The sequence below is a fragment of the Eptatretus burgeri genome, chromosome 8 (assembly GCF_056783735.1).
Source record: "Eptatretus burgeri isolate ZD-2024b chromosome 8, Ebu_testis_v1, whole genome shotgun sequence".
Lineage (NCBI taxonomy): Eukaryota > Metazoa > Chordata > Myxini > Myxiniformes > Myxinidae > Eptatretus > Eptatretus burgeri.
In genome coordinates, this window is record NC_140968.1 from 100,370,951 (window position 1) to 100,501,306 (window position 130,356).

At 44.5% G+C, this 130,356-nt stretch overlaps 1 protein-coding gene across 5 annotated transcripts; it reads right to left on the reverse strand.

The window, feature by feature from the left end:
• Nucleotides 1-1,413: 1,413 nt before the first annotated feature.
• Nucleotides 1,414-119,869, reverse strand: USP37 (ubiquitin specific peptidase 37). 5 transcript variants are annotated; one of them, XM_085893253.1, is made up of 24 exons: nucleotides 119,721-119,869; nucleotides 90,470-90,653; nucleotides 63,720-63,882; nucleotides 59,222-59,322; nucleotides 55,629-55,804; nucleotides 53,770-53,844; nucleotides 47,174-47,247; nucleotides 45,888-45,981; nucleotides 45,603-45,761; nucleotides 45,360-45,491; nucleotides 40,709-40,832; nucleotides 40,245-40,465; nucleotides 39,337-39,451; nucleotides 39,167-39,246; nucleotides 38,844-39,008; nucleotides 38,680-38,742; nucleotides 38,410-38,566; nucleotides 33,662-33,965; nucleotides 33,227-33,552; nucleotides 30,243-30,303; nucleotides 28,253-28,368; nucleotides 13,887-13,956; nucleotides 2,949-3,087; nucleotides 1,414-1,826 (listed from the first exon to the last, which is right to left on the reverse strand). In XM_085893253.1, exons 2-24 carry the CDS (start codon nucleotides 90,635-90,637, stop codon nucleotides 1,790-1,792), a joined length of 3,120 nt encoding a protein of 1,039 aa, XP_085749379.1. In that variant the 5' UTR covers nucleotides 90,638-90,653; nucleotides 119,721-119,869; the 3' UTR covers nucleotides 1,414-1,789. The 5 variants fall into 5 exon arrangements, with proteins under 5 accessions (XP_085749379.1, XP_085749380.1, XP_085749382.1 ...); XM_085893254.1 differs by lacking the exon at nucleotides 119,721-119,869 and adding an exon at nucleotides 109,694-109,837; XM_085893256.1 differs by lacking the exon at nucleotides 63,720-63,882.
• Between the last annotated feature and the right edge of the window lie 10,487 nt (nucleotides 119,870-130,356).

Consider the following 130,356-nt stretch of genomic DNA (forward strand, 5'->3'; position numbering starts at 1 on the left):
GGAGCTCCTCCGCCCTTTTACCACCCACCATGATCATGTAACATTATGTCTGTAAGTACATGTTCAACAGGTGACCATGAAAGATTACTATACAAGTATAGTATGTCATGATGGTATCCATAGCCTTGCTTATGATGGCAGCCTTTTAATATGAATAAAGATGGGGAGGAGGGGGGTGTCTGGGGCAGGGGTGTTGGGTAACATTACCCTTTTTACCTAACAATTGGAATGCCTTTTGTCATAGGTCATTTGTTTTTCAGCTTGATGCCATGGAAACAAAGGACTTCAAGATCATTCAAATCTCCCGTGACGAAGCCGAGTCTGTGGGCCTTTCACATCGCCAACAGGTCAGTGGTCTCTGTCTTGTACTGCCTCCTTTTTGGTCTTGCACCCTCTGCTCTTTCAATGTCCCCCCCCCCCACCTCCCACACCAGGCTTCTGCATGGCACATGTGGTCCACCATCAACCCCTTTCTGGTGAAACGCCCACATTCCAGGATCATTGCTCACCTCCACTCATTTGTTCCTCTTTTTTTCCCCACCTGTGGAATCAATTTCCACATCCTCTTCAATCTCATTCTTCCCTCCAGGTCTTCAAGACAGCCGTTCACTCACCATCAGGTCAAATCATCCCCCATCCAAAACCATGATCTTTTCTACCCTCGTTACCCCCCCCCACCCCAAGCCCCCACCCACCGACGTACCTCTTTCCTGCGAGTTTGCTTCTACATCCATCCTGTCCACCTGTTGCATTCTCCACCACTACTCATTCTTATACACATCCCTTATTTGTCCAAGTCTCCCTCATCCCTGTCTTTGGTGTGTTCCCCCCTCTCTTTCTATGGTTCCTTTAATTTTATGACGTCCTCATCCATTTTATTTTCTCACTCCTCCACGAGCCTCGACATTGTATTTAAAAAAAAGAAAAGAAAAAAAAAAGTGTGTCCCATGTGTGGTAAGTCACTGATTCAATTCCAACCCTGGCCGAGTTGTACTAAAGAGGTAAGTACAAGTTATTTTTGTTTTGTACAAGTTTTGTTCATAAGTACAAGTTATACAAAACCGAGTCGTACAAAACCAGAGTATGTGCTGCGTCTTCCTCACTCAATGGCCAGCATTTATAGGATAGAGCATGGACAAACACCATAGTTTGGCATCCATGTGAGGAGAAAAGTCCTGAAGTTGCCCCCAGCTGAATATGAAGGAAAGTGGTGCGATAAGGATGTTCTTGTGGCCCTGTACCTGCGGCCCAACAATTAGGGTCACTGCCTTTTTGCCCTCGGTCTCCTCGCTCTTGCATGCTCTTCCATTGCATAGAAAAAAACACTTTGCAAAAGTTTGGAGCTATCATGAGGGAAGGGTGGAGTGGAGGTCAAGTTGGAAATCCTCAATCACTTAACGCACAAAGACCAACTCAAACTGAGCATTTATTTATTTACATGGATTTCAAGCTCACATTCACACAATGCTTTAAATTACCTGTACAAACCATACTTCTGAAAAACAAACCTTGCTTCTGTACAGCAGATTAGCAGAATAAAAGGCCAAAAGAGCAAGTTGTACTTATTAACAAAACCAGATGATAAATGTTGCCTTTATTACAGTGGACCAACAACACAATCATGGATTAATGGAACAAAATAATGCAAACTCTTAGCTTTGAAGTGTAAGCCTTCCACACCAACCTTCCAGGATTAGATCACTGAAAGGAAACTCCTCAAGATAGAGGAGACTCGAGCATGAGGATGGCAGGGACACACGACTCGAATGGGTTGCCGGATAAGCAGGCATCACAACGAGACATCTTGAAGTTGCTCCAAGATTTCTCTGCAAATGGAAGCACAGGATGAAAGACTGCAAACTCATCACCAAATGGAAATTCCATCTGCAGTTAAAGACGATTGCACAATGGTCACTCTTTCATCCAGAATCATGCTAATGGAATAAAGGATGAGAGGAACCAAGCTCAGCAAAAGGATAACCTTCCCCTCGAGTAAACCGTTCATCGATTCAGGATACGAGGAGGTTTGGAAAGAACATTTTTAATGCCAAATACAATGGGAATTTATCAATAATTTTGGCACAATCACATTTATTTTTCATTTACAAGGCCGAAGGCTCGAAGAGGAAAAAACAAAACACGCACGCAATGCGCACACACATTTCAAGGACGTTTTAAATGACGCTAATTCCACACAATCTGATATAAAACTTGTCTTAGTTGCAAACATCACAGTTGCTCACCTAAACTAAGAACTTATCGACTTGTGAACAATTGGTAGGTGTTCCAACTGCCACATCATCAGCTGGGCACCACTCAAATAGGGTTTTGACCCTTTCAACTAAGGACCTCTCCAAACAGTCGGTCCACAACCATGGCTGATTGATAGAAATCACACACAAATAAACTTTTTTTTCTTCTTTTCTCTTAAACAGGATCGAGGGCTCATAGTTGGGCTGACACACTGACTCAGTCAGTCAGTCAGTCAGTCACACACACACACACACGGAGCACTGTCACTTCCTGGGTACTCTGGGTGCCAGTGACATCCCAACAATGGCACCACCTTTCTCACAGTACTCAGCAGGGCATTTCCTAAGGAGGAATTTCCTCCTCCCCATGGATGCCAACCTCTGGGGATTATCGATGCTCTATACTTTTAAAATGCTGAACGTCAAGCAAGGAAGCAGCAAGAACAATGAAAAAGTCTTTGCAACGACTCGGCCAAGGTTTGAACCACCGACCTCCCAGAAGACATTCTAACCATTACACCACAGAGTCTGGTTTGCACACAAAACAGTTCACGTAGGGATAGGTAGGTCCACGTATCTATAACATGCATATACGGCATGCACACAAATCTAACATACCTTTTCAACATGTTCGTAACACCTATTTAGAACAAAGCAGTAAAGCTGTTTCACTAAAATTACACTTAAACCACCTACTTGTGCATGTAAAAGAAGATGTATCCGTTCCTCTCCCTCATCACACGAACAGCCGGCTCAGAAATGCTTACGACGTTGGTGTCATCGTACGTAAACCAGGCTCGTTTCTTCACGTCCAGCGCATCGGTGATGTAGTGACCTGAAAGAGTACAGCACACTTCTTGTTGGAATTTATGTGACATTCCAGTGGAAAATTGAGGTTGGGAAACGACAGGGTGTGCCAAAAAAAAACTAATAATTTTTTTTTAAATCTACAATACTACTATATTCAGTTTTTTTGTGAATTGCATAAAACTTCAACATTTTGTGTGACACAAATGTACCAAATATCAGAACTGTAACTTGCAAGACGAGTTTGGCACTCAGTTGATCACATGATCCAAAAGTCCACTCTGCCCTGAGTGCAGATTTGAGCACGACGGGTGAAGTTGTTTATTACGCGCTGACTTTCAGCAAGTGGGGTGGACCGAACTTTCTCTGTGATTGCTTGTTTCAGCTCAAAGATGCTTCCATGATTATCACTGTACATATTGTCTGAGAAATCCACAAAGGTAAAAATCTAGTGGCCTCAAATAAGGGGAATCTGGAGACCACTCGACACTGAAGCATCGGCCAAACACTCTCTCACTGAAGTGGCTCGTCATTCAATCACGGGACTCATTTATCGTGCAAGGGGCTGCCCAATCATTACTCGCAGATAAAGTTTATTCTCATCATGGAGAATCCTCTTGAGACTTCACACTCTCAGTCCAAGTTCTTGGCTGCGATGGTGAAGTGACTTTTCTGGACTGTTTCCGACTGGCTGACCCTCTCAATGATCTCTGGAGTTCTCAGCGAAGGGAATCCAGAAAGACTTGGTCTCTCTATTGACTTATGATATCAAGTTATGCATAGTTCCTTGTTCTCAAAATGTATTCATCCATATGAATATTCTCTTTGCATGGGGCGTCTCTGCAATTAAAGTCTCTCTTGAACTTTCTTCGAGTTTGGACAAAGGTTTGCATTTCGATGTCGGATTCCACAGAAAAAAAAAACGTTTTCTTCATTAATGTCGGGCATAGTTTCCCACAGGAAATAATATTGTTGTGGTTACCAGATTCGCAAACCACCATTCAGGTCCCTTAGGTGAGGTATCTCGGTAAGTACATGTGTAGTTAGGCCCAAACCCGTTGTCTAGTGGGAATACATGTCATTTATGCGTGCTGCGACTCTTCAGGATAGCCGTTTTTCTTTTACTATCTTTAATTTGGACCAACCGCCATTGTTACCACCACCAACCACCGCTTCACCACAACCGCCACGACCTTCACGTCACACCTCGCAACCGTCGCATCGCCACCGTTCTTGCGCCGCCTGTGGGTACCGGTGTTGGACTCGTGCAGGGCGCGCGCCGAACAGCGTGTACAAAATCACGGATTTTGTGCTTCAAAAACGGATCAAAAACGACACACGCCCACTTTTTGCCGTCCAATCGGTGAGCGAGGGCGGGTGGCCCCGCCCCAGGGCGTTGGAGGGCGATCGATATATGCAAATTTATGGATCAAAAAGCATTCACGCCCACTTTTTCTCGGGCCAATGGGGAGCGAGGTGAAAGGTCGAAGGGAGGGGGTCAAAGATGAGAGGGCGAAGCTACGGGGCTGATAAAAAGCGACCGTGTTCGTCAGTCCAGAGAGTAAGTGAGAGAGAGTAGGAGAGTAGGAGAGTCGAGAGGGAACAGAGAGTCAAGACTTCGCGGGCGGTGGAAGGAGCTGGTCGTCGTGTGCGTTGGAGTCGGAACGGAGGGGACGGAGCTGTGGAGAGGCGGCGAGGGCAGACGAGGGGGTGCTCGCGTCGTGCAGGGAGCTGCACCCCAGGGAGGCCTACAGCGCGACCTGGCCGAGGTGGAGACGCTCGTCGCGGAGCAATAAAAATCCTCTATACCCCGAGCATCAGCAACCCCCTCCTGTTTCCCCCCGCGCTGAGATAGTGCGACCAAGGGGGCCCCTTTTCCACCCCCTACCAGACACTGCCCGCGAGGCCCGCGGAGTTGAGGCACCATCGCCGCTCCGCGTCTCATCACCAGACGGGTAGGCCCGACCCGGTCTCGGCCTCAGGCCCGCCTCATCCTTGAGGGTATTTTTTCCTTGGTTTTGGGTATGTGTTGTCGGCGCCATCTGTGAAGTAAAATTGTATAAGTGTTGCCGTGTGCTCGGTAGTCGGTATTAGCTCTGCATTGTGTTTTCGCTTTTACATTTGCTTTTTGTGTAAATTGCATTGTGTTTTTCTTTTCTGTGTGCATTTGGTGGAATTGTATATGTGTGCTTCCCGTGTGCCGCGAATAAATGTGCTTTGTGTTGAACTGTTTCCCGCTTCGCTTCGTCATTTCCTTCATTGAATCCTCATCTTGCTTCACGTAAAGGGTTGGTAGTGGGCTGAATACGCCCGATAATTAATCGAACCGTCGAGGTCGACGATAACACCGCTCGGTTATCCCGATAGTACGGAACGGGTCGCTTAAGTGGCCCGTGTCCGAAGTCGACCTGCGGCGAGGTGCGATCGCCCGGTCTACCCTCCGCGTGGGTACTTAGGTAGGTCGAATTTGGCGAGCAACCCTATCCCACGCGGGGGCTGATTGGCTCGATCGCGGTGAGACCGAAAGGTCCACCCGTGACTGGTTCCCGGCGTTAGTCCGAGAGGGTCACGACTGGATTGTCCGTCCGGTGGGCGACGTGCCGCGATTCGAGTTACGTGGCCGTTCGCACGCCGGCGGGCGCGAAATCCGCAACACTGGTGTCAGAAGTGGGATACAAATTCATCGCCCTCCTCGCGGCACTGGTATCTGAGAACAGGAAAACGGGCTCTCCTGTCTCCAATTAAATTCACGGGAATCGGTCCAGGGGTGAGAGAAGCGACCCCCGATTCCCTCCAAATTACGAGCGAGCTAAATTAACCCTTTCAGAGAAGCAAGATGGCGTCTCAAGGCGAGCGGGAGCCGGGGGTATTAGAAATGGATGTAGAATGTGTAGGATCCATGGTCCAGGATGGAATCCCCGAGCAGGAAATGTTGATTGTGCAGGAACACGGACTCGCCCAACTGAACCCAGAGCCCGAAATGGGTGCGGCAGCGGCCGCAGTGCATGACACCTCCCCCCCCCCCTCTCCACCAAAACCCTTCCCCGACCCCTGCCGAAACGGCTCACCCAAGCGCACCCGACATGACCCAGCTATTCACCATGCTGGCAAAAATGTATGCGGAAACGACAGCGAAGATGATTGCGAACATGAACAAACAAATGAACGAAAAGATGGATGCGAATACACAAAAGATGAATGCGGAAATGATCGAAAAGATGGAAGCGAATATGAAAAACGAAATAAAAGGCATGAACAAACAAATGAACGAAAAGATGGATGCGAATACACAACAAATGAACGGAATGGAAACAAACATAAAAAAAGAAATGAAAGAGCTACGGGGTGAGACGCAGAACATGGGCCGATGCCTGCAGGCGGGCATGAAGGCCGTGACCAGGGAGCTGGGAATGGTGACTCCACGTGTGGGAGCAAACGAGCTGGAAGGGGGTGCAACGGCTGACAGGCCCGCGGTGGAGGCGGGTAAAAAAATAATTCGGGGGGCGTGTTCGGCGAGGGTCGTGACAGAGGAATCGACGGTGACCAAAAGGGAAAAATTAAATGGGGAGACCAAAACGTGTGAGACGAGACACGAGGTGACGACAAAGGAAATAATAATAGTTGAGACACGGGAGATAGAGGGTGAATTGGACGGGGTAAGTGACGCACACACACACACGGAGGTAGTGGAGGATAATGGGGTTGAGCTCGCGGAGCGTGTAGGGACCCAGTGCGAGCACCTGGATGGCCTCCTCCAGGAACGAGGGGAGGGAGTATGCCCCCTTGAGGCGAGTCACGACCAGGTGAGTTCGGTCGTGCTTTGCGAGGTTGAGGGGACGGGTGCTGTGGACGGGTGCACGGAGAGCTTGGGGGGTATAGAGGCCCCGGAGACCCTTGTGGGGACACAAATCCCCAGAGTGGTTGTCCCTGTGTGTGTGGTGCAAGGCGTGAGTGCGTCCCCGTGTGTGGCAGCGACCCCGTGTGTGAGTGGTGAGGTGGCGATTGTGCCAGAGTACGTGCTTCCCAGCACGCCGTGCGTGGATGAGGCACCGTGTGTGGAAGAGGCCGTGTGTGTGGATGAGGCACCGCGGTTGAGTGCCCCCGCGTGTGTGGGTGAGGCACCGCGGGTGAGTTCCCCCGTATGTGTGAGTGAGGCACGGAGTATGGATGAGACACCGCGGTTGAGTGCCCCCGCGTGTGTGGATGAGGCACCGTGTATGAGTGTCGCCGTGTGTGTGAGTGAGGCACCGCGGGTGAGTGCCCTCGCGTGTGTGAGTGAGGCACGGAGTGCGAGTGAGGCACCGCGGGTGAGTGCCCCCGTACGCGTGAGTGAACGGCCGTGTGCAAGGTCGCTGTGTGCAAGGGAGACCGTGTGTGTGAGAGAGCGGTATGTGAGGGAGATGTCGGTTGGCATGCGGGAGCACGCAGCCGCGTCTCCCGGTGTGAATGTGATGGAGTGGACTGTGTGCGTCGTAACACGCAGGTATGCGTGTGTGGAATGGAGACGGAGACGGCGACAGAAGAAAGAAAGCCGGGTAGCGGCTGTAGTTGTTTCGGGGACCGTGCCGGGTTCACCCAGCAGTGAGCACGAGGTTCGTGCTGTGCAACGCACGAGACCGCCACGTGCTCGCTTGCGAGAGTGAAGTCCCGGTCCGGAAACGCACGCGGTGGATTTGCCGATCCCGCGGACGGACAAAGTTTAGGCAGGATAACGGATTTGGACCGGATGGGTTCTCCACGCGATCGTGTGTGTTAAGCTCCAACGGGCAAAGCACATGTGTTCACGTGGGGAACCCCTCGAGACGTGGGGCTTGTGTTTTTTTTTTGCGCACGGTGACGTCATGGCTGCACGTGTGGTTGGAATCCGGCAGGAGGGGTATCTCTGCCGGATGGTACCGTCCAAGGAGGGACGAGGAACACGTGCAGCTGCATGACGTCACGGGCAGGTGTAAAGTGCGCGAGTTGCCGCGCTGGCGCTGCGCATGTAAAGAAAAAAAAAAAAAAAAAAAGCAAGCCTCACTTTCGGGTGCACAGGATTCCTGGGCAAGGGGTGGAAGACCCCCTTACCTGGGCACAGGATGAAAACTAGTTCGGGGGAAGGGTTAGCTTAGTTAGACCGACTTCATGGGGCAGGGGTAAGTCCTCATGGAGTCCGTGGAATGGATTAGGTAGAGGGATTTAGTGAGCTTTAGGTTGGAAAATAAAATGAATTTATGATTTGGAGACAGAGACAGACTTGTGGATGTGTAGCGGGGACGTAGTTTAGCTACATAGTGTTAAAAGGAACGTGCTATAGTTTAAGGGACGACGTGGGAGCACGAGTTAGTTAGGGGATGTAGTTAGAAGGATGGCAGAGTTCAGTGGTGTGTGTGTTGAAGAGTTGGTGAGTTGTGAGGTGAGCACTTGTTGAGTGAGTGAGGCCAGCGGGTCTGTGTGTATGGAGTGAATGGGGAATGCATGGTGCGATGAGTGATTGGGGGGAGGAGTGACTCCCGCCCAAGGGACCCCGGGGTCAGTATAAAGTGAGTTAGGGGGTTAGTCAAATTTACAAAATGGAGGTCGTTTTGCTGTTGGTGGGAATGTAGGCTCGAAACCCATTTGGAGGGGTGCAGGAGCCCTGTTGACAGGCTTGGGAGCGTGGCTGCGAAAGGTGAGTATCGCTGAGTGGGTACCCCGGGCATCAGGCTAGTCGGCCGCGGTAGGCCATGGGCCCATGGGGGGCCGGGATAGAGTAGTGGGCACGGGTGCGCCTGCTTGGTGCGGGGGCCCGGGGCGCCATTAGCCGCGTGGGCAGTGTTGTGGGCACGGGTGACCCTCGGAAAGGGGCCCGGGAGGCCGGCCTGCCACGTGTGCGTTTCAGGGGAGGTGCCATGGGGGGCACTCCCCGGTGTTAGGGAGCTGGTAGGCTCGGAGGCAGTGTAGTGCCCGGGGGTGCCATAGCGGGAGATTCGGCAGAGGGTCGTGCCTGCCAAAGGGAGCCACGTGTCCCAGCCAGGAGACCGTGTGAGGGCACGGAGAGAAAATTGGGGGGCGAGGCCCGAAATTGTGAGGACACCAACACAGGCGACGGGAATCTGGGTTTATAGAACCAATAGTTTAAGCGAGAGGCGCTTGTTGAAAGCCCCGGGGTAGTTTAACAGTTAAATGGTTAGGATAGATTAGGAGATGTACCCCTCCGCACCATCCATCCCCTCGCTCTCGTTGTGGGCCGCTGGACCCACTTTGGTTATAGATCGCCGAACTCTGGAGAGGCCATTCTGAGGCTTCGTTGGGCCTCGACACAGGACGCTAGCTCTCCCTTGTTCCCCTCCGGGAAGGGAACGTAGGGGTTGGGAGTAGGCGAGGTGACAGGATGGGTTAGCCGAACAAGGACGATAAAGGGGGTTAGGGGACGATTTATAGTGGGGAAGTAAAAAAAAAAAAAAAAAATTTAAGTTGGGGCTAAATTGGGGTTTGACAAATTAAGGGAGTGGGTATGTACAGTGACAGGCAAAGGCGATAGGTGGGAGGGAGACAGGTAGGTAGGTCCGAGCCCGCCTTCCAAGTGGCCAGCACCACCGCACTCCCTCCACCAACCTCCATTGAACGGCAGAGGCTGGCCAACTTCATCGGCTGGCCGTGTTTTGCTTCGGGGCGGAGGCCGGCCAACTTCATCTGCAGCTGCTGTGCTGCAAGGCCTGTGCCGGCCCACTTCATCTGCCGGCTGGCTGTTTTTTCTTCAAGGCCTGTGCCGGCCAGTTCATCTGCCGGCTGTGTTTGCCTGCGGGGGCCTTCTTCTGCGGGCTGTGTTTGCCTGCCACCTTTGCCATGCCATGCCCACTGCCCACGTTCACCAGCCCCATTCAATTTTTGCTTTGCCCCCCACCCCCTGTTCATTTCCATGTGCGCCAGGATCGTAAAAGCAACAGTTTGCAAGCTGCGAGAACTGCCCAGTTGGCAGCTACAACACGGGCCTGCAGTGGCGGCCCGTGCACCATGTTGTGTTCATCCATCCATTCGTTGTGCTCATTGCGTGTGCCACTTGAGCTGGCACGGAGACTGCGTTTGTGCAGCCCATGCACCGTTGTGGTTCACTGCGTTCAGTTCAAAAGGGAAGGCCTTGGACTGCGTGTGAGCAGCCAGCCACGTTCCCTGTCACCTGCATTGTTTGAGCCAGAGACTGCATGCGGGCAGCCTGGCTCCCTGCTAACTGCTTTCTTTTTGCAGAGTTCAATGATCCTGGGCCATGGTTTAGTGTAAAATTTGTAAGTTAAGGTTAAGATGTACTGTAAATATGAGTGCGCCCCCCGGCATGTCTGTCTAGCGCCGGCAATTTTATTTAAGTCGTCCGTGTGAGTGAGTTTGTTTAGATAGTTACGCAGCCCTCAGGTTATTTATTTTGGGGACACGAATACCATGAATGTCGCACTCAGGGATCCGTAGGTAAAATTTACTAGGGGAAAACTACACATGATGGCACACAAAAATTTGACGACTCGGGACGAGTCTGTAAAAAGGGGAGGGGGTAGTGTTGTGGTTACCAGATTCGCAAACCACCATTCAGGTCCCTTAGGTGAGGTATCTCGGTAAGTACATGTGTAGTTAGGCCCAAACCCGTTGTCTAGTGGGAATACATGTCATTTATGCGTGCTGCGACTCTTCAGGATAGCCGTTTTTCTTTTACTATCTTTAATTTGGACCAACCGCCATTGTTACCACCACCAACCACCGCTTCACCACAACCGCCACGACCTTCACGTCACACCTCGCAACCGTCGCATCGCCACCGTTCTTGCGCCGCCTGTGGGTACCGGTGTTGGACTCGTGCAGGGCGCGCGCCGAACAGCGTGTACAAAATCACGGATTTTGTGCTTCAAAAAACGGATCAAAAACGACACACGCCCACTTTTTGCCGTCCAATCGGTGAGCGAGGGGCGAATTGGCCCCGCCCCCAGGGCGTTGGAGGGCGATCGATATATGCAAATTTATGGATCAAAAAGCATTCACGCCCACTTTTTCTCGGGCCAATGGGGAGCGAGGTGAAAGGTCGAAGGGAGGGGGTCAAAGATGAGAGGGCGAAGCTACGGGGCTGATAAAAAGCGACCGTGTTCGTAAGTCCAGAGAGTAAGTGAGAGAGAGTAGGAGAGTAGGAGAGTCGAGAGGGAACAGAGAGTCAAGACTTCGCGGGCGGTGGAAGGAGCTGGTCGTCGTGTGCGTTGGAGTCGGAACGGAGGGGACGGAGCTGTGGAGAGGCGGCGAGGGCAGACGAGGGGGTGCTCGCGTCGTGCAGGGAGCTGCACCCCAGGGAGGCCTACTGCGCGACCTGGCCGAGGTGGAGACGCTCGTCGCGGGGCAATAAAAATCCTCTATACCCCGAGCATCAGCAACCCCCTCCTGTTTCCCCCCGCGCTGAGAAATAGTGCGACCAAGGGGGCCCCTTTTCCACCCCCTACCAGACACTGCCCGCGAGGCCCGCGGAGTTGAGGCACCATCGCCGCTCCGCGTCTCATCACCAGACGGGTAGGCCCGACCCGGTCTCGGCCTCAGGCCCGCCTCATCCTTGAGGGTATTTTTTCCTTGGTTTTGGGTATGTGTTGTCGGCGCCGTCTGTGAAGTAAAATTGTATAAGTGTTGCCGTGTGCTCGGTAGTCGGTATTAGCTCTGCATTGTGTTTTCGCTTTTACATTTGCTTTTTGTGTAAATTGCATTGTGTTTTTCTTTTCTGTGTGCATTTGGTGGAATTGTATATGTGTGCTTCCCGTGTGCCGCGAATAAATGTGCTTTGTGTTGAACTGTTTCCCGCTTCGCTTCGTCATTTCCTTCATTGAATCCTCATCTTGCTTCACGTAAAGGGTTGGTAGTGGGCTGAATACGCCCGATAATTAATCGAACCGTCGAGGTCGACGATAACACCGCTCGGTTATCCCGATAGTACGGAACGGGTCGCTTAAGTGGCCCGTGTCCGAAGTCGACCTGCGGCGAGGTGCGATCGCCCGGTCTACCCTCCGCGTGGGTACTTAGGTAGGTCGAATTTGGCGAGCAACCCTATCCCACGCGGGGGCTGATTGGCTCGATCGCGGTGAGACCGAAAGGTCCACCCGTGACTGGTTCCCGGCGTTAGTCCGAGAGGGTCACGACTGGATTGTCCGTCCGGTGGGCGACGTGCCGCGATTCGAGTTACGTGGCCGTTCGCACGCCGGCGGGCGCGAAATCCGCAACAATATATTGTCGTGGTCCTGCGGTTGGGTTAATCCCCCAACCCAAATGTGGTGGACAGCAGTTAATGCCAACCAGTCCGGATAGCCGAGCAGTTTTCCTTAGGAGGCGGACACATGATCCTCAGAGATTATAACGCACATGGAAGGGGTAGGGTGCGGAACTGGTGGAGCGACGGAGGCACAGCACAAGGGGTTGATACTCGAACCCCACAACAAATACACGGACACAGCAGCTTGGTCCAGAGATGGTCTTTATGGAACTTTGAAATAGAGGTACTCCGTCCTGTATGGGAAGACGCCAAAAATGGCGCCGAGCCACTCTCTGGGTGGGAAACGTACGTGAGATAAATCGTGAGGTGATATTCAACACCAAGGCTCAGAGACTACCTTGCAGCTTCTTAGATCACGCTTACAGACCCGTTACTTTGCAGAATGGCGCCGTCTCTTCGGTGATATACACGAGGCTTGGAGGTCCGTTCCTCACGACCAGCGTCTTGCTCAGTACGCGAGCCATTCGCCTCAGCACGAATACGAGAATTGTGCCATCTTCTTCATGCGTCGAAGGAAAGTCAGCCGTAATGCCCTGTTCTTACAGGCAATCTCCTAACTACGTTCTCTCTCGACCGTGTGTTCGCTCCCGATTTCTTCTACGACGTCACACCAAACAACCATTCACCTCCAGGACGTGGCTTGCTGGCACGAAACCCGGGAAGGCGGAACCTCTGCCTGCTCGGCACGCCTGGCTTACTTGTGGTTATGGTTGTTGTTGGTATAATAACGCAACTCCTTCATGGCTGGCTTGTAAATGCAAAAACACAGGAATAGGTCACAGGAGGCAATCACACACTGGGGGAAATTGGTCTTAATCCCCATCTAATACCACACCACCACCACACCACCACCTCCCTCCCACCCCCCCCTTCCCCACCCCCGGTGTGGTGACACCCAAGCTCAGTTTCCATACTTAATTACATCGAGATGTCTCCTACATGTCCACGGACCAAACAACTCCATTCAATCCTAACTATCCTTTGAAATTCCCCCATCTACCCCCACAACCGTAACAATATCATTATCTGAAATAAGAAAGAAAGAAAGAAAGAAAGAAAAAAAAACATGAAAATTAAAACAATGGTCAATAAATCAGAGCGTTTGGCTTTTTTTGACACACCCGGTATTTGCATGTGTACTTGGAAATAAAACAATGCATGTTAATCGCTTTTAAAAGTAGAATGGCACGTGGTAGAGCGCATACCTCCACCAGACTGAACAATTTACGTTTTGTATCACACCGATAGGCTGGATCTGCATCCGGACCTGAACAAAAATGTAATCGGCTTGTTCTCATCATCTACCCAACTCATTCACATTGTTTCGTGTAAATCCATCCATAACTTTTTGAAATATTGTGCTATATATAGTTTTTGGCCCCATTTCTCAATGGTGAAGAATCATTCTATTGCTTCATCACACCGGAAAGAAGAATTCAAAGTACGTATAGTCATAATCAACCGATGGAGAAACAAAAAACATTCGTTAATAGACGCTAATCTGAAATGTGCAATGCAAGTGATTGGTGACTACTTTGTGATGTAAACTGCTCTCACTGCAGTTTGCTCATCAAACACACCTGCAGAGGACTCGCTTCCAATGTGGCTCACAATGCTTACAAGCTGGTAGGAATATGGCAGCTCACCCGTCTGGTGTTTGGGGGGAGGGAGATGGTGGTAAGAAAGACCACATGTTTGTCATTGCAACACTAATGATCAACAGTACAAATATGCAAGTGTAGTGAGACCCAGATCAATAGAGTGAGAAGGAAAAAAAAAAACCACACACACTCCCCTGTACTGTCCGGATCCTGGGCCATCAACACACCCAAGTTGGGCTTTAAAAGCCGAGACTGAAGCCAATAGTCAGGCAGCAGTTGTCACTATCTGATCAGTACGTCAATAAATTTGCCAACTTTGATTTTTCACTTTTATTTGTTCAAGGACATCATACTGAATCACTTTCAACTTGTCTTCCAATTTTCAGTGTCATATTTCACCACCTGGGGGCACTTTTTCAAAATTGCTGCCAAAATCACAAAAAAATGTTAAAAACATAATATTGACCACACATATCAACTGATATGATGATGTTTTCTGGATTGTTTCATCCAAGTGGTACTAATTATGAACTCTTGTTGTTTTGCAGGGCTCAAGCTGATGCCGGGCCATGTTGTCTGTTACCATGAAAGCAATCATCTGACCAATTGAAATATGGAACAGTGTATCATTTGTGCAGAAAAACGGAAAGATGAATTTTCATTAGCAAGTGAAATATCTCTAAACAATATTAAATTGTTCAGTGAAAGATGGGCTCGACTTGGTAAAAACATTAACATTCATGATAGAATAAAGCAGATGAACATTGTTGCAGGGGCAGAATATCGCTACCACAGAAAATGTTACAAATCACTTTGTAACCAAGCTAACCTTGAGAAAGCTGAAATAAGTCATGACGAAGATTTAAAATGTACAGTGAACAAAAAGAGAGGGAGGCCAAGTACAAGTTCTGTACCGTCAACTCCAAAAACAAGGAAAACGTTTGATCAGGAATTGTGTGTTTTCTGTCAGGGCAGTTGTGTGGAAAAACTGCATCAAGTTTGCAGTGAGCCTATGGGAAGGAAGTTCTTACAGATAAAGGAACTGAACACAAATGAAGACATCTGCGCAAGATTGGCACTCCTTTCTGATGCCATGGATGCATTTGCCCAAAACTGTAAATACCATCTGACCTGTTTCAGAAAGGAAACCAGACACATTGAATCTTTCCAGAGTACAAACACTTGTTCGTCTGAAAATGAAGCCATCGGAAAGGCCATATGTGACATTGAAATTGTCAACATAGTGTAGTTGATAATCACCAATAGTGACAGTTTCCCAAGCATTGACATGAAGACAATCAACAATGCCTATATTAAACTTCTTGAAGAACATGATGTAACAGTTCAAAGAAGTAACTTTAAGCAGCACCTGAAGTCCCTTTTACTTGAGAAGATACCTGGGATTGATTTTGTCAAGCATGGGCCGAAACCAGAAATTGTTGTGTCACAGTTAGTCAAAGACAAAATCCTCACATACGAGTATGAAACATCAAATGTGGATGAAGAGATGGAAATTCTTAGTAGGGCTTCAAAGATATTTCGAAAAGAAGTTGACAACATGAAAAACTGGCAATATAAAGGATCATTTGATGACTTTGAAACACCTAAGAAGCTATTGCAGCTAGTGAGGTGGATAACCTATGGTCCACATTCTACTCTACAAGTCAAAAGAGAAAGAGAAGCTGAGAAAACATCAATAAATCTAACTCAGCACATCATATCTGCATATAGAACTAAGAGACAAATTAACTACGAGTCCAAAGAAGGGAGCAGTTTTCACAAGGATAAGAATACACCATTGACTGTTCGCCTTGCACTGGTATCATATCAAGCAAACAGGTCACGTTCACAAGTGGAAATGCTCCAAAGCATGAAGACGGCTGTTTCATATGATGAAGTTGAGAGAATGACCACAAGAATGGCCATGGCTGTAATGGATGACCTAAAGGACAATGTTAAAGGCATGCATGTACCCCCCTTTCTAAAGCAGGCAGTAAGACTTACTTGAAGATAATTTGGCCAAAACATTACAAACTAGAGGGGGAGCACTCGGTAGAGTGCAAAACCTCCGCCGCCAATACTGCTAGGTCACTCAAGTGAACCTGATATCCTATTCATTCAATTTGACGTCAACAGTGCTCAGAGTTATAGTTTGCAACTTTCCCTTTTACTTTTAACTTTTACATACTCAATTCATTCGTCATAACTTGATTCCTTGAGACAGAAATTGATTTTACGTGGGTATATCCACCCGAAGTTCCAAAATCAGCCGCAATTATAATTTTGGCACTTTTTTGTTGGAAATCACTTATAACATGTAGAAATGCAAAAAAAAAATTCAAATATTTTTTTCAAAATGGCCGCCATAGCGGCCATATTGGATTTTGGACCAAGTCCAAAATCTAATGGCATGATCCTTGGACCATACCTAATTCCCCCACCAAGTTTCGTCGAAATCTGTCGAGGAGTTTTTCCGTAATACTGTTCACAAACAAACAAACAGTCATAGACTGGTACTTACGAAATCGTCAACTTGACCTCTGACCTTGTCTAATAAAAGCTGTCTCTAGAGAAGGTAGCGACGCAAATCAGAAGTTTCTACGATGATTCTGGACCAAGCCATCAAAAATCGAATGTTTTGGATGTTTGACCTCACTGTGACCTTGACCTTTGACCGATTTTGACCAAAATCTAATCAGCACTAACCATCACCCTCCTGAATCACGTGGTGTTATTTGACATTGGTAGCTTCTTCCGTTCTCAAGTTATTGTGCCTAGAAGCACACAAACAAACACACAAACAAACAAACACACACAGAAGTCATCAAGATACTTACTTACTCTTTAGATTTCGTAAGTAACAAACAAACAAACAGAAAGGGGTGAAAACAGTAACCTCCGATCTTCGATGGCAGAGGTTAAATATCATTCTAAATTGCTGGAATTATTGGTGAAAATTACGTTTTTAACAGCTTTTTTATGATTTTGGCAGCCATTTGGAAAAAGCGCCCTCACATAGTGAAATACTTAACTGAAAATTAGAAGACAAGTTGAAAGTGATTCATTGTGATGTCCTTGAACAAATAAAAGTGAAAAATCAAAGTTTGCAAAATTATTGAAGTAGGTGACAACTGCTGCCTGACTATAATGGGTTTCACACAACAAATTGTTAGTTAAAACCTAAGTTAAAACCAACAAACAGTGTATTAGGATAATTCCCTCACTTTAATGTTCAAACACAAGTTGATCCTAACCATCCCAACTTTCAAAAATCCAATACACACCCCAAGTTTCAACTCATTCCCTTCACCAGTTCTGGAGTGCACACAAAGCAAACAGATGTGCAGTGCCTTCAGAAAGTATTCACGCCTCTCGACTTTTGTCACATTTTGTTGTGTTGCAGCCTGAATTTAAAATGGATTAAATTTAAATTTTTTGTCACTGATCGAGACAAAATACCCCATAATGACAAAGTGAAAACATGTTTTTAGAAATCCTTACAAATGAATTAAAAAGTGAAAAGCTGAAATGTCGGCGTCAACAAGTATTCAACCCCTTTGCTATGACACTCCAATTTGAGCTTGGGTGCATCCAATTTCCTTTCATCATCCTTGAGATGTTTCTACAACTTGATTAGAGTCCACCTGTGGCCAATTCAAATGATTGGACATGATTTAGAAAGAAACACACCTTTCTGTACAAGGTCCCACAGCTGCAGGTACATGTCAGAGCAGAAACTCCACCATGAAATCTAAGGAACTGTCCGTAGAACTCTGAGATAGAAATGTGAGGAGGCATAGATCTGGGGAAGGGTATAAAACAATTCATAGAGTGTTGAAAATTCCCAAGAGCACAGTGATCTCCATCATTAGGGAATAGAGAGAATATGCAACTGCCCAGACTCTTCCTTGAAAAGAATATGGAACTGCCGTCCAATCAAACTGAGCAACCGGGAAAGAAGGACCTTGGTCAGGGAGGTGACTCAGAACCGAATGACCACTCTGACAGAATTACAGAGTTCCTTGGCTGAGATTGGAGAACCTGCTATAAGGACAACAGTCGCTGCAGTATTTCACAAATCTCGGCTTTATGGTGTGATGTCCGAGGCGCAGCGGAACATGGGGAGCGAGAGCGTAGCAGTAACTCCGTTTTATTGCACGTCCGGATGTACATCACTGCCACCCGTAGCGGGCGAGTCATGATATACGAAAACCCAATCACGTGATACAGCACACTCCTCCCCTCATAAAATGACAATTCAAATGATGAAATGACAATTATAACATGACCAAACGAAACCAATCAACATTCAAAATCCTCCAAGTACCGCGGCCGTTTCCTGACCCGCCTCGGACGGGCAGCGACGCCAGACTGCCCAGGCTCAGACGCCTCCCAGCTAGGTCGAGGTGACACCCTCGCCGGACTTTCCCCATCCACAACAACAACCGCCCCCGGCCGACAAGCTTGCTCGTCGTCCTCGGGCAGGACTGAATTAGGTGAACACCCCGTGGGCGTCGGCACGTCCGGCCCTGGCGATACGTCTGGCCACGGCGACATCACAGGTGGGGGTCCCACATCGTTTGGCACGGGGGGGGGGGGAAGGGGGTGACGCTGAACAGCGATCATGCATTTGGTCCACGTGCCGCTTCCACACCTCACCACCATCAGTCCGCACCATGCAATTTGTCGGCCCCAGTACCACAGAGACCACAGCCGGCACCAATTTGGAACCGTGGAAATAATCGCGCACCATTACCCGCTGTCCCACATCAAAACCGTGAAGCAGCGTCGGGCACGACACCGCCCCACTCACCGACCCTCCAGGTCGCAGCAAATCCAGTCTGGACCGCAATGCCCGTCCATAGAGACGAATGGCAGGAGAATCGCCCGTGACAGGATGAATAGCGTTCCTGTATTGGAGCAAAAAGACATCGACCACCGTCTGCACAGGTGCAACACCTCCCCCCCCCCCTACGCAAAGCCCATTTCAACATCTTAACAAATGACTCCGCCTGCCCAGTTGTCGCAGGATGATGCGGTGCGGACCTTAGATGTCGAATACCATTTTGACGCATAAACTCATCAAATACACCTGCGATGAACTGCGGACCGTTATCAGATACCAGAACCTCGGGTATTCCTTTATTAGCAAAGATCGTCCGCAGTTTTTCTACTGTAATGTTTGCTGATGTATGCTGCATTACTACAACCTCCGGCCATTTAGAGAATGCATCGATCACAATCAAAAACATTTTGCCATTAACCGGGCCCGCAAAATCCACATGGACCCTCTGCCAGGCCCTGTATGGGGTAGGCTATAGTCCAGAAGCTCGACGCGGGTTATCAGCATCTGTTTGACACGTGGTGCAACGCTTAACCAACCGCTCAATGTCTTTGTCCAACCCCGGCCACCACAACAGGCTACGAGCAAGACTCTTGGTCTTCACGACGCCAAGGTGACTGACATGCAGTTCTTCCAAACACCGCTGCCTGAACTTCGGTGGAATCACCGCCCTCATTCCCCACATAACGCACCGTTGGACCAACGACAGCTCCGATGCGCGCGACGCGAAAGGCTGAAATGCCGGTGTTGAAGGTAGATCGCTCCAATTCCCCGTAGAAATCGCCTGGACGACACGGGCGAGCATTGGATCATGAGCCGATTCCACCGCGACCTGTTTGGCCGTGATCGGCCCGCTTTGGACCTGGACCAGCGCAAACACATCAACCCGGTCGGCCGACTCAGATGCAGCTGGACCCTCCGCGCAAGGCAAGCGCGAGAGCCCGTCACAGTTAGCATGCTTTTCGGTGCTCCGGAACTGAATATCGTAATTGTAAGCAGCAAGAAACAGACACCACCGCTGTATCCGCACAGCCGCTACCACCGGGACCCCACGTTTGGGTCTCAGGATGAATTGTAGTGGTTTGTGATCCACCTGCAAAGTGAAATGCTGCCCCAGCAGGTATTGATGAAACCTCCGCACACCCCAGACGAGGCTGAGAGCCTCGCGCTCGATCTGGGAATATTCCCGCTCTGCTGCGGACAGGGTCCGGGATGCAAAACAAACAGGCCACTCGGAACCATCGTCCATCCTGTGGGAGAGCACTGCCCCGATGCCATATGCAGAGCTGTCGCATGCCAATAAGAGCGGACGCGCAGGCTCGTAGTGCACGAGGACCGTATCCTCTGTGAGCAGCCGCTTGACGCGGTCGAACGCCGCCTGGTGTGCAGGCCCCCAGGCCCAGCGCTCATCCTTCCTGAGCAACCGCGTTAACGGCGCAAGCTGTGAGCTGAGCCCGCGCACGAACCTTTGGTAATACTGGGCCATACCAATGAACGAGCCCAGCTGCGTCTTGTCGCGAGGCGGTGGCATGTGCTGAATCCCCTCCACCTTCCGAGGGCCTTTCAACAGCCCCTCCGGCGTGATGATGTGCCCGAGGTATTCCAAGCGCTGCTTGAAGAACGCGCACTTGTCTCTGTTCAAGCGCAGGCCGCACGCTTCTAGCTTCGTCAGCACTTGGGCAATGTTCGCAAGATGCTCGTCCGCCGTTTTCCCCACAATGAGCACATCGTCCAGGTAGGTTTGGGCGGGCAGGCCAATGCAAATCTGATCCATGGCTATCTGCCACAAGGCCGGGGCCGAAGCAATCCCAAAACAGAGTCAGGTATATCGATAGAGCCCTTGACATGTGTTGATTGTCAAAAGGTCGCTACTCCCGGGATCCATCGGCAGGTGAAAATATGCATCACGCAGATCAAGCTTCGTGAAGTATTGACTCCCCACCAATCGTGCATATATTTCATCGATTGATGGCAGTGGATATTGCTCCACGCTGAGCCCCGGGTTAACCATGGACTTGAAGTCCCCGCACAATCGGATGTCTTCATTCCGTTTCAGCACCGTGACGACCGGGGTGGCCCAATCTGAGTACGACACCCGTTCGATCACTCCACAGGCCTCCAGCCTATCCAGTTCACCCTTGACCTTGTCCCGCAGGGCATACGGCACCGGTCGTGGTTTACAAAAACGAGGAACCACCCCCTCCTTCAGGAAGAGCTTTGCCTCCACGCCCTGGAGTTTCCCAAGGTCGTTGCAAAACAAACCTTGATGTCTATGAAGAATCTTCTCCACTGATCCTCCCATCGTCTCGGCACGGGTTGCACAAGGTGAACGGCGGCCCAGTCTAGCCTGATGCGGGTCAGCCAGTCTCGGCCTAGGAGCGACGGACCCCTCCCCCGCACGACGTACGACGGAAGCACGGCGACCTGGCCTTGTTACCGCACAGACACGTCTGCCATCCCGACTGGCGTTATCTTCTCGCGGGTGTACGTGAACAGTGTGAGGTCGGACCTGATAAGCTTCAGGTCGTTGAGTCTACGCGCGGTCAGTTTGCCGATGATCGACACCGCCACTCCCGTATCAACCTGAAACGTGATCGGCGTGTTGTTCACTTCGACTTCCACCGTCATCGGGCGCGCCGCCGCAGGGCCAATTGAAAACAGGCCCATCAACGGCTGCCGGTTTCGCCCCGGGTCGTCGAGGTCGCCTCGCACATTGCCGTCCATGACCTTAATGGTGGCCAACGCCCCTCGGCACACACGCTTCAGATGACCCACCTAGCGACAATGTAAACATACGGTGTTTTTAAACGGGCACACACGGCGCAGGTGTCGACCTCCGCATCCCAAACACGTCCGCGGGGTCACCTCGCCGCTCGTACGGCCGCGTGGCGACGTCTGGGCCCGGCCCGCACCGAAGGTCGTGCGTGCGTCCCGGGGCACTCGCGACACCGCGTGGGCGCCCGGGCCATCCGGCATGCTGTGGCCGGTGATGGCCCGAACATCTCCGAGAGTCTGCTCGACAGCTGTTGCAGTGTCGCCCGCCGAGGTGAATGTAATGGCTTCACCCTTCAGCCGTAGATCCGCCGAAACCATTTTCGCATCTTGAAAACCAGAAATAAAACGATCTCTGAGCCGAGCTGGACGCTCCTCTGCCGTGAACTTGCAGGCCAGACGAATGCTTCATCCGCGCCACGAAATCAGCGACGCGCTCCTCCGTACCTTTCGCGAAGCGATCGAACTGGTATCGAGCCAGCTATAATGACTTCTCCGGCGTCATGTATGCTTTCATCTTCCGCACAATGTCCTGAAACGACAGCGCATCCCCACTGGGCTTGTCCGGCACCACCAAATCACTCAGCAGTCGATAATGTTCCGCCGATAGCGAGGCGAGCAAGATCGACTTCTGTTTGCTCTCGTCTGTCGTGTATGGGCAGAGCGTGTACTGTATGGGCGGAGCCGAGTCACGGTTGGTGGTGGTCACGTGGTTGTGGGTTCATATGTCACGACTCGCCCACTCGGGACTTGTAGCACCAGTAGCGTCAGGAGCAGCATGTGCTGTCATTAGCAGTGTCCTGTAGGTCGTGTGCCTGTAGAGTGCATCGAGTACGTAATAAAGCGGGAGTTACGGGCATCGTACGCCCACCCTCTCGCTCGTGGCAATAAAGCGGAGTTGTGTTACCCTCCGGCTCGTGTCTGCCTGCTTGCACCTCTACCACATTACAGTTTGGCGACGAGTCTGTTTCGGATCGACGCGTGCAGAGTGCCTGGTTTTCCTCGGCATTGACTTTGAGTCTTTGGCCGGAGCAATTGGATTGCAGGGCGCACGGAGCGCCGGGAAAATCCGCGCAGTTCGCGCGGCGCGAGTTCGATCACCTGGCGCGGAACCCAGGGAAGCGCATCGCGAGTTTCGCCGCACAGGTGAGGCATCTCGCCGGCGCCGGCAAATTCACATCGAGTGAACGGCTGCCGGGCTCGGAGATCATTTTATTTCTGATTTGCAAGCCTCGGGAATGGTTTCTGCAATGCCACGGCTAAAGGATGAGGACATTACATTCAACTCAGACGCGGCGTCGGCCGTCGCACAGACTCTGAGAGATGTCCGGAGCCTCGATGGCCGGAGCGCGACAGGTGATCCGGAGGTCCGCGCGGTGTACCAAGTGGCCACGGTCGCACGCACAGTCTTCGGTGCGGGTTGTGACCGAACGTTGCAACGCGGTCAGTCGGACGGCGGTCTGAACACTCAGGGACATCTACGGTGTGTGTGTGCCAGGTGTCGTTGGCCATCATAATGGTCATGGATGGCGGTGTGCGAAGCGACCCCAACGTCCCGGGTCGAGACCTACTGCCGGTACGGTGTTTTGTGCATGATGTACATTTTTACACCCTGAGTCGAGTCCTGAAGCCTGGGCATAGCGATCCCGGTGGCCCGGAGCAGGGGATGCTGCTGATGTTGAGCCTGTTTTCAATTGGTCCGGAGGTGACAAGACCAATGACAGTGGAGGTCGAAGTGATCGGGGCACCGATCGTGTTTCGAGTTGAGACCGGAGCAGCGGTGTCAATCGTAAGCGAGCGCACCGCTCGTGCACTCCCCGGTCTACGTCTTTTCAGGTCTACCCTCGCATTGCACACGTATACCGGTGAAGTACTACCAGCGCTTGGCAGGGCACACGTCTTCGTCGCCCATCAAGGTCAGCGGGTCGCGCTCTCGCGGTTCATGGTGCGAGGGGTGGGGCTCGCTCTTTTGGGTCGGAGCGGGTTGGCCCGCATTCAACTAGACTGGATGGCGCCAGCCAGTGGCCTTGGACGTCCCGTGCTGGGCCAGTTAGAGTTTCGGTGGGAGGAGGTTCCTGTTTCGGAGTGCGTACCTGCAGGTGCACCTGTGTCTCCTTCGGGCCCCGTACCTCCGTTTGGGCCCAGGCCTCCCACGAGACACGAGGGCGAGGTCCCGGCGGCAGGAGCCGCGACGATGCAACATGGGTTTCCGTTCATTGCTTCCTGCAACTACGATATACTGTTCTGGAGCAACGGGGGCCATGACAGCTGCGACGGACTCTCGCGCTTCCGCTGCGCTCATGATACAGTGCACACCTGTGTCGTTCAGGCGATTTTAATGGCGGAGTGGAGCGAGCCGGTCGCATTCAAGAAGTTCGCGGAACGCAAACATCGACAGTGCCCTCTTCGACGTTCAGATGGGGACCGGCACGCAAGTCGCCTCAACGTCGTGGAAACCAAGAGGCACGCGCGCAGCGTGGTTCATAAATTGTTAATTGTTGTGCGTTTGATTCTCGCAGCACGTGTGATTCAGCTTGGCGTTATTAAAGCAAATGCTGACAGTCCGCGTGTGAGCAAGATGTGTTTGATTGGGATCAATGCTTTCATCGATGTGAAGAGCTCACGGACGATCGTTGCGAATAAAGAGGTCTTTCAGATCTCGATCTCCGATGACAGTCCGCAGTTCGCTGCAGCCTCATGTGGTAACGTTATACTGTGGGAACGCGCTGTACGTGAAGGGAAGTTTGCATCTGCACAGATGATGTTTTTGCTGCTTTATGACGTGGCTGTGCATGCAGTGTACGCTGATCGTCCGTGTGGACGTGCATGGAGATCTCGACTGGTTTTGATGCGTGGTTTTGTATGGGATTGCTGGTACTGCAACCGGCTAATTGCCGGTTCGACTTGCACGTGGGACTCCGGCGCTGTTCAGCGTCACCCCTCCCATTACTCTCGTGGGGGCCGGGCCGTTATCTTCCCAAGGCCGCCCCACCCGCTGCTCCCGCCAGCGACGGCACCCTCATGTCTGGCGGACTCAGCGTGTTTACCTGTTTCTGTCCATGGGGGGGGGGGACGGGCAAGCTTGTCGGCCAGGGGCGCAGGAGGTTCGTCTAAGCGTGTCACCTCGACCTCGCCGGATGGCGTGTACACATGGGCCGCCTGGGGGCGCTTCTGCTGCATAGTGATACTGTGCTCCCAAACTTTCCTCTTTATTTTTTTAACGCGGCCATGGTTATTGTGGTCTGCAGACATCATTGGCTTCATCGTGCAACTCAGTACTCGAGCACCAGTCCACTGCATTTGGGATTCAACTCACTCGCACCAACACGATATATGTTGTGATGGGGATAGAGGACTGAATTGTGGGCCAGATTATAACGACGGCATTATTGTGACAGGTTGTGCAGATGAAGCACGTTTTCTTTTGTGCCGTCTCATCTGGGTTTGATTCACAGCCGACCTTCACCCCAGGGTTACATCTAGGTGATGTAGTACTTGGGAGATTTTACATGATTGATGTCATTTTGTTCCTCTTTGCTTGTTTGCATCATATTGTCATAGTATAGTGTGTTTTCTTTTTCGCCAGTTGTGTTTTTTGGGTTTTTTTTGCATCATGGTGCCAGTGCGTTTGCTAAATGCCATTTTGGCTCTGGTTGCTTTCTGTGTTGTAGTGCCAATGATTTTTGATTATTGTCATTTTATAATCATGCTTTTTAGGGGGAGGAGTGTCGTGTATGGGCGGAGCCCGAGTCACGGTTGGTGGTGGTCACGTGGTTGTGGTTTCATATGTCATGACTCGCCCACTCGGGACTTGTAGCACCAGTAGCGTCAGGAGCAGCACGTGCTGTCATTAGCAGTGTCCTGTAGGTCGTGTGCCTGTAGAGTGCATCGAGTACGTAATAAAGCGGGAGTTACGGCATCGTACGCCCACCCTCTCGCTCGTGGCAATAAAGCGGAGTTGTGTTACCCTCCGGCTCGTGTCTGCCTGCTTGCACCTCTACCACGACATTACATCGTCGACCACATCATTCACGTGGAAATAGCACCCCAACTGTTCTGAAAACAATTCGAAGTAGTCTCCGACGAAAACCGGCACCTGTCCGTGCGCTGTGACTCGTTCACTCAACATCCTCGTCGCCAACTGTGATGTCCAAGGCGCAGCGGAACATGGGGAGCGAGAGCGTAGCAGTAACTCTGCTTTATTGCACGTCCGGATGTACATCACTGCCACCCCTAGCGGGCGAGTCATGACATACGAAAACCCAATCACATGATACAGCACATATGGGAGAGTGACCAGACGGAAGCCACTCCTGAGAAAAAAAAGCACATGACAGCACACCTGGAGTTCACAAAAAGGTTCATGAAGGACTCAGAGCATGAGGCAAAAGATTCTGTGGTCTGATAAGACAAAAATTTAACTCTTTGGTCTGAATGCAAAGCGCTACATTTGGCGCAAACCAAGCACAGCTCATCGCCCATCTAACACCATCCCTACCGTGAAACACGGTCGTGGTGGCAGCATCATGCTAAAGGGATGCTTTTCAGTAGAAGGGACTGGAGGACTTGTAAGGGTAGAGGGAACAATGAATGGAGCCAAATAAAGAAAATCCTTGAAAATAACCTGCTTCAGAGTGCAAAAGACAGATTGCGGCAAAGATTTATGCTCATCAGGACAATGACCCCAAGCATGCAGCCAAAGCAACACTGGAATGGCTTCAGAACGAGAACGTGAAAGTTCTTGAATGGCCCATCCAAAGCCCAGACTTGAATCCCATCGAGAATCTGTGGAAAGACTTGAAGATTGCTGTTCGCTAACGCTCCCTTATCCAACTAGACAGAGCTTGAGCAAATCTGTAAGGAAGAATGGGAGAAAATCCCCAAATCCAGATGTGTAAAGCTGATACAGACATGCCCAAGAAGACTTCAAGCTGTGATCACTGCCAAAGGCACTTCGACAAAGGATTGACTTGGGGGGCGGAAGACATTTGAAGGAAGACATTTCACTTTTTCATTTTTTAATGAACTTGAAAAAATTTCTAAAAACAGGTTTTAACTTTGTCATTATGGGATATTTTGTGTAGATCAGTGACAATTTTTTTAAATTTAATCCATTTTAAATTCAGGCTGTAACGAAACAAAATGTGAAAAAGTTGAGGGGTGTGAATACTTTCTGAAGGCACTGTATTGTAGTTTTATTGCAGAGAACTGACATATTTTTTGGACTTGTCATACCCATTTCCAGCACAAACAATGACACTTCACAATATACATTTACATCGAGAATCTGTGTCACTGATTACGCCGAAACAAATGGGGCGACAAATTATTTTAACCACCAGAAATATTCCCAGGTACACCATGAGCACAACCACCATGAATTCAATTCATTCCATCCAGTGGTTTCAGAGTACACAGATAACATATACAAGAAGTTCTCCTCCAACATCGCTTCGAAGAACGTCATTTCACTCCAATGTCGCTCACCGACAGTGGAACACTTTTCCAGCAATGTTGCGGCGTTTTCATACGTCACAGGTTCCCATCAGTACGCTCTTCTTTCTTTGAAGTGAAATTCCACTAAACATCATGACGTGAAGGCATTCTGCATCATAGTCATTCTCCTCCTCTCAGTAGCACAACTCTTTCACCCCCACACTCCAACTCCACAAACAAGCTCAATCCATGACCATCGTCGGTGAGTACAGTACTCGATTTGACGCGTTACTTTTTTGTTATTTATATAATGCTTTTATTTATTTTGTTTGTTAGGTGTTGTATTTTATGATTAGGATGTTATTGAATGCAAATGTACAAAACTATGCTTTTGTTAGACCTGATTAAATGTGTTTTTAATGAAAAAAATGAGACTTGGGACATATTCAATGTTTTTATCCCCATGTTTTATGAAAATAAATAAAAAAATAAAAAAATGGGGGATATTATAATTAGCTCTGTCTCTCCGTCTGTCCGGCTATCTCCTAAACAGTTGAGCAGAAATTCACTAAACTTGGTAGTAATGATCACCATATGGCACAAAGGTGCGAGAACAGTAAAATTTGTCCCCACCTCCTAGAGTGGGGTCCAAAGGTCAAATACCCCAAAAATTAATGCAATTGCAGGAACATTTTTAAACGTCTTTTAATTAAACTTTATTTACACAATCAACATTGGGGGACACATGAAATATGTAACGATTCTTTGGATTTGACCCCAGTTCATGCACCAGAGGGTGGGGACTCAGGTATGGCAGGGGTCAAAATAGAAGATTTGGGTAAATCCTGGTGGAACCTTTTTTCCATCTTTCAACTTTGCTTTCGGTGGGAAGCGTGGAGATTTGCGATGATGTGCCATCGACTTCTCTGTAGACCTGGTTGTGAAAGACCTCATGTCTAGCTTCGTTTCAAGTGCCACATAATGCATGAACATCCTCTCGCGACTGAAAAAAAAAATCAAAATCTGAAAATACCAAAAACTCTGCACTGCTAAAAAAAAGTTGACGATGCATCTGAGAAAAATGCGGAAAAGGAAAAACTGGCCAAGTCAGACCACGTGTGACTAAACTATTTGAAGGGAGTCCTAAGAAGTGCAATAACACTTGACCACCATGGATAAACAAAGAGAGTAGTAGTAGTCTTTATTTAATGAGTTTAACATTTTTAGTCTGAAGACAAATTATAGACATTTTCCTGAAAAAAAAACCAAAAAAAAAAACAAGGGAATCAATTACCTCCGCATTGCTCTTCAGCTCCATAACCTCAGCTTCGCTCCTGTCCAAGTCCAAACTTCCCTCATTCCCAGAGTCATCATCAGACATGGGCATATCCATCAGTTTGTTCTGATACTCTACAGGAAAATGTTGGGAAGTCCATGACCATGAAGAGATAACTTATAAGCACATCAAAACACACAAATGCAAGTGGAGAGACAATGGCTGCAAAACATTATGATGCAATCTCACCCTAAAATGCAACTGCGACCAATACATATATTGTTACGAATCTGGAAGCTTACTGCACTCAACATTTAGGTCCCCATAGCTCAGTTATTTCGATAAGTAAATGTGGATGGATAGCTCCCTTTCCCCTATGTCTAATGGGAATGAAGTGTGTGCGCTACGGGTTATTTTTTAGTTAGGATTTTTACACCACCAACAACCACTACAACAACGCCACCGTTCCTGCCTCGACCCGATCGCCATTACGCATGTGGCCGAAGGCGAGGAGGTGGGCGGAGCCTCCGTCGCTTCGGCTCGAATCTCCAGCCAATGAGTGGAGAGCGAGCATTACACGCGCGCCCGAGCCAATGGGGAGGCCGCCACGAGTCGCGTGAGAACCCCTCGTCCAATCAGGAGGTGAGTGGTGAGGAGAAGAAGCCCCTCCCTCCTGAAGAGGAAAGAGTGGTGGTCTGGACCAGAGTAGAGAGATGGTGTGCTCGGAGCAGGAGTGTTGGCCAGTTCGCGAGATCATGGCATTTTGCCAAGCAACGAAGATCGTGTGTGAGACGTTCCTGGTGGGAGAGGACATTCTCAGTCCAGGCATTTTCCAGCCTGGCATCCAAAGCCAGTGAGTGGTTGTCGACGAGGGCCCTGCAGACGGTCGTGGACTTCAGGTCGTGGGTTTGAGTCCCACCGTGGTGATTCGAGTCGGTGTGACCGCACGAGGCGGGGCAGGTACCCCGGGCCGGCTCTACCGACTGAAGACCCATCGGGTCCATTTTCTTTTTGGGTGTGTGTGTCTATGTGTGGGCCCGTCTGTAAGTAGGAATTGTTAAGTCCTCTTCACTTGTACATGATTGCATTGCTTAGTCAGTTTAACTCTGCCCGTACGTGCTTCCCTTGTTCCCCCGATTATTGTTAATAAATACCCCTATTGTTGAATGTTTCAGCTCGTCTTTGTCCTTTCCTTTATTGGTTTAGCAGAGTGCGTATTGTGAATTAGTAAGGCCATTGCTGCCGTAGTTGTACATTTGGACCGACGGACATCGGTAACCATCTGCTCGGGTTACGCACGGTTCGAGAACGCTCACGGCTCGTTCCGCTCGAGCTCCGCCGAGGGCGAATTTCCCCGGTAGTTTGGACGTGGGTATTTAGGTAAATTGAAATTGGCAATCGACCCTATCCCACGCGGTCGACCTATTGGCGATCTTCGATCCGATAAGGGACCCGTCAGCTCCGGAGTTATCTGGGGTGACGACCTATAAATTTTGGGTGTTCGTTGGAGCCGACTCTACTGCTCCATCTAGCGGTCGTGCTCGCTGCCGATACCCGGCCCACAACAATATCACCACGTCCCGGGGAGGCATGCGTTTCAGATTTGAGAGGCCAGCCACCCCTTACTGCCTTCCCCAAACCCTCCTCAATCTGATTCCCTTCTCCTAAAATTCCTCCCTTGATCCAAAGGTGGAAACACCAAAACTCCCAAAGTGTTACTTTGATCAACAGCAGTTTCTCTTTGATGGCACAAGTCGGTGCTCGAAGACGTTCAGCAAAATCTTTTGCTCGAAGACGTTTAGCAAAACAAATATAATCTGCAATAATACTATCATAATTTAACTAACCTACCATGAAGAATATCAAGTCATGGCATTACAAGATCGACTGAGACTTCAAAATTCCAGCGTTCCATCACGACAAATGAGATTTTTTATTTTCCAGGGTTTACCATAACACTTCTTTAACGATTAATGGTAAAAAGGATTCGACCAGATAAATTGCTGACCTTGCAAACTCAACTCGGTGGCTCGTTTGAGTTCATCTTCCTCCTTCTGCTCCATTGCCACCTGTTCATAGCACACAATTATCTTGTCTCACACAAATAACAATAACAAAAAAAAAAAAATTAAAATCACTTTAAACTCGCTTCTTAAAACATAAAAAGGCCCCACACACCCCTCAGTGCACAACATGAACAACCTTCCCACACTACCAGATGCACAGTCTCTCAAACATGCCAGTGAATGAAACCAGTTGCTTGAAGTGTGGGTGTTGTAAAACTCTAAGTTAAACTTTGAACTCTTCCCCTGTTGGTGTTTGCATCTGAACCAATGGCTCGTGAGGTAAGGAAGCCAGGTACAAATCCTACATTCAAGTTTGTCTCCAAAGATAACAGAGTACTAGAGCAAAGTCGATGGTGTGCCATCGCAAATCCCCACACTTCCCACCTTCAGCAAAGTTAAAAAGACTGCAAAAAGTTTCACCAGGAATGACCCAATATCAAATGAGTCAAAATCTTGTTTTAACCCCTGTGACCCCAAGTCCTCCCCCCACCCACTGGGGTATGAACTGGTGGGTAGAATCAAAAACAAAATGGTTACATATTTCATGTGCATGTACAATGTTCCAATGAAAAGGTTTAAAATGTGCACGTCATTGCGTTTTTTTGGTATTTGACCTTTTGACCACACCCCAGGGGGTGGGGCCAAAAACGATACAGCTCTCGCACATTTTTGCCTTGTGGTGATCATAACTACCAAGTTTGATTTTCTGCACAACCGTTTAGGAGGAGATTCAGTGTCGGATGGACAGACGGACAAAGCCGTAATAATCAAATGAAAACAGAGCTCAAGCATTTCCATTTAAGAGGTAAAGATTACCAAGATGTAATAGAGGTTTTGAGCAAGTGTGAGAGTCGGTTCAGCCTGAAAATGAAAAAAAAAGGGAAAATATCGCAAAAAGCGGAAGTTTCAAGGTACCGGTAATTGCAGAATCTGGAATGTACACATATAATCTGCTAATTTAATAGGTGAACAGGTGTATTTGCCTACATATGAGGATAGAGCAGAGGAAGTTTGCCGTTTCACATCTCAGTGTAAATCAATAACTTTTCTCCCAGCAGGTAGGTTTGTGAACTCAACTTGCTATAATGTTCCTCCACCTGCCTTTTCTTCGCGCTGTTTACACAACCCCCCCCCCCCCCCGGGGTAACGTGTGTTCTTCCAAAAACCAATACCTGGTTTCCCTCCCCAAGTCTAACCTTCATCTGTCCATTTTCTCATCGATAGAACAAACTCCATATGTCCACTGCCTCGTGTTCTTGCCTCCAGTACTTTCAAGTTTATTTGAACATTGTCGCGGCTTGCTTTCTCCCAAGCTCTTCTACTCAACTCTACTCCACTCCACTCTCACGAGCACCCCTCTCACTGCTCCTTTCTCAATTATTATACAATTTATTTTTAACCCTCATCCATTCCTGCAACCCAACAACTCATGTGTCCCATGTCCATGCATATTTTCTGCAAATTTCTCTTTTAGCCTCAGTCAGTTTGCAAAGCTGTTGCTCTCTGTTAGTTAGCTCCTCCATGAGCCTTGACTTCTGGATTAAAAAAAAAAACCTCCCCAAAAAGATCACTGTTTCCCAGGGATTTTCAATGCCAGTTAGGCAAAGTTCTTCCAACTCTCAATCACGGCACGTTAAAAGGGTTACTCCAACTTGTGATATCTCCAAAAATTGAGGGTCAACTTCGCCTGCTCACCAATGAGGTTAAACCTCAGAGTGAAAAACTTGAATGATTATGTTCATAGTTGTGAATGGATATGCAGGCTCCCCCACCACCTGCCCCCAGATACATTTCATCAAGCCAAGATATGAGGTGGCCTTCAGTTACACACTTCCTCTTTTGGATATGTAGAGCTTACCTTAATTTGTAGATGATATAAATTAGGCTGATGTAATATTGGACCAGAGCATAGAAGGATTAGCTGGAGGGTTGGGATGGGGGGAGTGGGGGCGGTTTTCCAGTTTCAACCAATTGTTATTTTATTGACGTTTTCTCCTGCAGAAAGGTTGCTAAAATAAGCGAAGCAACACGCTTTCCCCCATTGATCACCATAATCCCAAAAGCTGGAGGGATTTGAGATCAGAGATGCCTTCTTGCTGGACTGGAACAATTTGAAGCTTCTGCTGTATCGCAGCAACAAGGTAAACCAGAGAACCAATACAATAAACCTTCAGCTTCCAAATCTACAAAACGTATCGACACAGTAATTCAGTGAATGGTTTTACCGATTCCATTGCAAGTAGTATTCCAAATTGGGGTTCGATACAAGGGAAGGAAAGAAATGTGCCGGTGTGTGTCGATGTTCTTCATACAATGTTCTCTCGATGCCAGAATGCTCTCGTGCTTTCCACAGTGTTTTTTTCCATTCTGGTTTCCATTTGCCATTTCACCTCTGATTATATCACAGGTGAGCACGTTTTGTTGACCAATTGCATCACTTCATTAAAAGTAAATTTATCAGGTGTTCCTCCCACACTCCTCCAACAGAGAGGAGTCGGGTGACGGCAACAAACCTGTAATTTTTTGTAGATTTTCGTACCGATACAAATTTGATTACTGGAATTGAGTATTGGAAACATTTCATAGACGACGATAAACCATATCGGCATGACAAGCAGGAATTGAAATGCATTGGCCAAACAGACCATCCAGAAATTTTGTATACCATGTCAAGACTCATGTCAGAGCTCTTAAGCTCCATAAAATCCATCCTTAAAACCCATGAACTCTTAAGCCATCAAAACTGCAGCTAAACACTGCCCAAGTTTCTGCAGCAGATTAAAGCCTGTTAGTTTTAAGAGGTCATATATGTATTATGGACACATGGGAGAAAGTTGGGGGGGGGGGTGACAAACCACAATGATCCAGCAAGTCAAAAATGGTCCTCACAACATGGCTGGCTTGTGACATTTGGTCTGCACTGTACCTGCTCATGAAGACTCTGCTCCAATGCTTCTTGCAGTTCACGATCTTCTTGTTCTTTGGTCATTTGGCTTTTGTCTATCCAGTCCAACTCAGAGGCTGCCCCATCAACACCTCCTGTTATCGGAACTGATGGTGTACGATTCTCCTTGTCCTCTTCGCCTTTCTCTGGTAGATCCACTGCATGCTCAGAGTCCATGCTGCCACTTTGAGTCTCCCTTCCTTCATGACCGTCGATGTCACTTTCTCTGGCCTCACCATTCCCACCTCTTTTAAATGATTCCTGTGATCCGCCAGACTCTAATTTCCAGTTCTCTGCATCCAGAGTGCCTGCAAGGTCAGAAAGAAAACATTTATTTATTAGATTCACACAAAGACCAAGTAGCTAAAGTGATCAAAAGGTAAAAATCATAGCTCCTTGTGCTCATATTCGAGTTACCAGACAAGGTAGAACTCAAGCTGTCGGTATTTTGGCCCTGTTTGGGAGACACCTCCTGCGCCTCAACAAGATCAAAGTCATCCTCATCTTCACAAAAACCAGTCTCAGAACTGCTGTTGACCTGTTGGGCAATGGCTTCTCTGGACCGTTGCTGGATCTCCTTGGACTGTCCAAAACTTAGCTCGAGCACATCGTTTGATGCAGCTTCAACAGCATCATGTTGGCTGATTTCAAGAGCCATGGCGAGCAGCTTTTCTTCACTCATCCCGTCACCAACACTTAATTGTTGACTTTTCACCAGAGTCTACAACAACAATCAAAGAAAAGAAGAAGAGAAAGAGAGAAAAAAGTTAATGGTCACTGGAAACAAAAAGAACCACGTCCACACAACTAATAGCACAATGAAAAGTGTGTGTGTGTGTGTGTGTGTGTGTGTGTGTGTGTGTGTGTGTGTGTGTGTGTGTGTGTGTGTGTGTGTGTGTGTGTGTGTGTGTGTGTGTGTGTGTGTGTGTGTGTGTGTGTGTGTGTGTGTGTGTGTGGGGGGAGGCGGGGGGGAGTTCAGGGGGCTTGAGTCATCCTCATCTTCACAAAAACCAGTCTCAGAACTGCTGTTGACCTGTTGGGCAATCCCGGTTAGCCATAGACACAATTTCAGTTGCATTAACCCATCCAACCATGGTGTGTGCGTGTGCGTGTGCGTGTGCGTGTGCGTGTGCGTGTGCGGTGGGTGTTTTCTTTCCATGCAGGCTTAAGCATGTGGAACATAGTCCTCCCAGCTCTTGAAGTATCCACCTCTGTTTTAGTTGGGGTAAAGGGGTGGGAGGGGGAGGGGTCACAATTCATGGACCAAGCAGTTTTCTTGTTCTCAAATTTTTGTTCCGAGGGTTCTTTTCAGGATCGTCAATGAACCCCAGACAGCCTAAAACTTCAGTTAATTTGTATCAATATTCCCAGAGATGGTTTTTAAGATCTCAGTCAGATTCTTCTTCATTATTCCGATTGTTCCAATTATCTCTGGTACAGTTTTGGTGCTCATCAGCTTCCGGGATCTTTTTTCACTTCATTTTTGAGATCTTGGTATTCGGTAATTTTCTTCATTTCTGCATTGTTTAGGCCAAAATCGCCGGGAACTGACACCTCAACGAACAATCCCAGCTCTTCTTTTTTATCCCCAAGTACTATATCCGGTCGCAATGCCATATTTTCTACGTTCATGCTCGATGGGATTATCAGGTCGTATGTGAGCCTTGTTCTCAATTACTGCTTTTTGTTCACGTTTGCATGAGTTTTCTGGAACTGGAATATTGAAGTTTTTGCAGATGTGCCATTGTGGATAACTCCACAAACCCTGCTGTGACTGTGTGTGCAGCTGTTCTGACATGAGTTTTTTACATCCCGATAGGAGGTGGCTGTTGCTGTTTCTACCTCGCAGAACCTACACTTGTCCGATTGATTCAGTCCTGCCATTAGTGTCGTGTCCTTGGTCTTGGGCATTTATAATGATTCTTTCTCGATCCCAGTTAAGCTGACGACTTCTTTGCCATTCCAATGAGCCTTCTTTATCTATGACAAATCAGTCCAACTCCTTTTTATACCTCGGCTGACGAAGTCGCCGGTGACATTATGTTTTTGAGTTGTCTGTCCGTCAGTCCGTCAGTCCATCCATATGAATTTTCTCCGTTTTCTCTGAAAACACTTATCCCATTGACACAAAATTTTCACCATAGGTGTGATTACTCATGTAGAATGTTTAAATTATAATTCTGATGTCATAGGTCACGTGGCATGGCAGCCAAACTGCTCCATGGAAAAAATTGAAACTTGGCACATGTGAAGTACGCTCCATGGGAAAGTGTGATTTTTTTTGATGATGTCATAGGTGGCTTCGTTATGACGTCATAATTGTATATGTCGAACGCTTATTCCAGTCAGTATGAAAATGTTTGAGGGTCATCTAGGACTAAATTGAATGGGGGCGGGGGGGGGGGTGTTGATGACATCATCAGTCACGTGCTTTGGCAGCCATATTGTTTTCAACATAAAAACCTTCAAAAATATTTTTCTCCGAAACGGTTGAACAGATTGAGGTGAAACTTTACAGGTATGATCACCTATCCATGAGGAACAAAAGGTTCTTCTTCAAAAGAACAAAAGATCGCCTATCCTATGAAATCATAGGTCACATGGTTTGGCAGCCATATTGGATTTACTCTCAAACCTCCAAATATCATTATCCAGAACAGCTTTACAGATCGAGGGGAAACTTGACCCACATGTTCCCCAAGCCTTGTGGATACCAGTGTGTTTATGAATAATTGTCATATGGTCTGGCAGCCATAATGGTTTGAACAAAAATCTTTTTTTTTTAATTTTCTCTTGAACCGCTTCACCAATAGACGTGAAACGTCACAATTTTGATCGAGTAATCATGGGGAATATACGTTTTAAATTTCAACCCGATTGGACGCATGGTCTGGCAGCCATATTATTTCATATTTTGAATCTGGGTTCAGGGATTTAACTCAAACTTGGTACAAGTATGTGTAATGATGTAATAATGAGGGTGGAGTCAGGATTGTGAAAATTTGACAGTGTGACGGAGAGTGATTAGGGTGCAAATTTTAGTTACGTAATTGTGCAGCGATGTCAGACCAAAGCGGGCAGATCATCCAGGTGGGTTTTGGTGAGGATAACATGATGGAGGAGGAACCTGTGTTCCAGGAAACTGTTTATTAGAATGACATTGAGAGAGAAGGCACAGTCGGGGGTGCCATGGAAATACCAACAGAGCTCATAGACCCCATTAGACAAGTGATGGCAAAGATTGAGTTAGGGCTGGAAGCGATGGGAAAATGAATGCAGGACAGGTGGAGTCGAAGGCGATGGACGAGGGCTTAAGGAATGGCATGAAGACAATTGGTGATGATGTGGCATTGAAATTCCAAGCTGCACAAGATGAGGTGAATGAAGTAAGAGGGTGCGTGGACGGTGTTCAGGAAGAGATGAATGTGGGTCAGGTCAAAATAACAGGTAAAGTAAATAAATAAACCAATGTCACCCGCAGGATGACCCATATCTTGCCAAAAGGTGACCACGTGTGACTTCTTTAAGGTCACACTGAGGTGAACAGAGCTGCTATCCACCAGGAGCGACTCCTTGAGGAATATCTGCCTACGAGAGATTCCGATGAGAACCGTTCTACAGAGTAACCATGAAAAATATACGTTTGCCTCATAACGTCACCAAATGACGTCATGTCTCAAGCTTGACATATCTAGAAAGCACTCATCGAGGTGTTCAATTTTAGGTTCTACACGATATGGTTCCTAAAACTTGAAAATTTGACCTTGAGGTCAAATATGTTTGACCTTAGGAGCTAACCATGAAGGTCAAGGCCAATCGCCACCAAAAATTAATCAGCTGAGCGCCAGACCATGTACTATATTCCCATGAAGTTTGAAGACTATCCGATCAAAATTACTCAAAAAAAATAAGGGTTTCGTCGACTCCCCTGATTTGCGACAGTGACCTTGACCTTTGACCTTCAAAATTTTATGTACTGAAAGGGACCTCTATAGGCCTCTGATATGCGAAGTTACAAAAATTTCCAATGATAACTGTGCTCTGCAGAATGATTTATACGTGATTACAGACAAATAAATAAGTAAATAAATAAATAAAAACAGATGAAGGTCAAGGCCAATCGCCACCAAAAATTCATCAGCTGAGGGCCAGACCATGAACTAAATTCCCATGAAGTTTGAAGACGATCCGATCAAAATTACTCAAAAAATAAGGATTTCGTCGACTCCCCTGATTTGCGACAAAGTGACCTTGACCTTTGACCTTCAAAATTTTATGCGCTGAAAGGGACCTCTGTAGGCCTCTGATATGTGAAGTTACAAAAATTTCCAATGATAACAGTGCTCTGCAGAATTTTTTATATGTGATTACAGACAAAAAAAAAAAAAAAAAAAAAAAAGCTGACTAACATATCTTGCAAAAACTTCGTTTTGGTAAGATAATAAAATACAGACGGTGATAAACGGACTTAAGGAAGGGCAGGAACAATTAAAAATAGAAATCGGAGGCAATACGAAGGTGATAAAAGAATTGAAAAAGGCCCAGAAGGAAATCAAGGGGGAACCGAGAGCAGTTAAGAAGAAATGTAAGGTGAGACGACAAGGTAACCCAGAAAATAGAGACAAACGATAGAGACAAAAAAGAACAGGAGATGAACGAACAAATGAAGACCAAAGAACGACAGATAAAGGAACATATAGTGACGATGGAATGGAAAATGAAAGTATGGAAGACCCGAACGTGATTAGAGAAGAGGAATGGATGTTCGTCAAACTTTCAGAGGTTTATCAGTGAGCGCCGTGGAGTGTTTCATTACCAAAAAATAGAAATTTCAGGAAAATTTTGAAAAAGCTCTTTTTTTTCTTTTCTTTTTTAAACTGCTCAATATATTGTGCCGATATCTTTGTAGCAATGGGAAAGGTGATATTGAATAATACCCGACCCCATTCCTTAGTGGGTGTGGGGAAGCGTTTTCACCCCCCCCCCACACACACACCAAAAATAGAAAGAAAAACAAAATTTGATTTCTTCAAAATTCCAACAGGATTGGAACATCCCTGGGCAATGCTGGATACCCCTGGTAGTGTTCTCATAATAAATGTTTTTTGAAAATCTGATGACAAAAACTCAAATGGTTAAAAACATTAAGACATGGACGCATTCACCTTAAGCAGATCTTGCTCCTCACGTTGCTGCTCATTATGTTCGCGGTCGTGGCTCTGTTTGCTCAGGTTCACAGCACGTTTCATCTGCTCATCGTCTGTGTCGGACTCGGCGGACGAGATGGGAACAGGAATCACTCGTGGCTTGAATGTGAAACGCCTGTGCCATGGAATTATCGTTCGTATATCACTCACATAACGCACTTCAAAAATACCAAAGCACCAAACCATTTGGCTCGGTTTACACCATGTCCTTCAAAAGCACAGGTTCACCTTCGAAATGGGGTTGCCGAAGATCCATTAACAGCTTGAGAGCTCTGCAATGGCTTTGTAACGCTGCCAAACAAAAGAGAGAGAGAGAGGAGAAAAAAAAAATTACATCGAGCCGAGTTTGCACTTAGACATTGAAAACGACTAATGTTCCATTATGAGCGTACCCTGTTGAAATTAGAGTGGGGACGGCAGCTGGAGGGGAACGTGTGCCGTCCACGCAATGAGCCTGAAGCGTCAGGAACTTTGGAATTATGATCTGCTGCCCAACCTTGTTATTGAGAGCCAAGTGCACATCAAAGCTGTAGCGCTTCAGGTGTAAGATCAACACTCTGAAGATGGGACAGGTTGTGGGGCAAGTAGGGGGAGGGGGAAAGAGTGCAATAGTGGGCAGTTTTTCATTTACATAATATTTTCTACTCAAGGGATACAAAAAGGCATATTTGACTCAAAGTTAGGATACATGAGCTTTCACACAAAGGGCACGCACCGCGGGAGTCTGACAAACTTGTGAATGACCGTGGCCGTTCGGCATTCGCACTTCTCACAGGTGTACTCGATCTGCTCAACCTGCCGCAGACAATGGTGTTTTATCATGCGAAACTGTGAACTTCGGCCTCAACAGCGTAAAAAATAAAAATTCGGAACACGAAACCTCACCCTGAAAAAGAGGTCCAAAGAGTCCTGGATTGATCGAGAAGCATCCGGATTTTTTCGTGGGAGCTCAATCGAGAGATCGTTGAACTGCTCTTGCTTCAAAACCACTTCTCCACACCTAGCAGCACACGATGTATCAAAACATAAATGAGAACGGCACTCGGCAGACAGAATACCTCCGCCAGGGAGAACAGTTTAAGTTTTGGATCCCACTGATGGGCCGAATCTGCGTCCGGTCCTGAACCAAAATGAAATCGGCGTATTCTTGTCAACTACCCAACACATCCACCAAGTTTTGTCCAAATCCATCCATAACTGCTTGAGCTATCATGGAAAATATCGTTTTGGCGTTATCTCAATACTGTAGTGAAGAATTATTAAGGAATTTTTTTAAATTATCATATTCGGATTTTCCCCAAAATCGAATAAATTGGTCCTTGTCAGACACCTAACTTGTCCACCAAGTTTTGTCCAAATCCGTACATAACTTTTGGATATCATGCAACATATATCGTTTTTGGTTTTATCCTTCAATGGTGAAAAATCACTTAAGAAAAAAAAAATTAAAAAATTAAAAATCGAGCATCTGGATCTGGATCTTCACCAAAATCTAATCAATTCATTCTTGTCACACACCCAACCTGTCCACCAAATCCACCCATAATACTTGCAGATATCCTGCTCACAAAAAGAACAAACAGACCTGGGTGAAAACATAACCTCCATTCACCTTCGGTGGTGGAGTTAACAAACAAACAAAAAAAAGTCAAGACGAAGAGTAACTTGTGTCGTTATTAAAAAGGTATTGTATTTATGCACAGAGACACACCACATGGTCTGCAATGGTAAATTTGTCTCTTTATGACAATAGTTCCTTTAATGTAAACATTAACATAAGGGATTACCCTCACATTCGACATGTGATTGTGTGAAGCACTTCAAATTCCATGTTTGAGGCAATTGGACAGGTGAAAGCCCCCACTTTGTTGGGATCTTCCTGCTCAAGATAACGTGAAGGAGAGCCCTCTTCCCTAGTCGCATCGATCGAAGGACCAAACCTCCAAATTTTGTTCAGCTTCTCCATGTCATCCTTCAATTGGTCCAAGCACTGGCTGAGGAACTCGTGAGCATCCTGTCCACAAGGACAAAGCAAAAACATGTGAGCATCCTGCAAGCAAAAGGGAAAAAAAATTTTCGTTCCTACACCATGCTAGGAATCAAATCAAAAACAACAATACAAACAGCAAGACCTTCTCACATAACTCTCTTTGGGATCATAGGTGGTTGAGCAAGATTCCTCTCAAACAGACTCCAGTTAACAGGTGTTGCCACAGCACAGAGTACAGAATGGCTAAATGGAAACCAAAGGGCTTACATTTTGGGTGAATCCGGAGAAGCGTTCAGCCGACGAGGAGATCGCTATTTTGACCCGTTTCAAAAGATCCTTTTTCATTTCCAAAGGGCAGGTATCCTTCTTACACAGAAGTTGTGCAATACGCCTGGACAACGGAACACACAAAATAATCATCGTCAATGCATAGCACACAGAAGAGACGTGTGATGAAACGCAACACAGAGAAAAAAGGAATTTTTTTCTGTACAATGTTACATTCTAGACAAACAAAAGTGCAGCGGCATTACTTGAAAAGCGATCACGACAACCGAATGCCTGTGGAACGCATCGAGTCGTCCATACCAGAAAAGCTAACACTCTTACTCAATCCTGACAAATCTCACACTCTCAGCATCTCCTCCAAAAGGACCGTCTGACAAACACACCTATCTACATTCTTGACAACCCTCTTGAGGAAGTGCAGTCATTCAAACTCCTGGTTCTTACAAACAGCCATGATATTTCTTGAGCAAACCACATTTCAAAGTTGGCCTCAAAATCAGCTGACTGGCATCTCGTTATACAAAGTCCTTCCTTGATGCAGCTGAACTTCTATCCACCAACAAGACCTTCATCCACAGCTACATGGAGTCCTGCTCTCCCTTCTGGGCTGGCTCACCTGCCTCACACCTTGCTTAGCTGGATGCCGTGAAAAACAAGGCCTTCAATTCAAGATCATTGGAGTCTCCCACGCCAAAGCGGAGTCTATCACGTCGCCATCGCAGATAGGTTGGTGTACTGACCGTCTTTGACCGCCTCCATTCTAGTCATGCACCCTCTGCTCTTTCCGTGATTTCCCCCTCCAGGTTTCTGCAGGGCCCACAATCAACCCCCTTTCTGGTGAAATTACTTCAATCCAAGATCACTGCTCATTTCCACTCATTCGTTCCTCTTTTTTCCTCACCTGTGGAATAAATTTCATCCTCTTCAATCTCACTCTTTAATCCAGGTCTTCAAGACAGCTTTTCACCACCATCTCAGATCGTTGCCAATACAAAACCATGACTTCCTGTTTTTTTCTTCCCTCGTTAACCCCACCAAAATCCCTCCTTGGAGTTTTTTTCTGTGTCCATCTCGTCCACTCCACACATGCACGTTTTGCATCCTGTTTTTGTCTGGTATGTCCTGATCCATTCAGTGTACCAACAGCTCTTCCACGAGCCTCGATTATGTGTACAAAAAAAAAGGTTTGCAAGCAAAGTTTCATGAAAATAAAGTAAATACAGTAAATAATTTAATTGATTAATTTCTCTACCAAACATCATGCAAAACAAATGGCTCAGGTAGAAAAGTGGATGGATGAAATAAAACATTCTATGTAATGGCTGCGAACATTAACAATTTAAAACAAAAGTGAACTTTCAAAAACAGAATGAATACATTGGTCACAATTGAATTTTCCACTTCACATCGGTACAGAAATGAAATAAAACAAAAAAAGAATGCACCGTTGAAGGCAAAGTGCAAATTGGCAAACTTCCTGGAAATTTCTGACGAGGCAGTCAAGCCTTTCCTGCCTTTGTTCAACTCCAATTGGCTGTGAAAGATCACGTGGCATGTACACTGGAAAATTCATAAAGTAGCATTTTCTGCTCGATGGTGCATTTGCTTTCCGGACAAGGAGGCAGAGCAAAATTAAATAAATCTGTATTTCCAGTGGCCTGCAAAAGCATTCACCCCTTACCAACCTTCGATTAATTACGAATTATGTATATAAATTTATTTCCAAATGAACTTTGAAAAAATTAATTACCAAAGAGATCAAACTAAACAGTTTCAGTCGAAGGAGGTTACATGTCAGGAATACCTGCAAAAAAACATGTGCAGATCAAAATTCACTGGTTGTAAAAGTGTTCAGTCCCTCAGGTACTTGGTGGAAACACCTTTTACAGCAATGACTGCTACAAGTCTTTCTGGGTTGGTCTCTACCAGCTTCGTACAGTGAGATGGCGTCTCAGATGAATTTACTCATTGTTCACGTGAAAATTGCTCCAGTTCTGCCAAGTTTGATGGGGGATCGTCGATGGAGTAATCTTCAAGTCTCGAGATCAATGTTAAATTGGATTCAAATCAGGACTTTGACTGGACCACTCATGAACATTTATTTGATACCGATTCAGACAATCCAGTGTGGCTGTATTTTTGTGCTTCAGATCATTGTCCTGCTGAAATGTGAATCTCCCCCATTCAAAACGACGATCTTTTCAATACCCGTTAAACCACCCCACCCATCCCAAAATTTTATTTATTTATCAATCTTGTCCACCCCTTGGATTCTCCCCTAACCCTCGTTACCTACATCCCTTGTTTGTCCTTCTCCGTCTACCTTCTCCCTCCACCCTGGTATTGGCCTTTCCTCTTTCTGTTATCTTTGTTATGCTGTGTCCTGGTCTGTTCTGTGTTCTAGCTCTTCTTTGAGCCTATAACCAGGAATACATTTAAAATAAATAAATAATCTCCAACCCAGGTTCAGATTCATGGTTGACTCAAGCAAGTTTTCATCAATGATTCTCCTGTACTTTGCACCGTCCATTGTCACTTATATCCCGACAAGCTTGCCAGTCCCTGCTGATGAAAAGCAGCCTCATAACATGATGCTGCCACCAACATGCTTGACATAAGGATGGTGTTGATTGGGTGATATGCAGTTAGGCTTGCTTCAGACGTAACGCTTTGAATTTAGACCAAAAAGTTCAATTTTTGTTTGGTCTGACCACAAAACTTTTCTCCACACATGTCTGCAGTATCATTAAGATGCTTCTTTACAAACTTCATACAAGCTTTTAGATGAGTCTTTTTCAGTAATGTCTTCTTTCTTGCCACCTGTCCAAAGAGGCCAGCTTTGTGAAGGGAAAGGGATATTGTTGATTGATGAACACTGACCCTCATCTCAGACATAAAGCCTTTCAAACAAATAACTTGCTCCTGAGGTGGTTTGGGGTTAATTAGGCAAACAGTTTGAATCCTGATTTAACTAAGAATCAGCTGATTTTCTCTCTTAATCTAACTTCACAATTTATCTGCATTTTTTAAGCTTTACCATTTTGGAGTAGTTTGTGAAGACTATACGTCAAGTTTGATTTGAAAGCGTCATGAAATAAGCTCACGTGGCATCAAAATGTGAAAACTTTTGAGTGGGACGAATACTTTTTAGCAGGCCACTATATATTAATGGGAATGTCTCTCTGTGGGTCCGTTCCTTACACACAGCCACATCGATAAAGCTACAAACCCCATAGTCGGAGTACAGATACAACCTTGTGCAGGAAATATCATGGGCTATGTGCCCATGGCCTCAGAGGCCGCAAATCGAGTCCAAAGTGACCAATATAGCAATTTTGGTAAACAGGACGATCAACTGGTCTCAAATTGAAAAGGTTGGATTTTAAAATGAAATATAATTCACCTTTTTAAAGTACATGAAATAATTTAAATTGTTCGACTTACTTCACCTTTTTCCCGTCACTGGGGACAGGTATTACTGTGAATAAAGTCGAGGAATGATCCGACTTTGCAATTTTCTGTTTTTGAAGTTTAAATTGAGCTTCGCTTTAACACTGAAGAGCAAAATGTCAGAATAAGAGAAAAATAATTGAGGAACTACAATAAAAAGATAAAAAAATTACCCCCGCGTGGGGGGTGACGGTCATCTCTATAATACCACAAGTTCTCAATGTTCAGTTATGACCGAAGACTACTGCGCAGCTCGAACTGCGCAGTTTGGTTAAAGATGACTCGGCATTTTTGGCGCGCGCGCGCGCACGAAATTATATTTTGAAAATAAATGCTGACGTTTACATTTCGGGTTTTGAAACTTTTGCACCTTCGGCGGAAAATGTATAAATATACAAGGTCGGCTGCTATGCAATGACACCATTCACCAACTTTTACCATGCCCAGTAGAGAATATATAGCCTCCTGAAGGTAGGGCAGTTTTTGCAAACTTAGAAGTCACGTGACGCGAAAATGAAAGCGAAATTCGAAAATCCGGCCCGACCAAAATTTAGATATTGTCCCATAGATTCATATGCTACAATCAAATTCAAGATCGCTTGAGAAATGGCGGAGGAGATAGAATTTGAAAATCGTCATTTTCGCAACTTCAAAGGCCTCGTGACCTTGACCTTCGGTGACCTTGAAAGTCATACCATCGTGTACGTCTCATCGACCTCTATCAGGATCACTAATGACCAGATCTCCCGCTTCAACTTCATTGTGAACGGACGGACGGACGGATCGAAGGACATCGACACCCATATTATTAGGTCATGCTCGAAGAGATGACCTAAAAATAATTAATTTTGTACCAACTTGGGTTTCTTCACTTGCTCTAAGTTTACATTTTGTGCTGCTCGCAAGTGTTCCGAGTCCCCATGAATGTAGAAACAAATAAATAAATAAAAATAGAAAAATTAAAATAAAAAGGGGGAAATTACGAGCAGCTGAATGTTCCAGCATTTGCCAGGATTTGGACCATTTTTATTGGAACGACAAAACAAATCCGATACCTGGGATAAATGGGCAGGTAGGCTATTCAAGAAATAAATGTGACATTATTTATCCAAATTATTATGATATAAATAATAAAAAATAAATGGAGTTGGAAAATATCTGAGCACGCTCAAGTCGACACCTCAACAACGTGTTCTGGGGGACTTTCTTCCAGGGAATTCTCTGCTTGAGGAGATCATGTGAGAATGGCTGAAGTGCAAACAAGGACTGGAGGATGGCGTTCATGTAACAGGTGTTCCCAAGGTTGGAAAAGCTGCGCACAAACACGCACACCTTACAATAAACATTCAAATGAAAACCCGATGACAAAATAAATAAATAAAGGAAAGAAGGAAAAATATCACAAATTCTATGTTGTACTAACCCCTGTAGCTGGCTCTGCTGCGATAGTAGAACTTTGCTTTTATTCCATCCAGTATAATCAGAAGACAAGGGTCTTTGTCGTTTCAGACATGAGGCAGTCGGTGGTGGAAGAAAACCTAAAGATCTCTTGGCTGCCGGTGAAGGGCCCATCGAGTTTGATCTGCAAGCGATCACCCAAAATTTAGTTGTCCACAAGTTGCTCACCACAAACTCGGTGTGGAGTGCAAATAAATAAATAAATACATGAATAAAAGTTTTTTTTTAATTAAGAAAAAGGAAACCCGACCTGTCCAGGAATTGATTTGGTGAAGAGTAATCTCTGGCAGGAGTACCCCTCCAATAAAATGAGGTGGTGGAGTAATGCAGGGGCGTCCCAGCAACTGTAGAAACAATATTTATTTAGACTTTGCATGCACACACAATCTTTACGTTCCAACATTTCTGACATTCGCATATCACAAAGATCCGATGATGCCTTCTCAAAAGAACAGGTCATTGTGTGCCTGTCTACAATACAACTACCACAACAATTACTACTTTAATGAACCCAATTATTCCCACCTTCTTGTAGGGTCAATCAGGAAATGTTTTTGGCAGAAGTCTCTCATGATCCTGCCAGTCAGGCCTCATGTTTGACCAACGGCACAAGCCTAGATGCATTTTTGGTCTCCAAGGATTGTATGCTCCAAGATGCAGCCCCAACCCTTCCCCAATCAGCACTGCACAAGAGCAACATTATTAATTGTAGAAATTGAACCTCATCAAGGTTCTAATTCAGAACCAGCCAGCTCAAAGAAAAGCTAGCTGCCAAATATCCCAGACTTGAGTGTTGGCCTGGGTTATCTCCGCCACCGAAGGTAGGTGGAGGTTATTGTTTTCACCTCGGTTTGTTTCTGTCTATATCTGTCTGTGAGCAGGATATCTCAAAAAGTTAGACAGATGTCGATGAAACTTGGTGACAAGGACAAATCGATTCGATTTTAGCCAAGTTCCGGATCAAGGATTAAAAAAGATTTTTACGAAGTAATTCTTCACCATTGAGAGATAGGGCCAAAAACGATCCATAGCATGATATTTCAAAAAATTATGGATGGATTCGGACAGAACTTGGTGGACGAGTTTGATCGGTGACGAGAACAAGCCGATTCGATTTTTATTCAGGTCTGTCGATCATCACCCTGACACTTAATTGCATCATTTTATTGATGCTCTTACAAGGAAATATGTGCACTTTGGGGTGGACCTCTTCAAATGAGGCTTATTAGTCAATAAATAAAACCTTCCCATTTGATTGGGCCTCAAACGTCAGACGGAAATGAAAGGTAAACTGTATAGGATGTGCATGGCGATCCTTGGCTGAAGGTGAAGTCCCAACACACGTTGCATGCACGGCATACAAGGAGACTTCACTTGAAAAGTCGGGATCAAATAATAAGAAAAAGAAAAGCCGAATTAACAAAACGATGAAGTTTCAGATACGCATACTATTTGACAAAAAAAAAACAAACAAAAAAACGAATTCATCATGATGGCAGTGTAAGCACATCACGTGACTTGCTGCATGCACGCTACCTTTCACATCATCCTGCATCTTCCTCGCCTGTTCACCAGCAGAACGAGGTGTACTTGGTTTGTAGTTTGGACATCTGCAAACGACGTCACACCATGTGAAACCACAAGGTACCGCTACTGCAGCAGCGTTTTACTCACACATTCTACAGACAACCCCGTGCAGATGTCGTACCTGCTCAGCTTGCACAAATATACGTACATGTAGTACCCATCAAACACAGAGAACGGCACGTCTGATAGAGGAGGTTACACACGATAAACAAGGGCAAACATAGACAACAGATTACCAACTGCTTTTGCACCTTTTTCAAAACACTGGTGGGGGACAACAACAACAACAACAAAAAACCCGATGGAGGTACCGACGGAAAGTGGACAAAGCGACGTGCTGTTCCGGCGGATGCTCCCACACCAATATAAAGATATACTGAAACGCAAAAGAAACTTACCACCTTTTAAACCTTCAAATATCAACGATAACACCGTGTAGTAAATGTGTGAACTTATTTGTGGACAATAGTGTCCTCACTGTCAGACAAAACGGTCACGGATGGTCACTTGAACCTTCAATGGTCACTTCATAGCACAGCTGTTGAACAGCCGTTTTGACTGTCAGTGATTAGCCAAGGGGTACGGGATGATTTTAATGAGCTGCACGTGATGTCTTGATATTGGCTTTAAAAAGGCCAGTGCAAAATGGGCATTTCAATCAACATGCCACGATTGTGAAGGGATCAACGGCAGTGTGCCTTGGGCACACTGCAAGGCGGATTGAGCTACCATGAGGTGGCACGTCGCCTTGGCTGTAAGCACCAGACGATATCGGCCCTGGTGGACAGAGACACCCTCCACAACTCTGCAGATGACAGACCTCGATCAGGGAGGCCAAGAGTCACCACTGCAAGGCAGGACAGGCAGATGGTCCTAAGTCAGATGGCTTCAGACATTGAGAACTGAGTGGGACAGAATCCAGCAGCAATCCATCCAAAGACTGGGAGGCAGTATGCGCCGACGATGCACTGCCTGTATCCAAAACAATGGTGGCCACACATGCTATTGAAAGGGGACTGACATTGCACCCTGTGCTGTAGAACAAACTTATGAGATGGTGTATCTTGGTCAAAAGCTTGACATATCATCAATAAAATGCCAATGTTTCAATTTGCAATTGTTGGTTTGTTTTATTTTGAACTTACAATTTTATTACATTTCAAACAAGTGGTAAGTTTCTTTTGAGTTTCAGTATATAAACATCAACTTGATTGAAAGCAGCTTGCATATCAAAAAAAACCAGCAAGAACAAGTGTGCAGACAAACCACAGCTTTTACTTCATTGATATTTCCACCTATAAAATGCAGTCATTGTCCATAATTTCACACAATTGTGGCTCCCTCCCCTCCCCCCCCCTCCCCAGCCATTCTACAAGATGCTAACACAAAACCAAACCGTTACTTGTAAACATCCAATCCAAAGTGACGGTTAGAATGTACTGTAGAAGTGGAAATTTTCATGCGAAGTGACATGAAAATGTGTTTTTTTTTGTTTTGTTTTTTTTGTATACCTTGGTCGAGGCTCGTATGAGAGCTAACACACAACTCACAGCAAGGAGGCATGAGACAAGAGGGGCGGGAGTGGAAGGGACAAAACAGTGGGGAACAGACACATTAGGTGAAGTGTACACGAGTTATCGATTTCGCGAGCGCGCACAAGATGCACGACAGCCATCACCATGTTAACCGTGTGAAATGCCAGCGAACATTTACATCGGGAGAAAATATTTTGCAGTGTAACCAGAACTGAAGAGAAACAAATATTATAAACTACAGGACTGACAGGATGGTCTCGACTAGAGGGATGCATACTCGTCTCTAAGCTGTCTAGCCTGGGTTTGAATCTCAGCTAGCTCTCAAACTGTCATCTGGGTGCCTAAAGGGCAGGGCGATTCATCAATGTGTGTGCGTCCCTCGGATGGGCGTTGAACGGGAATCCCGTCTGCCGGCATTCGTTGGTGGATGTTAAAGATCACACGGTGTCCTTCGCGAAGAGTAGGTGAGCTATCGCCCGCTCCATGAACAAAATTCCTTCCCTAATCAGTCGAGGGCATCGCATCAGGGGTGCAGCTGAGCCCTCAGCCAATGATGCTACCGAGCAGCCTTGTGCTGCATACGAACGAAGAAATGAAGAGGCAACACACATGCAGATCATATTTCTCGGGGATGATGGTGAAACGCACACGTGTCGGCGCTGTTAGCAGTAATGATGTACAGAACCAATGAAATAAGGATCACAAAATATGGAGGGAAAGTCCAGTTAATCACATCACACCAATAGTTCATCGAATGCAGAGATTAGTAAATTACATGGTGTACGCAATGCTGGAAATGCTCGCTCGAATGCCCGTTTTATCCAAGCTTGCGTGCAGTCCTCGACGACGTGACCATTGAAGTTTGTCCGCTCTTGAAATCTGCTTCAAATAACGAAGTGTATTTTATGTTGAATTGTTGAGGCTGAAGTACAAGGCAGTGTTAGGGTTAAGGTTAAGGTTAGTGCTCAGGATGCGTTCCTGGAGAAGAGAGCACGAATCCAAAAATGGGCTAAAAGGGGTCATTATAGGATTGCTTATATGGAGATGCATTCCTGACAATGCTATTTCTTACACATGAATGGTAGGTACATGAGGGCTTTGTTGGAGTATCGCTAATAGCGCTAATAATAATAATAATAATAATAATAATACAGATGGTAAACATATTATTCTATATTTTTTTTAAATAAAAATAATCTTTTTTAAATTATCTGAACATCAGTTATCGCTTACTTGATAGGCTTCAGAAACACATTGTTAACCTGGTTGGTGCAGAGATGGGTTCAACTCTTAAACCACTCTGTCATCATAGGTCAGTTGCCACTCTTGTTTGTTCTAAAGATATTTTCATGGCAAATGTTTTGTTGGACTTTCTGACTTGGTTCCTCCTGTACGAGTGTTTGGACACAATATTCGGTTTGCCATCGCTGCACACCCATGCACTCGAGCTGATCCAAAGTACAAAATGAAAGATGAGGCTAGTACGAGGGATAAAACTGTCTCGCTTTGGAATTCACTACCTGGAACGTGCTTCCCACGATCCTAAGATCTACCCATTATCCTACGCTTGAAGAGGAATGTCAATTCCTACTTCTTACATCTTTGAGGTTCCATCACATTTCACCTGACTTCTTCGACTTCCTCTCTTTTGGATGTTTTCTTGTTACGTTTCTCTTTTATTTTGTTTTGCTATATCCTGATCTTTATCCAACCTTTCTTTAGCCCTTTACCAAGTGGTTGTATGCCTTATTGGGCGATTTCCATTTAAAATAAAAAAATTAAAAAAGAGCAAAATGCATACTTAACCCAAGTTTGGTCAAAATCCCGTCGCTGGTTCACAAGTTGGCGTGGGAACAGAATTTTTACTTAACGGGACCTCTGGCCTTTGACCTCTTGCCCCCATAACCTCATCAGTTCATCTTTGCATCGTTATACATACTTGCACCAAGTTTGACTTCGATCGCTTCAGCCGTTCTTAAGTTATCGCAGTAACGAAAACCTATCACGGAGAGCCGGATGGACAACCCGAAAACAATGCCGACAACGACTTTGAGGAAGGTGTGTGGAAAAAGGGGGTGGGGGTTGTAAGAGGTGTTGAATAAGCATCTTAAAAACTGTTAAAACATACTTGGCCACAGCAATAATTAAATATATATATATATATATATATATATATATATATATATATATATATATATATATATACATATATATATATATATATATATATATATATATATATATATATTGTTACGTTTGAGGGGGGATATGCATTCAAAGGGTAATTAGGATGTTTAATAAGGTATGCCATGCTGTTCGAGTTTACCAGGATCTCGATGTAATAAGTAGCAATTCAGTGGTGATAAGTTGTCTAGTAAATGTTCATTTCTTCAAGGGGGGAAATGATAGTTGTCACGTAGTTAGATAGGGACACGGGATAGGGTAAGTGTGTCTGCGTAAACCCCTTTTGGTATTCTCTGGAGACTGGCCGTGACGTCACAGGACAGTGCAGCGGATGGCTCCGCCCCGTGATCACGATTGGCAGAAGGCGACGGCGGTGGGCCAATAAACGGCTCGATTGGAAGTGACGAGGACAGGAGGATAAAAAGGTTCTGTTCGGGGTCGAAAAGTAAGAGGAAGAAGATTACAACCAAAAGATCGTGTTTTTTTGGTGGGGAGGCTGTTGCGCGGGGAGCATCCTTGTTGTTGTGCTGATTCGATCGTGTTCTTGATCGTGTCTTGGAGCCTTGCTGAGCCTCGTGCCTCACCTTGGTTGGCTCTGGGGTTCTGCTGACTCGGAGTACGGGGTCGAACGGCGGGCGGATCTGCCTCCCTCTCCTGCTCGCAACTTGGCGCCAGAACTGGTTCCCTGGCGGCTGTGAGCGGACTTGGGCCAAGACCAGGAGGTCGACAGCACCACGGTTTCTCCTGCCCCCCCCCTGACGAGAGCAAGGCCAGCTCGTCCGACGCCGATCCAGGGACAGTTGTGTCCACACCACGGTCCAGCCTGACCACCAGAAATAGCTACGTTGTGTGTGTGTGTGTGTGTGTGTGTGTGTGTGTGTGTGTGTGTGTGTGTGTGTGTGTGTGTGTGTGTGTGTGTGTGTGTGTGTGTGTGTGTGTGTGTGTGTGTGTGTGTGTGTGTGTGTGTGTGTGTGTGTGTGTGTGTGTGTGTGCTTGGCGCCTTAGAGGGATTGAGAACTGTATATTCATTGGAATTGTCTGTGTTTTTCCCCACGCCCGATCCCACACCATCCCGTCGAATCGCCCCGGATCCCTCTTCTTGCCGAGTCTTGTTATTTCTGGTGATAATAAAAACAAATAAAGATCATCAACTCAGTGAAAAGCGACTCGTGCCACCTTCCTCGTCCCGTTTGCGGTAGAGCGATTAGAACCGCCATGTTTGGGTTATAAACAAATAAACCGCCTCCATCGTTTCGGCTCATTCTACGTTGGCGGGACTGTTCAAGTCCCGTGGACGTCACAATATATATACATATACATACACATACATATACATATACATATACATATACATATACATATACATATACATATACATATACATATATATATATATATACACAGTAGACTAGGCGTAAGTCATCACCATCGGGACCGAGAAAAAAGTGACGACTTAGAAATGTGACGACTTGCGCGTATGCGAACATTCATGATGACTGTGGGGTGAAGGATGAAGTCGCGCGTGGCTTGGACACATATGTGTGAGAGCCGGCTATTGTACCAAAAGGAAAACACAATCCTCGGGGCAGAGGTGGGGGTGAGTTGGTGAGTTGGAAAGTGATCAAGCAAAGATGGAATTCATGAATCAGTTTATCAAAAGTAAAGATAATGAACAACTGGAAGACAACAACTTCGCCTATTTATCACCATGATGGGATTGACCAATGAACCCCAGAGACTTTTCTGGCAGCATCTGCCAGAAAAGCCCAGTCTCATCGGCATTGTACACATCCTGAGGCTGATACCTTTCTAAGATATCTTTCAATTTGCCATCCTTCCAGTCGTGCACCACTGCCGAATCCACGCTGCCCGATTCGCCGCACTTCTTGACCTTGCCGATTCCCAACCTCACTTTGAATCTGTCTATCCAGTGCATTAGCAAGGTCTCGGCATCATCATGCCCGAGGTCCGCAGCGAATTTACGTGCCTTCAGCAGCAACATTTCACCATCCAACCGAATATTTGGCTGAGCCGACATTTGCCGAAACCAGATTATGAGCGCGTCATCGACATCTTCAAAGGACACACATTTCACACTTACCACCGGTCTCGCGATCTTCTCCACTTGTCCAAATATCTTGCCCTTATTCTTCAAGATATCGTTCAATGTCTGCCGTTTGATGTACAACTTCTCAGCTATGGCTGTTTTCTTCATCAGTGGGTTTGCCTCGCAAAACTGGATAATATCGTATTTTTCTTGGAAGGTTTTAGTTGTAAGCTTACGCTTAGTCGCCATTGTCCTGCCTGCAGTGCGATCCACGTGTGTACGCAGTTATAAAAAGCCTATCACTGGCGGTGTAAACCAATGAGCGAGGATCACGATTCCATGAAATCGGGCTTCTCACGAGGCAGCAGTTCCGTGTGACGAGTTAGGAGTGGTAATTTACTTGAGTTTCCATTACGTGGGAACGGACAACATTTGACGACTTAGACGAAGTGACGAGTTACACGCTGCCGACTTACGCCTAGTCTACTGTATGTATATATATGTATATATATATATATATATATATATATATATATATATATATATATATATATATATATATATATATATATATATATATATATATATATAATTTGGGGAAGAATATTACAGCAGTGGTACAAATGGTGCAATTATTACAGAAAGATACAATTGCCAAAATCAGATCCACAACAACATACAAACTAACACCTTGTCCCGTCTGAAACTGTCAGTGTCAACAAAACTCAATCTAGGAAGCATTCCAATTAAACACGGATCGACGAAGTAAACAATATTACCTTAAATCATTTTCTTTTGCATAATCACCATTCAGTTCATCCACTGGCGTCAGAGCTCTCTTCCTCTTCTCAGTCCTGACAAACAAGCAAATGGCACGTGACCACTGACCACTGTTAATGTATACGGCAAATTCACAGATAGATTCTGCACGTTGATCATATCGTGACGTTTCCAATGGTGTTTGTGGTGCATCAAGTTTGGTTTAAAAAAAAAAAAACCCATCCAGAAAGAAGCATTTCCTAACCATCAATCCCGACTGGTACTGCAAGCAGTTATACAATGGCTGCTAACTTTGAAGTGCGTACAAAGTAGAGTGCTGTGATTAATTAAAATTAAACTGCACAGAGAATAACATCATATGGACACATATGTGCATCTGAAAAATGTGTATGGTGACTCTACCGTCTATGTGAGCACAATTAAACGGTGGGCAAAGCATTTTAAGAATGGGAAACCAGTCCTCAAAGAAAAGCCATACAATCTTCTACCGACACCTCTGCTCTTTATGCGTTTTGTCCCGCCCCCCCAATCCTCCTCCTCCACATTTCTGCAGGGTGCCCACGGTCCACCATCAACCCCTTACTCCCAAAATCCAGAATTGTTGCTCACTCATTTGTTTCTCTTTTTGTATTCCCCACCTGTCGAATAGATTTCCACGTTTTCTTCAATCTCATTCTTCCTTTCAGGTCTTCAAGACAGCCAAGACATGATCTGTTCTACCCCCATTAACACCCCCAAGTCCACCTCCTTCCAAATTTCCAGTTTTAACTTCTGTATCAATTTGTCCACCCCGTACGTCCTCCCCTACCCCTCATTCCTCCCCACATCCCTTATTTGTCCAAATCTCCCTCTATTTTGTCCTTTAATCCTGCTGTTGGTGTTTCCCAAACCTCTTTCTGCTGTTCCTTTTGTTTTGTTGCATCCTGATCCATTCAGTGTTCTAGTTCTTCCATGAGCCTTGACTTTGTATAGAAAGAAAAAAGAAAAAAAAACATTTTGAGGATGACAGGTGTTCCATGGTCTGTGCTCGTTGCATACCTTCAATGCTGAATGATATCCATAAAAACAAATCAGAAGACAATCTGTACGGAACAAATATTCACAAAAACTACTCAAACATCTTGAAGCCGGAAGTTGAGACATTTGTCCCACGTATAATTGCAGTAGACTATCCGTGGGTGAACCATTTTCAAATAGAAATGACGCATCAATCAAAGGGGTGGCACCAGAAATAATAGTCGTCAAAGAAGTTGAAGAATAAATCGTCAGCCGGAAAAGTGACGGGCACCGTGTTCTGGGACAGGAAAGATGTTTCCGGTTTGTCAACTTTATGCCGAAGGTGTTGCCTGTTTGTGTCCTTTGTGGCATCCTTAAAAACACTATGTTTTCTGTTTGGAATGATTTAAATTTTATTTGATTGCCAGACAGGTAGACAGAGTTTTAAAAAAAATAAAAAAAGTTATCTTGCTCCTCTCTGCGCATGTGTGATCGGGACAAATTCAGAGACAAAGAACTGCAAAACTACATGTTTGGTTTCTGATTACTGTTCAAAACACAACATTCAACTGAAGTCAAGTTGTTCCTCGATCACAACCTGATGTTTGTGGAAGGACAGATGGACAAAGTGACACACTTGCTTAATCCTGCTTTTCATTTTGCACATGTGGTATAATAAGCATCACCATTTTTAACATGATGTAAGCATTTGTAGTTTCAACATCTGAACATTCCCCTTTATCTCAAAATATTCCCCAAAGAATCCTGCAGCATCTATCAAAACGAAATAGGCATGTTTCTGCATTAGATATGCACAGAAGCAGCAATTTAGAAATATTCTTGCACAAGCAAATATCCGTACCGATTCTCTCCAACAGGCGTGCGTAGGGTCGAAGTGGACAACCCCATTCTCAATCCCCTGCTCGCCTGGCCAGACTGCCAAGGAAACCGGCTCGGTGTGCCAAGTGGACTATTCGTGTTCAACCCCCTCTTTAACATGTCAGATTGACCATCCATGGATGGGCGCTTGTTAGGGCTCTGAGAAACCACAACATACATGTAACTGTTGACAACAACAACTGAGAATCTTGCAGCTTTGAGAAAAAGACAGAATAAATAAATAAATTATTGAACTAAATGTGTTGACATGTCTCTCTGCTATGGTGATCAACAACTTCTTCAAGGTTGATACCGAAAGCCTTGATGAAGCACGAGGAATCTCTTGGTTTTGGAAGGGGGGGGTTGGGGGGAAGAGGAAAAACCTCAAAACAAAAGCCTGTGTACATATTGTTACGGATTTGGAAGCCTGATAGCAGTTTTCAAGTTCAGTTATGTCGATAAGTATGTGTTATAGTTAGGGTCCCATTCCCTATGTCTAACGGGAATTACGTGTGTGCGCTGCGAAGTTTCTTTATAGTTAGTTTTTTACAACAAATCCCCTTCACTTCTTCAAACCACCGACTCCATTGCCCACGTGTTTTTGGTTGAAGACATGGGCGGAGCCTCCATCGCTTTAGATAGAGGCTCCGCTACGAGGAAGGGCATGGAGCGTTTCCTCCAGCCAATGGGCGAAGGGCGAGCATGGCAGAGGCGCTCCGGCCAATGGGAGGCCAGCGTGCCAAAAGCTACTACAGAGCCTCATTGGGGGGCGGGCCTCCGAGACGCCCCGTCCAATCAGGAGGCTCATGACCTGAGGCCGGCTCTGCCCAGCCAGAGGAAGTGTTCGCCTCGTCAAGGAGAGTGGAGTGGTTGTCAAGACCAGAGTACAGCAGTCATCGTGGCGATTGGCTTGGTCTTGGCCATGGTGGCTTTTCGTCTGCGGTCCTTTGTGGTGGCTCCTCATGGTGGCTTGGTCTGCGAACGTGGTCTGCAGACCTTCGCGGTGGCTCATCGTGGTGGTGGAGGCCGAGCAGCCAGGGTCGTGGGCCGTGTACTTCAGGTCGTGGGTTCGAGAGCCACCATGGTGGGTTGGAGTTCGGTGTGACCGCACGAGGCGGAGAGGTACCCGACAAGGCCCTGGTTCTCAGCTCCTCTTTCCCTCCTGGGCTGAGGGACCGAATAAAGACCCCACGGGGTCCATTTCGTGTGTGTGTGTGTGTGTGTGTGTGTGTGTGTGTGTGTGTGTGTGTGTGTGTGTGTGTGTGTGTGTGTGTGTGTGTGTGTGTGTGTGTGTGTGTGTGTGTGTGTGTGTGTGTCCGTGGGCCCCGTCTGCAAGTAGAAACTGTTAAGTGCCTGTGTTCCTTGTAAATTGCATTTCTCGTATTCGGTTTTCACTCTGCTCTTTGTGCTCCCCTGCCCCATGATAAATAAACCCCCAATTGTTCAATGTATCAGCTCATTGTCTGTCACTTTCTTTCATTGGTTTAGCACGGTGCGTATTGGGAATTAGGGAGGCCGTTCGTGCCGTAAATTGTTCATTTGGACCAACGGATCTTGGTAATCCCCAATTGGTTTACACCCGGATCGGGCTCGGTAAACGGCCCGTTCTGCCCGTGGTCCGTCAAGGGTGTGGTTTTCCCCGGGAGTTAGACGACGTGGGTACTTAGGTATACTGAAATTAGGCAATTAACCTTACCCCACGCCGTCGAAATATTGGCGACCATGGTCCGCTAAGGGACCCATGACCTTTCAGACTTATCCGAGAGTCACGACCTAAATTCCGGGGTGTTCGGTGGAGACGACCCCACTGCTCCCCCGAGTGGTCGTTTATCGCCACCGACCCCGGCCCACAACAATATTGTCGTGTCCAGGTGGTTAAGAAGTTAATTACCCCGACCCAATTGTCATGAACGAGCGGTTAACACCAACCTGGATGGACAACCAAACGGTTCTGCCTTGGAGATTATTGAGTGCACAAAATGGAGGGCGGCAAGGGCATGTACCAGACAGAAGCACAAGGGTTTATACTCGAACCCACAACGAAGACAGACACAAGCAATTATAACAAATAAGGTTTTAATGAACATAAATCAAACATTTATAATGGAAATAAATCAAAGCGTAATCATAAAAATAAATCAAAGTATGAGGCAATGTAATGTGGAGTAACCTCGAGCAAATTTTGAGATGCCTCCACACAGGAACAGAAACAGACAAGGGGAAAGATAAAATAAAAGAAAATCCCTCCCTTTATTTTGGCACTTATCTGGGTGTCCAGAGAAAATATTTTATGAGCTTGGCGATCGAACCGCGTCGTCCTGGGTGGGAACAGGCACCCAAAATGGAACCAAGCCACTCTCTACGTGAGAAACGTACATGAGGTAATTAGTGCGGTGGTCTTCAACACCAGGGCTCACCAACCGCAGTACGGTCTCTTCTCTCGACCGAATATGCCGACCCCACTCCTCTCTGATACCAGGTCCACTCACAACGATGGCCCACCTTGCTCCTCGAACACACCAGGGGATAACGCAGAGTTATTGCTGTGTCTGTCTGTCTGTCTGTCTGTCTGTCTGTCTGTCTGTCTGTCTGTCTGTCTGTCTGTCTGTCTGTCTGTCTGTCTCTCTCCTTGGCGAATCATCCGAACAGTAATGGCTCACATCTTGCTCCAGCACAAGGGCAAATTCACGAAGCACGAACACGAGAATTACGCAGCCTTCTTCACCGTGTTGAGGAGGGACCAGTCAGCGAGACCCTCCTTGTCTCCACCGCATACCTCACACCAACCATCTCCTCTTACATCACACTGACCAATCCCAAGCCTCGGGGCGTGGCTTGCCGGTTGTTGTTGTTAAAGTGTCGTTTCTTTTTATAGCCAGCTTTGTAAATGCAAAAAAATAGGAAAAGGTCACAGAGGGCAATCACATACTGGGAGAAATTAGCCTTAAACCCTACCTCATTAACACAGCACCAACCCCCATGTGGTGACACATAACAATCTTAAGTTGACAGTTTTCTCTACTTATTTTACATCAAAATGCCTCCTTCCCACCCATGGACCATGCTAAACTATACAATCCCACCTTTACTATGAAGTTACTCCATCTACCCCACAAACGTAACAATATGTACAAAAAAACGGGGGAGGGATTGATTGGAAAAAAAAAAAGAGGGAGAAAAGGGAAGGAAATTAAATGTAACAAGGACAAGCAAAGGAAAACAATGTCAAGGGAAAGTGAGGTTAAAGAAAGGAAAAGGGAGGCTAAGGGAGAGAAGTCTTCATGAACAGACGCACATCGGACTAGGATCAAATTACAAATAATTCCCACAAGGTGAATCATTGAGAGGCCACGATACAAGTGATGCAATGCACATGTAGGTAAGGGCAGGAATTTCTGTAATTTTGACCGCGATGGTGGCAATAACTCACCTACTGTTCATCAAACAACATGGCGGTATCTTTATTGTGCACCAACTAAGACCATCAGGTAGGTGGATGATACATACCACCTTTTTTGGCTCCTGAAGGGAAATAGCTTTGAGCAAAATTGGAGCCAGTGGTATGCAGACGCTCACCAGATTTTCTGTGTCGGAGAATTGTTTGTCGATCTTCCGTGGGGATTGTTTTCCGGTTATAACGTTGCTTAAGTTGTATGACCCCTGTGAGGGCTTCACACCTGCAAAAAGCAACAAAATTCCATCATGCAACCAATGACAGTATGACGACTGTCAAGTGCAAAGCAATCAAATATTATAAAATACTTCACAACAAATCATAGCAATAACCTTCAAGAACAAGCTAATAGCAATCAAATATACAGAATGGTTCAAATTAAACCTCGATAAGGAAACAAACAAACAAACAAAAAACAACAACAAATAAACAAACAAACAACTAATCCTAAACTTCTACATTTTCTTCAATTTCATTCTTTCCTTCAGGTTTCAAGACAGCTGTTCACCACCATCTCAGATTATACCCCATTCACAACCATGATCTTTTATACCCCCATTAACTCCTCCCAATCCCACTTTTATTTATTTTTTAATACATAGTCAAGGCTTGTGGAAGAGCTCATACAAGTACATTGAACAGATCAGGATGCAACAGGACAACAGGAACAGCAGCAGAGCTGAAGGCCAAGCCAGATGGAGGCAGACAAACAATGGATGTGGGGAGGAATAAGGGACAGAAGAGGATGTATGGGGTGGACAAGATGGATACAGAAGGGAACTCTTAAGAGAGAAAACAGGAAATTTGGAAGGAGGAGGGCTTGGGGTGGGGGTTAGTGAGGGTAGAAAAGATCATGGGTATGGATGGGAGTTGATCTGAGATGGTGGTCAACAGCTGTCTGGAAGACCTGGAGGAAGGAATAAGATTGAAGAGAATGTGGAAGCTCATTCTTCAAGCAGGAAAAAAAGAAGAGAAAAAAAGTGGAAATGAGCAGTGATGCTGGATTTAGGTATCGTCAGAGTGTTGGCCAGAAAAGCGTTCATTAGGGTCCGCACAATGTTTTTCTGCATTTTTGTGATCATCAGACCATCTGAATGAATATTCCGATTGGTGCCACTCTGGCACCCTTGAGCATTTTTGTAGAAACACATTAATATGCAAATTAGCGGAGGCCATTGTCGAAATTACTATTTTTCTTAATATCTCCAAAAGTAAGCATCCAAATAGCCTGGTTGAGGTGTCTACACCCATGTTTTTAGGGTCACTGGTCATGACAAACCCACTTACAATTTAATAACATTTAAATTTAGCTCATTGATATATAAATAAGCAGTCGCCATTATTGAAAATGTAGACAGACAAATGGATAGAAAAAAAACCACTTCAGTCTTTGTGAATATAGATCACTTTATTATTCATACAGATTCAACAATTCAACAGTATGCAATGAAAGCAGCCAACAGCATGAACAAAAGAAGACATTCCTGTGTAAATCAAATGTTCATATATATATAAAAAAACAGGTTTGTAAATCTTATGAAGGCTACTTCAGTGCTTGGTGTCTCATTCAGTGTCAGAATCATCATCATCATCAAGGGCAAATGCAGCAGCTGCCTTGGTGCGCTCATTCCTGCAGCCAGTATCTCCATGGCACGTACAGAAAACTGTGCATGGTAACTTGGCTGCTGTGCAGCGGCATTGAGCTGTGGAGCATTGCTTGTCGGAGGAACATCCACATCGTATTAGCTCCAAGATCTCTGGTGGTGCAAAAGCGACGTTGGACGGCAGCAGAATTGGAAGTAATGATCTTGATGCCTCATCACGTTTCCATCCGTACTGTGTGGGATCCAGAGGTGGTGGCTGCAGCTCAGCAGCTGACTTCCATATTGCTGCCTGGATATGAGCGTGTCGCACGTTTTGTTCAAAGGACTCTGTAGTTGGTGGCAGAGCCTTTAGGTCTGGTGCTTTGATGGCATTTGGTTTCGTCATCTTCATAGACCACACCTCTTTGCGAACATCAGACATGTTGCTTCTCTCCTTGCGACCATAGCAAACAGCCATGAACACAGTGGCTTCGGTGATGACCGTCAATAGATGCATCCACATTCCCAAGTTTTTGAAGTTCTTCTGCTCACCTGCTGCAAGTGTCTTCTTGCCAGTCAGTTTACCTCTACCATACATCTGGGCAATGGTGTCGCAACCTGTCAGTGCGTGTAAAGCTAGTAGGTCTTGCACCATCCTGGCAGTGGTCCCAATGTCGATCAACGATCGGCCAGGACATATTGCTTCCATTGTTACGCAGCATTGCAGATGAAGTTCTGCGAAGTGATACACAGCAAGATGAACACATCAGTATCATCACAGATGACTGTGATGCATTTTGCGCGATCTTCGGCAACTTGCTGAATCATGATGACATCTGCCTCCTCATGCGTCGTCTTCAAATCAGTGCGACACCTTTGGGCTCTGTGGTGTATTTCCACTGGGGTAGACTCCTGTCCCGTAATGATGAGCCTGCGTTGGCTCTGCTTTCTCTGTTGACTAACGTCAATCAAATTCTGGCAAATCAATTCTATCAGCTGAACTTTGTTCTCAGTTACTGACAGAACCACCAGCTGTGGAGGCAGTGGAGTCTGGCGGTTCAACCTGTGGTGCCTGCTAGCTTGCTGCCCAGCTCTTGCTAATCTTGTTCCACTCGATGCTGAAATCATGATATCTGTCAAATACCAGATATACATCTGATTTGTCCACCTTTGCCATGATGTAGCTCATGAAGTTGTCAACAAAGTCTTGCACAATTCCCCTGTTAGGCCAATGAATAACCCAGAGGATTGCACAACCATCTAAGATGGTGACTTCAGGTTGTGGACCCAGTCTTGTTTAGATTTCCACTTGGAGATTCTTCTTCAATGTCGACTTGGTCTTTGCTATTCTCATCTCCCCCTTTTCATCGAACATTGATGTTGGTACAGGTGCAAGCTCGTACTCTAAGACGTCACATAGTTTGATGTTTTGACTTTGTTGGAGTCCCATGACGCTGGAGTTGATGAGATTTAGATCACAGACCTCAGTAGATCCCACACGCATGACTTTCCGTGTCACTGCCATCGCTAGTGAAGGGCCAGTGGAGGAACTTGTACATATATAACATGCAGGAGAATGACATGAGTATTGTGACGTCCACGGGACTTGAACAGTCCCGCCAACGTAGAATGAGCCGAAACGATGGAGGCGGTTTATTTTTTTATATCCCAAAGATGGCGGTTTTAATCACTCTACAGCAAACGGGACGAGGAAGGTGGCACGTGTCGCTTTTCACTGAATTAATAATGTTTATTTCTCTAACCAGAAATAATAATAAGACTCGGCAAGAGGAGGGATCCGGGGCGTTTCGACGGGATGGTGGTGTGGGGAAAACACAAACAATTCCAATGGATATACAAATCTCAAACCCTCTAAGGCACCAGGTACACACACACACACACACACACACACACACACACACACACACACACACACACACACACACACACACACACACACACACACACACACACACACACACACACACACACACACACACACACACACACACACCGTAGCTGGTGGTCAGGCTTGCCCGTGGTGTCGATGCAATAGTCACTGGATTGGCGCCGGACGAGCTGGCGTTGCGCTTGTCAGGGGCAGGAGACACCGTGGTGCTGTTCCTGGTGGTGTCGACCTCCGGGTGTAGGCCCAAGACCGCTCACAGCCGCCAGGGAGCCAGTTCTGGCGCCAAGATGCGAGCAGAAGAGGGAGGCAGGTCCGCCCGCCATTCGGTCCCGTACTCCGAGCCAGCAGAACTCCAGAGCCAACCGAGGTGAGGCACGAGGCACAGCAAGGCCACGAGACACGACGAATCGAGGAACGAACCAGCGCGACGAGAGAGCACGCTCTGAGACCAACAGCCTCGACCAGACGTTTTCTTTTTATGACTCTTCCTCCTCTTCTTTTCCCGAACAGAACCTTTTTATACTCGAGTCCTCGTCACTTCCAATCGAGCCATTTTATTGGCCCTCTGCCGTCGCCTTCCGCCAATCGTGATCACGGGGCGGAGCCATCCGCAGCACTGTCCTGTTACGTCACGGCAAGCCTACAGGGAATACTAAAAGGGTTTACGCATACACACTTACCCTATCCCGTCTCCCTATCTAATTACGTGACAATTATCATTTCCCCCTTAAAGAAATGGACATTTACTAGACAACTTATCACCACTGAATTGCTACTTATTACATCGAGATCCTGGTAAACTCGAACAGCATGGCATACCTAATTAAACATCCTAATTACCCTTTGAATGCATACCCCCCCCCCCTCAGACGTAACAGTATGGATCAATGTATGTTAACATGAATTACAACCTGGACATTTGGAAACTATGGACAAACCCAAATTGTCTGAAGTCATTGCTTCACGAGGCAGGAGTTCAGATAACAGGAACAGGCCAACTAAAATTTGGTCAAAGTTATACCAATATACCGGGGAGGAATAAGACTTTCAAATTAAATCGAGAAGCATTTATCATCGGACTACAGTCATGCTTACAAACGTTGAGCAACAAGAACCCAAAAAACCAACCTTTGTGACGTTTCTGAAAGCCATCCAATAACTGCTTGAAATTTTGGGCCTCCTTTAGAGAAGCATGCTGCACTGCCACGACACTGTTCTTAAAAGTTAAAGTGAGCCGGCCCACGTTCCTGGGCACCTGGGGCATGCAATTCACCTTTGAGATCTCGTTCAGCTGTGGGGTCAGAGTAGGTAAACCAATTTGCAAAAAATCGAGAGAACAACTCAAAACACTTTTCAATTCCGAGCAACTCGCGGCAAACTAAAATGTAACGCACAACAGCGAAGTGATAGCCCCGCAATGGAGGCACCATCATCTTTTAACTGCTGATGTTCAAGGAAATATTATTAACTGGAAAAAAAAATGCATGCAAAGACACCATGGTATCTCTTTTTTGACAGCGTACTCATAAAATGACAGAGTTGGAACAAACTTTGTTTTTTTTCCTCCAAGTCTCAGGTCACATTTTCCAGGTCATGTCACAAGTCCTTATTTTCAAGTATCAAGACACTTCATCGTTATCGGACTAGAAATTGCTCACAACAAGGTCGAAATGGACGGAGAGAGTCACTAGATTTTTTTTCTATAAAAAGAACCTAATTTACAAATGAAATCACTCACAAGTTGAATTTTGTAAAACGCCAACGATTGTTCGATCTGTTTCCTTGCCAACATGACAAGAACAGAGTGCACTTACATCGAATTGGTGAAAGAAAATTCGGATAAAGTCGATAGATGTTCAATCGAAAACTTGCATTTCCAGGTGGAGAATAAAATTTGATGTCATAGCTGCCTTCGTTTGACACGTTTTTACAAGATCAATTATACTCGTAAATGAACGTTAATAATTTAAGAGCCAGGTAAAATGACTTTTGGTACATTTGCTGTCATGAGGATCGAGAATAAAGAACAAGTATTCAGGGTGGTTTTGGATCTGAATAGTACATGCATGCCCCTCTGCCTCAAGTTGTAAAAATAACCAAGGCCTTCACGATCATTGGAATCTCCCATGATGAAGCTAAGTCTGTGGGCCCATCACTTTCCCACTGCAGACAGGTTGGTGATATCTGGCTTATTCCACCTCCTTTCTGGTCTTGCATCCTCTGCTCTTTCCATACTTTGTCCCCCCCCCACCCCCCCCAGGTTCATGCAGGGTGCACAAGGTCCACCATCAACCTCCTTCTGGCTAAACTACCAAAATTCAGGATCACTGCTCAAACCAACTTCCACATTCTCTTCAATCTCATTTTTCCCTCCTGGTCTTCAATGCAGCTGTTCACCACCATCTCTGGTCATCCCCAATCTAAAACCATGATCTTTTCTACACCCATCACACCAACCCCTCCCCCTCCCAAATTTCCAGTTTTCCTCCCGAAGAAAGTGTGCTCCTGTATCCGTCTTGTCCACACCATGTGTCCTCCTCTACCCCCCCAAAGTCTTCCTCGTAACCCTGCTGTTGGTGTCCCCCCAACCAACCCCCCACTGTTCCGTATATTGTTGTATCCTAATCCATTGAGTGTTCCAGCTCTTTCATCAGACTCGACTTGGTATCGAAACAAATAACAAAAAAAACCTTTCATTACGAGATCTTTAGAAGTGAGGAAATATATTAATTAAACATGTACAACAATTCAAAGAAATTGTGTTTTAATTATTTGTAACCGGGAAATATTGTTCAATGGTTCATGGGGATCCGTCGCGTAATGATTGGAGCACCTGCTCTGACATTGGGAGATCCGTGGTTTGAACCGGGGCCGGGCCAAGACTTGACAAATTATACGTGCTGCTTACTTGCTTGACGCTCAGCATTTAAAAAAGGATAGAGCATGGACAAACTGTCAGTCAACAACCATTGCATAGACTTGAAGCACCTAATGATTTCATCCTGTGTTGCAGTTCTTCATATTAATTTATTTTTCTCTCACAGAGTATGTGAATTTCAAAATGACATAATCCGTCCCAGGATGCTTGGCACGCATGCACAGAAACTTTCTGATCAACTTGCCCAAAGAGCTGATAGCTTGCTGATCCCTGTACAGAAACTCTCGAGGACATGGCCTGGTGCGAGGCCTGGAGGTTTGCAGACTGGCGTGCTCTCCCAAAACATTTGACCATCGCTACCAGTGAGTGGATTATGGGCTTGGATATGATGTGTATAATGTCATGTATAAAGCGTGTATATAATATGTATATGTCACACACAATGTGTGTACAGAAGTGCAACAAGTGTGATCACAACATGTGCACAAAATCACAATTGTGCCACTACCACTGGACACCACCACAAATACCACCACTACCACCACCACCACCCACGAATATACAAGGCCAAATGGAGCCCTCCCCTGTCCTGAAGCATCCATATTCATCGCAGCAAAGAACCATGAATCATTCGGCCAAGTCGTCTACCCATCCGTGCCACACCCGACGGAGCCACCCCACACCACTCCGGCCCCGAAGCATCCAGTTTAACCAGAGCAAGCAACCACGATATGATTGATGGACCAAGCTGTCTCCCCATCCGTGCTGCCACCAACAGAGCCCTCCCGGTTTTGAAGATCCAGCTTAACCACAGCAAGTAAGCACAAATCATGGGACAAGCCACACCTCTACCCCACCTCCATCCGTGTTCTGCCTCCCCCCTCCTCAATCCCCAAGTGACAATGATTTAGATCCACGTGACCTCCTCAACGATGTGGATCAACCTCCCAATGCACAGTGCCTTCAGAAAGTATTCACACCCCTCAACCGTTTACACATTTTGTGGTATTACAGCATGAATTAAAAATGGTTTAAATATAAATTTGTCTGGGCCACTCAAGGACTTTCATGTTCTTGTTCTGAAGCCATTTCAGTGTTGCTTTGGCTGTATGCTACGGGTCATTGTCCTGTTGGAACATAAATCTTCGCCACAGTCGAAGGTCTTTTTGCAATCTGAAGAAGGTTCCGCTCAAGGATTTGCATGCATTTTACTCCATTCATTGTTCCCTCTGTCCAAACAAGTCTCCCAATCCCTGTCACTGAAAAGCATCCCCAAAGCATGATGCTGCCACCACCATGCTTCACGGTAGGGATGGTGTTAGATGGGCGATGAGCTGTGCTCGATTACCAGACATAGCGCTTTGCATTCAGATGAAAGAGTTCAATTTTCATCTCATCAATCCACAGAATATTTTGCCTCATGCTCTCAGTCTTTCACAAACCTTTTTGTAAACTCTAGGTGTGCTGTCATGTGCCTTTTTCTCAGATGTGGCTTCCATCTGGCCACTCTCCCAGAAAGCCAAGATTTGTGAATTGTTGCAGAGACTGTTGTCCTTCCAGCAGGTTCCCCCACCTTGGCCAAGGAACTCTGTAGTTCTGTCAGAGTGGTCATTGGGTTCTTGGTCACCTCCCTGACCAAGGTACATTTCCTAATGATGGAGCTCACTGTGCTCTTGGGAACTCTCAACACTCTTGAAATCGTTTTGCACCCTTCCCCAGATCTATGCCTCCTCACATTTCTATCTCAGAGTTCTACGGACAGTTCCTTGGACTTCACGGGAGAGTTTCTACACTGAAATGCACTGTCAGCTGTGGGACCTTTTATATTGTTACGGCTGTGGAAATTCGCATTACACCATAAAGGGTCCTCAGGTGAGATATATCGGTAAGTTCATGTGTAGTTATCCCAAACCCGTTGTTTCGAGGGAATATATGTGATCCATTCGGGCTGCGATTCTTCAGTTAGCCCTTTTTCTTTTGCTGTCGTTACTTTGGTGCAAGAACAACCACGAATATCGCCACAACCAACATCTCAACGATCACGCCATTCACGACACGACGCCCACAATCACGCCATTCACACCACGACGCCACCTTCCACAACTACGCTACCACCATCTTCGCCACTCTCCATTCAACGAGTACCGTGCGGTCACGATCTCCGCGGGACGGATGAAAGGAGCGGAGTGGCAGCAGCAACAAGGGTGCGAAGGGGCATCTCCCGCCCAAAACTCCCGCTTAAATGTCTCCCGCCGGATTTTCCCTCCTGCTTTTCCTGCGCTTTGGCATGGGGGAGGTGCGATTTGAGCCAGAAGTCAAAGGTGAAAAAAGGTGGGGGCCTCATTTTGGGGGAATAATTCCCTGGCCCCGAGCCAAAACTGACTTTCCTCGTCCCCCGCACGGCGCGGGGAGGGGGGAACGAGAGGGCACGCCCCTTTTTAGGAAGCTTCCAGAAGGGAGGTGGACCAGAAATAGGGCGGGGCGAAGGATGGAGCCCACCCTACAAAAGGTGTTGGCGTGAAGGTCGACAATAACGTCGTTCCCTTGTCCCTGTTCCCTTGTCCCTGAAGGGGAATTGTCGAGAGTTGTGGTGATTGTTCCTGGTCGGAGGTTCTGTTCGTTCGTCCCTGTCGGGCAGACGACACGTGCAGGTGCGAGGCACGAGCCCAGTGGACCACGCCGGAGGGACTCGGAGTTACGGTCGCCAAGGGCTGGACGACGCGCTAAGGGAAGTCGCGACTTCCATTTCTTTTGGGTTCTGTGTAAACGTGTGTGTGGCGCCAGTCTGGTGAAGTAGAACTGTTATAAGTGTTGCCGTGTGAATTGCATTATTCGGTTGTAGATCTACGTGTGTCTCTTCATTTGCTTTTATTGTGTTTTCTTGTTTGACTGTAATACACGTGCCTTCCGTGCTGCCGTGTGGCATGGAATAAATGTGCTGGTCCAATTATTGTTCCCCGTTTCGCTGCGTCCTTTCCTTTGTTTGAATCTCCATCTTACATCACATAAGGGATTAATAGTGGGTTTATAACACCCGGTAACTAATCTGAACCGTCAAGGTCAACGATAACTCTGCTCGGTTATCCCTGTAGTACGGAACGAGCCGCTTAAGCGGTTCGTGTCCGGAGTCGACCTGTGGCGTGGTAAAACTCCTCGGTACGCTATCCGCGCAGGTACTTAGGTAAATCGACCATTCGGCGATCGGACCCTATTTCACTCGGGTAGAATGCGGACCGAGTTGTGGTGAGGTTAAACCCCCACCCGTGACTAGCTCCCTACATTGTTCCGAGAGGGTCACGACTGAATTGCACGTTCAGTGGGCGAAGCGGCCGCTATTGGTTACACGCGGTCGTTCGCACGCCGGCGGGGCACAAATTCGCAACAATATATATATATATATATATATATATATATATATATATATATATATATATATATATATATATATATATATATATATACACATATACATATATATATATATATAGGTGTGTTTCTTTATAAATCAATTGAATTGGCCACAGGTGGACTCCAATCAAGTTGAAGAGACATCTCTAGGATGATCAAAGGAGATTGGATGCATCTGAGCTCAATTTGGAGTGTCATAGCAAGGGGGTTGAATCCCGATTGACTCAAGACTCAGCTTTTCATTTTAAATAAATTTGTTCATTTTTTTATTAATTCCACTTTGACATTATGGAGAATTGTGTTTAATCCATCTCAAAGTGACAAAAAAAAAATCTCGGTGTAATCCATTTCAAATTCAGGCTGCAACACAACAAAATGTAAAAAAAATCAAAGGGTGTGAATACTTTCTGAAGGCACTGTGGATCGAGGTGATTTAAATCAACCTCACGTGTGGCTTCCGGTGTACGATCAGTCTCGGTCTCTTCTCTTTCGGTCCCATCCTTCTCAGATCTCACCCCTCCTTTATGGGACAGAATCGGCAAAACCAAACCAGCCGCTAGGTAAGGCAAGGACACCAGATAGTGACCGATATGCATGTCATTCGGATTCAACTCCGAGCGCCATGTGCCCGGTTCTCCAGCCCATTAAAAAAGCTGCCGTCCATGACTTCGTTCTCACTCACACCGATGCCATTGTATTCGCCATGATACCACAACACTTGACCTCTCTCATCCCCAAAAGCCGGAAACTTGCAAGAGGGAGTCCGCAAAAGCTCTGGCCTTCCCTCCCAGCATCACATCGCCCACAGAGTCACAAACGCATGTCTGATGGCATAATACCAGACACCTCGTGTACAGCTAGTCCCATGTAAGCTGCTGTTTTTGGCTTGGTCCTCAAGACTGGTGTACGTGACGCAGCCCTCGGTACCCTCTGGCCCAGGGTGTGTGTGTGTGTGCGTTTTGTATGGTATGATATAAGTAGGGTAAGAATACTGATTCTGGCTCACTTTTCCCCATGTAAATGAATGGGGGATTTTCAGCGATTTATATTTTTTTTCCCTAAAAATAAATCCCCTTTTTATCCCAAGGTATATTTATTTGTCCCCCCTTTTAACTTGGAGGTTGAACCTCATTGAATTGAACACCTGGGGGTTGAACAGCTCACTCATTGAACCTATAAAGATTTGTTCATTCTCAAATTCCTTCAATAGTTTAATTTTCTTTGCACAATAATCCCCATCTAAAATATTGACAAACAAAACATTTGAATCTTTATATTTTTTAAGATACCCCTTTTGTGCCATTACGAAATGATAAACTTCTCTTAATGCTCTTGTTTGACCACCTCCTGAGCCACAGGTTATTTTTTGTTAAGCCCCGCCCACTTTTCTTTAAGCCCCGCCCACTTTTGCTAAGCTCCGCCCACTTTTCATAAGGTATTTTTTCTAAGCCACGCCCACTTTCCCTAAGCCCCGCCCACTTTTGCTAAGCTCCGCCCACTTTTCATAAGGTATTTTTTCTAAGCCACGCCCACTTTTCCTAAGCCCCGCCCACTTTTGCTAAGCCCCGCCCACTCTTACATCATTTCCAGTTCATCTCTGACTCACAAAGAAATCACTAGAAAATTACAGGATGTTATGGTTTTGAAAAATTTCCCAATGAAGGCTTGCCTAGGCTTGCCCAGGGAATTTCCAAAGGAAACCACACCCACCAGTCTTTCTCTATAAAAGCTTCAAACCCAGGCTCCATTTTAAACATTTGTTCTTGCTGGCAATGGTGTTCTGTGTGCTTGTCTCAAACTCTCTGTCTTCTATGGAACTAAACCTTCAAGTTGATGAACTGGATTCAAACCTCTTATCTATTGAGGTAAGATTTTTTATTTTCCTATTTTCAAACTTTGATTGAAGCATACTCATTTAATAATTAAATAACTTAATTAATACATTATTATTTTCTCTCACAGGAAATTGTATCTGAAAATACTGCTTTTGCTACAACTTGGGGGAAATTGTTGGCTTGGTTGAAGACCTTGAGTGGGATGACTTTGGTGTTCCTTGGAACTCTCTGTCTTCTATGGAACTAAACCTTCAAGTTGATGAACTGGATTCAAACCTCTTATCTATTGAGGTAAGATTTTTTATTTTCCTATTTTCAAACTTTGATTGAAGCATACTCATTTAATAATTAAATAACTTAATTAATACATTATTATTTTCTCTCACAGGAAATTGTGTCTGAAATACGAAATGAAAATACTGCTTTTGCTACAACTTGGGGCGAAATTGTTGGCTTGGTTGAAGACCTTATGAGCGACCAAGACCCACAGAACGAGTTCGTCCTTGATGACCCAACCAAAGAGTTATACCTTGGAGACCAGCAAAATCCTGAAAAAGAGTTTTACAGCAATAGTACTCATTGTGAGTTATCAAGACAATACCCACTGAACAAGTTATACCTTGATGAGCCAGAATACAAGTTTTACCTTGGAGACTCACAAATTTTGAAAAATCAGTAAATGAGTTCTGCCTTGATGGTTTAAATAACTACCTTGGAGACTCAGGAAAAGGGTTCTGCCAAGATGGTTCTAAATATGGGGCCTACCTTGGAGACTCACAAATTTTGAAAAAATCAGTAAATGAGTTCTGCCTTGATGGTTTAAATAACTACCTTGGAGACTCAGGAAAAGGGTTCTGCCAAGATGGTTCTAAATATGGGGCCTACCTTGGAGACTCACAAATTTTGAAAAAATCAGTAAATGAGTTCTGCCTTGATGGTTTAAATAACTACCTTGGAGACTCAGGAAAAGGGTTCTGCCAAGATGGTTCTAAATATGGGGCCTACCTTGGAGACTCACAAATTTTGAAAAAATCAGTAAATGAGTTATCCTTAAGAGACTTTGTAAGTTGGTTTTACTTTGAATACTTGAAATGTGGGTTCTGGATTGATAACTCACAATGTGATACATATCTTGGAAACTCAACGGGAATGTGGTTATACCTTGAAGACTTGGAAAGTTGGGTTTATGTTGGACACTTGAAACTTTTTTGGGGGCTTTTATTTATTTATTTATTTATTTATTATTATTATTATTTTATTTATTTATATTTTGGAGACTTTTGGAGTTGCTATCACTCTTTGGGATCTAAACCTATCGATGTAGTTCTTTGTCGGATGGTGCTTGATGGGAGCAAGATCAAGAAAGTTCTGGGAAGAAAGTGCAGGCTTACTCCCCCTTTCTACGTCATCAAACCTGAAAGCCTTAAAAGACAGAATTGGAAGAAGAAAAAAACGTAAAAATATATATATATAGGTGGAAATCTCATTTTGAAAAAGACATTGTGTTGGGCGAGGATTGAGTTGGGGTTGAGATTTTGAATGTGAGGGTTGGTGTTGAGATTTTGAATGTGAGGGTTGGGACACACACACATACACATCAACAAACAAAAGTTAAGCCTTGACTATTCAGTTGAGGATTCTGTGTTTGGGGTTCACAGATCTAAGAACGTCCCCCTTGACACACATTATATACTGTTATACACCTCGGACTTGGCCCTCGAGTGTCCACAACGGTGTATAGTAGGAGGGAGTGAAGCGCCAACCTATTGCTCCCATTACACACACACACACAAACAAAAGTTAAGCCTTGACTATTCAGTTGAGGATTCTGTGTTTGGGGTTCACAGATCTAAGAACGTCCCCCTTGACACACATTATATACTTGTCCCTCTAGTGTCCACAAAGGTGTATTATCTGCTTAGTTTTGTCTTTTGTAATTCCTGTGAATAAAATGAACCTAAAATCTCTTCCCCTTCCAAATCATATATTTTATAAGTCCAAGGAACTGTATCTATTACATCAACAATTTAAAAGTTCTTTCGTCCATCGTTCAGTAAAACCCTTTTCAAAATGAGATTTCCACCTATATATTCTTACGATATCACCAACTTTGAACTTAGGTTTTCTGACATTAATCTCTTTTTCATATTTTAATTTTGTAAATGTTTCTGATGGCTTCATATTCGTTGATGTGTGAATCGTGTCATTATACTTATCCACAATATCCTGAATAAAAGATGACCATTGTTGTGAACCGAGTTGTGTGAATTTTTTATATAGTCTCTCTTTTAAGGTACGATTAAAACGTTCAACAACAACTGCCTTCCCTTCATTAAAGGTACTGTATAATGTAATACTGTTATTTTTTAGAAAATTCATAAATGTCTTGTTATAAAACTCTCTACCCTCATCAGTCCACAATTTCTTCGGTTTTCTCTTACTTTTATTAAATATCTGTTGAAAAGCTAACATAAGAGTATTACCTGTTTTGTTTTTTAAAGGGACAACCCACGCATATCTACTCCTCAAATCAATAACGGTTAAAGCATACTTGTACCCCTTATCATTATTGAGTTCAATCAAATCAGCAGACCAGATATAATCAACTTCCTTGGAATAAACTTTCCTTCTCTGAAACTTTGTGAATATTGGTTTATGTAATTCATCAGCTAATTGCTCTTCAGTCTTAATGGCATCATTAGAGCCTATAAGTTTTTTGAATTTCCAAGTCCAAGTTTCAATTTAGCACTAATCATCTTCTTCACGATGAACCTATCAACTTTTTCTCTCAAGGTTGGATTTTGTATCAGAGACAAATTATATAACATTTCTCTATCGGCTTCATGCTTTTCTTCCAACGTTGTGGTATTCCCATAATCAATATCGTGTCTCATGCACACTTCATCAACTCTATTGATTGGTTCACTCCAGGATTTAGGATTGTCTGCCTCATCTAATCTTTTATCCAAGTTTGTGCCTGGACCACAGAAAGAATAACCTGGAAGATGTAATTCCCTGGTATTCCAGTAGTTGTAAATTTACTTCCTGATAAAAACTTTTGTATATCTCCTCCGAGTTTGTGTTTGGAGATAAATTGATTTTTTTGAACCACACACCGAACATATACCTTTTTGTATAACCCTGTTATTTTTACTTTTAATATATGAAATATTTTTAGTATTAGTTTTCTTTTTACATTTGAGACAATAACTCATTTATTTATGAGAAAAATTTCTGCAGAGTGCAAAAACCTTTTTAGTTTCCAACATGCACATTTGAATCTTAATTTTTAAAACATAAAGAATCCTTAGAAATGCCTTCACTCTCTCCTCCATTTATTTAAGAAAAAACTTGAATTAAAATGAATAGCTTGACGATGCTAATAGTTTTGTTGAAAGTATTGCAAATAGACTTGTTAATTCTTTGTATTCCTCCTCGGTGGGTTGAGTTATTTTCTGTAATACCTCTATTCGTTTTTGAATCTCACTGGTTTCCATACTATAATATTTATTTATTCTCTCTCTTTCCTCCCTCTCTCTCTTCTCTCTTTCCTCCTTCTCTCTCTCCTCCTCCTCCTTTTCCTCCTCTTCCCTCTCTTCTTCAACTCCTTCCTCATCCCTTACTATACTTGAATCGTTTACACCCCATAGAATATTATACATATATTCATCAGGATTTCTTGTTATTCCTGTATCCAAAATAATTTTTTTTACAACAGGATACCAATAAAATTTCTTTTGAATTTCTAAAAGAGCCTTACCTTTTCTTAACCTTATAATTTTTTCATTATTTAACATTCTAATTAAATCTAAAGTTGTTGGTTTATCAACATCAGCATAATGCCAATCTTTTATTGAAAATACCTCATTCTTATGTTGTAGAACATATTTATTAAAATACCGAATACCCTTTTCTTGAAGGTATGCTTGAACACAGAAATGATAATTTTCTTGAAGCCTTCTTGCTGTCATTTATGTATTAGAAATATATGTTAGAATAATATTATGGCACGAAACACCTCCCCATCTTCCCATAGTTAAATCATTTTGTATTTCCTTACTTATTATATATAATCCTGTTTTTTCTGTTTTCATGAGATAAACAAGGGCAAAACCATTATTATATTTACCCTTATTAAATTCTTTTTATTTGTTGTTTACTAATCGTGGCTCCACAAAACTCATTCTCGATACCAAGTGGATAATATTCTTCCTTACGAGACTGATTTAATTGTTCCAGGTCTTCGAGGTTAATTTTAAATGACCAATTATACCCTAAATCATTCATATCATACCCCCATTGTTCTATTCTCATACAAACGATACGCCCTTCTTTATAAAAATTTATTTTAATTCGAACTGTGAATTCTGTATGACCTGGAGATAATATCAACACTTCTGTATCTTTAGAATACACAGCCGTTTTATTTAAGTATATATATTGTGATAAATCGCTTAATCTCACCAAGTCATTTGCGTCAGTCGGGCTTGGATAATTTTTTAATTTATAAGCATTTTTCATGTTAATATTTTTGTTTATATTATATTTATGTCGTTCAGCCTGTGCCTTTGTGTAATAATTTGATAAATCAATATCCAGTTCTTGAGATACACCAAAGATAGAACCATCTTTACCAACATAAGTCATTTATATTAGATTAAAAATAATATCATAAAATTTTTTATTTTTGTTGAGTTGAAATAACACATATAGACATAATTGACCACAACACTTGGAATTTAATTCTTGGACTTGAAATGTTTGATAAACACCATTCTGTAAGAATTTTATGACTTCAACAGGTGGTGGAAGACCAAAACTATCAAAATAATATTTGTCTTGACTATTAAAAATACAAACCCAATGAGAACCGTTCCCATCATTATCTTCTAAGTTCATAATAATATTCTTTGTATGTTTCGACACATTTGTTAATTCATCTCTCATACAAATAACCACATTATGAATTTTTAATTTCTTACAATATTTGGCAAGTTGTAAATTTGATGTTGTATTCTTTCCAAATTCTTTCAACCACTCATCAATGCTCATTTATTTATTAGAAAGATATAATCCATTACCTCTTTTCGTTAATTTTACACCTGCTTGTGCTATAGAAGAAAGCATATCTCCAACTAACAATCTCGCTTTATCAGGCAGACCTTCAAGTTTTTCAGCAAAATCTACAATTACACCACTTCCACTAATTTGTTTCTCCAACTCTTTGTTATGTCTTTCCAATTCTTTTTGAGCCTGGAGTTGAGCCTTCCTTTCGTTGGCAGTTTTGACCGCTGTTGAAATACCACCCGTCAATGCTCCAACCGCACTTAAACCAGCAAATAAAGGAATTAGAAATGGGAGAAATCCTCCACTCGTCTCTCTTATTGAATATTTTTTCAACATTGGTTTTGTCATTTTAATTTTAAGTGAGCCAGTGTCATTCAAGATTTTAACCTGTTCTCTTGTGAGCAAAACATCAATTCTTACTGCTCCTTTTCTCTGAATTGTATTAACGTTAATCGTACAAGGCTTTTGATTTTGAACACAAGATGATAGTTTATGAAGATTGATTTGATTAACATATACCCCAGTTGGTACTTTGCCACTCATTTATTTAACAAAAAATTATGTGAGACTAATCATCACACCATTATCTGTATTAATCTGCAATTCTGTTTCTTCCAAAAGCAAACAATATGTATCAACTTCTTCACTCTCTCCTCTTTCAATGTATAGGGAAGTATCCACTCGATTAGACTTTATAGTTTCTTTTTGAGCGCTCAGGTCAAACGTATAGATTGTATACAAACTTTTAAATGCTGTCATATCCAAAATAGGTTCTTTATTTCCATTACTTTCACACACCTTTTGGTAAGACTTGTATGCTTCAGCAAAATCATTTTTTTCCCAATTAATTTCCAATCTATCTCGTGGATAAAATGTTCCATCTAGAGAAACGCGAAGTTGTTTCACCTTAGCATTATCACTCAATGCATTATTCTTATCAGTCGCAGTATCACCATCTGGCTTTTTAAAAATCATCCACAGATATCGTGGCTTTCCTTCCAGAACACCCAAATTCCACGTGTAAGTAGTTTGATTGAGTTTAACGTGTTGACATCTTCTTTTGAGGTATGATACACTGAGTGGTCTCTTTGAGTTAAGTCTTCGATTCAACATCTCTTCTGTTTTAAGATTAGGAGTATATTCACTGATATACCAACTCATCTCCTCAATTACAAATTTATTCTGATCACCAAAAGCATTACCAACACCAAAAAGCAATCTATTTTCATTATCATTCCTTTGTAGTTGAAATCTAATTTTAAGACCATACAGAACTTTATCATAATCACAAAATCCAAATATACCTTTAAGAGGAACTGCCACAGTAAAACTATTTTCTGCTTTTGTATCATCATTATACATTCCTTTCCTTTGAATATATCCAGGGTCTGTGTTTGTTCCCGTTGACATATCAGGAATAAAACCTTCGACAGACCCCTTTCCCATTCTATCACTGAATGTATAGAGTGTAAATTTCATCATTTCAGATACAGCAGAGACATAATCAACCGCTTCAACTTCTTGTGTTCCAATATACAATCGCACACTATCAAACATTTTCCAGAAGAAATCATTTACAAGTGTAGCGTTTGTGTTATTCCCAGCCTTAGTGAATTTAAATTTACACAACAAGAAACTTTCGGAGAGATTCAAATAGGTTTGTTGATTATTTATTTCAAAACTTTTTGTACCATTTGTATTCCAGTCTGTTCCAGTTATTGCATTTACCTTGAAGTAATCTTCTTTTTAGTGGAGTTTGAGATAATAATAGTATCATCCAAATCATAGATACTATCAATTGCTTCCATACTTGTATTTATTTAGGAAAAAAGATGTTAAAACTTTTGAAACCCTGATCCAAGTATTTGAATTATTTTCTGTCGTTCTTGGGGGACAACTGAGTTTTACCTTTCTTAATTTCTTTTATTGCTTGTAATTTATGAGATTCTTTCTGAGCATCTTTTATACTCTTTACAGCACCTGCTACATTTCCCACAGCAGAAGCAGTTGAACCAATTAAGTCTTTATGTTTAAGAATAGTTGAACCAATACCCATGAGAGTATCAATTATCCCATCTCCTCTAAATTGATGTCCGACACCCCTTTGTCTCTTAGGTTTATAGTATCCTCTACCAAGATACATACCTTCACCCTTGTAGTACGGGGAAAGGAACATCCCATCCCCTGTAATTATTTTATATTTTCCCAACTCGTGCTTCCTCACAATAACCATCGTATTTATTTATTGAAAAACTTCACGTAGGTGAATTCTGATGGATATAACTTCTCCATTAAAAGAGATCACACGATTATCTTGGTCGGTTATCCTAAAATTTACTCTGTGTATGGTTTTTCCTGACACAGGTAGATAAACCAAATTTTTAGGCTCCATATTGAATTTATAACCAATTGGGGTTGAGTATGCGCTGAATGAAAATATTGTATTTGTTTTTAATCCATCATTATAAGCACCATCAATCAAATCACAGTGAATTAACACCGAATTTATTCCTGAGGATATTTGAATGACATTATCACTGTAAAACGTCCCATTAGTTTCAATCTTTTTTGAGGAGAAACCTAATAACTCTCTAAATGAATTATCAATTGTGAAATCAACCTTGTAGTTATTTTTAACTTTAATCGTTGATTTTGAAGTATGTTTTTGAATGTTTATAACAATATTTTTTGGTTCATCACCCTGTTCTTTCATAAGACGAGCAATTTCGGAAGATATTTGAGAAATCTCGTATGCTCCGGGTGAGACTGTTATCGTTTTGTATCCACTTCCCGGATTATAACTAAACTTGTCATTTTTCTCGGTTATATTAAATAAGGTATTATAAGTCTCCATGGACAATAAAGATGCCTCATATTCTTTTGTTGTGTCAAGTTGTAGTGGGTATGGGAATGAAGATGTGTGGTCGCTTGTTGTGAAATTAAAACTCAGGATTGTGCTTCTCATCTTATTTAATATGAGATAAAATGTCTTTATATTGAGATTTATTAATTATTTTCATGTTCATCAACTGGTCTAAAATGGCTGATGCTTCATTAAAACAATTGTTATTTCCAGCCTTCTTACTGCCGAACAACAATAACAGTCTATTAACTAATTGCGATGGGTCATTTGGAAGAAAACTAATACCTGAACCAAGGATACTTAAAGCCTGAATAATGTGTTTCTCCTTCTCATTCTTCCTACTTTTACCAGAAAGAATAACCTTATAATTTAGAGTGTTCAGCAAATCAATATATACTCTATCATCATTATTTTCCATATCCAATGGTTTATCAATATACTTTGATTCATCCCTCACAGTTGAACCTTGTCTTCCATCTTTTGTGAGAAGAAACATTAATCTCGGAGTTAGTTTAACAGGGGTTGAGCAGAACTTAAGAACCTTAATTCATCATTAAATATCAATACCTTTTCTTGAACAAGATGAAATATTGCTGGTTGTTCTGTTGGAATGAGTCCTGCTTTGGTTTTTGAATCCGCTGAATATTCATTGTTTTGAACAGCATTCACAATATAATCAGGGGTTGATTAATCTCTTCCAGTTGTTGAAATAAACCTTCATCATCATATTCTAATTCTCCTAAATGCTCTAATTCTTCCTCCGTCATTTGACTGAAATCTTTTAACATTTGAAGCTTTCTAGGAGTATATTCTACTGTGGGAACTGTGGAAACATCTTTCATTTTTCTTGGGAAGTTTTTAAAAGTGGTTTAAAAAATTTCTCTTGTTTTTTTCAAATGCTTCTTCGCCCGTTAGTTTCTGTCTGCGTTTCTTCTTTATGTCTTCCTGTTGTTTTACAACTTTTGAAACCAACTCTTGATGTTCCTTAAATCTTCTTGCTCTTTCTTTTGTATCCATTTATTTATTGTAAAATATCATTTAATGAATTGTAAAGATCAACAGGGAAATTTTCCTTTTCTTCATCATTCAAGTAGATGTGTTCAAATAAATCCTTTTCTTTAAATATTTCATCAAATTCTTTATTAACATTAATGCGAGTTGTAATTTCTTCTTCACTAATCCTTGCATCTCTGCTTTTCATACGTTTGTGTTGAGTTTCTTCATCAACATCAAAACCGAATGATAAAATCTTCACTCCGCTCAGATATTTAATAATTTGTCTCGTTCCTTCTGGATTAGTTTCTAATATCCCAACACCACCAGATTTTAGTTTCTTTAACTCACTCTTACAATGTGAATATTTTGTTGTACCAAGAGAAACCTCCTCAAATATTTGTCCTTCATTCCTCAATCGCATATGTTCCTCCACTGAAATATAGTGATAATCTTCACCTTTTACTTCTCCAGGTCTTATTGCTCTAGTTGTTGTTGATACAATGCGTATCACGGGGTGTTTTTTAAGTAAATTTACAATATTCTCATTTGTACTACACAAGAACCTTGATTTATGAAAGTTTTTTCCAGAAGCAGATTTACCCACAAGATTTATAATAATAGTTGTCATTTATATATGTAGTTGTTTATAAAACAAAAAATATATCCCTTAATATCTCATCTTGTTTCACAACAATATATTTATATTTTTCAGTCGTGTGCTTCATATAATCCTCAAATTTCTTTTTACTACATAATGTAGAACAATTATCTCTCCAAAAATTATTGATATCTATTGAATTTAACTTGAATAAAATAAAAGTATTAGCATTGTTTCTGATGGAACGACGAGGAAGTTGAAAGTACGATTGACTAAGATAAATACAATTACAAGAAGAATGCCTCCCTCTTGTGTAGTAGCTGTCCATTACCGTTTGGTTTCTCTCATTAACACAATCATCAAAGATAACGAGGTTCTTTTTTGATTTATCCAAATCTTGGGGAGACGGTATATCATCCGTATTATCACTAAGAATACAAGTTATAAGATTTGATTTCTTTTTACATCTCTGTGTATCACAAAATAGTTGAATTATATCTTCAATGTTATAATCATTTAGGTTTTTTGACGTTTAAATAAACCTATTATATCTTCTTTTTGAAGACCAGCATTAAAACCTTGTGAGAGTAGTTGATACTCTGGTTGAAAACTCGACTTTGTGAAAATTATTAAATTATCATAATCTAAAAAGTTGGGAGTGAGGAGCATTTTTAAAAGTAAGCAGGTTTTTCCACATCCACTTGAACCAACTATGAGACATCTTAATGAATTTGGGAGATTTTTATGGTTGTTAAATTTTATCTTATTTTCCCAAATAGGTAAAAAATCATTCATTTATATATTTGAAAAACAGGTTATTTAATTTATTATTGGCTTTTTTAGAAACTCTATATTTTATCCTAAGTTCAGGTTTAATTTCAAGATAATCCATTATTTTATTTATACAATATCTTGTGTTGATATTTCCCTGAAAATTACATCCATGAATAATATACAACAACAATCCTTTGAACATTTCTCTTATACGTTCAGTTTCTTCCCTTGTAAGGAAAGGTGTGTTATCATCCTCATACTTTACATTCATTTCTCTAATCAATCTTGTAAAGTAATTCATTTTTGGTGTAAATCTAAAAGAATTATTTTCCTTTTTATATTTTTTATTATCATTAATTAGAAGATAATCACAGAATATACATTGTTTATAGGCTTTTGACTCTGTGTTTAATCCCTGTCTTTCACACGCAGGACAATTCTCAAATTTGTCATATGGAGAATCAGGAAAGTCTAGCATATTTATAAAGTAAAACTTTACTTAAACTGAAATTCATCTATACTTTCAGTTGTATATTACCATCGATATCGATATACTTTTTTCATTATCAGATTCAACGACAACATTTTTTATATTAAAGGTAATTTTAAAATTATCGTTAACTACTATTGAACGAAATGTCATTTCACCTGATATATTAACATCCTTTATTTCATCAAGATTTACATCTTTAGGGTTGTTGAAAAAAATACAAATTTCTCCTTGCATATTACAGATGGTCTTATCTTTTCTTTCTAAAGCTTCATCCATAAGGTTTTTGTTCTTTGATACTTTTTCTTGTTTCATTGCTTTTTCTAGTTTTGAATATATTACTAGAAGGAGAGGAGAAACTTTTGTTAGAGATACTTTAATTGATGTTCTACCAGGTATACTAAAAGCCCTTCCACTGAAGGAAATTGAAGAACTCATATTATTTACCATAATAGTTTTTATCCAATAGTTGTTATATTTATCTTTGTTCAATTTTACATCCTTGACATATTTCTCAGTATCTTTAACAGATGAAGAGATTGATTGAAACTTGTCTTTTGTGTCTTGAAACATTGTATTTATTAAGTGAAAAAGTTGGAGGATAAAATGTTTTTAAGCACAGATTCACCTATAAATTAAACGAAATTTTCATCAAGAAAATTTTAGTTTAAGCAAAGTTTTATTCTATAAATATGGTGAATACAACGTACTGCGATGTTTGTAATCACGAATATAAACATTATAGAAAACACCTCCGAACCAACAAACACACATTTAATCTATTTCATCAAATATCTCCTCTTGAGTTGGAAAGAAAACATTGTGATATCTGTTCAAAGGATGTTTTGAAGAGTAGTTATAATCAACATCTTCAATCACAAAAACACAAGAAAAATGAGTTTAAAGTAAAGGGAGACTATTATATTAAAAACACTGATGAGGCATTTAAAGGGCATATAAAAATAAGGATTTTTCAATTTGGAGAACCCAGTCCATCATCAATAGCTGAATCAATTGAAATAGTGAAACCCGATGTTGAAAAATTTATTAAAAAGACATTAAAAGAAATAAAAACTTTAAAGTTTTATATGGGAGTGAAAATGAATATGAAAAGACAAGATGAAGAACAAACTCCTTATATGAGAACAGATCTTCATTTTATAACATCATTTCAAGATTTTTTGAATAGTGGGGTTTATGAAGAACTATCAAGACAAGAGGAGGATGTTGATAATACAGTGGTAGGAAGTGGATTCAATATTAAAAAAATCATCTTTTTAGATATACACATTCTAAAATCAAACCCTCTTAAAGCTTCTTCTTATATTGAATTACCAAAAGAAATAAAACTAAAGAAGGCAGTTGTTAATATTAAGAACAATGATAATAAATGTTTTCTCTGGTCTGTTCTTGCTCACTTACATCCACCAAAATATAATTCAGAAAGAGTAAAACAATATATGAAATATGAGAATACCTTGTACATTAAAGATTTTAAATTCCCAATGCCATTAACAGATATTCCTAAATTTGAGAAAAAGAATAATCTTTCTATTAATGTATATGGATTAACGGATACAAACAAAATTCAAATATTAAAAATTTCAAACAACTATAAAAATGAAGAAACACACATTGACCTTTTATATTTTAGTGTTGGAAAGAATTCACATTACACATACATCAATAATTTATCAAGATTAATCTCTTCTCAGGTATTCAGAACAGCAAACAAAATATATCCTTGTAAGCGATGTCTTAATTCATTTCATACAAAAGAACGATTAGAACAACATTCAAAATATTGTAGTAATCATAAATCAGCTGTAATTACAATGCCTAAACCTGGTGAAAAGATTTATTTTGAAGATTATAATAAATCTATCATGCACCCATTTGTGATATACGCTGATTTTGAATGTATCCTTAAAAAGATAAATACTGCTTCTCCTAATCCAAAAGAACCATATACAAATAAATATCAAAAACATATTCCTTGTGGTTTTTGTTATTATATCAAATCATCTGTTGGAGAAAAGTATAACAAACTTGAACATTATCGTGGAAAAAATGCTTCACAAGAGTTTGTAAAACGATTAGAAAAGGATTGTATAAGACTCACTAAATTAATGAAAGAAACAAATGAACCGATGAAATTAACCAAAGAAGAAAAATTAGAATTTAGAATGAACAATATCTGTCATATTTGTGAGGGGGAAATTAAGGAGTCTAAAGTTAGAGACCATTGTCATCTTACTGGTAAATATAGAGGTCCCGCTCATTCCTGTTGTAATCTTAATTATAAATTACCTTCTTTTATTCCAGTCTTTCTTCACAACAGCGCCAACTATGATACACATCTATTTATAAATGAACTTTCAAAAACACCAGGGAATATTTCTGCTATAACAAACACAAGTCAAAAGTATATTTCATTTTCAAAAATGATATTCACAAAACCTATAACTCATATTAGGTTTTTAGATTCTTACAAGTTTATGGGAACACCACTAGCCTACCTCGCATCAAATCTAAGCTCCACGGACTCTTTTCCAAATCTTAATTCATTCTTTCCAAAAGAGGAAATTCTCACTAAAGAGGAAATTCAGATTAAAGATGAAATTCTGATTAAAGAAGGAATTCTTACGAGAGAGGAAATTCAAACAAGGAATGAAATTCAAAGTAAAGAGAAAATTCTTACAAGTAAGGGAATTTATCCTTATGATTATATGGATTCATTTATGAGATTTAAAGAAACACAACTTCCTTCAAAAGAAAGTTTCTATAATAACCTTTATGAAGAAGAGATAAGTGATAAGGAATATAAACACGCACAAGAAATATGGAAAATATTTAAGATAAAGAACCTTGGAGAATATCACGATTTATATCTAAAAACAGATGTTTTATTGTTAGCTGATGTGTTTGAGGCTTTTAGAACACTCTGTCATAATAAAAATTGTTATGGATTAGACCCTGCCCACTATTTCACAGCTCCTGGTTTAGCTTGGAGTGCAATGTTGAAAATGACAAAACAAGATATAGATTTAATCAGTGATGTTGATATGCTTTTGATGATTGAGAAGTCCAAGAGAGGTGGAATATCACAAGTATGTTCAAAAAGATATGCGAAAGCAAATAATAAATATCTCCCAAATTATGATAGTGAAAAAGATAGTAATTATTTGATGTATTTTGATGCTAATAATTTGTATGGATGGGCAATGTCTCAATCTCTGCCTTATGGTAAATTAGAGTGGGTGGAAGAAAAGGATTATGAAAAGGCTTTGATGAATATTGTTATTTCTTCTCAAGAGGAATTGAATGACGAAGAAGAAGGTTATTATTTTGAAGTTGATTTGAGGTACCCGAGTGATCTTCATAATAAGCATAAAGATCTTCCTTTTGCATGTGAGAAAGAAACTCCAAAGAAAGAATGGTTAAGTGATTATCATAAAAGTTTTAATATTAAAGGTAAATCAACAGAAAAGTTATTAACAACATTCTATGATAAAGAGGGATATGTTTTGCATCAGAGAAGCTTAAAACAGTTTTTGAGAGAAGGATTGAGAGTAGCTAAAATTCATAGAGTTTTAAAATTTAAACAAAGTCCTTGGGTGAAAAAGTATATTCAATTCAATACAGATATGAGAGCAAATACAAAAGTAAAATTTGAAGGGGACTTTTATAAATTAATGAATAATGCTGTATTTGGAAAGACTATGGAAAATGTTAGAAACAGGCAAAACATTAGATTCGCAACATCTTGGAAAGAAGCTTCGAGATTGATAAATAAACCAAGTTTTGAGAGAGAAGAGGTTTTTTCAGAGAACTTTTCTGCAATTCATATGAAAAAGGAAAGTATTGTAATGGATAAACCAATTTATATTGGAACAGCAGTTCTTGATTTATCAAAGATATTGATGTATGATTATTTGTATAATGACTTAAAGAAAGAGTATGGTGAAAATGTTTCATTGTTGTATATGGACACTGATAGTTTTATCCTAGATATAAAAACTGATGATGTTTATGAAGATATGAAGAAAAATATTGGAGTATATGATACAAGTAATTTCAGCAAGAAGAGTGAGTTATTTTCCAAAAAGAATGAAAAGGTTATTGGTAAGTTTAAGGATGAGTTGGGTGGAAAAGTAATGAGTGAGTTTATTGGATTGAGAGCAAAGGCATATGCTTATAAGTATGGTGAACAGATTGATAAGAGGTTAAAGGGAATAAAGAAATATGTAATAAAGAAATCAATAACTTTTAGAAATTATTATAATTGTTTGATGAATAAGAAAGAAGAATATAGGAAAATGAATACAATAAGAAGTTATAAACATAACATATATAGTGAAGAAGTAAATAAAAAGGCATTAGGAGCCTTTGATGATAAGAGATTTATTTTAGATAATGGAATAGATTGTGTTCCATATGGATATTGTATGATAGAGTGTATAAAATAGATTATGTTTTAACGATGGGAAGATGGGTTAGGGTTTTTTAAGGGCTACCGCCGCGTTTTTCACAATATATAAATGGTTAAACCAAGTATTAATCAAACTAAAGAGTGGAGAAAATCTCAGTCTTGGTATATAAATGGAAAACATAATGAATGTGAAAAATATCAAATAAGTCTTATTGAAAAAATAACTAAAACAAAGGTAAATAAAACAAATAAGCGAATTAATTTAAAAACTAGTAAGTTAGAGGATGTAAAGAAAAAAATGAATATCCTTGAATGGACTGAAAACTTTGATGGTTATCAATTGAACAATGAAAAAACAATTTACTATAATCTCAAAATGATATGTGGCTCAGGAGGTGGTCAAACAAGAGCATTAAGAGAAGTTTATCATTTCGTAATGGCACAAAAGGGGTATCTTAAAAAATATAAAGATTCAAATGTTTTGTTTGTCAATATTTTAGATGGGGATTATTGTGCAAAGAAAATTAAACTATTGAAGGAATTTGAGAATGAACAAATCTTTATAGGTTCAATGAGTGAGCTGTTCAACCCCCAGGTGTTCAATTCAATGAGGTTCAACCTCCAAGTTAAAAGGGGAGACAAATAAATATACCTTGGGATAAAAAGGGGATTTATTTTTAGGGAAAAAAAATATAAATCGCTGAAAATCCCCCATTCATTTACATGGGGAAAAGTGAGCCAGAATCAGTATTCTTACCCTACTACTATATATATATATATATATATATATATATATATATATATATATATATATATATATATATATATATATATATATATATATATATATATATATCCACTGCCGCCACTCGATAATTGCAAAGGAAAAGGTATGCAGTCGACCTCTCTCACCCACGGATATTTCTCGCATTTCCTATATTTCCGTGAGTCCGATTTGCATTCAAGAACAGACAATTACGGTTGACAATTTTGAAATTGTCACTCTTTCGTCTAAATCCTGAAAATTGTTTCAAAGATGATTTGAATTACATTTTGAGCTAACAACGGCAGGTTAAAAGTGACCGCCGATCACAACAGAGTCACTGAAAACACACGTAGTGCATTCGCGAAAGGACTTGTTTTGCATTCATTCGACAGAATACGTGACTTTCAAAATGACGAATGAATGCTAAATAAATAAATAAATGTAAACTATTATGAGAAACTTTTCCCGGCAAAATACTTCGCTTATTTGTGTGGCATTTGCACACAACTTCCTCGGCTTCGGTTTGACGGATAATTTCCAGGACAAAGCGTCAGTATGGTGGTATCAACTCTACCCATGCATTTTGTTTACAGCATGCCGTGTACCTAATTTGAAGATTTTCAACTTTGAAGCAGGTGGGAAATCCACTAACTTCCATGGAGATGCGAGGAGCAAATCGCGATAAGCCTATATGCAACATTAATGTGTTCACGCCGCACGTAGTATGCTGTGGCATCGCCACCCATAACACTGAACAACAAATTTCAAAAATTTTTTTTTACTGGAGATGTGTAAAGTGATTAAGACTAATTTGGGTACGCTGATTTCAAAAATCATAACCGTTTTGCTGTATCACGTCAGGATTTTCAGGAACAGAAATATTCCCATTGCCTAGAAGTCAGGATTTCAATGAAATTTGCATATGTCTTTAACATGTCTATTTCGTACAATTGTTGTTAACTTGTGTTATATTTCTTTCTTTCAGATAAAGATGAGTAGGCGTTCCTGTACCAATCATCCTGACAACTTCTGTTATGTCTGTGGTCGGTATACCAAAAAAGATCAACAGCGAAGTATATCTACAGCAGTGAAAATGAAGGCCGCCTACTTTCACTACTTCGGGTGTAAGGTGGGGGACCAAGAACAGAGCTGGGCACCACACATCTGCTGCACAAGCTGTCACACAACCTTGACTCGGTGGTTGGTGGGCAAGCGCGCGAGCATGCCATTTGCGGTGCCCATGATATGGCGTGAACCGCAGAATCATCATGATGATTGTTATTTCTGCTGCACAAGCATCGCCGGCTTCAACAAGAAGAATAAAGGTCACATCAAGTACGCTGACTGCGTCTCTGCTCGTAAACCTGTGCCTCATGATGACGAGAACCCCGTTCCAACACCTCCAGCTGATCAGAACATAGCTGTAAGCAGTGGTGAAGAGGATGGTGATGATGAACCTTTTGAACCCGACACTCAAGAATCACACCTTCTGAACCAGGGAGACTTAAATGATCTTGTAAGAGATCTCTCGCTGTCAAAGGCGAAGGCAGAGCTGCTTGGATCAAGGCTGCAGCAGTGGAATCTACTTGAACCTAACACCAAGATATCCTTGTTCAGATCACGTCACAGAGACATGGCTGAGTTCTTTGAGATGGAAGACACGATGACATTCTGCAGTGACATCAATGGTCTGTTGAAAGAACTTGGGTGTGATCACGATCCTGCAGACTGGCGCCTCTTCATCGACTCGGGGAAGAACAGCTTGAAGGCTGTTTTGCTCCACAATGGCAACGAGAAACCATCAGTCCCACTGGCTCACGCGTTCGGCATGACAGAGACCTATGAGACTATGCGGCAGCTGCTTGATTCCATCAAGTACAATGACTTCAACTGGCACATCTGCGGAGACTTGAAAGTGGTGGCGCTGTTGTTAGGGCTGCAGTCAGGCTACACGAAATACATGTGCTTCCTTTGTCTCTGGGATAGCAGAGACGACAAGAATCACTGGACGAAGAAAGATTGGGAAGAGCGAAAAGAGCATGTACCTGGTCGACACAACGTGAAGCATGTCGCCCTTGTCGACCCAGCCAAGGTTTTCCTTCCACCACTCCACATAAAGCTCGGCTTGATGAAAAGTTTTGTACGGGCAATGGATCTGAATGGGCGTGGGTTTTTATACCTCAAGGAAAAGTTTGGCAACACCTTGTCGGAGGCCAAGATCAAGGCTGGTGTCTTTGTTGGACCGCAAATCCGACAGATTATGAAGGACGAAACTTTTCCGACAACTCTAAACCCCAAAGAGCTGGCAGCGTGGAGGAGCTTCAAAGCTGTGACGGACAACTTCTTGGGGAACGAGCGTGCGGACAACTATGAAGAAATAGTGCAGCAGCTGCTGGAGTCCTTCAGGAAACTTGGCTCCAGGATGTCCCTGAAAATCCATTTCCTACACCAGAACCTGAACTTCTTCCCTGACAACTTGGGAGCAGTCTCGGACGAGCACGGCGAGCGATTCCACCAAGAGATTTCACTCATGGAGACGCGTTACCAAGGGCGGCACAACCCGAACATGATGGGCGATTTCTGCTGGTTCCTGCATCGTGAAACTGACACAGAGCAGCACAAACGCAAAGCCAAATGCCTAAAGTATTTTTAATTACATTCTAGTGGAGTTTTTCTGTAATTTCTATAATTTTGAAGCATTCATGATGAAATAAATGAATAAATGAATTTTTGTAAATTTCATTGAAATCCTGACTTCTAGGCAATGGGAATATTTCTGTTACTGAAAATCCTGACGTGATACAGCAAAACGGTTATGATTTTTGAAATCAGCGTACCCAAATTAGTCTAAATCACTTTACACATCTACAGTAAAAAATTTTTGTTGTTCAGTGTAATTCATTGAATTTAGATGGTGTGGGGATGAAGCCTGCCGACAAGTCACCGAGCAAGTCAATAGCAAGTCTCAGGTCATTATTTTTCTCCAAGAGAAAGTCAAGTTTCAAGTCAAAAATCAAATGCAGAGTTGAATACGAGTTGGTGAGTTGTCAACAACTCTAATTAATATTAAAAAGAAAATAAAAACAATCAATATCAACCACATCAATGGACTAAAAATCCTGCAGGACTGAAGGAACAAAGGTGTACTCAAGTACGCTCTCATCACAGGCAAACTAAATCAATCGACCATAATCAGTGGGTTGCTCAATCACTTACATGCATGTTCATTCAGGGTTCTACAATTTACACGCATAATAAATCAGTGTTTTATCAATTACATACATATTCATGAAGGGTTCTATTGCAAATTCTCATAATTATATATTAAAAAAAAAAACACAAGGTTACATCACTGTAGCCAGAATTGTTTGCAACGGGGTCACAATCCAGGGTTCTTCCTTACGATCTTCATCCTCCTCTTCAACAATGTCGGAAAGTGAAGGGTAGGTGGCTCATAAAGCATGAAAGATGGGCTGGTGGCACGCCCGTTTAAACTGGGAAATTTTTTTGGGGAATTTGTGTCGGTTGGGAGAAATAACTTGCCGGCTCTTCGTTAAAAGACACGCGAGATCTTCAGCGTTCAGCAACAATCAATCATAGTATGCGAGGTCCCAGCCTCTGTCGCACAATCGTGGCTCCAAACACAAAAACAAAAACTCCATTCCACTCCACTCCCATGCGAGTTGCACACTTGCAAACTACAGCGTAGTCCGATTTGGGACGATGCAAAATTGGCCATCTATCATGTCCTCTGTTCATGCTGTACATTACCTGAAAGGTATTTGTGACGGTTCCACACTTGTAATGAACTACAAGAAGAAGCTCCTTGTTTTTTTCCACCACCTCCAAATATCCACATTTCCACTTTGAGGTGGAACAATTGATCGTTAATCGGATCTCTCCAGTCACTTTGGCGGAAGACACTGCCATTTTATCCATGTTTCAAAAACCAAACCTAAAAAAAACAAATGGAGGAATAATCTCAGTGACACAATAATTGTACAAAAGAATTAAACACAAAAGGTCAATTCAAGCATGGAAAAAAAACATTCATTGATCACTGAAGTTAGGAAAGCCACGGGATGGGTCGACGTCAAGGTGGCTCAGTGTCAATACGTGTCAGGTCATGACAGGTTGGGGTCATGGTGGGTGGGTCAGGCCACAGCAGGTCGGGTCAGGTTGGCACGCTGCATCACCAATTAGCAACTGAGTGCATCTATGCACATGGAGGCAAAGAACTAAGATTAGAAAGTGGCCGAGATAGAGATCAAGTTCGGTCCACCTATCTCCCCAATGGCCATTAAAAGCACATAATTGGTGCTCTAATATTGTTATTATATTTACCATAATACAAGTCTATCTCCCGAGACAGTTCAAAAAAATCATTGAAGTGCAGGAAATATCATGCTGTTTACAAGCTCGTTTGACTTCCACACTCCTGAACCGCTAGACGCGATGAGCTGAAAACTGGTTATTTTTCCATGCACGCGAAGCAAAAAGTGGGGTTAAGCAATCGGCTCATGTCCGTCTGTCCAGTTTATGATCGAGGAATAACGTATTTAAATTGAATGTTATATTTTCAAAAGGAATCGGAAGACAAGTTTGCCATTTCACCGCACAGTGTCCAAATCTCGTCCCGACCACGCTTGCGCAGAGAGGAGCGAGATAATATTTTCCCATCTGCCTGCCCTGGCAGTTACACAAAAATGAAAATAAACCAATGTCACCCGCAGGGTGACCCGTATCTTGCCAAAAGGTGATCACGTGTGACTTCTTTAAGGTCACACTGAGGTGAACAGAGCTGCTATCCACCAGGAGCGACTCCTTGAGGAATATCTACCAACGAGAGATTCCGATGAGAATCGTTCTACAGAGTAACCATGAAAAATATGCGTTTGCCTCATAACATCATCAAATGACGTCTCAAGCTTGACATATCTAGAAAGCACTCATCGAGGTGTTCAATTTGAGGTACTACACAATATGGTTCCTAAAACTTGAAAATTTGACCTTGGGGTCAAATGTTTGACCTGAGGTGCTAACCATGAAGGTCAAGGCCAATTGCCACCAAAAATTAATCAGCTGAGCGCCAGACCATGAACTATATTCCCATGAAGTTTGAAGACGATCCGATCAAAATTACTCAAAAAATAAGGGTTTTGTCGACTCCCCTGATTTGCGACAGAATGACCTTGACCTTCAAAATTTTATGTGCTGAAAGGGACCTCTATAGGCCTCTGATATGCGAAGTTACAAAAATTTCCAATGATAACTGTGCTCTGCAGAGTGATTTATGCGCGATTACAGACCAAAAAAAACAAAAAAAAACAAATGAAGGTCAAGGCCAATCGCCACCAAAAATTAATTAGCTGAGCGCCAGACCATGAACTATATTCCCTTGAAGTTTGAAGACGATCCAATCAAAATTACTCAAAAAATACTCCCCTGATTTGCGACAAAGTGACCTTGACCTTCAAAATTTTGTGCACTGAAAGGGACCTCTTTTGGCCTCTGATATGCGAAGTTACAAAAATTTCCAATGATAACTGTGCTCTGCAGAATTTTTTATACGTGATTACAAACAAACAAAAAAAACAAAAAAACATACAAGCTGACTAACATATCTTGCAAAACTTAGTTTTGGCAAGATAATAATTCCAAACAGAAAAACTTACCGTTTTTAAGTTCGTGATAATGGACACATGCAAAAGGCACGAAGAACTAATGTAATGTGTTTAAGAGAGTGATGTAATAGACACTGGGTAAAAACGCCGGTAAAACCTGGAATCAATTTATATTTGCACCTTTAAACATTTATATAAATTGAATTGTATACTTCAACAACGTGGAAATCACTTTCATAATACTTCCAAAACCATATGATAATATATATATATATATATATACACACACACACACACACACACACATATATAGATAGATATATATATATATATATATATATATATATATATATATATATATATATATATATATATATATATATATATATATATATATATATATATATATATATATATATATATAGTCATGCGCCACTTGACGGGGTTACGTTCTGAGAAACGCGTCGTTAAGCGATGTCATCGTTGTGCGAACATCTTTTTTTGTTTGTTTTCGTACATCGTACTTACACAAAACTACACACCTAGGCTATATGGTGTAGCCTATTGCTCCTCGGATACAAACCTGTACAGCATGTTACCGTACTAAATACTGTCGGCAATTGTAACACACATCCAAGAGAGACAGAAGACACGTTAGTTTTACCTTTGTGCTGTTCATGACGGCCATCGGTGTTAGCAGGAGCTCACAATCTCCTCTCGCATCGATTATAGAAAGATGAATAAATAGCGTTTGGATTTTATAAATACATAATCATTGCATCGATGTTATAATTTATTAATGAAGAAACGAGCTCCTGTCAATTGTGATGTATATTTTCGGAACAGTGCGATTGTTTTAATAACATGAAAAGCTTCACCAAAAAGAAACTTGTGTTTTAATTTCGACTGTAACAACGATTTATTTGCGGAATTCTTCAATTCAAAGGTAATTTACTTGCTGGAAGGTAAACGTGGAAACATTGCTTCAGTTTGAAAGCCGATTTCCTTGAATCCCGATTTAGCATGATCCTGTTTTTTCGCGATGACATTTTATGGACCTCAACGATCGTATTATAACGGGGCCACACTGTCGTTTATTATCATTATGAAGTATTATGTACTGTACAGCGTACATAATTGTACGTGATATTTTTATACGACTGGCAGCGCTACGTCAACCACATCACTCGGCGACAGGAATTTTTCAGCTACATTTTTTTTTTTTCAGAGCTGGCAGATCCGTCGTATATGCGATCCGTCGTTAAGCGGCACATGACTGTGTATATATATATATATATATATATATATATATATATATATATATATATATATATATATATATATATATATATATATATATATATATATATATATATATACTTGACGACCCGTGAACCCGTTGGGTTCCTGTTGTGACAGCGGTTGATAAAAAAAAATCATTTAAAAAAAAACAAATATAAAAAAGATAGCTCCAGCGAACTATACCACTGAGGTTGTTTGCATTGATCAAATCCTCCCGAAGAGTACTTGACTTAATCGGGAATTGATTTTTTTAACAATTTTTCCGTTGCCCGATTTTAACGAAACTTGATACTGCACACCGCAGGCGAATGGTGAGTAAGATGGCCGTAAAATTTTTGTGCTATCGTGTACCGTTTTGGCTGTATTTCAGGAACATACATATATGTATGTATACAAGATGAGAGTTTTAGTAATATATATATATATATATATATATATATATACATATACATATCATGAGTGGGCATGGCAGATGAGGGTGTGAAGAAGAGGCCACCTCCATGACCATGTACGATGCCCATTGACATTCTGTTCTATGGTGATCAATCATTCTTCCATCTCGTTACTCAACGTCATCTTATTAGTGCATAAAGGTGGTGTTGAAGACTGCTTCAGTTGCAGTAAACTTATAGATTTTTTAAAAAACTATCTTTAAAATCATTGTTTTATTAAAAATGAAGTACATACTGCATACACATGAACACTGCGCATGATATCCTGTTCTATGAAATCTCTCGTTGTATTAGTGGGGTGCCCAGGAAGGTTTTAGGAGTAAAATAATTAATAGTCCAGGAGGTGCAGGGGAGGGTGAGAGGACCATAATTCTCTACAGATGGAGATGTGTATCGTGTCGCGCCACATAGTAAAGCCGGAATTACAAATCATAAATCAAAAGTGCAGGGATTAACCAATGAGATGTAAATACAGGTTCTTCGCTTTTCATGATGAAATCATTTCAAACATTAACAGTTTAAACCTTTGACAATCATAGACATCACAATTCAAGTTCTCCCCGCCCTCTTCATTCCAATGACAGGTGTGACTCGTACTCATGACCTCTGCCACAGAAGGTGAAGGAGGTGATCTTTTCACCCCTTTCTGTCTGTTTGTGTGCAAGATATCGCAGAAAGTTATGGACGGATATGGATGAAACTTGGTGGACAGGATGGGTGTGTGACAATGATGAACTGATGAGATTTTGGTGAAGATAGGATACGAGAATTATTTAATTTTTAAAGTGATTATTCACAATTGAGAGATCGGGCCAAAAGCAACATAGTACTACTGTACAGCATGATATTTCGAAAATGTATTGGGCCCGATATGTTCTCGTGGATCAGGCATTATGTGGCGTTTGCATGCGCTCTACCGAGTGCCCTTCTCGTTTACATTTGATTTTGTTAAATCCATGATGTAAATGAAGTTCCAGTGAGAGTGTGTGAAAGCCAGGCAAAGGTATAAGGTTCAGAGTGCCATTGTGTTTCGTCATTGTGTGACTCAAAGGTATTAGTGTGTTTGTTGTAGATTCCACTCCACTACTCAAAATCAGTTATTCCTCTGTCACACCACATGGGCAAAAGTATGTGGACACATGCTCGTCCAACATCTCATTCCAAAATCATGGGCATTAATACGGAGTTGGTCTCCCTTTGCTGTGATAACAGTCTCCACTCTTCTGGGAAGGTTTTCCACGAGATGTTGGAGGAACATTGGTGCGGAGATTTGCTTCCATTCAGCCACAAGAGCATCAGTGAGTTCAGGCACTGATGTTGGGCGATTTGGTCTGGCTCGTAGTCGGCGTTCCAATTCACCCCAAAGGTGTTCGATGGGGTTGAGGTCAGGGCTCTGTGCAGGCCAGTCAAGTTCTTACACACTGAACTCGACAAACCATTTCTGTATGGACCTCGCTTTGTACACTGGGCATTGTCATGCTGAAACATGAAAAGGACTTCCCCAAACTGTTGCCACAAAGTTGGAAGCACAGAATCGTCGAGAATGTCATTGTATCCTGTAGCTTTAAGATTACCCTTCACTGGAACAAAGAAAGAGGCCTAGCCCGAACCATGAAAAATAGCCCCCAGACCATTATTCCTCCTCCACCAAACTTTACAGTTGGTACTATGCATTCGGGCAAAAAGCGTTCTCCTGGCATCCGCCAAATCCAGATTCGTCCATCGGACTGCCAGACGGTGAAGCGTGCTTCATCACTCCAGAGAACTCATTTCCACTGCTCCAGAGTCCAACGATGGTGAGCTTTACACCACTCCAGCCGACGCTTGGCATTGCGCATGGTGATCTTAGGCTTGTGTGCGGCTGCTCGGCCATGGAAACCCACTTCATGAAGCTCTTGACGAAGTTTGGAACTCGGTAGTGAGTGTTGCAGTATATATATATAGTCATCCCTCGCTATATTGCGGTTCACCTATCGCACCCCCGGTTCATCGCGGGTTTTCCCTTGGAACCCAACTAATTATTTCTGCGGATTCCCGCGGTATATCGCGGTAATAATATAAAAATATAAATTATTTAAGCAATAAATTATAATGCGTGGCGCTCGACCAGTCACACAACGCACGAGACAAAGACATAGAGCGTGCTATTCATTTCACCTTGGCGCTGATTGGCTGCTGCCCACAAGGCACACTCTCGGGTAGAAGCAAGCAGCATTCGCCAGCATCCTTCAGTTCATCACGTGTCGCTGTCTTGAGTGTTTCGCTTGTGAACTTCGAATATTTTCTACGTTTTTTTTCTCCAAGCCCTACGATGCCGCCCAAACGCCCTGCACCTTCTAAGGCTTCTGGCAAGGAACCGAAGCGCTAGAGGAAGGTCCTGACACTCCAGGAGAAGGTTGAGGTGCTAGATATGCTTCGGGAAGGAAAAAGGTTTGCCGCGGTTGGACGCCATTCCGGTTTGAATGAATCGACCATACGCTACATCAAGAAGAACGAAGCCAACATCAGGAGTACCGTAGCAGTCAGCTACTGCCAAAGAGAAAAAAGGGTTGCAACTGCACGCAACAAGAACATCGTCAGGATGGAATAGGCATTGGCCCTTTGGATCACCGATTGCAGGAAGAAAAACATCCCATTGGACACCAGCACCATCAAGGAGAAGGCCAGAAAACTATCGGCAATTCGCTGGAGTAGCAGGTACCGAAGAAGACGACGACGACGACGACGACGAGGATGACCCCGACGACCCCCAACCAGGACCATCGACAGCACCAGATCCAGCAGCAGATCCCATTGAATTTCAAGCCAGCAAGGGCTGGTTTGACCAATTTCAAAAAAAGATTCAAACTGAAGAGCGTATCGCTGCATGGAGAAGCCGCATCTGCAGACAAAGAAGCCGCCGAGAAGTACCTGGAGACATTCAAGGCGATCATCGAGGAGAAGGGGTACAAGCCAGAACAAGTTTTCAACATGGACGAGACTGGCTTGTTCTGGAAAAAAAATGCCATCCAGAACATTTATCATGAAGGAGGAAGCCCGAGCCCCTGGATTCAAAGCTCAGAAGGACCGATTAACCCTGATAATGTGTGGCAATGCTGCTCGGTTCATGTTGAAGCCAGAGCTAATTTACAAGTCTGCGAACCCCAGGGCCATGAAAAACAAGAATAAAAACCTGCTGCCAGTCCACTGGATGCACAACCCCAAAGCCTGGATTACGAAACTCCTTACTTCCGATTGGTTCCACCAGTGCTTAATCTCTCAAGCCAAAATGTACCTCAGCGACCTCGTAATGGAGTTTAAGGTGCTGCTGCTGATGGACAACGCTGGATGCCACCCACTGGATTTATCCTATGAGGGAGTGCAGATCGAGTTCCTCCTGGCAAACACAACATCCCTCATCCAACCTATGGATTGAGGCGTCATCCGTGCCTTCAAGGCATCATCCGTGCCTTCAAGGCGTCATCCGCACCTTCAAGGCGCTTTACATTCGCAACGCCCTGCAGCACGTCGTAGAGGCCATGGATTCCGACGACAATTTTCTCTGAGGGCGTATTGGCGTGATTTCACGATAGCAACGCGTCTCCAAATAATTCAGAAGGCTCTACAATAAATGAAAAAAGAAACCTTAAACGCCTGTTGGAAGAAGCTGTGGCCAGAATGCGTCCACGAATACAGGGCCTTTTCTTCGGACGAAATTCACCATTCGGCAGTCGATTAGGTGGTCAAGCTGGCGAAGAATTCGACATGACGCACGACGACGTGAATTACCTCATCGAAACCCACTCTGACCCATTAACGGACGAGGATTTGGCTGAGCTTACGAAGTCTGCAAGAGAGGAGGAACAATCTGATCCATCGCAGGAGGACGGCGACGACGACGAAGGCCTATCACTTGAATGCTTAGAAACAATAGTGAGAATGGCCAAAGAACTGCAGGGGATGACTGAAGCATGGGATCCCTCAATGGTTCGGGCGTTGCAATTCAAGAACGCTATTGATGGCGCAATGGAAACCAACAAAACCCTCCTCACAACCATGAAGAAACAACGCCAACAACTGCCCATCACAATGTTTTTCCAACGTTACCGAGTTTAAAATGTGTTTTATTCCATTACTAATATTTTCTGAACATTTTTATGCTTGCAAATGTTTTCTTTATGTGTTTAATTGAGTTCAAAATGAGTTTAAAGACTGTGTGGGGGGTATTTTAGGGCTTAAACTATAAAAAAAGCGTTTTTAGACATTTTTGGGGGAGGCAACCATTCATCGCGGATTTTCACTTATCGTGGGGGGGGGGGGTTGGAACGTAATCCCCGCGATAAACGCGGGACGACTGTATATATATATATATATATATATATATATATATATATATATATATATATATATATATATATATATATATATATATATATATATATATATATATATATACATATACATGCACATACATGTACATATATTAGCGTTGACGGCTCAACTTATGTCGAGCTCATCCTGGCGAGTGGTTAAAGTCCCACGACGTCCCGAGCGGTGAAACTCCTGAAGATATGTTCCAATTAATGGCAGACAACGTGCGCGGGAGTCGTGGAGACACACGAAAACCTAACAGCTTTGAAAACAAGCGGGTATATTTAAGCCTCGTTTTGGGTTAATGGTTTGGGTCGTTTGCTTGGGATCCTAGGTCCCAAGTTCAAATCCTGCTCGTTCGTTGAATTCATACCAGGTGGGGTTGACTCAGCCTGTCATCCTTCCGAAGTCGGCAAAATGAGTACCAGCTTGCTGGGATGATTGAGCCCTTTGAGTATGCTGTGTCGGAGTGGCGACCCGTCCAGGATTGTGCCCTATAACCCAGGAGACTGCTTCGGCAGCACCGACGCTCTGTCCAGAGTATGGTCCTAATGGATGGACGTATGGATGGTTTATTCCCTGATCCAAAACCAATAAAAACCAGAGATGATTGAATCATGAGGAGATGACGGCACAGAGTTATCTCTGCTCGGCAGCCTCAGGAACGGGTGTTTGGGAGGAAACCAAGTGCTTCCCTTTGCGATCAAACTCGAACCCCGGATCTGCAACAAGATATATATATATATATATATATATATATATATATATATATATATATATATATATATATATATATATATATATATATATATATATATATATATATATATATATATATGAGGCCCCGCGAGGAGTGATTTAAGCAACATTTTGTAATGATATTGTTACGGCTGTGGAAATTCGCAGAGCACCATATCAGTCCTTAGATCAGTTATGCCAATAAGTCTGTGTTCAAATAGATTTCCCCAACATTGTATAAAGGGGTTTATTTGTGTCGCCCGGCCTGTGATCTTTGAGGTAGCCGTTTTTCTTTTATCATCGTTATTTTGGACCAACCACAATGCCAACCACCTTCTCTACTACGCCAACCACCAACCACCTTCTCCACCACGCCAACCACCAACCACCTTCACCACGCCAACAACCAACCACCTTCTCCACCACGCCAACAACCAACCACCTTCTCCACCACGCCAACAACCAACCACATTCTCCACCACGCCAACAACCAACCACCTTCTCCACCACGCCAACCACCAACCACCTTCTCCAGCACGCCAACCAACCACCTTCGCCACCACGCCAACCACCAACCACCTTCTCCACCACGCCAACCACCAACCACCTTCTCCACCACGCCAACCACCAACTCCACCACGCCAACCACCAACCACCATCTCCACCACACCAACCACCCTCTCCACGACATCTCACCATCCCTGAATCCACATCTCCCCCAATAGCTCAACACGAACAACATCGCCTCACCTTCATCTCCGAATCGACGCCATCTTTGCGCCAGCCACGAAGAGTCCGCATCGAACGGCATCGCTGCAGGTAGACGCGGGGGTTTGCTCGCCACGCAAGTCGGTGATATCGTGCACGTCCGCTCGCCGCGCAAGTCGGTGATCTTGCGCACGTCCGCTCTGTGCAAGCTTCGTCCGAGATTCGGATCAAGAGAGCGAGAGGGGCGGAGCCAGTGGGGGTCAGTTGAGAGTGCAGAGATCAGATCTCGTCTCTCGGGCCATATAAAAGGGCGAGCGGAGCGACAGTCTGAGGTCAGTCGGTGGAGTGTCTGTCGGGATTCGGAGAGCCTGGAGCCTGAAGCCTGCAGTCGGTGGAGAAGCTGAGGAGAGCGGAGGAGATGTGAGCCGGCCAAGCCTGCTGTGCCGCGCGGATCTGCGTGTTCATGTGCGAGCCGGAGAGAGCTCGCCAACCAGCACCGAATGGTCTGAGGTGATCGGGCTTCGGAACAGTCCGAGCATCGCCGAGGGACGGACGGGTTCTTAAAAAGAGCATGGACCCGTTTGTTCCTCTCAGGCACTGCTGGCTGGGGCTCGAATCACCAGGCCGTGGCCGAGCCGTGGTTACGCTAGCTGCCGTGGGGACGGAACGTCGTGGGTCGCCCCAGCGAGGAAGGTAACCTGCGCGGACTCTTGGAGCTCCTTCGGTCCTCAAAGCTCCAGGTTTATAAAGACCCCGAGAGGTACAGTCTACCCCCTTGTCTTTAAGGGGGTTTTTCCTTGCTTTTCTTTGTATGAAAGTTGTAGCGCCTTATCCGTGAAGTAGAACCTGTATAAGTAAATGTACATAATAAATAGACGGTATTAGCTCTTTCCTTTGCATTGTTTTTGATGGCTGTATAATTGCATATGTGCATGCTTGTATACGTGCCTGCATGAATACCAACTGCATACGTGTGTGAATAAATGTGCTTGTTATTTTGCCAAAACGAAGTTTTGCAAGATATGTTAGTCAGCTTGTATGTTTTTTTTTTGTTTTTTGTTTTTTTTGTCTGTAATCACGTATAAAAAAATTCTGCAGAGCACAGTTATCATTGGAAATTTTTGTAACTTCGCATATCAGAGGCCTATAGAGGTCCCTTTCAGTGCACAAAATTTTGAAGGTCAAGGTCACTTTGGCGCAAATCAGGGGAGTCGACGAAACCCTTATTTTTTGAGTAATTTTGATCGGATCGTCTTCAAACTTCATGGGAATATAGTTCATGGTCTGGTGCTCAGCTGATTAATTTTTGGTGGCGATTGGCCTTGACCTTCATTTGTTTTTTTTTTTTTGTTTGTTTTGTTTTTTTTTTTTGGTCTGTAATCACGTATAAATCACTCTGCAGAGCACAGTTGTCATTGGAAATTTTTGTAACTTCGCATATCAGAGGCCTATAGAGGTCCCTTTCAGCGCATAAAATTTTGAAGGTCAAGGTCAAAGGTCAAGGTCACTTTGTCGCAAATCAGGGGAGTCGACGAAACCCTTATTTTTTGAGTAATTTTGATCGGATAGTCTTCAAACTTCATGGGAATATAGTTCATGGTCTGGCGCTCAGCTGATTAATTTTTGGTGGCGATTGGCCTTGACCTTCATGGTTAGCGCCTGAGGTCAAACATATTTGACCCCAAGGTCAAATTTTCAAGTTTTAGGAACCATATCATGTAGTACCTCAAATTGAACACCTCGATGAGTGCTTTCTAGATATGTCAAGCTTGAGACATTATGATGTCATTTGGTGACGTTATGAGGCAAAAGCATATTTTTCATGGTTACTCTGTAGAACGATTCTCATCGGAATCTCTCGTAGGCAGATATTCCTCAAGGAGTCGCTCCTGGTGGATAGCAGCTCTGTTCACCTCAGTGTGACTTTAAAGAAGTCACACGTGGTCACCTTTTGGCAAGATACGGGTCACCCTGCGGGTGACATTGGTTTTTTTTTTGTTAGTCACTAAAACGTTCACTCGTTATGAGCGTGTTCACTCGAAAGTGTGAACGTTCACACTTTCAATATTGATGGCCTCCACCACTGAGTTCACACTATCTTTGTTGCAGGAATCAGTACAACCATTCAAACAAAACCAACAGAATATCCAAATGCTTCTCGTGGAGAGAAAACCAATCTATTAATACCAATCCTGGCTGGGACCACTTCTACCTTGTTTGAATGTTGATCTGTTCGTCGCGTCATTTTCCCTCCATTGAACTGCCATATTGCATTTCCGAATAATAGCGGGCTTTTTAATAGCCGATAACACTGAACAACAAATTTCAAAAAATTTTTTTTACTGGAGATGTGTAAAGTGATTAAGACTAATTTGGGGACGCTGATTTCAAAAATCATAACCGTTTTGCTGTATCACGTCAGGATTTTCAGGAACAGAAATATTCCCATTGCCTAGAAGTCAGGATTTCAATGAAATTTACATATGTCTTTAACATGTCTATTTCGTACAATTGTTGTTAACTTGTGTTATATTTCTTTCTTTCAGATAAAGATGAGTAGGCGTTCCTGTACCAATCATCCTGACAACTTCTGTTATGTCTGTGGTCGGTATACCAAAAAAGATCAACAGCGAAGTATATCTACAGCAGTGAAAATGAAGGCCGCCTACTTTCACTACTTCGGTGTAAGGTGTGGGACCAAGAACAGAGCTGGGCACCACACATCTGCTGCACAAGCTGTCACACAACCTTGACTCAGTGGTTGGTGGGCAAGCGCGCGAGCATGCCATTTGCGGTGCCCATGATATGGCGTGAGCCGCAGAATCATCATGATGATTGTTATTTCTGCTGCACAAGCATCGCCGGCTTCAACAAGAAGACTAAAGGTCACATCAAGTACGCTGACTGCGTCTCTGCTCGTAAACCTGTGCCTCATGATGACGAGAACCCCGTTCCAACACCTCCAGCTGATCAGAACATAGCTGTAAGCAGTGGTGAAGAGGATGGTGATGATGGACCTTTTGAACCCGACACTCAAGAATCACACCTTCTGAACCAGGGAGACTTAAATGATCTTGTAAGAGATCTCTCGCTGTCAAAGGCGAAGGCAGAGCTGCTTGGATCAAGGCTGCAGCAGTGGAATCTACTTGAACCTAACACCAAGATATCCTTGTTCAGAGCACGTCACAGAGACATGGCTGAGTTCTTTGAGATGGAAGACACGATGACATTCTGCAGTGACATCAACGGTCTGTTGAAAGAACTTGGGTGTGATCACGATCCTGCAGACTGGCGCCTCTTCATCGACTCGGGAAGAACAGCTTGAAGGCTGTTTTGCTCCACAATGGCAACGAGAAACCATCAGTCCCACTGGCTCACGCGCGTTCGGCATGACAGAGACCTATGAGACTATGCGGCAGCTGCTTGATTCCATCAAGTACAATGACTTCAACTGGCACATCTGCGGAGACTTGAAAGTGGTGGCGCTGTTGTTAGGGCTGCAGTCAGGCTACACGAAATACATGTGCTTCCTTTGTCTCTGGGATAGCAGAGACGACAAGAATCACTGGACGAAGAAAGATTGGGAAGAGCGAAAGGAGCATGTACCTGGTCGACACGACGTGAAGCATGTCGCCCTTGTCGACCCAGCCAAGGTTTTCCTTCCACCACTCCACATAAAGCTCGGCTTGATGAAAAGTTTTGTACGGGCAATGGATCTGAATGGGCGTGGGTTTTTCCTCAAGGAAAAGTTTGGCAACACCTTGTCGGAGGCCAAGATCAAGGCTGGTGTCTTTGTTGGACCGCAAATCCGACAGATTATGAAGGGGACGAAACTTTTCCGACAACTCTAAACCCCAAAGAGCTGGCAGCGTGGAGGAGCTTCAAAGCTGTGACGGACAACTTCTTGGGGAACGAGCGCGCGGACAACTATGAAGAAATAGTGCAGCAGCTGCTGGAGTCCTTCAGGAAACTTGGCTCCAGGATGTCCCTGAAAATCCATTTCCTACACCAGCACCTGAACTTCTTCCCTGACAACTTGGGAGCAGTCTCGGACGAGCACGGCGAGCGATTCCACCAAGAGATTTCACTCATGGAGACGCGTTACCAAGGGCGGCACAACCCGAACATGATGGGCGATTTCTGCTGGTTCCTGCATCGTGAAACTGACACAGAGCAGCACAAACGCAAAGCCAAATGCCTAAAGCATTTTTAATTACATTCTAGTGGAGTTTTTCTGTAATTTCGATAATTTTGAAGCATTCATGATGCAATTAATGAATAAATGAATTTTTGTAAATTTCATTGAAATCCTGACTTCTAGGCAATGGGAATATTTCTGTTACTGAAAATCCTGACGTGATACAGCAAAACGGTTATGATTTTTGAAATCAGCGTACCCAAATTAGTCTAAATCACTTTACACATCTCCAGTAAAAAAATTTTGTTGTTCAGTGTAATAGAATCAGGTCCAGCGAGGCCTCGCGATAATACACCGCTTGGTTATCCCAAAACGGAGCGAGCTGCTTAAGCGGGCTCGTGTCCAAGCAGGCCTCGCTGAGGTACAATCTCTCGGTAATGTACCCGCGCGAATAATTAGGTAAATCAATTATTTGGCGATCGGACCCTGTAGAGCAGGAAGAGTGCGGACAAGTTTGTGGTGTGCTTGGAGCACACCCGTGACTGGTTTTCGGCGTTGTTCCGGAAAGTCGCGACTGAATTGCACGTTCGGTGGGCGAAGCGGCCGCGATTCGGTTAAAAGCGGTTGTTTGCAACAATATGATGACGATAGGCTCGGATAGGGTAAGGGTTAAAATAGTGCTATATGGCATTAACTCCAAAATGGTCGATGTGTCCCTTACATCACTCCTCCCCGCAGTACCTCATATGTATATGTATATACTGTTACGAATTCGCACCCGCTGGCGTGCGATCGGCCACGTACCTCCAATGGCAGCCGCGTCGCCCACCAGACACTTTTCACACAGGGGGTTTCACTCCCACTCGGGGTTTCATCCACACACGGGGTCTCTGTCACACAAGCGGTCGCTCTCACACACACCCTTGCACCCACGCTATGTGCGCATTGCAGCACGCATTTCACCACGCTCGTATACACACATCGGGACCTCACTCGTAACCATACTGGGGATTCATGCCACCCCAAAGGTTTCTGGGGCCTCTATACCCCCAAGCTCTCCGTGCACCCGTCAACAGCACTCGCCCCCCCCCCCAACTCCGTGAAGCTCGACCGGACCCACCTGGTCGTGAACCGCTTCAAGGGGGCATATTCCCTCCCCTCGTTCCTGGAGGAGGCTATCCAGTTGCTCGCACCGGGTCTCGAGACATTCCGCGAGCTCGCCCCCATTATCCTCCACCACCTCCGTGTGTGTGTGCTCGTCCTTAACCCCGTCCAATTCACCCTCTATCTCCCGTGTCTCTGCCAACTCAGTCACCTCATCACCCATTACCTCCCTTGTCTCAACGATTATTTCTGCCGTCTCCACGTGTCTTGCTGTACACGTCTCAGTCACCCCCTTTACTTTTCCCCTCTGTGTCACCGTCACTTTCTCCATCACCTTTACGCTTCTCGCCCAACACGTCCCCCGAATTAATGTCTTCACCCGCCTTACAGCCGTTGCACTCCCTCCCAGCTCGTTCGCTCCAGCACGTGGCGGCACCATTTTGAGCTCTACTGCCCACGTTTCACTCCCCGCAATTGCCATTATGCCTGCCTGCAGGCCTCGGCCTATTTGCTGCATCTCACCCCGTATTGTTTTCATTTCGTTCTTCCTTTAGTCTATTTTTCCGTTTATTCCTTCATTCATTCGTTGCATATTCGCATTCTTCTCTATCTTCTATCTTCTCATCCAAACTCTCTCTTCTTCTTGTGTGGTGACTTCAATTGTCATCACGCCAGTTGGCTAGGTGTGGGTACCTCTCTCACCTGCCATGGCACCTCAGCAAAAGCTTTCTGCGACTCATTAGGACTGACTCAATCGGTCAACTTCCCGACCCAAATCTCAACCAATGGTAGTCCATCTCTTCTGGATCTGATTTTGACAAATTTCCCTGACAATATCTGCTGCTCTTCCTTCGCTCCAATCGGTTCTTCTGAACACGTCCTTGTCAAAGTGGAGATCTCTCTGGCTGTTATCAGAGAACCACCTCACCGCCGTCGAGTCTGGCATTTCACTCAAGCCGACTGGCAGGGTCTCCAAGCAGCCATCAAACTTACAGACTGGTCTTCCTATCACTACTTTCTCAAACATCAACTCATCCTGGGAATTCTTTCAAAGAAACTTGCTCTCCCTCATGCACAGATTTATCCCCTCTCGTGTTCAGTTGTCCTATCCTTCCTCCCGCCCTTGGTTTCCTGAAGCTTGTGGCGAGGCAGTTGTCCTGAAACAACTTGCCTTTGCTTCATGGAAAGCAAACCCAACTGAGGGCAATCTCAGTTCCTTCCACAAAGCTCAGAACAAGTGTGTATCTACCCTCAGGAGAGCCAGAAAACAACATCTTTCTCATCTCAAGTCTGAACTCTCAAACCTCTCTCCCTCCTCAAAATCCTGGTGGCATTTAATCAAATCTGTTTCTGGTGTATGTTCCCCCTCCATCCCCTCCCTTACCTCAAATGGCCGCACTGCTGATACCACACGTGATAAAGCTGAATGTCTAAACTCGGTGTTTGCAGCTAAATCTTGTGTTCTAAACCCATCACTTTCTCTACCCACTTTACCCAGTCGCACCCAACTGTCCCTGGACTCTGTATCCTTTTCTCCTGACAAGGTGGAGAGCTTGCTTTCAAACCTCGAGTCAGATTCTGCAACCGGTCCAGACGGCATCAGCCCACGTGTCCTCAAAGCCTGCTCTTCTGCTCTTGCTCACCCTCTCTCTGTTCTATTCACCTTCTCATTTGCCCAAGGTCATCTGCCATCTGCTTGGAAATCTGCTAACATCACTGCCCTGCATAAAAAAGGTGCAAAAACAGATCCCTGTAACTACAGACCAATCACCCTTCTCCCAATCATCAGCAAGGTTATGGAATCCATCATCGCTTCAGACATGAAATCCTTCCTCTTCTCCAATGGCTTGATTTCCAATCATCAATTTGGTTTCAGACCAGGTCACTCTACCCTGGATATGCTGCTTCTGCTCTCCCATCAATGGATGGAGGTCCTCAATGCCAGACAGGAAATCCGAGCCGTATCCCTGGACATATCACGTGCTTTTGACACAGTCTGGCACCCTGCACTACTCACCAAACTCTCTTCCCATGGTATTCAAGACCATCTCCACTCATGGCTCTTAGACTTCCTCTCCTGTCGCAGTCAACGTGTGGCCCTAAATGGAGTTCTTTCATCCCCTCTTCCTGTGCAGGCTGGAGTTCCTCAAGGTAGCGTTCTGGGCCCTGTTCTTTTTCTGGTCTTCATCAATGATCTCTCCGACTCTCTGGAAAATCCTCTATTTCTCTTTGCCGACGACTCCACCCTCTGCCGTACCATCTGTCATCCCTCAGACCGGCAAGCAGCAGCTTCTTCGCTCACTGCAGATCTGGATAAAATCACAAACTGGTCCAACACGTGGAACATGTCTTTCAATCCAGACAAATCTCACACTCTCACTATGTCTCTTCAAAAGGACCGTTTAGAAAAACCCCCCATCGACTTTCTCAACAATCCTCTGGAAGAAGTCTTTTCTTTCAAGCTTCTGGGTCTCACTATCTGCCATGACCTTTCCTGGGAAAGTCACATTTCCAACCTCGCCTCAAAAGAATCCTCCGTCGTGCAAAGTCCTTCCTCGGCCCTCTTGAACTCCTGACCACTTACAAAGCTTTTGTCCGTAGCCTGATGGAGTACTGCTCTCCCCTCTGGGCTGGTGCTCCTGCCTCCCACCTTTCTCGGCTTCACGCTGTCGAAACCAGGGCTTTTAAGATCATTGGCATCTCCCGCAATGAAGCTGAGTCTTTGGGCCTCTCACTCAATCACCGCAGGTTGGTCGGTGGTCTTTCTGTCTTCTACCGACTCCTCTCCAGCCTTGCCCCCCCCTGCACTCTCTGCAATTTGTCCCCACCACATTTCCACAGGGCGCTCAAGGTCCGCCAACAACCCCGTTCTGGTAAAACTACCAAAATCACGAATCACTGCTCATCTTCACTCTTTCATTCCTCTTTTTTCCCGCCTTTGGAATAAACTTCCTCACTCTATTCTTTCCCATTCTTCCCTCCAGGCTTTCAAAACAGCTGTTCACCACCACCTCTTATCTTCCCCCATCCAAATCCTCGATCTTTTCTACCCCCGATAATCCACCCAAGCCCACTTCCTTCAATTCCCCTGCTTTCCTTCCTGAAAGTCCCTGTAATGTCCATCTTCTCTTCGCCATGTTCCCTGTCCCATCCCCATCTCTCTTCCTTCCACAGTTCACCTAATGTGTCTGTTCCCCACTGTTTTGTCCCTTCCACTCCCGCCCCTCTTGTCTCATGCCCCCTTGCTGTGAGTTGTGTGTTAGCTCTCATACGAGCTTCGACAAGGTATACAAAAAAAAAAAATTCATTTTGTTATTCATCCTGCACGCGTTTGTTTTTATTTCATTCGTGTTTGTTTCCATTTTGCTGTTTAGTCCGTTATTCATTTCCGCCAACATTGCAAACAACTGGGCCATGTCGAGTGCACTCGGCTGAGCCGACTCAGCAAAGAACGGGGGGGGGGGGGGTTGGCGGAGGAGCGGAGGGGGATGTCATCCATCGCGGACTGTGCCGCCGCACCAATTTCGGGATCTGGGTTCGTTTGGATGGGGAATTCATCCTGCACGGAAATGTCCTGCTCGGGGATTCCGTCCTGGACCATGGATTCTACCATTACTAAATCCCTTTCTCATACCCCCGGCACCCGTTCGCCTTGAAAAGCCATATTATTTTGTGGAATTTTTTTTTTTTTTTAAATCGCTCGAATTTGATGGGAACGGGGGGGGGGGGTCGCTTCGCGCACCCCTGGGCCGATTCCCGCAAATTTAGTTTGGAGACGGGAGAGTTTGTATCCCACTACTGACACCAGCGTTACGAATTCATGCCGCCGGTGTGCGATCGGCCGCGTACCTCTAATGGCAGCCGCATCGCCCACTGGACAGATAATTCAGTCGTGACCCTCCTGGAACTATCACCAGAAACCAGTCACGGGTGAGGGGTTTAACCTCACCACAGCCCAGTCCGCATTCTACCCGCGCGAAATAGGGTTACTCGCCGAATATCGAAATACCTAAGTACTCGCGCGGGTAACCTACCGAGGGGCCATACCTTGCCGCGGGTCGGCTTGGGACACGAACTACTTAAGTGGTCCGTTCCGTTCTGCAGCGATAACCGAGCGGGAATTATCGTCGACCTCGACGGATCCGATTCTCTTTACCGGGTGTTTACAACCCAGCTAATTATTCCACGATGCAAGATGGCATTTCCAATGGGGGAATGAGGACGCAACGAACGGGATACATTTCACATAAGCACATTTTTTATAACATACACGTATTCAGAAGCAAGGCAGTCATGCAATGTTTAAGAAACAAATAGAAAGCGTTACCACCGAATACGAGCAATGTAAAGTCACTTACACAGGTCTACTAAAAGGGACACAGCGCCACAGCAGTCATACAAAAGCAAAAGAAAGACCTCCCCATAGGCAGGGAGTTAGACAGGGTCCACGGACCTTTATGGCCGTGAGCCTTGGCTGACCGAATAGGCACACGAGACCGATGCAGGTTACCTGCCCCCCCCCCCTCGGTGGTCGGCGAGTCGTGACGCCCTGTCCCCACAGTAGCTAGCATGGCCGCACCTGATTCCGGGCCTCCCGCGTGGCCGGCAAGCTCTCTCCGACGCTCCTCGCCCAGATGCGCAGGTTCGCACCACACAGCCGGCAAAGCTGCGCCTTCAGTCCACGTCTCTGATGCGTCGCCCGGACTCGTCACCGGCCCGCACCTCCAACAACAGGTCGCTCCACAGGACCACCGGGAGACAGGGGAAGAAATCACGCACCACAGGGAGAACGCTGGAGCATGAACTAAGAAGAAGAGAGAAGCCCCAAGAGGTAGGTGGACGAGCACCAACGAGACAGAGAGAGATATAGATATAGATATAGATATAGATATAGATATAGATATAGATATAGATATAGATATAGATATAGATATAGATATAGATATAGATATAGATATAGATATAGATATAGATATAGATATAGATATAGATATAGAGATAGAGATAGAGATAGAGATAGAGATAGAGATAGAGATAGAGATAGAGATAGAGATAGAGATAGAGATAGAGATGAGCCTCGCGTGCGGTCTGCCTGAAATAGCGCGGGGCTCTGCCCTTCGCTCCACCCCATTTTCGGCTCCACCTTCTTTTGAGAAGCTTTTTCCAAAGAGGGGTACCTCCCCTTTTCCGCCCCACGCCGTGCATCCACCAATCGGGAGCGAGCGCCTCGCCGCTTCTCGTGCCAGCCTTCGCGCTGCAGAGGGGTGCGAAAACCCACGCATTAGCGCAGGTTTCCTTGTCTGCGTTTTCACTCCGCGTGTTCGGACACTTTTTGGTGTGAAAAGGGTCGTAGCGTGCTCCGTCGGTCCAAAATAACGATAGAGAAAGAAAACACTATCTCAAAGAGTCGCAGCCCGGTGAACACGAAGAAATCCCGGTGAACACGAAGAATACCCTCGAAACAACGGTGGGGAAACCTAACACCAACTTAGCGGCATAAACTAATCTGAGGAACCTTTATGGTGTTCTGCAAATTTCCACAGCCGTAACAATATATGTATGTATATATACATATATACATATATATATATACATATATACATATATATATATATATATATACATATATATATATCTTCTTCTTCTTCTTTCGGCTGCTCCCGTTAAGGGTCGCCACAGCGGATCATCCGTATGATCCGCATAGTGATTTGGCACATGTTTTACGCCGGATGCCCTTCCTGACGCAACCCTGGTCGCCTCTTACGACACAGGGATATGGTACACCTATTTTAACCGGGGTATACACCGGCCCAGTATACTGGTACTCATTTCGCCGACCTCGGAAGGATGACAGGCTGAGTCAACCCCCCTGGTTTATTAATTCAGTGGCCTAACGGGGCTTGAACTCAGGACCTTTTTGGATCCCAAACAGCTGCCCTAACCACTGCACCAACACCAGGCATTATATATATATTTATTTTTATATATATATATATATATATATATATATATATATATATATATATATATATATATATATATATATATATATATATATATATATATATATATATATATATATATATATACATATATATATATATATATATACATATTGTTGTGGTTGAGGAAATTCGTAAACCACCATTCAGGTCCCGTAGGTGAGATATCTCTAAGTACATGTGTAGTTAGCCCCAAACCCGTTTTTTAGAGGGAATAAATGTGATTCATTCGGGCTGCGACCCTTTAAGATAGCCGTTTTTCTGTTCTATCTTTATTTTGAACCAACCACGTCTCAACCGCAATCACACAACAACCACCAACCGCAACGCCGCTCCACAACAACAACGCCAACAGCCACGACCTTTACCTTCACAGCACACCATCCCGCAACCATCGCATCACCGCCATTCCAAGCGTCACCGTGGCCAGGGACCGCCACTTTAGACCCTCCACCACCTTCGCCTCTCCTTCTGCGGCCATTCCCGCACCGCTTGTGGGCACCAAGCGTCAGGCTGTCCTGGACTCGTACAGGGCGCACGCCGAGCAGCGGGTGCAAAAAGCGGCCTTTCCGAGGAGAAGTCGGATCAGGAATGATACACGCCCACTTCTGATCCATCCTATCAGCAAGCGCGGGGCGATCTGGCCCCGCCTCCAGGCGCGTCAGAGTAGAATCGATATATGCAAATTCGTGGATCAGGGGAGGTTCACGCCCACTTTTCCTCCGTCCAATGGGCGAGCGTGGCTCCGCCCCCGAGCTCATCCTGATCCGGAAATTTGCATATGGGTTCTCCTGCCGTACTATAAAGCGCCGAGCGCGGGGCGAATTCAGTGAGTTTTGGGCTCGGGCGAGTTGGAGAGGTGTGGCGGCGGCGGCGGAGTGTGGCAGCAGCAGTCAAGACGGGTCTGGAGGAGAGTCGGTCTGTCGGGGTTCGGAGTCTGTCGGGGAGCTGCAGAGAGGGGAAGCCGGGAGCGCGGTCGAGGTCGCAGTGGAGTCGCTCGTCGCGGGACCCAAGCAAGCCAGCTATCCTCTTTCCCCAGAGCATCAACAATTCCTCCCTTTCCCCCCCCCACGTGCTGAGATAGTGCGGAAAGGGGGCCCCGTTCCCACCCCATTCCAAGCAGTGCCAACAAAACCTGCGGAGGAGCGCGGAGTCGGGGCACCGCCGCCACATTTGCGGCTCATCACAAGACGGGTAGGCTCCACCCGGTCTCGCGCCCACAGGCCCCGTCTGTCCCCTTGTCGTTGAGGGTGGCCCTTTTCTTTTGCTTTTGAGTATATGTGTTGTCGGCGCCGTCTGTGAAGTAAAACTGTGTAAGTGTTGCCGTGTGCTCACGTAGTCGGTCGTAGATCTGCATTGATGTGTTTCTTTTGTTGCAATTGCTTTTGGTGCATAATTGTTGTAATTGTATATGTGTGCTTTCCGTGTGCCGCGGAATAAATGTGCCTCATGTTGAACTGTTTTTCCCGTTTCGCTTCGTCTTTTCTTTAATTGAATCTCCATCTTACTTCACGTAAAGGGTTGGTAGTGGGCTAAATACGCCCGATAATTAATCGGAACCGTCGAGGCCGACGTTAACACCGCTCGGTTATCCCGATAGTACGGAACGGGTCGCTTAAAGTGGCCCGTGTCCGAAGTCGACCTGCGGCGAGGTGCGATCGCCCGGTCTACCCTCCGTGTGGGTACTTAGGTAGGTCGAATTTGGCGAACAACCCTATCCCACGCGGGGGGCCGATTGGCACGATCGTGGTGAGGCCGAAAGGCCCACCCGTGACTTGTTCCCGGCATTAGTCCGAGAGGGTCACGACAGAATTGTCCGTCCGGTGGGCGACATGCCGCGATTCGAGTTACGTGGCCGCTCGCACGCCGGCGGGCGCGAATTCGCAACACTGGTGTCAGGTCGTGGGACACAAACCCATCCCCCTCCTCGCGGCACTGGTGTCAGAGAGCGGGAAAACAGGCTCTCCTGTCTCCAGCTAAATTCACGGGAATCGGTCCAGGGGTGAGAGGAGCGACCCCCCGATTCCCTCCAAATTACAAGCGATTTAAATTAACCCTTTACGAGAGATAAGATGGCGTCTCAAGGCGAGCAGGAGCAGGGGGTATTAGAAATGGATTTAGAATGTGTAGAATCCATGGTCCAGGATGAAATCCCCGTGCAGGAAATGTTGGTTGTGCAGGAACACGAACTCCCCCAACTGAACCCAGAGCCCGAAATAAGCGTGGCGGCGGCCGCGGTGTATGACACCTCCCCTCCCCCTCTCCGCCAAAACCCCCCAATCCTTGCCGAAACGGCTCACCTGAGTGCATCCGACATGGCCCAGCTATTCGCCATGTTGACAGAAATACAAACAGCTGCACGACAGTTGAGAAACGAAATGAGAGGCATGGACGAAAAAATAGATACGAATGCCCAACAGATGGAAAACAAAATGGATGGAGACACGAACAGAACGAAAGAGATGCAGGGTGAGATGCGACAAATGGGCCAATGTCTGCAGGCGGGCATAATGACGACGCCACGTGTGGGAACGAACGAGCTGGGAGGGAGTGCAACGGCTGTCAGGCCCGTGGTCGGGGCGGGTGAGAAAATAATTCGGGAGACGTGTGAGACGAGACACGAGGTAAATAAGGTATTACAAAAATTAAAAGAAAGCCAGGAGGAGACAAAGGAGGGATTGAAGGTCGTAACGGTGGAGTGTGAGAAAAGACTTCAATACATGACGGAGAGTTGATAAGCTGGGACTGGAGGTAAAAACGGAGACAGAGGAACTGGGAAGACGGGTAGAAATCCACAAGGGCAAGACGGAGGAACAGTTAGAAGCCAAAGCAAGGTCGGAGGGTGCAGAGATGAGAAAATAATTAGAAAAGGAAGCTTCTGAGTTACAGAAACACCAAAACAAAGAGGGGGAATTACCAAAAGAACTGATAATGTTAAAAAAAGGAAAGGAGGAGAACGGAAAATGAAACATTAAGAAACCACACTGTACAGATCGTACAGCTGGAAGCGAAGGCCAGATTAAAGAATGAGGAACAAGAAAGAGTACTGAAAAAACAAGGAATGAGACAGGAGAAAGAAATCAGTCAGTTGAAGGAAACTATGAGATTGCAGAACGAGGAACAAGAGAGACAGTGGAATAAAAAACTGAAAGAGTATGAATTTGAAACTGAACGACAAAAGGAAAAAAATAAGTTGGAGTACGAGGAGAAAGTGAAGGAGCAAGGAATGAAGCAGGAAGGAGAAATCAGGAGATTGAAGGACACATGGAGATTGGAGAGGGAAGAACGAGAGGATCAATTAAATGGATAGAAAACAAAAAGAACATGAATCTGAGGTTGACCAATTGAAAGAAAAGTTGAGGCTGGAGTATGAGGAGATAGACAAAGAACAGCGAATGAAACACAAAAAAGGAGATTAACCAAATGAAGAAAACCATGAAACTGGATAAGGAAAGACAGGAGAGGAAACAAGGAAGAGTAATGAGACAGCAGCAAATGAAACACAAAAAGGAGATTAACCAAATGAGGCAAACCATAAAACTGGATAAGGAAAGACAGGAGAGGAAACAAGGAAGAGCAATGAGACAGCAGCAAATGAAACACAAAAAGGAGATTAACCAAATGAAGCAAACCATGAAACTGGAGAAGGAAAGACAGGAGAGGAAACAAGGAAGAGTAATGAGACAGCAGCAAATGAAACACAAAAAGGAGATTAACCAAATGAAGCAAACCATGAAACTGGAGAAGGAAAGACAGGAGAGGAAACGAGGAAGAGTAATGAGGCAGCAGCAAATGAAACACAAAAAGGAGATTAACCAAATGAAGCAAACCATGAAACCGTCCCATCCCCATCCCTCTCCCTTCCACAGTTCACCTGTGTCTGTTCCCCAATGTTTTGTCCCTTCCACTCCCGCCCCTCTTGTCTCATGCCTCCTTGCTGTGAGTTGTGTGTTAGCTCTCATACGAGCCTCGACCAAGGTATACAAAAATAAAAAATAAAAAATAAAAAATAAAAAAAACTGGAGAAGGAAAGACAGGAGAGGAAACAAGGAAGAGTAATGAGACAGCAGCAAATGAAACACAAAAAGGAGATTAACCAAATGAAGCAAACCATAAAACTGGATAAGGAAAGACAGGAGAGGAAACAAGGAAGAGTAATGAGACAGCAGCGAATGAAACACAAAATGGAGATGAACCAAATGAAGAAAACCATGAAACTGGATAAGGAAAGACAGGAGAGGAAACAAGGAAGAGCAATGAGACAGCAGCAAATGAAACACAAAAAGGAGATTAACCAAATGAAGCAAACCATGAAACTGGATAAGGAAAGACAGGAGAGGAAACAAGGAAGAGTAATGAGACAGCAGCAAATGAAACACAAAAAGGAGATTAACCAAATGAAGCAAACCATGAAACTGGATAAGGAAAGACAGGAGAGGAAACAAGGAAGAGTAATGAGACAGCAGCAAATGAAACACAAAAAGGAGATTAACCAAATGAAGCAAACCATGAAACTGGATAAGGAAAGACAGGAGAGGAAACAAGGAAGAGTAATGAGACAGCAGCAAATGAAACACAAAAGGGAGATTAACCAAATGAAGCAAACAACGAAAGCAGCCCGGATGAATCACACATATTCCCTCTAAACATCGGGTGTGGACTAAATACACATGAACTTATCGATATATCTAACCTGAGGACCTTTCTGGTGTATTGCAAATTTCCACAGCAGTAACAATATAGTGGTGAGCAAAGTGGCCTGGCAGAACAGGCTCAAGGTACACACACTCACCTCCAAACCGTCCAGCCTGTGTTTGAATTCTGACCCAGCTTTCAACTGTCATCCTGGTGTTTCACAGAGTGATTAGTCAACATGTGTGCAGTCCCTTGGATGGACGTTAAACTGGACTTCCCGTCTTGCGGCATGAGTTGGTGGACGTTAAGGATCCATGGTGTCCTTCGCAAAGAATGGACATGCGGTCGCCGGCACCGTGAGCAAATTACAAATTCCTTCCCCAACTAGAGGGGGAGCACTCGGGAGAGTGCAAAACCTCCGCCTCCAATACTGCTGGGTCACTCAAGTGAACCTTATATCTTATTCATTAAATATGATGTCAACAGTGCTGACAGAGTTATAGTTCTTTTCTCCAACATTTTTTTTTGGGGGGGGGGGGTTGGAAATCACTTAAAACATGGAAAAATGCAAAAAAAAAAAAAAATTCGAAATTTTGTTGAAAAAAAAAGTTGCAAAAATTTTTTTTTTCTAACAATTTTTTTTGGGGGGGTTGGAAATCACTTAAAACATGTAAAAAAAAATTTTCTCAAACAATTTTTTTGGGGGGAGTTGGAAATCACTTGAAATATGTAGAAATGCAAAAAAAAAAATTTTTTCTCTAACAATTTTTTGGGGCGGGGGCTTAACAATTTTTTTTGGGGGGGGGGGTTGGAAATCACTTAAAACATGAAGAAATGCAAAAAAAAAAAAATTTTCTCAAACAATTTGTTTTTTTTGGGAGGGGGGGGGACCAAGTCCAAAATTTAATGGCATGATCCTTGGACCATACCTAACCCCCCCCCCCCCCCACCAAGTTTCGACGAAATCCGTCAAGGAGTTTTTCCGTAATACTGTTCACAAACAAACAGAAAGAGGTGAAAACAGTAACCTCCATCCATCTTCGAAGATGGTGGAGGTTAACTACTGCTGGGAAGGCAATGGGAAACCTCCAAGTATAACCGTTGCCACTGACCTGCTTTGGCAACACTGATGCACAGTAATAGAGTACTGTATGGTACATCAGAATCAGAATCGAGGAAACTGGAGGGTTTCTTGGCGGACAGGAAGATTTAAAGGAAGTTGAAATGAACAGCCAAGAGGTCGTATCTAATGTTAACATACCTACATGGACTGGAGACGGTGGCACAGACAGAGCAGCAGCAACAGAGGCTGCAGGTCTGAATCCAACTGGGTCAGGAGGATTGCAGGAGGGAAGAGGTGGATAGAAAGAGGATGGATAAACTGAGAGAGGAGATTGGGGTTCAAATGAGCCCGACAAGGAGATTGGTAAAGACTGTTGAAATGAGTAGGGCACAGAGTGCAGGTGGAGGAGGATAGACTTCCTGAGAAAGCAGATGTGTTGAAAGCGTGAGCGCAGAAGGAAAATAAAACAATAAAATAATATGGGGAATACCCCTGGGCATTCACCTGGTCGAATAATTATACTGAGGAAGTCAACGTGGGACGGAATCAACAAAATGCACCAATTGAACTCATGTTATAACAAATACCTATTTTAGGGGGGGGGGTAACGTAACCCACCCTCCCCTCCACCCCCACCGTAAATCCCTTTTGACCAGGATTATTTAAATAGCGTTAACAAACTTTGGTTCATCATGGGCGATGAATGTTGTAGTCAAGTTTTGTCGAAACCGTGTGTAGTTTCAGAGAAGTTGTAAGGGTTCGTGGACGGACGGACTCCGCGCCATCCCATACGCTCCCCGGAATTACGTTCCAGGTGAGCTAATAAGAAAAGCGTAGACGGGGTTCGAGTTGGTAGGATTGTGTGAAGAGGGATGTCAGAAAAGTGAATGGAGAGTGGAGAGAGATTGCTGGTGATAGAGGGCGGTGGAGAGAGCAGAACAACAGCTGCTCGGTATCGGTCGATCTCATCCCAAAGAAAGGGATTTTGAGGAAGAACTCTGTACTACTTCATTGTCCTATTGTCCTTCATGTGCAGCCCTCCCCCTCCTGAACATTTCAAATACCCTATTCAATGACTGCATGCAATTACAATCAGAAGGTGATTCACACAGGTGTATCAATGATATTCCCCTCATTCGGGATATTCAATGCAACATCATGGCAAGTTTCATACCGACACAAAAAGTCAAGGCTCTTGGAAGAGGTAGGTGGTTAATAGTGATAACGCTCATCCTCTTCATCCCATTTTCCACCCCCACTGGTATTAGCTCGGTAGTTTCACTGTAACTCTTAAACACAGACATTCACATCTCAAATCCTGGGACAGTTTCTTTCTCTCGTCAGAAAACGTGAAGCAAAGGAAAGCACTCAGAAGAGCGCACACCTCCACTAGGCTGAACAGTTCGTTTTGTATCCACCGATGGGCTGGATCTGGATCAGGATCTGAACCAAAATCGAATCGGCTCGTTCTGGTCACGCACCCAACCCATCCACATCGTTTTCATAACTCGTCCAGAACTTTATGAAACACCATGCTTGTACATCGTTTTTGGCACTATCTCTCAATGGTGAAGAATCACTTGTAATCTATTTATATTACCAGCAGTGTGTGTGTGCGTGTGTGTGCGTGTGTGTGCGTGTGTGTGCGTGTGTGTGCGTGTGTGTGCGTGTGTGTGCGTGTGTGTGTGTGCGTGTGTGACCGCAGTTTCTCAACAACTACTGGTCCGATCTAATTTAAACTTGTCAGATATATTGCTGGGGACCTCAGTATGTGCCTTTTCAAGGTTTGATTTTAATCGGACAAGTGCTTCCCAAGTTATGGCCATTTATTTACCAACCAATGACATGACACGTTGCTGCGGCCATTTATTTACCAACCAATGACATGACACATTGCTGTGTAGGCGTGGCTGCGTAGGCCAGTGCGCGGCCGGCCGACGATGACGTCACGGGCCGTGCCAGTTACATGGCAGCAAATGTCATGGCAAGCAAAGACATGGAGGTAAACTTGATTTAAATTAACTCCGTGTGTGGAAGTGTGGTTGTCGCGAGGACGCGAGAGCGAAGGAACGGCCTGTGTGGTTGTTGTTTCTGGCTCGCGGTTTGAACGTTTTTTTCTAGTTTTTTTTTTTTTGCATGTACGGCCTTGCACGAGCGAAGGAACGGCCTGTGTGGTTGTTGTTTCTGGCTCGCGGTTTGAACGTTTTTTTCTAGTTTTTTTTTTTTTTGCATGTACGGCCATGCACGAGCGAAGGAACGGCCTGTGTGGTTGTTGTTTCTGGCTCGCGGTTTGAAAGTTTTTTTTGTTTTTGTTTGCACATACGGCCACACGTACGGCCACGCACTAGTATTTAAAAACTAGAGTAATTCGAGTGCGCGCAGTCGACGGGTATGCCTCCGCTCTCCCGCACAAACACATTTGACCCTTGACCTTTATCACATCTGGCCCAAAATCGAATCAGTTAATTTCCCCGTCTTACTTTACCTTTTTACCAAGTTTGATGAAATTCTACAATTTGCTTCTCGAGTTATCGCGTAAACGAAAATCCGGACGGACGGACGCACGGACGGACGGACAACCCGGAAACACATTTCCTGAGAAATATTCATATTCATATAAAGAAAACATATTCTTCATGCAAACAATTATTTTCCCATAAAAAAAAAATTCTCGGGTCCGGATCTGGATGTTCACCAAGAAATCTACGTTTCGGACGCTAACCTTTCCTCGGTGGAGGAGATAAAAGAGGAATTCACGAGCAAGGACAAGTTCTTTAAGGAACTTAAACGGACTTCGTTTCTCCGCTACAAGCACGAGATGACGAGTCAGGACGCAAGCAAAACCTCAATAACAACAAAGAACACCGACATATCGTCCCGATCACAAAAATAAAAACCCCCCTTACTTCTGATGGGGACGTCAAGATGTGGGACCAGGCGCGTCCCGTCGGGCGGCATGAAACCCCCGGCACACGGGGCCCGGAACTGACAGGCCGCAGAGCACCGGAAACGCCGCAAAGGCGCGAACACGGAGCGGAAGCTTCCCACAGGCTGCCTGTGAAAAAATTAATAAAATAATAATAATAAAAATATATATACACATTCCAAGCTCCACGAAGGGAAAAAAAAATAATGAAGGAAACAGAAAATACTTCAGAAGATATGAATTTATCAGTAAAATTTTACTGAAAATTCAGTTTTGTTCCTTGTTGATCCAATAATTGAGAGCGCGAGGACATTTTTGTTTTTCACCAAAAAAAACGACCGTGAAACGTCGTCCTGTTGTTTTAAAAACAACGATGTTGTGTTCGTTAAAAAAAAACAAACATCGTTTTAATAAAAAAGAACAAAATGTCACTATTGAGGTAAATAAAATTTAATTCGAGCTCACCTCTGATTTTAATGTTTAGAATTTACCTCAGAAATTTCGTATTTCCGTCCAGGATGTCCTCCAAAACGGAACTGAATAAAATATTAACTTGGAAAAACCATATACAGTGGATGTGTCATGTAAAATCAGGAAAAAAAAACCAACAAAAAATAACGGTTCACAGAGGATCGTTTTGAGGGCGGTGTGTTTTGGACGTTACGTTTACTGCACTGTTCTCAAACCCCGTTTTCAAGCTCTTCTTTTCCCATCGGTATTTACACTGCAACACGGCAGAAAGATTTCTTCAGTTTTTCTCACTAATGTTACAATAAATTGTATTTTTCTGAGACGACAAACATTTTATTGCTTCGTTTTTAATTTTTGGGTTTATAAAGATTTGTCGGTCTTTGGATTTTTATTAAATTTGATGCTCCCTTTTGGATTATATTTACGGAATTATTTTTTTTATTACGATCTCTTTTTAAGCACTCAAGTGTTGCCGGATTTTTGCGCCCCTTCAACACGTGCATCCCAGCTCATCAAGCGGCTCAAGCGAGTACTCCAACGGAACGGAGTGCTCGACACCGCTGAACAACATGGCGGTCTTCATGCAAACATCATCGTGGTACTCGACCAAATGCTGTCCGGGCCATCGTTTTCAGTTTTACTCGATCATCTTGTGACAACAACTTCCCCCAAACGAATTGATTGTGTTTGCAGTCACTACAAAGAGTACTCGATGGAAAGGAAAAATAAATATAAAGTGAGGCGGACAGTTAGAAGGGGGAGCCCCTTACCTAGCTTGTCTATACACCTTCCACTGTGTATTTTGGGCTTGGGGGTTTAGAGGTTTTGCATGTTTGTAGATTCTAAATAATTCAGATGAAAAGCAAAACTAACAATAAAAGTATGAAATGCACGTTTCAATATCCTCATCTGTGACGGTAACATTAAATAAATAACCACCAATCGTTTGGAATCCAACCAAGGCCGCCATTTTACAAACATCAGTGAGCGTGTTCTGTTCCGTTAGCGAGCGGCTTGCTTACTGCTGACCCAAGCACCTCCCTCGATCGCTTGCTAAGCGGCTTGCTTACCGCTCGCCAAACACCTCCCTCGATCGCTTGCTAAGCTCGGAAAGATGTTTGCAATGAGGTTGAAACGGAACGGCTGGCTTGGCAAGCGCGAGCAAGAGGCTTGATAAGGGAATAACCCCCTGGATACATTGGGGATCGAGGGGAATGGGGATATTGGCTTGTGGTGTGCACGGTATGTAGGGTAACTTGTGGTGTGCACGGTATGTAGGAGCACTTGTGGTGTACACGGTATGTAGGGTAACTTGTGGTGTACACGGTAGGTAGGGTAACTTGTGGTGTACACGGTATGTAGGGTAACTTGTAGTGTACACGGTATGTAGGGTAACTTGTGGTGTGCACGGTATGTAGGGTAACTTGTGGTGTACACGGTATGTAGGGTAACTTGTGGTGTACACGGTATGTAGGGTAACTTGTGGTGTACACGGTATGTAAGGTAACTTGTGGTGTGCACGGTATGTAGGGTAACTTGTGGTGTACACGGTATGTAGGGTAACTTGTGGTGTGCACGGTATGTAGGGTAACTTGTGGTGTACACGGTATGTAGGGTAACTTGTGGTGTACACGGTATGTAGGGTAACTTGTGGTGTACACGGTATGTAAGGTAATTGTGGTGTGCACGGTATGTAGGGTAACTTGTGGTGTACACGGTATGTAGGATAACTTGTGGTGTGCACGGTATGTAGGGTAACTTGTGGTGTGCACGGTATGTAGGGTAACTTGTGGTGTGCACGGTATGAAGGATAACATGTGGTGTGCACGGTATGTAGGATAACTTGTGGTGTGCACGGTAGGTAGGGTAACTTGTGGTGTGCACGGTATGTAGGATAACTTGTGGTGTGCACGGTATATAGGATAACTTGTGGCGTACACGGTATGTAGGATAACTTGTGGTGTGCACGGTAGGTAGGGTAACTTGTGGTGTGCATGGTATGTGGGGTAACTTGTGGTGTGCACGGTAGGTAGGATAACTTGTGGTGTGCACGGTAGGTAGGATAACTTGTGGTGTGCATGGTATGTGGGGTAACTTGTGGTGTGCACGGTAGGTAGGATAACTTGTGGTGTGCACGGTAGGTAGGATAACTTGTGGTGTGCACGGTAGGTAGGACAGCTTATGTACACGGTATGTAGGATAACTTGTGGTGTGCACGGTAGGTAGGATAACTTGTGGTGTGCACGGTAGGTAGGACAGCTTATGTACACGGTAGGTTGGATAGCTTTGGTGCAAGGTAGGTATGAGAGAGCTTGTGTGCACAGTCGGTGGGACAGATTGTGTGCACAGTAGGTTTGAAAGAGCTTGTGTGCACGGTAGGTGGGACAGATTGGGTGCACGGTAGGTTTGAAAGAGCTTGTGTGCACGGTAGGTGGGACAGATTGAGTGCACGGTAGGTTTGAAAGAGCTTGTGTGCACGGTAGGTGGGACAGATTGGGTGCACGGTAGGTTTGAAAGAGCTTGTGTGCACGGTAGGTTTGAGAGAGCTTGTGTGCACGGTAGGTTTGAGAGAGCTTGTGTGCACGGCAGGTGGGACAGATTGGGTGCACGGTCGGTTTGAAAGAGCTTGTGTGCACGGTAGGTTTGAGAGAGCTTGTGTGCACGGTAGGTGGGACAGATTGGGTGCACGGTAGGTTTGAGAGAGTTTGTGTGCACGGTAGGTTTGAGAGAGCTTGTGTGCACGGTAGGTGGGACAGATTGGGTGCACGGTAGGTTTGAAAGAGCTTGTGTGCACGGCAGGTGGGACAGATTGGGTGCACGGTAGGTTTGAAAGAGCTTGTGTGCACGGTAGGTTTGAAAGAGTTTGTGTGCACGGTAGGTTTGAGAGAGCTTGTGTGCACGGTAGGTGGGACAGATTGAGTGCACGGTAGGTTTGAAAGAGCTTGTGTGCACGGTAGGTGGGACAGATTGGGTGCACGGTAGGTTTGAAAGAGCTTGTGTGCACGGTAGGTTTGAAAGAGCTTGTGTGCACGGTAGGTTTGAAAGAGCTTGTGTGCACGGTAGGTGGGACAGATTGGGTGCACGGTAGGTTTGAAAGAGCTTGTGTGCACGGTAGGTTTGAGAGAGCTTGTGTGCACGGTAGGTGGGACAGATTGGGTGCACGGTAGGTTTGAAAGAGCTTGTGTGCACGGTAGGTTTGAAAGAGCTTGTGTGCACGGTAGGTTTGAGAGAGCTTGTGTGCACGGTAGGTGGGACAGATTGAGTGCACGGTAGGTGGGACAGATTGAGTGCACGGTAGGTTTGAAAGAGCTTGTGTGCACGGTAGGTTTGAAAGAGCTTGTGTGCACGGTAGGTGGGACAGATTGGGTGCACGGTAGGTTTGAAAGAGCTTGTGTGCACGGTAGGTTTGAGAGAGCTTGTGTGCACGGCAGGTGGGACAGATTGGGTGCACGGTAGGTTTGAAAGAGCTTGTGTGCACGGTAGGTGGGACAGATTGAGTGCACGGTAGGTTTGAAAGAGCTTGTGTGCACGGTAGGTGGGACAGATTGGGTGCACGGTAGGTTTGAAAGAGCTTGTGTGCACGGTAGGTTTGAAAGAGCTTGTGTGCACGGTAGGTGGGACAGATTGGGTGCACGGTAGGTTTGAAAGAGCTTGTGTGCACGGTAGGTTTGAGAGAGCTTGTGTGCACGGTAGGTGGGACAGATTGGGTGCACGGTCGGTTTGAAAGAGCTTGTGTGCACGGTAGGTTTGAGAGAGCTTGTGTGCACGGTAGGTGGGACAGATTGGGTGCACGGTAGGTTTGAGAGAGTTTGTGTGCACGGTAGGTTTGAGAGAGCTTGTGTGCACGGCAGGTGGGACAGATTGGGTGCACGGTAGGTTTGAGAGAGCTTGTGTGCACGGTAGGTTTGAAAGAGCTTGTGTGCACAGTAGGTGGGACAGATTGGGTGCACGGTAGGTGGGACAGATTGTGTGCACAGTAGGTTTGAGAGAGCTTGTGTGCACGGTAGGTGGGACAGATTGAGTGCACGGTAGGTTTGAAAGAGCTTGTGTGCACGGTAGGTGGGACAGATTGGGTGCACGGTAGGTTTGAAAGAGCTTGTGTGCACGGTAGGTTTGAGAGAGCTTGTGTGCACGGCAGGTGGGACAGATTGGGTGCACGGTCGGTTTGAAAGAGCTTGTGTGCACGGTAGGTTTGAGAGAGCTTGTGTGCACGGTAGGTTTGAGAGAGCTTGTGTGCACGGCAGGTGGGACAGATTGGGTGCACGGTAGGTTTGAAAGAGCTTGTGTGCATGGTAGGTTTGAGAGAGCTTGTGTGCACAGTCGGTGGGACAGATTGGGTGCACAGTCGGTTTGAAAGAGCTTGTGTGCACGGTAGGTTTGAAATAGCTTGTGTGCACCGTAGGTGGGACAGATTGGGTGCACGGTAGGTTTGAGAGAGTTTGTGTGCACAGTAGGTGGAATAGCTTTCGTGCATGTTAGGTTGGACAGATTGGGTGAATGGTAGGTTTGAGAGAGCTTGTGTGCACAGTAGGTGGGACAGATTGTGTGCACGGTAGGTTTGAGAGAGCTTGTGTGCACGGTAGGTGGGACAGATTGGGTGCACGGTAGGTTTGAAAGAGCTTGTGTGCACGGTAGGTTTGAGAGAGCTTGTGTGCACGGTAGGTTTGAGAGAGCTTGTGTGCACGGTAGGTGGGACAGATTGGGTGCACGGTAGGTTTGAGAGAGTTTGTGTGCACGGTAGGTTTGAGAGAGCTTGTGTGCACGGCAGGTGGGACAGATTGGGTGCACGGTAGGTTTGAAAGAGCTTGTGTGCACGGTAGGTGGGACAGATTGGGTGCACGGTAGGTTTGAGAGAGTTTGTGTGCACGGTAGGTTTGAGAGAGCTTGTGTGCACGGCAGGTGGGACAGATTGGGTGCACGGTAGGTTTGAAAGAGCTTGTGTGCACGGCAGGTGGGACAGATTGGGTGCACGGTCGGTTTGAAAGAGCTTGTGTGCACGGTAGGTTTGAGAGAGCTTGTGTGCACGGTAGGTGGGACAGATTGGGTGCACGGTAGGTTTGAAAGAGCTTGTGTGCACGGTAGGTTTGAAAGAGCTTGTGTGCACGGTAGGTTTGAAAGAGCTTGTGTGCACGGTAGGTTTGAAAGAGCTTGTGTGCACGGTAGGTTTGAGAGAGCTTGTGTGCACGGTAGGTGGGACAGATTGGGTGCACGGTAGGTTTGAAAGAGCTTGTGTGCACGGTAGGTTTGAAAGAGCTTGTGTGCACGGTAGGTGGGACAGATTGGGTGCACGGTAGGTTTGAAAGAGCTTGTGTGCACGGTAGGTTTGAAAGAGCTTGTGTGCACGGTAGGTTTGAAAGAGCTTGTGTGCACGGTAGGTTTGAGAGAGCTTGTGTGCACGGTAGGTGGGACAGATTGAGTGCACGGTAGGTGGGACAGATTGAGTGCACGGTAGGTTTGAAAGAGCTTGTGTGCACGGTAGGTTTGAAAGAGCTTGTGTGCACGGTAGGTGGGACAGATTGGGTGCACGGTAGGTTTGAAAGAGCTTGTGTGCACGGTAGGTTTGAGAGAGCTTGTGTGCACGGCAGGTGGGACAGATTGGGTGCACGGTCGGTTTGAAAGAGCTTGTGTGCACGGTAGGTTTGAAAGAGCTTGTGTGCACGGTAGGTGGGACAGATTGAGTGCACGGTAGGTTTGAAAGAGCTTGTGTGCACGGTAGGTGGGACAGATTGGGTGCACGGTAGGTTTGAGAGAGCTTGTGTGCACGGCAGGTGGGACAGATTGGGTGCACGGTAGGTTTGAGAGAGCTTGTGTGCACGGTAGGTTTGAAAGAGCTTGTGTGCACGGTAGGTGGGACAGATTGGGTGCACGGTAGGTTTGAAAGAGCTTGTGTGCACGGTAGGTTTGAGAGAGCTTGTGTGCACGGTAGGTGGGACAGATTGGGTGCACGGTCGGTTTGAAAGAGCTTGTGTGCACGGTAGGTTTGAGAGAGCTTGTGTGCACGGTAGGTGGGACAGATTGGGTGCACGGTAGGTTTGAGAGAGTTTGTGTGCACGGTAGGTTTGAGAGAGCTTGTGTGCACGGTAGGTGGGACAGATTGGGTGCACGGTAGGTTTGAAAGAGCTTGTGTGCACGGTAGGTTTGAGAGAGCTTGTGTGCACGGCAGGTGGGACAGATTGGGTGCACGGTCGGTTTGAAAGAGCTTGTGTGCACGGTAGGTTTGAGAGAGCTTGTGTGCACGGTAGGTGGGACAGATTGGGTGCACGGTAGGTTTGAAAGAGCTTGTGTGCACGGTAGGTTTGAGAGAGCTTGTGTGCACGGTAGGTGGGACAGATTGAGTGCACGGTAGGTTTGAAAGAGCTTGTGTGCACGGTAGGTGGGACAGATTGGGTGCACGGTAGGTTTGAAAGAGCTTGTGTGCACGGTAGGTTTGAAAGAGCTTGTGTGCACGGCAGGTGGGACAGATTGGGTGCACGGTAGGTTTGAGAGAGCTTGTGTGCACGGTAGGTTTGAAAGAGCTTGTGTGCACAGTAGGTGGGACAGATTGGGTGCACGGTAGGTGGGACAGATTGTGTGCACGGTAGGTTTGAGAGAGCTTGTGTGCACGGTAGGTGGGACAGATTGAGTGCACGGTAGGTTTGAAAGAGCTTGTGTGCACGGTAGGTGGGACAGATTGGGTGCACGGTAGGTTTGAAAGAGCTTGTGTGCACGGTAGGTTTGAGAGAGCTTGTGTGCACGGCAGGTGGGACAGATTGGGTGCACGGTCGGTTTGAAAGAGCTTGTGTGCACGGTAGGTTTGAGAGAGCTTGTGTGCACGGCAGGTGGGACAGATTGGGTGCACGGTAGGTTTGAAAGAGCTTGTGTGCACGGTAGGTGGGACAGATTGAGTGCACGGTAGGTTTGAAAGAGCTTGTGTGCACGGTAGGTGGGACAGATTGGGTGCACGGTAGGTTTGAAAGAGCTTGTGTGCACGGTAGGTTTGAGAGAGCTTGTGTGCACGGTAGGTTTGAAAGAGCTTGTGTGCACGGTAGGTGGGACAGATTGGGTGCACGGTAGGTTTGAAAGAGCTTGTGTGCACGGTAGGTTTGAGAGAGCTTGTGTGCACGGTAGGTGGGACAGATTGAGTGCACGGTAGGTTTGAAAGAGCTTGTGTGCACGGTAGGTTTGAAAGAGCTTGTGTGCACGGTAGGTGGGACAGATTGGGTGCACGGTAGGTTTGAAAGAGCTTGTGTGCACGGTAGGTTTGAGAGAGCTTGTGTGCACGGCAGGTGGGACAGATTGGGTGCACGGTCGGTTTGAAAGAGCTTGTGTGCACGGTAGGTTTGAGAGAGCTTGTGTGCACGGTAGGTGGGACAGATTGGGTGCACGGTAGGTTTGAAAGAGCTTGTGTGCACGGTAGGTGGGACAGATTGGGTGCACGGTAGGTTTGAGAGAGCTTGTGTGCACGGCAGGTGGGACAGATTGGGTGCACGGTAGGTTTGAAAGAGCTTGTGTGCACGGTAGGTTTGAAAGAGCTTGTGTGCATGGTAGGTGGGACAGATTGGGTGCACGGTAGGTTTGAAAGAGCTTGTGTGCACGGTAGGTGGGACAGATTGGGTGCACGGTAGGTTTGAGAGAGCTTGTGTGCACGGTAGGTGGGACAGATTGGGTGCACGGTAGGTTTGAGAGAGCTTGTGTGCACGGTAGGTGGGACAGATTGGGTGCACGGTAGGTTTGAAAGAGCTTGTGTGCATGGTAGGTTTGAGAGAGCTTGTGTGCACAGTCGGTGGGACAGATTGGGTGCACAGTCGGTTTGAAAGAGCTTGTGTGCACGGTAGGTTTGAAAGAGCTTGTGTGCACCGTAGGTGGGACAGATTGGGTGCACGGTAGGTTTGAGAGAGTTTGTGTGCACAGTAGGTGGAATAGCTTTCGTGCATGTTAGGTTGGACAGATTGGGTGAATGGTAGGTTTGAGAGAGCTTGTGTGCACAGTAGGTGGGACAGATTGTGTGCACGGTAGGTTTGAGAGAGCTTGTGTGCATGGTAGGTGGGACAGATTGTGTGCACGGTCGGTTTGAAAGAGCTTGTGTGCATGGTAGGTGGGACAGATTGTGTGCACGGTCGGTTTGAGAGAGCTTGTGTGCACGGTACGTTTGAGAGAGCTTGTGTGCACAGTAGGTGGGACAGATTGGGTGCACGGTAGGTTTGAAAGAGCTTGTGTGCACGGTAGGTTTGAGAGAGCTTGTGTGCACGGTAGGTTTGAAAGAGCTTGTGTGCACGGTAGGTTTGAGAGAGCTTGTGTGCACGGTAGGTGGGACAGATTGAGTGCACGGTAGGTTTGAAAGAGCTTGTGTGCACGGTAGGTTTGAAAGAGCTTGTGTGCACGGTAGGTTTGAAAGAGCTTGTGTGCACGGTAGGTTTGAAAGAGCTTGTGTGCACGGTAGGTTTGAGAGAGCTTGTGTGCACGGCAGGTGGGACAGATTGGGTGCACGGTCGGTTTGAAAGAGCTTGTGTGCACGGTAGGTTTGAGAGAGCTTGTGTGCACGGTAGGTGGGACAGACTGGGTGCACGGTAGGTTTGAGAGAGTTTGTGTGCACAGTAGGTTTGAGAGAGCTTGTGTGAATGGTAGGAGGGAGAGATTGGGTGCACGGTAGGTTTGAGAGAGTTTGTGTGCACAGTAGGTGGGACAGATTGGGTGCACGGTAGGTTTGAGAGAGCTTGTGTGCACAGTAGGTGGGACAGATTGGGTGCACGGTAGGTTTGAGAGAGCTTGTGTGCACGGTAGGTTTGAGAGAGCTTGTGTGCACGGTAGGTGGGACAGATTGGGTGCACGGTAGGTTTGAAAGAGCTTGTGTGCACGGTAGGTTTGAGAGAGCTTGTGTGCACGGCAGGTGGGACAGATTGGGTGCACGGTCGGTTTGAAAGAGCTTGTGTGCACGGTAGGTTTGAGAGAGCTTGTGTGCACGGTAGGTGGGACAGACTGGGTGCACGGTAGGTTTGAGAGAGCTTGTGTGCACGGTAGGTTTGAGAGAGCTTGTGTGCATGGTCGGTGGGACAGATTGGGTGCACGGTAGGTTTGAGAGAGCTTGTGTGCACGGTAGGTTTGAGAGAGCTTGTGTGCACGGTAGGTGGGACAGATTGGGTGCACGGTAGGTTTGAGAGAGCTTGTGTGCACGGTAGGTTTGCGAGAGCTTGTGTGCATGGTCGGTGGGACAGATTGGGTGCACGGTAGGTTTGAGAGAGCTTGTGTGAATGGTAGGTTTGAGAGAGCTTGTGTGCACGGTAGGTTTGAGAGAGCTTGTGTGCATGGTCGGTGGGACAGATTGGGTGCACGGTAGGTTTGAGAGAGCTTGTGTGAATGGTAGGAGGGACAGATTGGGTGCACGGTAGGTCGGTTTAGGTAGTTTGTGGTGTGTGAGGTATTGTGTGATAAATTAATGGTGTTCATGATTTCTTGTTTACCATTAGGATCTCACTGGTCAAATATGGTCATTTGTTGACTTTGGTGTTTGAGGCTTTGGCAGTCTCCTAATTACATCCGGATCTGGAAGAGCAGAGCGTTGGGAGAAGCCACTGATCTTCATACTAACTGGATAGGGTCTGTGATCTGATGCTCCATTTGAAGCCATTGTTTGCCAGGTTTACTGACTTGGGTTTACTTGGGTGTAGACATCAGTCCTTCGTTGGTATGGCGTCCACTTCATGGGGGTGTTCCTTCCAGTGTCTATCCAGGACTGATTTGAACTGGTTGACTGTACTGGCCTGGATATCTTCTCTGGGTAATCTGTTCCAGCTTTTATTTGTTCTCCTTGTGAACCATTTTGTCTTGTATTGGTTCTGCGCTGCTGTTTCCTCATCATGTCCTCTGGTTCGTGAAGCTTCATCCCTCTGAGAAATATCTGAGCCTCAATGTGATCAATTCCATTGATGATCTTAAAGATCTTCAGGAGTTCAGCCCTCTCCCTTCTGAAAGAAAGTATGGGGTCTCAGGATATTCCAGATGATGCAAATGGGGTAATAACCTTGTAGCTCTCTGCTGGATCTCAGATGATGGAGATGGGGTAATAATATTGTGTCTCTCTGCTGGATTCCAGATGATGGAGATGGGGTAATAATATTGTGTCTCTCTGCTGGATTCCAGATGATGGAGATGGGGTAATAATATTGTGG

What these genes read in the sequence shown, in the direction of transcription:
- USP37 (XM_085893253.1), bottom strand. Translation starts at nt 90,637, where the DNA reads ATGGATAAAATGGCAGTGTCTTCCGCCAAAGTGACTGGAGAGATCCGA. An exon ending in GCAAAAGAAAATGATTTAAG is followed by an intron (nt 47,248 to 53,769) that starts GTAATATTGTTT and finishes CGTCGTTTGCAG; the next exon opens with ATGTCCAAACTACAAACCAA. An exon ending in CTTTGGACCTCTTTTTCAGG is followed by an intron (nt 39,247 to 39,336) that starts GTGAGGTTTCGT and finishes TGTCTGCGGCAG; the next exon opens with GTTGAGCAGATCGAGTACAC.